Source organism: Coptis chinensis, chromosome 3, assembly GCF_015680905.1.
Source record: "Coptis chinensis isolate HL-2020 chromosome 3, ASM1568090v1, whole genome shotgun sequence".
NCBI lineage: Eukaryota > Viridiplantae > Streptophyta > Magnoliopsida > Ranunculales > Ranunculaceae > Coptis > Coptis chinensis.
In genome coordinates, this window is record NC_141458.1 from 123879088 (window position 1) to 124023266 (window position 144179).

Genomic DNA, 144179 nt, shown 5'->3' on the forward strand with positions numbered 1-144179 from the left:
TAACTTTGAGCTTTAAATGTGGAGAAAGAAGAGTTATAAGAGATTGTTAACACTCATTCTACACATCAAGGGATTTCCCACTTCACCTAGCCGGTAGTAGTAGAATTTTAGAATCTATAGACAAATATAAATTAGTAAACTCCAAATGTTTGAAAAAAAAATATTAGAGCATTCACAATGCAATCAACAACTTATTACCTCTATATAGGCGCTACATATTACTATTTCCCCTCATAGTTATTTTTTTGGTGAGAAACTACTAGGAGTTGCCTAATACAAACATGACTTTAAAATTTGAACGGAATGTGTGTTTATTCCGTTTGAATGTAAAAAATAAAAAAATATCGAAAAAACACGTCGGACGGAATTAAACATCTCATCCAAAAAAAAACAAAAAAAAAATCGAAAAATATGTGAGACGGAATAAAAAGTTATGTTCGAATATCACAAGTCGACAACTATCTCAGTAGCAAGTGTTACTCTCATTGTAACTTAATTAATGAAAAAACTACTGTGATTGTCACTCTTGCATTGGGCCATTGTTTTTGGCTTATAAGGGCGACAAGTTGTTATTTCCCCTCAAAATTGTTTGCATTGGGAATGCTCTTAAACAAGCGAGGCGGGTTTAATTGTGGGGAAAACAAAGCACGTATTGACCACTTGATCAAAAATACTCTTTGTTTAGGTGTGGAGAATAAATAATATAAATATATATCATACTACTAGTGGTGGGCCTAATGATAAAAAAAAATGACAATATTTTAAATATCGATATTTATCGTAAACGATGATATGTCGAAATATTAATTTCTTTTATTACCAAAACCCACTCTTAGTTGACCAAGAACAAAACCCCTTTCATCAGCCATGGCTACCTTTGCAACATTTGTACATATGGCAAAGACTATCAGTCGTGTAGGTCCATCAAGCAACACTACTTTAGAAAACACGACAAATTCTTTCCCCAATTGGCATGGACGGAGCCAGGATTCTAAGCCAGGGAGTGAGAGATTATGTGTACGCCCCACCCCACCAAAAAAAAAATATGTTATGTTTTTTTGTTTTTTTAGAATGTCTGAACAATAAAGATTAACAAAATTATGCATTTATTTCAATCCACAAAACTAAAGTGCGTTGACTACTAAAAATTTAATATGGACTGACGAAGTTAACTATTTAAGCACTTAAGCCATTAATTGATACTACTATGTATATATATATATATATATATATATATATATATATATATATATATATATATATCATGTGGATAAAAATATAAAAGATTAACATTTAAAGTAATTTTATTAATAATGATAATGAGTTTTACAAATAATTATGACAAGCGTGCAACAAGTTGCGCCGCAAGTCTTTTATGATTTTTTTTTTTTTTTTTTTTTTTTTTCGTTTAGGTTGAGGTCTGATGCTTGTTTAAGAATTGAGAGTGAAAGAAATGAGGGAGAACTTACTGGTTTGTTATGGTTGATCTAGTACAGTTTGAATCTAAGGCGCCTCGGTGGAGGAACTACCTGCCTTAACTATTGTATGTATGATTGTTATGTGATTAGTTGGAAATTAAGGTGCCCCGGTAGAAGAACTAACTGCCTTATTGATTGTGTATATATGTATAAATAAGATTTATATTTTAGAGCTACTCATACCATCATTGTTTATAATGCTGACCCGATTTGCATGTTTGTTTATCGGGTGTGTTCATAAAATAAACATGGTTGATAAGTCTTGACATAATTAATGTTGAAGAATGTTGATTGATGTTTGTGGTTTGCGTTAGCGTTAGCGTCTGATTACAAAATATATTTTGTTTTCCCTTGAGATGTAACAAATTTTCAGTTGAGACAATGGTTTGGTATTTTTTGTTGTAATTTTAATTGAAGCGTTGTTTAATTATAAGTTTCTACCTAAATCCTATTTGTGAATTTTTATAATGGAGAGAACTCAAGAGTAAATGTGGAGTCAGATTCAATGAGAGCAATACAAGCTATAAAAGGTTCAGAACAACCACCTTGGTATTGCTTGAATATTTTTATAGCAATTTTGAGTCTTATTCCATTGTTTGAGGTGATAGAGTTTAAGCATATATACAGAGAATCAAATATGGTTGCAGACCACTTTTCTCTGATATTATTGGTATGGATACGAGATCTTTGTGTAATGTTGTTTTCTCCCCTCTTAGTAAAACTCTTTCTAAACTTGTAAGGGAAAATATGGAAGAGAAAGTGTATTATAGATCTTTATATTAATGGAAGCAGGGGAGCCTATAATCCCAACTACTTAACTTTCAAAAAATAATATTGGAGAGGACTTTGGTTTAAGATTTTTTTTTTCATTAGTTTCAAATTATTAGAATAATTAAACGATAATGGATTTTGAAAGCCGAGAGTGCATAACACCCTGGCCTCGCTCTCGGTGGCAAAGCCAACTAGGGCGTCGCTTAGGCCCCCAAATTATTGGTTAAATTTTAGGCCCCCAAGTATAATTTTATACTTACTAGACCACATGTAAAGGACTCAAGGTTGTTCAATCCAGTCAAATTATGTGCAGTACAGTCCACTCAAACATTGGCCCACATCTCCTGGTGTAAAAGACTTGTTTTTTTCTCAATAATATAGGCCCATTTTAAGAAACTCGCCTTGGGCCCCTCAAAATTCAGGGCGGGCCCTGTTAACACCTTGAAAATTAAAGAATCGGAAACAAATATTATTATTTCAATTTGGTCGAAATTCTGACAAAATGTGTCTAATATAATTGCATTGAGCTTAAGAATGGAACGGAGTCATACCAGCATACCATACAAGTCACCTATTAGCTGACAAATGCAACATTTGTGCTATTTATTTATTGAAACTAGGCTCTCTTTGTACTGGACACCTTGCAAATCGTCGATTTGAGGTAGTTCGAAAGGAAGATACTTTATTTCGGCAGTAGCATGATCGCAAAAGCACAATTTACTTTCTCGATCACAATAACATTCAGTGTTATCGTCACATAAGCATTGTTTGTGATGTAATATAAAAATTCCGTTCTGCGAGAACCCTATCGACCTTATCCAAAAACAATATTGTGAGCCTAACCGTATTGTGTATAATTGAGTCCACGAGTCTTTTAACATGTACTCATTCAAAACACATATTTTGAAGTGACAATTTTCTGTTTCCCATGAAAGCTGTGGCCAACAAATGCAAGCAATTTTGCCCTTTAATATGGCCAACTCAAAGAGTAGCACTACTATTAGTCCTCAATTTTGCCCTTTAGAATTGGTGGTTTGAAACTTGCAAAATAGACTAACAGAGAGAATTGAAGTCTCTTTTTTTTCCTCCTACAACATATGAATACTTGGAACCGAATCATTCGTCCCATATACTGTCAAAATTAATCGTGTAAGCTTAAAGGTTCGTTCACCCTTCATTCAGATGTCTACATGTTCACCCTCTTCCAACAATTATCCTACTTATTTGGAAAATTTAAATTTTATAAACATTCAAAATTTATTGGGGTGACAATGTGCCATTGCTTTGTTTTTAGGTGAAGTTAATTCATTTTGTTGCCTTCTAAGATATTCGCTATTAACACTTCACATATATAGTCAAACATTTAAACTACCAATCCTTCAATCTTTAAATGAGATTGCACTAAAAGTCTAAAACTAGAACCTTTGTCCATAACGTAATGGCACCCCTTATGAGTAATTCTATCATAAAAGTGAGAGACATACAAATTTCTGAGAACAGCGCTTCTGCGCATACGTACTTTTTCGTCCTGCTATTGCAAGTCACTACTTGAATAACCATGTTTTGCACTGGAAATACAAGTGGCGGGTGTCATAATGTAAATAAACTATTTTTTTCTTCGGAGATGTTCGTGGGCAGTTTATATAGTGTCTTGAACAACTTTTTAATTTACGTTTATTAACTTGTTTAACGGACGACACTACATAAGCTGTGCAAGACACTATATAACATGTCCGTTTAAGAGAAAGTCCATGCTATATACAACTATGCTTAACTTTCTCGAACTGTATTGATCTAATTATTTGTTGCACATAGTTTACATTTAGTGAATATTGTTAATGTTGGATCATCTTCCTGAAAATTAGTTCAAACTTGTAATAATGTATATTTTTCTTGGTTTTGTAGGGGGCATCAAAGAAACTCAATCTTGTGGAGTGGGAGAAACAGTGGGAGAGATTGTGGACCATTAATAAGGAGATGATCCATCCTGAATGCCCCAGGCATACTACTATCCTTGAAGAAAAACGTGTGTTGTTGAACCTGATGAATGGTCATAGTGAACCAGTTGTATGTCAGCTTCCAAGACACGGAATTTTCGAAGGTGCTGGATCAAAATCTACGACTTATGCAGGGAGAATTTCGTCGGACTATAATGGTGCATCTTCTTTATCTGTAGGCGCAGGGCCGGCTCAACCATACAGCAAAGTAGGCCTCCGCTTAGGGCCCCGTAGCCCAAGGCCCCCCAACAATATAATCCAGTCATTGCCCACTATTGATTTATTAGTGCGGAAATAAATCAAAAAATTAAAACCAAAACCCACTATTGTTTTTCATTTATTTTTAACTGTTGGTTAAACGTTTTTATATTGGCAAATTGGAAACCATAAAATCACGTTAAAGTAGTGTTAAACACTTAAACTGCTTCAGTTCTCTCGCCTTCTCTAACAAAAAATAGCACACCTCCATAACTAATTAAAGTTCTTCATCACCCTATGACAAATAATCAAGTATATATACGCCAACAACTCTCTCTCTCTCTCTCTCTCTCTCTCTCTCTCTCTCTCTCTCTCTCTCTCTCTCTCTCTCTCTCTCTCTCTCTCTCTTTGTTTTATTTGGTGTAGAATTATTTTGCATTCTCTCTCTCTATATTCGCAATTTTTTGTTAAATAAATCTATTGAAGTTTCAAATTTGTGCGAAGACTATTCAAGAAAGAAAAAAGATAATGTTTGGATCATATGAAATAACGTAAACAAATCAATAATATGTTGTGAGAAAAAAAAAAAAAAAAAAAAAAGATGTAACAATTTTTATTTGTTAAAGTAGTGTTAAATACTTAAACTCCTTCGGTTCCCTCGCCTTCTCCAACAGAAAATAACACACTTCCATAACTAATTAAAGTTCTTCATCACCCCCATAACAAATAATTAAGTATAACACCAACAATTCAATCTTACCTATATCATTTTTTTGTCTTCTATGATTTTTCCCTATAATCTCTTTTTTCTTTTTATATTTGTTTTATTTTGTGTAAAATTATTCTGCATTCTCTCTCTCTATTTGCAATTCTTTGTTAAATAAATCTATTAAAGTTTCAACTTTGTGCGAAGACTATTCAAAAAAGAAAAAAGAAAAAGTTGGGATCATATGAAATAATGTATACAAATCAATAAGATGTTGTGAGAAAAAAAATTAAAAAAAATATAACAATTTTTATTTGTTAAAGTAGTGTTAAACACTTAAACTCCTTCGGTTCCATCGCCTTCTCCAACAAAAAGTAGCACGCTTCCATAACTTATTAAAGTTCTTCATCACCCTATAACAAATAATCAAGTATATATAACGCCAACAATTCAATCTTACTTATATTATATTTTTGCCTTTTATGGTTTTTCCCTATAATCTTTCTTTCTTTCTATATTTGTTTTATTTGGTGTATAATTATTCTACATTCTCTCTTTATTTGCAATTTTTTGTTAAATAAATCAATTGAAGTTTCAAGTTTGTGTGAAGACTATTCAAGAAAGACAAAAAGAAAAAGTTGGGATCATATGAAATAAGCTAAACAAATCAATAAGATGTTGTAAGAAAAAAAAATAAAAACAATGTAACAATTTTTATTAATATATATTAATAATAGAAGATTTCCTATTCGAACTTTGCTTAGGCCCCTGATTATCTTGAGCCGCCCCTGTGTAGGCGACAAAATTACGTTGATTGATTGGGGCAATACAATGCTCTTTGAAATTATAGGTGCCGACTAGCTAAGTTGGTAAAACCTTTTGGGTGATGATACCAGAGGTTTGGGGCTCGAACCCCGCCAACATCAAAGAGTTGCCGATCTCATTTTAAAAAGACTTGCTAATAAAATAAAATAAAATAATCTTAGAAATTGAGAAGGACAAGGACGGGAACATCATCGAGTTGACAAGAGGTTTGAACTGCGATGGCACTTTTAAGTCCACAAATCTCATCTGTATCCGGTAGTCATGTATGATTCAGTTTTATGGATATATAGAACTGAGATTACATTCTGGTCAGTTAAGAACTCTTACACTCTGAAAATGGTCTGCCCTTCTCAGGTAGTGTGATGCATGCCCAGTTGTAGGAGTGCAGATTTTCGTTGAAAACATTGGCTCCGGCTTGCTGAGTTGCAGGAACACGATCAATATCAAATCTTGGTCATGTTTGATGAGGTCTCGGAACATGCTGTGGAGGTGAAGGCTTCAACAGGAACAAGAATATCATTCAAACTCACATCTATCCATTCATGGACCTGATTCCTAGCACGGTGCCTGCAGCCATGGCAACTCTGAATAGATGTCCGTTTTCTCCAATATACACTTCAGAACAAAATATGCAATGACATGCAGTGATGATAATAACTGTGCCATATGAGTAGCAATGCTTGGGCTGAACATCATGCCAAGAGAGTTTGTCCCTGATTGCGTGACACTGATCCTAACTCAACTCGGACTTTGCATATTATAATATCAATGACTTCAGCACTTTCGATACAATACAATCAACACTAATCTACAGTACGATTCACTGAAATCAAAATAAAGTATGCTCGCTTCAGTAGTATCATACTAACATTAAGCATTTTTTGTTCTACCAACTTAATCAAAATACAGAAGTGACTTGCATAATAAGTTCAAACAAAATCTCGTTTTACAATGGTAGGCCTTCTTTGTTTAGAGAACCAAGTGTAAGTATATATGAACGATACGTTTCAGAACGTTGATTCAAAATCTTACATATATAATGTGATTAACGTGACATACAAATTAATGTACAACCTGTTAGGAGAATAGCTCGGGCATTAAGGACATAATTAGCTGCAGGAACCATGCTTTTCAGTGGATTCTTACTACTATTTTCAATTCTCCTATGAATCATTGGCCACAATTTGTTGCCTTTAAAGTTTGAACTATAAGATCGAGAACGCGGAAAATTAAATCATTAGTGTTTGATTTGCGGAAGTAAACATATAGTCAGGATGGCCGATCCCCACTCTTCAACATCTTTTTTTTTGTGAAGTATTAATCGGGTTTGGCTGACCCTTTTACCTGCATTAGAATCTGAGATAAACCTTCCCTCTTACATCAGTGGCTACAATCTCTGATAGTGTAGAATCTAGAGGGGGATATTACATGTACATTGCTCTTTAGCAGAAGAAGATAGGCTAGCTAAGTAGTCAGTACTACTGTTCACTTCCCTGTAGACATGACAAAATCTGACCTCAAGAAAATGAGTTACAAGCTTAAGTATAGAACCTACGATGTTCATGCAATACCATGGGGCTCTCTCTTTACCATTCAGGATCTGAATTGCATGTAGGGAATCTGAGCAAACTTGTATTTTATTTAGGTCATTTTCCTGACACATGGTGAGACCAACCTCTATTGCTTTCAGCTCTTGAAAAAGAACTGACCTTCGATATCCTCCCTCTGAGTATGTGAATATCACATTTCCTTCTTAATCAATCGTTAAGCCACCATAGCCAACTCATTGGTCAGCTACATATCTGTCTGTATTGAGTTTAATGAACCCGGGGTGGCAATTTCCATTTACAGAGAAGAGGAGTCTTGTTCTTGTACTTAACTTGTATATCGAGTCATGTGAGTAAAAGCTTTGATCTCCACGGTATCAAGTACTGAGTCTATCTTGATGCTGAGATAGAGTTTCATGTCGTGCAGAATGGTGTTAGCAAGATTTTGCCATGTTACTGAGTGATTTTGAAATCTTCTACTATTCCTTTCTAACCAAAGATAGCCTATAGTTGCATTCACATATGCTCTGTAGGCTTCAGCTTTGGGAGATTGTTTTCTGCAGTGATTGATAATGCAGCACCATTCTTCATTTGAACTCTTCACATTGTTTCCCAATCCCAAAGCTTGCTTCACTCTTGCCCAGACATTTGAAGAGAAATGACAGTCAAAAAACAAATGTTTTGAGTTTTCTCTCTCACAATAGCAGAAACAGCACGAAGAAGAATTCAAAACTTTCTTATGCCTTAATCGATCTTGAGTAGATAAGCTACAATTGCCATCCGTTGAAAGAATGCTTCGGCAACACCAGTTTTCCCCACACCATCTTGCACCAGTTGAGACTTCTTCTTTTCTTTCTAAGGTCATTATAAGCTGCTTTGGAAGTGAACACACCTGATGGAGATGACATCCATATCACTCTATCTTCTGGCAAATGGACATTTATTTCAGAGCAAGAATTTGACTTTTGACTTCTCCCTCTGGTAATGTGTGAACTAGCTAGTTCCATTTTCCATTTGTGATTAGTGAGCTTATTTTTGCATCAAGAGGTAGTGGTAGATGGTTTGTAACTTCTTGCGAGAGGAGAAGCGAGCCCTCAAGGCACCATGGGTCGTGCCGCTCTTCAACATCTTAAAACACACAGTACCCACTCAAATCCCACTCAAGACTTATATATTCAGCAAATGCATAAACGTCCAAACCAAACAGCTTCGAGCCAGCAATTAAAACACACAGTAGCAAATTAGCAATAGACATTAAACTCACCAATATAAACGCAAGCAATTCTGATGGGGGTACACGAAAGCGCAATCATACTTGTACAGTACTCATCCAAAAGTATTGGAACTACAGCGAACAGAAAAATAGCAAGTACCATGATGGATGCGCCTGGAACTCGTAGTGACAATTCTTATCTATCAAGCTTTGCTATGTGTTCGACCTAAGGCAACAGGCAGTGAATTGTGCTTCTGAGTTTAAGGATATCAGAATCACTTTATAAATGGAACAACATTTGTTGTAGGAATTACTAATCACTTGGAACAAAACGGATCTTTAATTAAGCATTCTATCCTATCAATTTAGCAACTTTGAATTAATATCAAAAGGTAGATCTTGTAAATCCATTGTAATACATAATATGTACCAATCTTTAGAAATACAAGGGCACAGCAAACTAAATAATGGCACATCCCGAACATCGACGTGATATATGGAAACATGTACATGACCAGTGTAAGCATATGCAGCACACTGCACACCAATGCTCCAGCAATCACAATAGACTTGTAATATTCGCTTGCTTGCATTCACATGTGCAGAGACTTCTTGACTCTCTTACCACACGCTGAGATCGACGGACATCATTTTGATGCTTGACAACTTGCCAGCAATCTGTTACAAAGTGAAAAAGTACTATTTATGTATAAAACTCTGCACAAAAACAAACAGAAAGTAAAGAAGAAATGACTTTACGAAAATGTTTATTCTATGGGATGTCTCCTCGTCTTATTACTTTGCCATAATGATAAAAACATGTTTACATGACTTTATGGATCTTAATAACAACTGGGAGAAACAGATATTAGCTTGAACATGACTCAACAAACCACGTTTCAAAACTACTTAATGGAACATGTTCTGCATTAGAAGTTTCTAATCAAGAGGAAAAAACCACCGGCATTGACCAAATACTCAACTTATGATGGATATGATGATGTTCAGATATCACCTTACACTCCTATAATATTACTTATCACTTTATCAGTATCCACCCAACCCTACTATTTTTGTCAGCACTCAACAGGCACAAATACACAACCTAGCAAAAAACTGACAAAAATATTGGTAAAAAAAGATAGAATCACGAACCATTCTCCAAGCTAAATCTTCAGGACCCAGAGGCTGAGCTGGACTGGAATATAGAAAATGCTTGGAGTACTGAAAATTTGAGAACATATCTAATCAGTAAAGTTTGGTCTAAATTAAAGCCATCCTACTGGAACTGGCTTACACAGAAAGAGCACAAAATACACTTCCAAATTAATAATAAAAATGTGAATTCCACGACTTTGTTGGTTCAGCTTTTCCACGTACGAAGTGGAGTTGTTCTGTACAATGGGAAAGCAGAAATCCAACCAATTAACATGAAAGTAGAGACACTGCAGTATCAAACACTCCCACAAAACACATACCTTGGCAAGGTTGGCTCTCATTTTTTTGATGTTCCCACGACTTACACTCTTGAAAAATGTCAGAAGCCAACCTGGCTGTATGGCATCGCTGGAAGAAACAAATAGAGCTATCTGCATACAGGTAAAAAAATGTCTCACTATTGGACAAATCAAACAGCAAGTGCATAAAAAGATAAAAAAGAAAGCATCAAGGCCAGGATATGGACAGTCTCACGGTTTTATACTTGGCAATGTACCCGAGGCCTAGATCTCAACATACAAGGCCATAACCTCAATTTCACACAACAAGGCTCATAAGGTTTTAACCTTGATTCAAAATCATAGATTACCCCCAATGAATTTCTTATGCACCAAAAGGACCTTAACAGAAATTCTAAATCCATGTCCCTTTCATTTAAGGCAGCTTATATGCTCCAAAAAAATTCAGAATTTCTAATCTTGAAGACGACCTGATAAATTTAAAGGAATGATGTCAACCGGACCACCCAAATTATATGGGATGTTGATGCAACTGAGGACCCATGAGTTATCAAAAGTTCTTGATTTCGAGCAGAAAACAATACATAACAGCTCAGCTGACCCCAAATATTCGTTCCTACAATAAATTATTGTCTTACATGCAACCTAGACAGCAAGTTAGACATGACTTGTTTTTCGGCGACCTATATAGGCAGAAATTGGGTTTACACACTAATGGTCATTCCGCACACAATCCATGTTGCACAAAACCACGCCCTCTACAGCTTTGAGCAAATAGAGGAATGCCTTCTCACAGCGTTTAGGACAACTAACTTTACTATCGTCCTAATTCCATTTGAGTTGAAAGGAGAATATGTTACCAAATAAATTTTTATTACTCACAAAAGTCAAAACCTTGCATTTACAATAACAAGAATAACAAAATCTCAAAATTATTCCGGGGAAATTCTCACAGCATTTCTTTTCAGCCTCCCACGAAAGAAGAGCAGTGTGTCTCTCTTAGATTCAGTTGTTGACAAACATATGGCATCACAGACTTCAACATTGGCGACATAAGGAAGAATGAGATCCCTTTCAAGCCAAACTTCACCAGGCTTGTACCTGCATATTCTCAAATATTAACTTCTGTAAGGAAAAGATATGTAAGTAGGCATTTAAACTTTAGTTGGATCAAACAAACATGCGGAAACTTCTCACCAATTCCCTGTGGAGTTCATAAATCTGCGTACGGACTTGAAAGACCAAGGGTGATGAACTGGAAGTATGTGGTCTCTGCCTTCAGACCTCTTCCAAGCAGGTTGGTCTGTTACCCACTTTAGAGCCTCCTACATTTAAAAAAATTGCAACAGGCAGAAAGAATTTAAGATAATATACAATCCCCATATTGTAAATGACATTCACTTGTAAGACCAGGTTCTCCATTTTAATTACAAAAAACTAGATGCAAACCTTCAGGTGCAGCACGTATTGAGTACTCAACTCTCAATTGCTATCATAAATCGATTAATGGCCAACACTAAAATTTGGAAACTGGAGATGGGTTATGTATGCTTCAGTAAATGCAAAGAGGATAGCACATGAGAAAGTTTTAAGCTGAAAAGAATAATGAAGAAACGAAAGACGACACATTACGTATGATCCTAGAGTTGTATCATGATACTATGCATCACATTCAATTAATAACTCGCATGGACAAGTTTAAATCACAATAGCAAGAATACAAGTTTTAACATGTCAGTTTCTCATAATATCAAGTCCTTCTGATCATATTTATTAAGTCTTTATTAGTAAAAAAACTACACTAAATTAAACATAGATATCGACTAATACTTATCTAATTTTTGAACCATCACATTTCTATCTAACATGTCATATATCAACAGCTAAACCAAAAACCTTGGCGCCCAAGGTAATTTCCATCTGTTTGCTGTCTTCTCTCTGCTGCATTTCATTGTGGCCACTTGTTTGGATTTGTTTTCTTTCTTTATTGTTTTGTTAGTATCAAAACCACAATATTCGCGTGCAATTGCTCAAGTACAACACTAGCACTCTAGCAGTTAAACTATTTTAGTATCATTAGGATTGACTGATTGACTGTGGTTTGTAGATTGAGACGATTTTATCACTTCCTTTGGTATGAATTAGCTGTGGTTTGCTCAGGCATAATTATCTTTTTTCCTGGTATTTATGATTGCAGCACACAGATATGGTGATGTTAGTAATGATTGGGCTTGCAATCTTTTTAGCAGTTGTCCCATTGAAGATCATCATAATGACCTCAGTAGTATATATTTTTTATCACGAATGCCATGAAGCGTGGCAAGAATGCTGAAAGTGACAGAAGCCAAAGACGCCTAAAGGAGTGGTGGGACTCAATTCCAGCCATTCCTGTACAGACTGAAGACAAGACACCATAGTGTAGGGTAGATAGAATCATAGAAAACACACACATTAGAAAAGTTGGTTCAGCGCTTTCTGTATTTTCTGTATCCTCTGTCTTCTACATGAGCGGATGAGCCTGCAAGTTCCTTGGTGATCTCAGCATGTCGACAGACTTAATTATATTGTAGCATACTACCGAATATGGATAAGTGAACTGATAAGAGATGTTTTTACTGGACTCAGCTGTTAAATTCTGAATAAGGTGCATTGGTACGGTATTTACTGTGTATATGAGTCCATCTTCTTCATGAGAACTCCAATTCACATCTTGGATAGTAACTTTTAAAGACATAATTTTGTCGGTCTAAGTTCAGAATTCAGATCATAGCATCAACGTCACAAATTGAACAGTGCATTGTCACCACTTTATGTAGATGCTGAGTTGCTGAACTTTGCCCTGAGCAACTAAAATCTCATTCTTGCTGTGACCACAGTACATTATCCATCAAGACATTGCGTTTTGTGCTAATTAAAATGATACTTAATGAAAAAGGTGTCTTACTAATGATATTTGACCTAGGATATCTAGTGGTTCAGTGTGGATTGTAGGCAACAAAATAAACTGTAACCTAAATAAGTAAATAATTTTTCTAGGGTGTGCAGGGTGTACCGGTGCTTGATTCAACAAACAAAGCTGATATAAGCCATTCGGGCTCTGCAACTGATGTCAACATTTAATCTGATATGCTCAACCAAAATGACACTACAGTTTTGGTCTTCTTGGATTACAGTTTGAACTCAGTAATTTCTTCAGTACTAGAAAACTGAGCCAAAAACAGGAATGGTGACAGGTATCATTTGACAGCCCTAATTTGCTTTTGTCTACAGAAGTAGCAGGCAATAAGGGCCAGCTAAACGCTCCCTTGACCTCAAACGGTTGAGAGATGTATTTTGAGTACGTTTTGTTTCCTAATCTTTTTTATCCTAAATCCTGGAACTGATAACAGATTAACAGCATCAATGTTGAATAACTACAACTCTACAAGCATTAAAGAAGTAAACCTGTAAATGATTAAGTCTACATTTCAGATCCCCAACACCTTAAACAAGATCCAGAAGCTACTAACTGGAGTTTGGGGACAATTTAACTATTGAAGTCTCTAAGTCGAAACATGGTGTACAGTGAACTAGGATGAGTCAGATATTTTACAAAACCAGGTACAAACATGTTCACCCTGCGTCTGACTTATTCACAGAGATATGCCTCCCATGATAAGTAACCGAGTTTCTTATGTCAGCATCAGTTTATCACTTCCCTCTAGCCTTCTCCAAGTCGGGGAGGTCTGCAAGTATTGATTCATTATCAGAATAAAATGCAAGAATATAACTGCTCGTTATCCATAGGAAGAATTAACTGAAGCATTACCCCAAAATAGCATGCTTAAAAATTATAAATGCCTTAATTTTCTTTATAAACAAAATAGAATATTTTCTCATAAAAAGTGTCAAAGTATCTATGAACTTTTTTCAAACAAATGGATTAAGGAAACCTCAAGCTAGACTAAATTGGTGTGATAATTATAGAAGATCTTCATTTTCTGCTAGTGATGGTCATTACATTATATATAAAAAAGAAGGGTCAACATCCTTGGTAACTGCTATTTGACACGTAACCAGGGCCAGCTCTGAGGCGTAGGCAGCATAGGCAGCCGCCTAGGGCCCCCACGAAATAGCCCACTGAAAAGACCTCCACTTGGTGCGACCAATACTATACTAGGCTCAGTTTTGTGTTTAATTTGTGAAAAATGCCTCTATCTAGAGTCGAACTTGGGCTGGAATAAAGAAAGTATAAGGTTATAACTAGTAGATCACTCTCATTTTGATGTTCAAAGTGCCTTACAATTACTTATTTACTTATAAACAATATGCATATGATTTTTCACTAGATATTTTGGGTTTTATAAAGGCCCGATTTTAAAAACTCCCCTAGGGCCCCCACAATCTCAAAGACGGCCCTGCACGTAACAGACTGATTGTCTAGTTAACAATGTCAGTAATTGACTATTAATAGACGCAAGTTTGCAAGTGGCTATTGGTTTGAAATTCAAGTCCCAAAACCCAATCCAAATACTTCCAGAAGAGAAAAGAGACAAATAGCAAGGAAACTGAGAAAGAAGTCATAGACCCTAAGAAAACATCACCCAGTAACAGACACAGAAAGTTGAAAAAGAAGCTAAACTCACACAACATTCCTTCCTCGTCGCTGCTCTCATCTTCACCATTATCCTGCATGATTATAAACATAAAGAGATATAACATGCAGCAGACATATAAAAAAAAAGTGCAATAAATAGGAAGGAGCATCAACTTACTGCAGCACCATCATCTTCAGAAGAGATCAGCTGTAACAAAAAAAGAGTCTGTTAGGTATCAACTTGATGTTTATTGAGCACTTGATAACTTGATATTGAAATTTCATGTATGAAATTGCTAACTGCTGAAAGATAACAAGAATGAAAAAGAGTAAACAATCAATGAATGTATTGTAACAACAGTATAGATTTCAGAAAATAGAAATATACACTAATGCTTGAATTGAAGATCTACTGTAGCACATATCAAATACATGTAATCTACTATTATTATTATTATTATTTATTATTTATTATTTTGTGTGTGTGTGTGTGTGTGTGTGTGTGTGTGGGGGGGGGGATAAACAAGAGCAAACAAAAAGGACAAAGACAACCTATGTTACATGGACACACCATATTTCAAAAATAATCTATGTTGGATACATATCCACGCATCCGTGTTGGACACACACTGACACATTATTTTTATTTTTATTTTTTATTGGCAAGCCTGTTTTAAATGAGATCAGTAACTCTTTGATGTTGGCGGGGTTCGAGCCCCAGACCTGGTATCATTACCCAAAGATTTTACCGACTTTGCTAATCAGCACCTACAAAAATGTGTGGGCAAACCTATTTTTAAAGAGATCAATACCCAAAGATTTTACCGACTTTGCTAATCAGCACCTACAAAAATGTGTGGGCAAACCTATTTTTAAAGAGATCAATAACTCAATAGTGTATAACGGGGTTCGAACCCCAGACCTCTAGTATCATCACCCAAAGGTTTTACCAACTAAGCTAGAAGGCACTTATACACCGACACATATTGGGTGTGATATACCTCAATTTTTGAGATTTCGCCGTGTCAGACAATCCGTATCCATGGCAAAGACAGATATGTATCTGTGTCAAAAGAAGACAACAGAGACGGGGCAGAGAGCGAGAGAGAGAGGGGAAGAGATTATATTAACTTTAAGAACTAATACCAAGTTATATTTTTATTTATTGAAAACCAAAATAAAGTTTTACAGGACATAAGTTCAACATTTAAGACATGCCAAATTATCTTACAGTTGAGTGACTCTTCCTCATCCTCGTCACACCATTTGTTCCAATCAACCTTGATGTATGGAGCAGGTTTTTCATCTGACTTAAGGAGTCTATTCCACCAACCTTTCTGCTCTTTCTGTATTGAGCAAATAATGTTTCTTGACCCAACACTTACCTTACATCCCTGCACCAGAACAAATCAGACATCATTAAAAAGAGAGGGAGATATATAAAGTAAAACTGGGTGGGTGGGGGTGGAACCTTTTGAAACCAACAAACTAACATAGCTGCCTCCCCAGCTGTGATTCTCTCTTGATAGAGAAGGCAGAAGAATATTCCCAGGCATTGAGTAAGAGAAGTGAAATACTCCCACATTTCCTTTCTACAAAGGGTGCCCGCATGACATTTCTATATTGAGTAGGAGAAGTGAAACGTAAAGCTATTCAGAAAGCTTTACGTTTTCCTTTTCTTTTCTTCTTTCCTTTTATCTATAGTGTGTGTGTGTGTTGAGGGATGGGGATCAAATCCCTCATTTGACATTTCTATATAGAGGATTTTTCCATCACTCAGTCTCCCACCACAAATCCCATCCCTGCAAAATCTTTTTTTCGTTTACTTTTCAAGGTGTGACGGTTGATGTGTGGAGTGGTTGGTGGAGAAGGGAAATGAAGGCATGGGAAAACTAAAACCTAATCCAATCTATGACTTTAAGTAAAGAGTGTCAGCATGCATACCTCAGGATCTGTTGTCCCATAAAGTGCCAGACTGAAGTCAAAAGATTCACCTTGTGCTCCCATGGCCAAGAAACTAAACAACCCTTGAGCCACTTTTCACAGAGACATTCTTTGCATCGGGTAAAGCAATGGTGAGGTAGACCTTTTCAGAGCGCTGTGCCCACAGAACTTCTGGATGCCGACTGCACACATAAAGCGGAAATGTCACTTTAGCCCTCCAAGCCAACTCTTAAGAGATTTTGTAGCATATTGGAACCATTCTTCTTGGATTATGCAGAAGCCTAAATACTTAAACACTTGATGTAAAAGATATAAACATTACAGAAATAAATCTCTGAAAAAGTAAGAGAATAACAACAATCTAAACAGTAAAAGCACGAAAAAGGAATGAATTAGTAATTGTGACATTACACAACGAAACTTTCATGCAACTGAAACACATATTTGCCAATGTGCGAATGAGATGGTTGATTTATAGAATAGTGTCATAGTGACTCTCTCTAAGAAGGAACTCACTACAGATAAACAGAGTTCCATCGCCGTCTTTCAGCAGGGCCTTGGTGTCTCATTATCCTATTGTAAAGGGACTCATTTTACCCTGATGTTAAAATTTTGTTCAAGGTTTGTAGCAGGAGCATCTATATCACGTTACTAATATTAATACAACCGACCGAAAGTTATTAGTACAAAGTTTTCCACTCAAGCAATATTAGTACAAGAAACTCAAAAGAAGTAGTGTTACAATGCAGTTATATGGCCTCGGGCCACATGCATGTATGCATTACCAATTACCAATAAATAAACAGCTTAAACTAAAAATCTTTAGTCTTTGTAGTCTAAAGCTTAAATGTTTTGTAAAGGAATCATCACAGAGTCAGTTGTACAACAAATATGGCAGTAATTGAATTTCAAGCTCAATTTGCATACTAAAATCATGATAAATGTGCAGAAAAGTTATAACCTTGCAAATAAATTTTCTTTTCCAAGAGAGAGAGAGAGAGAGAAGTACCTGGTTGACATGGTGAGAATGTGAAGGGAGAAATGAATGGAAAGAGTTTTTGAAGCGAAACCCTAGAAACAGAGAGAGAGATTTCAAAGGAATCGAAAAATGGTTTTTATTGGAGGGAAATTTGAGGTGGAGTCTGAGGAGGGAAAGCGAAAAAACACACCAAATATCTGTCTAATTTGCTCCGGTAATAAATTGAGAGTGTTTCTACAGCAACTCACACTTTTGAACCGAATTTGTGAACACACTGACGTGGCAAGCAGAGAGACCTTGATTTTCAGTACTTTTTTGACCAATACACATGCATCTCCTGTCTGATGAGTGTCACGTCAGTGTGTTCACAAATTCGGTTCAAAACATTCGTTTGCTATAGAATTTTGGATAAATTGAAACGTGGGCACAAATTTTTTTTTTACCCTTGTCTGTTGCAACTTGCGATGCGAATTTAGTACACAATGGAATTAGTTAATTATAAGAAGCTAATACTAGATAACTGCTAAGCAGTGGGAGCCTGAGCAGAAAGTGGAGAAGAGAGAGAGAGATGGGTTGGGTGGGAAAAGAGAGAGAGTTAGGATTTAGTGGAGAGAGATAGATGAGAATAGCCAGACACAAACCAACCTAACTACCCCACCCCTCCCAAAAACATTCGCTCAGTCACTTGATTAACATTAAAAATCAGAGATTCCAACCGGTAATACAGAAGACCTACTTGCTTTCTTTACTTTCCTTTTTTTCCTTGGTAAAGGCGTAGAGCTAAAAATTTGTTCCGTCTCCTACTATGGTTGGGTACTTACTTACGGAACATATGCACAGTACTGATTCCCTGATTATCAAGATATTCACTATTGTTGGAGCTTTATATCAATGCATTAAAATTGGCTTAGCCATCTTAAGTTACAACCAACTCACACACTAACGACCACGATATGGTCTAGACGTCTAGTCATATTTTGGTATATATGGTGGTTCTTGCGCAGTACAATAGCTGCTTGTATTGCACAGTAATAGATTTGGTTTCCCAGATGATTATTCTTTATTTTAATTTTTGTTTTGACTTTTTCCATTTTTTGTTTCAGTGAGCATAGCCACACGAGGTCAGCACACCACATGCAGTTCAGGGTCAACCAAACGACTGGTTCCCAGCATGCAGAAATGTCTGATACTCTTTTGCTTGCTGAAAATCCTTTGTCACTTCATCTTTACGGAACCGGCTGATGATTGAACCGTTACACCCCTCTCTCAAACTCAGTAAGCTCTTAAAACCTTGATTGCCCTCTGTTAGCATTTCTTCCTCTTGGCTTAGCTTCACTCTTGTCTGCTTCGTTGCTGCTGAACAATCAAATGCTCTCAATTGTGAATCATCATCCACTTGTCTGGTCTTCCTCGTCTCTCTATTCAACTTAAAGGACTTCAAAAACCTGGTGGATAAGGTGGAGAGAGATACAGTGTGCTCCCCTGCATTGAGTGCAGACCCTCTAGCGTCAGCATCATGCCTGCGACTGAAACAGCTATTGACAGCAGCAGGGAAACTCTGCAGCGGTTCCTGGTCAGCAAGATCAGCTCCCAATGAGGCCATATCTTCTAAGTTGGAGATCCCAGTTGGCATGGCATTGGATATTTTTGGGGAAGGAATTTCCTGGTTGTTTATTCCAAGTGGTTTCAACTGTTCACTATTGCTCATAGATAAGTTGCATGGAAAGACTGAGGATTTAATCTGCTCCACCTTGCCCTGAAACAAGTTTTTCTTATTCCAAGACAGGATATGAAGAAGAACCCCTATGAAGAGCAATATGAAAGACAAAAAACTGAAACAACAATCACTATTAAGAATGCCCAACCACTCTCTTGATTTTGACTGTTTAATTAGAGGTCACCTCTTAGAGCTTAAGTGAAACTTAAATGCAAGCAGGTACGACAAAATTTGGATGACAGATCAATCATTTATCGAGAAATAAAAGAGTGTAATCAGCCACTCGTCCACTCAGCTGTTCTTAGATCCAAAAAGGGAGGAAGAGATAATGAAAATGATGGATCATTTTTTTTCCTCAGTCAAAGTACAAACTGAAAACAATGGACTATACAGTATACACAAAATGCAAACTCATTTGACTCTGTATCTTTTCTGTATTTATTTATTTGTTTGGGGTGTGTGTGTGTGTGTGTGTGTGTTTATGATGAGTGTAAACTTATAACGGTGCTCCACAATACCTAACAGGAAGTAGAAACTCCACAAGCTTGATTATTTGAATCCATAACTGCCAAATGTAGAAGCATTCCTGCACTAACTTTTTCATTTCTGACTTTTGGAGGAAAGAAAGAAAAACTCACTTTGGAAACGGCATCAAACTTCAACTCTGAGTCTAAGTACTCTCTTCCAGGTACATGGCTGGTCTCATTTAGCACTTCCACTGTTGCTCCCGAAACCTGCAAAGATTAAGACAACTAAGCTAACCCACACCATGTCACCAAGAGAAAACAGAAGAGTGCCATATGTATCAATTGCTGGAGTTCTTAACATACAGCTTTTGCAGAATATGATTCCGCCTTCTCTCTTTCTTGTCCCGAAATGCTAATGCTTTCGACCTGAACTTCTGCAAGAAGAGCAACCTGATCATTCTTGTTTTCTCCACCTTCATGAGATAGCGTCAAATAGCTTCCTTCACGTGCTCTGCTACGTTGGACTGTTCCTCCCTCAAGTTTTGAATTTTCTTCCTTGACACAGCCAGAAGTTGACAAACATTTAATTGTCTTCTCATTTGCTCTATTACCACCGACACCATCAACTTTCTCTGGCTGAGATAACACAGTAGAAGTCAATTCTACATTATGCTCAGTCACCTACATATGGGATAAACAGATTATTAGCCATTACACACAAAAATCAAGGGAAAAGAAGTGCTGTCATCCTACACGTACTCTGCCATAAATTCAAATGCTATTCACCGAAGACACCCATCTGGAGCGTTCAGTCATTAGGTTCTCCAAACAACAGATAAATCTAGCAGAAACCTTCCTACATTGTGATTTGTGCTATGTGGATCACATGTAAGAGGACCTCCACTATCTGAACACCCAGATAACAATGTTGGGGGACAATTTGGGCAGTATTAACAAGACAGTCCATGAAGGATGCTCAATGATATTCAGTTACTAATTATATCTTATCTTACTATTTCTTGGCGCCTCTCCTGCAGTTGTTGCGCAACAGATTCGAAAGCAGCGCCATTCCGAATTGAACTCTTGATTATGTCAACAATAGAGTCAAGATTGACCTCAACATATGGGTGCTTTGATTTCACCAATCTCCGCAGCTTGCTAACAGTTACCGGCATTTGCCTGGCTAAAAGCATGGAAAAATGGAAGTAAGTTAAGTACTGATCATAATTAATTTAAAATTAGTATGGATGGAATTATCGACAGATTGCATGAATTTCCCAATACCAATCTCAAGTATAGTTTTGTTCGGCAATATGTAGCCAGTACTTTCATCCTCTGCACGGGCAACAGCGTCTCTCCATTCACAAAGCCCCTGCAATATCACCCTATATGAAAAATACGCCAGATAAAAGCAACTTCCTTAAGATATCCCTAATATCATTTGCAAACACCTAGCATCGAAATTCATCCACCTGGGCCTAACAGTTTATTCACTTTTCCAGTTCCACATTGATCCCTGAGCACAAGTTCTAGTATATGTCGACAGGTAGGATATATTCTTCCGACCTACTGTCTGAATCCAACTACAACTTATTCCTCGTGTTTTACAGGCACAATAACGAGATAAGGAAGTTTAAAACTTACAGCAACAATAGAAAGTTGGTGCTTAACTGAAATTGGCCTCTTGTACCCTGTCATCAAAATTACAAAATAATACAGTCTGAAAAATGAGTATTTAAATAAGCAATAAGGATGAAACATTAACCACAACAAATCCTGATCATTTCCATGCTTAACTTACAGATTACACTTAGGAACTAAGAGCAACATACCCATATATGTAAAGATATGACATATTTGTCAGGAGCTCTTTCTCATAAAGTTGCAAGCATCGTCATAACTGCCTATAGACCTGTAAGGCACAAGGAAATTTAATGACATGCAAAAATTCATATACAGAAGAAAATTCTGGTACATCTAAATTTTAGCGGAAAAATTGTATGCATGTCTGTGTAATTTCTTGGAAAGGAAAGGAAATCTATCATTGATTCAACTAACAAAACTATACACAGAAATAAAGCTTATTTGCAAAGAAAGACGACAACTTTTAGTAGTTCATAAGATCACACATCAAAGAATTTCAAAATCAATAAAACAAGAAAATGGATATAAAGATAAAATGTTTAAATGAACAGGATCTACCACTTACAAGTAAGACATAAGGCTGATGTTTCAGTCTTTCAGAAGATAAATCCGCAAATAAAATGTGGGGTCACTTATATTACTCAATATCTTGTGAATTGTCTTTTTGATCATTAAAATTTGAAAGTTTCCTATTACTATCAGAGTTTTAGATCATTGATTCATATAGTTAGCGAAGCCATTACTACTATCACCATGTGGCAAGTTTATCCATTACTATTTCTATGTAATCCTAACATGATTAAAACAGTGTGTTCTATACCCAGGAGGAATTGAACGCGACTACAATTTTGAAGACAAGAGGATAATCACCCCAAACAACAAAAGCATACCAAAGGCAAGTAACCTGCACATATTCTTTACTAATAAATGAAGCACAAGGTCTACAAAGACTATACCTCTAACAGAAGATCATTACCCTCTTTAGAACCAATAGATGCTGAAAACAGTCGTCTTCTCATTAGATCATACATGTACAACAGATAATGGGTATCTTCCCTAGCATATCTGTCAAGATTGATGACTACTTATTAGTGATCTCTAAAATGAGCACGTAGGCAACCAAACAAAACTAGAGAAAATACATCATAAAGCACATTTGAGGTTATTACTTGAGCATATCATCAGGAAGAGGCCGCAGCCTCCAATCAGCATTCTGGTAACTGCAAGAAGTATATCTTGTCAATTTTACAAAATTTGCATGATGTATTAGAGAAACAGAATGCAGAAAGTTAACAGGAAAAGGAATCTCCTAAAGCATGCCCATGACAGAAAATAACTTACTCTTTGTTAACAATAACTCCACAAAAGTAAAGTAGAAGATACTCTAGGCTGTTTCTCTCCAAATCCAACACCCTTGAGGCCTATGGATCCAACAAGCCAATCAATATCATTCCCAAGATTATTCAGAATTTTCGTTTTATAAAGAGGGGGGAAATGTCCAAAGTCCCAAAAGCACACATGAGAACATGTTCCTTTTGGTCATAAAGTAAGCAGAATAGCAACTCAGATACAAATAAGAACGATTAGGAGGACGTCGATGACAAGAAACAGAATCAGTTGAATACAAGGGTTGCCTATTACACATGACTAGCCATGAAGCATGTGACCAGGCATATCTTTTGCAAATGACAAAGGACAATGTTAACAAGCCATAAAGGTATCGCTTTCCCGTGTAACTAATGTACTGCTTGAATGATCTCACTCCGTACAAAACAAAACAACTGGAGACTCAAATAGGTAAGATAATGGATCTAGTCTTTGAATTTACATGTAAACCAAGTGAAGGTGCATCCTATTTCGGTACTACAGTGTGTGAACAAATCGCACTACGAAAAGCGTGATAAGGAAATAGAAATGAAGAACTAAAACATAAAAGCAATCGTCGGCAATTCATGCAGTCAATACAGATCATATGTGCAAGTCATTGCTAAATGTAATTGTTAAACCCTAAGAATGGACGTCTATACAGGTAAGCCTGTCCAGGTGAGCAGACACAATGTTTCTTTCACTAGTGCTTACGCCTTTACTCTGATGTTGGGCTTGTGAAACATGATTTATTTGACTAAGCATTTAAATGAAGTCGGCAATTAAATGCCCATGGAAACCACTACTTCACGTGCATTTACAATTCAACAAAGTCATGTGCGAAGAAGGCCATGAGTAATAAAATTGACCATGAGGGGCACCTAGATGAGGAAAAACATATACCAAAATGAAAATATTCAGACAGACAATATTGAAAAACATTTGGTATGGGTAACACATGCAATTTTAACAACGAGGGCGAACTTTTAAAAAGTATGAATAGCTAGTAATCAAATGAATGCCACGATAAGGTGTACAATGTTAGAACACCTCTCAACCACCCCACCATCTGAACCGAGTATTTATGTTCTAAAAACAATGTTGATATTAGAAAAAATATTCTTTTTCTATAATTCGGTGCAAGGAAAAACCTGGTGAGTGTCGAACAAATTGCAGACATATATACCAAAATCTCGTTGAAGCCACACTATATCACGATCTGCTCCATGCATGACCTAATATAAAAGTGTATACATTACAAGTCAGGTAAGTGTAACCATACCACAGATACAAGTAAAGGACAGGCAAAAGTAAAGAGATTTAACCTTCCTTTTAGAGGGGTCTTTAAAGACGTCCCTGAGGTATGGGCCAATATGAACACGAAGTTTTAGTGTATCTATGACATAATCCTCCGTTCTAGTAGAAATTTGCATCAAGCAGGTCAGTCCTTGAAAGGATCGGTATTGATTATGCTCCAAATCAACCTATACCAAACAAGATGACTAAAGTGAATAATGCAAGAAAAGGTCATTTCAATCGTGATCTTAAAACTAAAATTTATCTTTTGAACTACCGTATGACCAACATCAAACTGAACAAAACCGTCACGAGCTATATTACATTGAATAACGTGCTAACGGGCAAATTATTTGGGAAGTACAGTCTCCTTTACACTCATAATTATTTAGGCATGTACTGACTTCAATGGTTTCCTCGGATAAAATCATCATAAAGGCTTCTCACAAGCTCAATTTACATTGACGCTCTTAAGGAAAATACTATCAACTAGGATGAGGTTCCTTGATGGATAATATAGACTTCCAATCTGACTAAATTCTGGACAAAGCAGATACTAAACTCCACATCCCAGAGGTTAAATGTGTCCCCGTTACTTTTAACTATAAAGATAAATAACACAAAGCTAGCTAACTGTTAATCATCTTAATGTAAGTAAGTACCGCAAACTCATCCACAGAGCGTAACTTAGCGGCTAAGTGCTTTAATTCTCTGACTTCTTCCACAAGCTTGAATGGAGTATTCTCCAAAGGAAGTGATTTTACTGGCTCAATTGATCCCACATTTTTATCAACAAAATCCGACCCAGATAGTTTTTCCTGCATATAAAGATGAACTGTTTATCACAAAGCACGAAATACAACAAATATAATTCCTCAAGAAACAACCACCAGAGAAACACAAACACATTGTATGTGATATATCCTAAACGTAGCTTTTTATCTATATGTCAAAAAAAATGTTTTTTATCTTGAAACAACATCTCTCTCATTTTTTTTAGCCAAAAACAATTCAAGACTCCAAAGTAACTGACAGCATGTAAAATAGTCTATAGTAAAACTGTAAATCAATGCATACCAAAGGATGAACAGGTCTAGTTCCATCATCAGTCCTCTGCAACCAAACATGTTCAAACGGCTGATTCGAATTATTAACAAAGATATTAAACTCGTCTTGCGGTTTCGGTATACTTGCTAAATGAAATGCCATCATTTTCTTTTCCTTGCCATAATAATTCTTCTTTCTCCCTTCACCAACTTCAAACCCGTCTTCTTCTTTTCTCTTTAACATCTGTAATTAAATTTAAAACAATATATCGTTTCAAGATTACCTCTTTCTTGGGCTGTGATCAGTCAAAGTGTGAAACCGAAGAAAAGGTTTTAACAGTTTTAACAGTTTTTTCTTTTTGAGTGTTTCTTCATTGATCACGTGACACGCGTGAGATATTTTCACACGTTGAGGCGCGTGAGGGAATCATTGATTTGAGATTTTTTTAGCATTTTGATATTTATGGGTTTTTTTTTTGTTATATATACTCATTGATGCTGCTAAAAAAGTACTATTGTGTTACTATATATTTTATTTGTTTTTCCTGCTGATCAACCATTATTAAAATTTAAACTTGAGCGAGTTCACAATTATACACTTTGGAAGAGGTTCCTCCGTGCCTTTATCCCCAGTAGATTTATGGCCCCCTCACAAATTTATGTTTCTTGTAGAATTATTAGTTGTAGAACTTTTAAAAATGTTTTATAATTGGTTTGATTTGAAACTCTAAATGAAATTGCTTGCACTATGTAAGCCGGTAGTCCATCTAGCAGGTTACGCTAGGAGAAGGGACAATCGAAATGCAGAGCCAACTCCCTCCCTAACCATATATAATGGCAAAAATTGAAAGTTTGAAGTTCACTGCCATAGATTTAATTGCTCTCTCATGTAAAAATTTTAATGTTACATAATGGGGTGTATGGAATCCTTTCTAAGCATAACTAATAATTGCAAAATTAGTTTGAATATAATAATTTTAATATAAAATTTTATGAAATAGATGATACTAAGCAGTGAAATACTAATCTTGTGTTACCAAATAACGGTCTTGGTGTAATATCAATATATATTGTTGACTAGGCACCCGTTAATCTTTAACAACTCGTTAAGATGATTTTACCCAATGGTTTCTGTCCATATAAAGAATTTTAATGCTAATTGTGAAGAAAAACAAAATAAATAATCAATTGGCACATAGAATTGATTGTTTTGACATAAAAACACACCGGTACTTATTTTGAGTTGATCTTTAACAACTCGTTAAGATGATTTTACCTGATGGTTCCGTCCATATAAAGAATTTTAATGCTAATTGTGAAGAAAAACAAAATGGAGAATCAATTGGCATATAGAAGTGATTGTTTTGACATAGAAACACACTGGTGCTTATTTTGAGTTGATCTTTAACAACTCGTTAAGATGATTTTATCTAATGGTTCCGTCTATATAAAGAATTTTAATGTTAATTGTGAAGAAAAACAAAATGGATAATCAATTGGCATATATAGAAGTGATTGTTTTGACATAGACACACACGGTACTTATTTAATTTTGAGTTGATCTTTAACAACTCATTAAGATGATTTTACCTAATGGTTCCGTCTATATAAAGAATTTTAATGTTAATTGTGAAGAAAAACAAAATGGGGAATCAATTGGCATATAGAAGTGATTGTTTTGACATAGAAACACACCGGTACTTATTTTGAGTTGATATTTAACAACTCATTAAGATGATTTTATCTAATGGTTTCGTCCATATAAATTAAATAATTTTAATGCTAATTGTGAAGAAAAACAAAATGGATAATCAATTAGTATATAGAAGTGATTGTTTTGACATAGAAACACGCCGGTACTTATTTTGAATGAATAAATTTATACGAATTTAGCCATATTCGTACACACTAACATGTTTAACTTCTTCAACAACATAAGAATTGAAATGAGGATGAATAATCAAGATATATAAGCACCGTCTCGACAATTACATTTGGCAATATTATGAAAATGACTAATGTTAAAAAGATCAACTTACTCGTCTTTCCAACAATTTAGCTTGGGTGCAACTTAATAAGTATCTCTGTGGTCATCAAAAAAATATGTTGAAATCGAGGGTTTTAATCAATGACTATGTTTACTACTCTCCTTCAGTGTTGAGAATTATACTTGCTGTTCAAAATGGCCCGTTTTAGTCGCCGTGGATTCTTTGGACATCCATCATGATAACTACCACTGTGAGATCTATGAGGGCAACGATAGTGTGAATTATAACCCTAATTGGGACCACCAGTTAATGATAGTAGAGTATGATATTATTAGAGACTCTAAAAGTCAATATTAGTTCACGCAAAATACTTTTGGAGAGGATTGGGGAATAAGAGGTATGATGAAAATTCATATGGTTCACTAGGTGAAAACATGATTTTTTTTACTCCTGGTCCGGATAGGAATTGACGGGTACTAATAGTCAAGAATATATTTGACGGGATTTTTATTAAATTGATGGTCCATAACCGTCAAACAAAAAATTGATGATCCACGCTCGTAAAGAAAATTTTCCCCGAAATCTCAGTCGAAGTGCGAATACCTTCCCCCCAAAATTTTCGCTCTTTTCCAATTTTCTCTCTTTCGGTTTCTATTTTGTTAAAACTCAACCAAAAACTCACCGTCATATACAATCTCCTTCCATACCTCACAAGCAGCAGCTACTTCACGACTCCATTTGCAAGCCTCGCGCCAAAGCCAACAATTTCATCTCTACAGCAACTTCAAACAACTTCCGCCAAAGCTAACAAATTCAGCAAGCTTCAATTTCACCGGTTTGTTTCTTTTATTTAGAAAAGATGTTACTTTTTCTTTAATTAGTGTATTGGGATGATGCATCTTTCTCATGAAGTCTGTTTTCAAGTTTGTGCTCTACCCTTTGAAAGTCATAATCCGCCCATTCTCTAAAACTCACATGACTCTTCTAATTTACATCTAACAATGGTAAAATATATAACTATAATATGAAATTTATATTCTGAACTGTTAGGTGTGACACAGTCAAGTTTTATTTTTGGATTAAAATAATAGAAAACCATATATTTTTCCATGTACTGTAACACCAATGATATAATTGTGAAATAACAATCTAAGTACAGTACGAAATTGATGAACTTATTATGTGACACAATGCACGACCGTACGGCATGTTTAAATAAAGTTATGTGCTACAAGTAAATATATATTCTCAGTCTGAATAGAGGGAAAAAAATAAATAAATTAATATATAGGTGTTGGCTAGAATGGCATTAACTTAATTGGTTAATTGCTGGCGCAGTAGGATATTGAAAAACAATGTCACCGGTAGTTGGCGATGATTGCGCCAACACTGCTGTCAAAATAACGTATGCAAAAATACACAGAAAGAAATAAAACTAGGCATTATGAAGTTGAACCTTATACATGCATGCACAATATCAAGAAACAAAGTAACACAAGCTAAGAAAGAAACATAATAAATATACAAGAAACTTACTAGTGCCATTGCTATTGGTAGACGAATTATAAGGAGGAATACCAAACATCATTGTGGCTTGTTAATTCAATAAGGGAGAGATTGATGGAGAAGATACGTTCTACTACTCTAGTTATCTAGTTATCTAGGTATCATAACCCTTGTTTTTTTTCCCATTCTTGTAATGGGTTGCGTCAAAACTCTAACTTTTTAAATTGGTCGTTTTGCATATACACTACTACAGCTAGTTTTGATCGAATTTTAGTTAGTTTGCATCTCCTAAATGTTTGTGTGTTTTTTTTCTTTGTTTAAAAAGACTTATTTGTTTTAAGAAATGAAACACATATCATTATCGTTGTTATTGATATGCTATTGTTACTGCGAATTAATATTGTATAACGTTGTGACTTTTATTGCTTTATCAAAAATTTGAGTAAATTATTGTTGTTAAAATTGAGTTTTCACCATTCGCTTTTATCGAGTAATGGAAGTTTTCATCCTTTAATTGGATGCACTTCTTGGTGAAGATGTTGGTTTGTCGTGTTGAGGGTGTTGTCTATCAATTATATCAATTTTTTTTATAAACTATGTTTTATTCAATATGGTGAGGGGTGTTGGTTTGTCGAAAATGTTATTCGTGTGGTGATTGTCTAATGTAGGGGCAGAACTACGAATTTAGAGAGTCGGGGGCATAAACATAGTAAAAAAACTTAGTTGCATATCGACTCATGAAAATTTTGATTATATGGCTTTCACTACCACAAGTTTAATTTAATTAGTATGTTCTTGGTGATGTAATATTACTCGTTTGTGCGTGTGTGCTGCAAGTTGTATTAGTTAGTTAGTATGACACTTTATTTGATATGCAAGTGGTATTTGTATTGATTTTTTTTTGTTGTAAAAGATATCTACGAAAGTGCCAAGCAAGGCATGGATGAAGGCACCGACGTTATCTACGGAATACATTGAAGGTGCTCGTTCATTCATTAAATTTACCCAAAATAGTTTGGGGAGAAAAATTGATTGGTACTGTTGTCTTTGTATTGACTGCAGTAACCAAGAGAAGAGATCAGCTGAAGATATTTTTTACCATTTGATTCGTAAGGGTATAACAAGCTCTTACACATCATGGGTTCAACATGGAGAGCGTTCTTCCAGAAAAAATGTCAATGTTACTGTTGCTAGTACCTCAACTTGTGTCGGTAATGAAGAGATGCTTCCAAGAATGGTGGAGATGGTGAACGATACAGTTGGGCATAGTCAACCTAATAACTTGAATGCATGTCTGGATGAGGTGGATGAGAATCAAGATGAAGATGATGCTCCTGATGGTGATATTTCGCTAGATAATATTCAAATCAATATACATGAGGATGTTCGGTTCAAGAAATTGATGGAAGATGCATTACAACCCTTGTATCCTTCATGTGAAGGTGAACATTCAAAGTTGCCAGCGACAATTGAGCTATTGGGGATGAAGTCTAGACATCGGTGGTCCAATAATAGTTTCACACGCCATTCTTTGATTCTTAAAGAGGATTCTGCCGGATAAGAGTACATTGGCTGTTAAAACGGATAGTGCTAAAAGTATGATAAAGGCATTGCGTATGAAGTGTGAGGTTATCCATGCATGTCCAAATGATTGTATTTTATACTGGGGGAAGGAAAATGAAAATAGAGTTAGTTGTCCCACATGTGGTGCGAGCAGATGGAAGCCAGCTGATGAATCCAAGCCAAGGGCTAAACCTTTGCCAATGAAGAAGCTAAGATATTTTCCTTTAACAGAAAGGTTGCAAAAGATGTATAGTGTGCCGTGGCTTGCTGAGAATATGACATGACATGCAAAATCAGTTCCAAACCAAAGTCATATGCGACACCCAATAGATTCTTCTTGTTGGAAGTCTGTTAATTATCGGTGGAGCGATTTCGCTGCTGAGCCACGTAATATTCGATTAGGGCTTGCAACAGATGGATTTAATCCATTTGGTAACAACAATAGCATTCATAGTTGTTGGCCTGTAATGATCGTCCCGTACAATCTTCCTCCATCCTTGTGCATGTGCAAAGAGTTTGTAATGCTAACACTATTGATTCCAAGTAATCCAGGAGATGAAATTGATGTTTATTTGCAGCCGCTTATTGAAGAACTCATAAACTTGTGGTCCAAGGGGGCTGAAACTTATGATTCTTGCAGTAAGAAGACTTTCAACATGAGAGCAATTTTATTGTGGACTATTCACGATCTTCCAGCATATGGTCATATTTCAGGACGTAGAACAGCAGGAAGGTACGCTTGCCCAGTTTGTAGTGAAGGGATAGAGTCGAAATGGTTAACAAATGGGAAGAAATTTTCTTACATGGGGTGTAGGAAATTTCTGAAAAACAAAAACCATCCTTTCAGAACACAGAAATCCCAATTTAATAGGAAGGAAGAACATGGAGAGCATCCTCGCCGTTTGGTTGGTTCAGTAGTGAAGCAAAAATGAGCAAAATTCCTTATGTATACGGTAAGGTGAATGGTAAAAAGAGGAAGAGGGGTCAAACGAGGTTAAGTTGACCGGTTGGTTGAAGGATTCCATCTTCTTTAAACCGATTACCGGGAGGTATTTATTACCCTTTCTTTTCAATGCTCTATGTAATAGCACTGTAATTTATTGTTGACCACATCCATGAACTTCTTCTTGCTGCCACCATATCCTTGAACTTCTTCCTGTTTTTAGGCTTTTTCTTGTTGCCGGTACCATCCTTAGACTTCTTGTTGCCACTAAAAAAATAAAATATCACCTTCCCTTTGGATTTTCTGGTAGTACTTTCATATCCATTTCCTTATTGTTGGCCTCACCCATTGGCAGTTGATCAGACTTGTAGGTCTTTAGGGTAGCAATGCCAAGTCTCTGTCTTTAGGCCTCACCCTTGTTTCTGTATTATGCTCTTTTGATATTAAAATAAATGGTTGCAGCAAGACTAGTTGACCAGTCTTTTATCAAGCATGTCCTGCTACTAGTTACTAGTATTGCAATTATATTTTGCATATACTAATACTCTTCTCACATTTACTACAGCATCTTCCTATTCCACATAATGTAGACGTGATGCACGTTGAAAAAAATGTTGCAGATAATCTCTTTTCTTTAATCATGAACACTAGTAAGTCGAAGGATGGTATGGCAAAGACGAAAGATCTAAAGGCTATGAAGATCAAAAAGAAGTTGTGGCCTGTGAAAATTAATGGGAGGTTATCGTATGCTAAGGCTCCTTATTGTCTTTCCCCGCTCGAGATCCCTTGATTTGTAGAACTTTGTACCAATTGAAGGTTCCAATCGGATATAGTGCAAATTGGAAACATAATGTGAACTTAGATGATTTTCAATTGAAGAGTCTAAAGTCACATGATTATCACATCTTGTTACAGCACTTATTGCCAGTGTTGTTGATGCATGCGTTCAAGAAACATAAGCCGTTGCATGCAGCTATTCGACAATTTTCTTTGTTCTTTAATGTCTTGTGTTCGAAGGTTATTTGTCGTGCTGAACTTGAAAAAATGGGACAGCGTGTTGTGGAGTCACTATGTGTGTTTGAAAAGTATTTCCCCGCATCATCTTTTTGTGTCCATGACACACCTTGTTTTGCATTTGGCGGAAGAGGCTCAAATTTGCGGACTAGTTAGATATCGCTGGATGTATCCATTTGAGAGGTCAATGTTACTTCAAAACTAATTATGTTATTCATTAGTTTTTGTGTATATTTACATTGATTAATTACACACCACAGATGATGAAAACATACAAATCGTGACGTAGGGAACCCAAAATTTCCGGAAAGGGTGTATTGTCAACAATACCTTATGGATGAAGCAATGAAATACTGCATGGAATATATCCCGTCAAGCAAAAAGAGAAATACATAAGCAAGAAGAAAAGGCTGCCTTGGATGATAAAACTGAGTGTGGCTACCCTATTGATAAAAAGGGAAGGACTACTTACTCGAAGTTTGCAATACCAAAGAAGCACGCAAATGGGTTTTGAGAAAGTCAAGTAAAAATGTTGAGTGGGAAAGGTAAAATTAGATACCACTTATGCTTCAATTTCATTTATTATGTCTTTCTACATTTTAATAATAAATGTACATTGTTTACAATTACAGAAGTATGAAACATACCTCCAAAGCTTCAAATCTAGGGGTAAAAGTCGTAGGGTCATTGCATCATCAGAAAAGGAGATGGAGTATATTCCTTGGCTAAGGAAACAACTTGAGAAAGAAAAAGAGTCTAAATTCAAGATGCTTGTCGATGGGTCATCCTTTATTGCAAAGTCATATAATTCCCTACGCAAAGAAATGGATATGTTTTTGTTGTAATGATGATTCGTGGTTTAACTCAACAACCCAAAATAGTGGTGTCTCAATGAAGACTTTTACTAATTTCAGAGCAAGTGCCAAAGACAAAAATTTAGTGGAAGATGAAGCCACTTATTATGGAATCATTAGGCAGATACTTGAGTTAGATTACCATAAGTTTAAACAAGTAGTGTTCTTTTGTGATTGGGTGCGTATTGAAGATAAAAGAAATGGATGCGTTGTTGATCCATATACAAATCTGGTATATGTTAATTTGAGTAGGTGCCAAAGAAATATGAATGAGGATGATGAACCATTCATTCTTGCTTCTGAAGCCGCTCAAGTTTTCTATTGCAAGGATCTTAGTAGAGATAATTGGCATGTCGTCTTGCATGCTCCTAAGATATTGAACCATGATGTGGATGTTTATGAAGACCCCTTAGTCTTTGAAGCAATGGTAAACTCAGATGGTTTAGCATCTGCTTTAATGGGTGATATTGATGGTGTTGAAGTTTAGTGGATAGTAAAGTGAAATCAGATTAGTGCACACAATTGTAACTCTTTTTTTTTCCGCTGATTTGGATATTGCATTTTTTTTAATTAATTTGTGTCCGCTCTTTGATTTGGTGTGACACTTATATATTGCATTTTATTTCTATTTTCGTAAAGTCGAGCTTTTTGAATATATCTAATCTTGAATGGCATGATGTTCTTGTTTGAAATCAGTTTGCGTTTGGTGAATTCATTACTTACATTATGTCTAGAATTTGGTGAACTCATTATTTAGATTTGAATCAGTTATGTCGCAAACCGGATCTGATCAACCTAGTGATTATCAACTTGACTTTGAACCTAGTGACTCCGAAGAAATCGAGGAACAACATACAGGTGACTATGATATTGATTTATTTTCATAAATGTTTAGTTGTTATTGCTTTTGTTTTGTTGTGTAATCTAAGATATTGAAATCTTTAGGTCCAAAGAAGCAAGTTCGGTTCAATTATAATGGGCTACCTGTTGGTCCTGGTTCTACTCAATTTGTCACCTTTATAGGCAAAATGGCTAGAATGTATTGTGCACCTACTTACGCTGACTGGCCTACTGTGCCAGAGGATATCAAGAAACACGTTTTTAAGAGAGTAACAGTAAGTACATTATACTCTTATTTTATTTTTATTTTTCCCCCCTCTAAGTACATTTCTAAACACATTCTTCTGTGTTGAATGCATCTACGGCCAAGGAATCAGTTTATACTATAATTTCCTTGCTGCCATGTCTCAATGCCATGCCCATACCATGTGCCACTGCTCGCAGTTCAACTGACGAGCCATTGTTGGCTGCTATAACCTCACCTGTGTCATTGCGTAGTGTTGCAGCACATCCCCCCACTGATCCTTGTAACGTCCCATTAGTGTTTAGATTTTGAACCCTCGTTTCTCTATTTTCCCACTTACTGGCATTTATTTCCTTCTGCTTGTGTACTCCCTCCTTAGCATCATCATTCTGAATGAAGGTTATTTCATATATAGCCTTACCCATGAACACTATCTGATGGATACTAGGATTCGAGCAAATACTAGGCAAGCTAGACTACACTTAGAGTGAAGAAATTAAAATAAAAACCGCTCAAGGATCGGAGTCTAGTTAGAGTGTTCTGTGATATGGGTTATCGAATAATTGTGTATCAACATACGCTGAAGCACTGAAATTTTTGGTGGTTTATAATTGCGAAACACACAACGTCTCATTAGTCAAATTTTCTTAACTTTTTGGTTAGTTGGTTATGGCTTCATAGTTAACTCGATATCTGTCCTGAAAACTGGTTATTTGAGAGATCAATAAATGTCAAGTTCCCTAAACTTGAAGGAATATATCCTTTCAAATGGTTGACACCTAATGAGAGGGTCTTAAGTGAAGCCAACTGACCTAGACTTGAAGGTATGGATCCTTCAAGAATGTTGTCCTCAAAGGACAAGTTGAGTGAGGTGGACTAGCTTTGACAAAGTTTCAGGAATGCTTCCTCCAATTTGTTTCATTCCACTTGTGACTAATGCCTCCAGAACTGAACCGTTCACCCAATAAAGGTGACAATGTGCCCTTCATGTAAAGGGCACGCTTTTATCTCGAGGGTACTTGTAACTGTAACGCTACTATTCTCCCCTGTCTTGGGATTACACTCAATGCCCTCCCAATCTCCTCGCACAACAATCACCGCCAACCCATGACGAGAGAACACCACATTTGTGTCTTTTAGGATTTTGGCTTTGAAGTCGAGAAGAAGTAGTTTCGTCCACTTCCGAAAGCAAGTTTTGGTTTGAGCTAAGGTATTTGTCACAGACTACGAATGAAAAAATGAAGAGAAGTTTGAAAACCAAACTACAAGACTGCATTTTGTGAAGTGCAATCAGATTGTTGGCAAGTATTTTTTGAGTTCTAAGTCAAAACTTTAAAGAGTATCTAATTTTCAGACAAAGAAGAAAAAAACTATTTGGCCAGCACAAATGATTTGTTTCTTCACTTAGAAAGCAAGTACCCCGTTATGTATAGAACGAAATGAGATGATAAAGAGTGGAAAAAGTTAAGATTGCATTGTTTCTTCTAACCTTGTCTTCTTACATTAGCCACTTTAACTGTATCTCCATTCAATGAACGAGCAGCTACTGCTTGTTATATTCTCCCCTGTTTCCATATGAGGGAGAGTAATAAATTTTTGTCCTCTGTTTTTGAACTTCATTTCCCTGACAGAGGGAGTACTGAACTTGTCTAGGGTCCCTTCACTTTCTTGGGACGACTCAGGTCTCCTAAGCATGTTAAGAGCCATATTCCCGCCGTGAAGCAAAAGACACTTGAAAATGCTTGGAAGACTATAAAGCTCTTGAAGCCATATTCCCATAGAATGTATCCACCTTACCCACTGCCTCTTGTAATTCTAAGTGTCAGTTCAGTGTTGAAAATTCGAAGTGTTGGTTTTAGCATTTAGTCTTAGCAATTTGTAATACCACCTGAAAATTCTAAGTGTTTCTATCTGTTTTGCCTAATTTCAAGAGTTTAGTCCTCTCTTTTGTTAACAAGTTTTAAGCTATTTTTATCTTTTCTTGTTTTATGTTGAAGGATGTTTATGATCTTTCACCTACTCGCCAAGTTGGTGTTTTGCTAAAAGCCAACATATCTTGGAAAAATTGGAAACACGTGACTTCGCAAAGGTTTATGATCGATATTCAACCAATTCGAAATGTATGGAAAACATACCAAAGCGCATAAAAAAAGAAGATTGGGAAAGCTTTATAGAAATTTGCTCGACTGATGAAGAGAAAATTAAGCGAGAAAAGGGCAAATTATGTAGGGAGCACATGAAGTTGCCACACACATCTGGTAGACTTGGATGTGCTAGAATCGAAGAGGAATTGGTATTTTCTATTGTTACTAACAACTTCTGGATTTACCAGAATATTGTTATATGCTTAAGAGTTTGTTTTCTTTTTAGATTAAGGAGAGCCCAGATGGTACGGTCACAAGAACGCATGTGTTTGTGGCCACACATACAAGTAAGGACGGATCATGTCCTTTTCTTGAATTGAGACCAAGTCTGGTAATTGGAATTCTTATTCTTTTATTGTTCTTTAACTTTAGCTCTTAATTTCATGGTGGAAAATTTTGTGTATATGACTATAAATTTTGTTTCTAGGATGAAATCAAGCGGCTTGTGAGCCTTGACCCCTACTTGGGAGAGAAAGATTTGGATAATGATCCTGTGGCAAAGGTATATATATTTAGAAAATGGTCATGTTAGAGCAGGCATCTATTTAGTATACTCTAAAACTTTTCAGTTGATGTATGTGTTAAATGTCATCCTTTGTTGAATGTAATCATTTTGTCTTATGGTTAGGTCATTGGTCGTGATGGCAAGGGTCGCGTTCGAGGACTAGGAACTGGTGTTACAAAGATTGTTGCTGGTATGTATTTGGTGATGATTTACCCAATTGTTTAGGGTTCTGAAAACTTTTTTGTTAATTAGATTTTGTTAATGATGTATCCAGAGAGATATTCGAGGGTTGCGGGTATGTATTCGGAGATGGTTTACCCAATTGGTTAGGGTTCTGAAAACTTTTTTGTTAATTAGATTTTGTTAAGGATGTATCCATAGACATATACGAGTGATATGATATGATGGCTTACTTTATTAAAAATTGGATTTTGTTAAAAAAAAAATGCATATATTTACTTTAGTTCAAATAGTATCAACTATCAAGTGCACTAGAATTATAGGAACTTGTAAATTGTTACGAGTTATGTTTTTCTCTAGCGAGTGTTGCTTTAGAGAGTAAAATATTTACAAATAAAAAATCATAACATAACATATGTCTTGTGATGCTTTATTATTAATGGAAATACTTGCTTTACTATTCATATTTGTATTTTTTCAAGATTCATGGCTCACAACACATCACTTATATTTGAAAAGATGAATCCAAACAAAGCTACCAAGTTGTATCACTGGGAATTGTCCAACTTAGGAAAATAAAATAATCTAATACGAGTAGAAACTAAAGCAGTTATGGCTCCTTCACCATTTGGGAGCCTCAAGAAAAAGTGGTAAAATTTACTAATTTGGTTGCTTTACGTGAAGAAAAATATGATACAGTAATTTGTCCATTTGTAAATAGGGATTTATTTATATTCTATAAAGAAGAAGAGGTGGTGTGGGGCCTAAGGGTGCAGGTTGCCAGTTTGAGCACAAACCGCACAAGAGAGTACCGGATCCTTGCTAATTTGGTCAACAAAGGCTGTTGGGTAGGCGGGTAGGCTAGGCTTTGTTACATCAGGTGGGATCTAAAGTTTGGTGGGGAAAGAGTTCTTTTGGGTTTACTTTAAACAGTGTCGTGGGCAGGGGAAAAATACTAGTATCTTACAAAAATAGTGATATCCCCATGACCCCCTAGTAACCTAGTGGGTAAAATAACACTTTTTAAGACTTATCCCCTTGGCAAGTTTGCTAAAACGACTTCCCCCCTTACTTATTCACTATTTAGACTCCCCCCCAAGACTCACAACATGACCGAGTCCACTACCTTTGACTGTGATCGTGTTGTTTGAGTTATGTGAAATGTCATATTTACCCTTATTTACACATAATTGCCAAAATACTACTTGACTATATGAAAACAAAAGTGGATCAAAATAACATGCGTCACCGTCCTATACATTTAATCGAACAACCATGAATCTTTGGCAAACATTAGATTTACAAAATTGCCATTAAGTAGATGGTGCACCCCAAGAAAACGTGGTGTCCACGTGTCGTCATCTTGACGGTCAATAAAATTTAATCCAAGGAATGTGATTTAATCACACCAAATACTTAGTTTTTATCTCTTCCTTCTTTAGCCAAAGCATTTGTGTTATTTAGATTTTTGTTTTTATTTATCATGAAATAATTTATGTTGAATCACCTATGGAAGAAGTGTTTCACTAAAGTTTGCCTTTGAAAATTATATTTGTGAGTGTTGATCATTGGATCGATTGTTTTCTTTAAATCCATATCAAAATAGTTTTGTGAAACACCTCATTCATACATAATAGTAGGGGTGGAAGTTTTGTACACGACCTGCTAACCCGACACGAAATTAGCGGGTTTGGATTGGGAGAAAAAGGCTTTTGGGTCATTTAAGGGTTGACCCGTTGAACCCGTCAAATAAATGGGTTGGGTTAGGGTCACATATGTTAACCTGAGTAACCCCGTTAGTAGACCCGATTAGTTCTCGGGTCTAATAGGTCAGGTCATCAACCCGTGACCTATATAACCTGTTTTAAAATAAGTTTAATTATCCCAACAACCTAAAATAAACGACTAAAAAGAGAAGGATTAGCCGTCATATTGATTCATTCGATAAATATAATTTTTGTTATTTAATTTTCATTGATATGTAATTGAATTATGGATGGTTTTTGAGAATTAATACATATATATATTTTTAAATATGCTTTTTTGATAAATAAATTAGTGAAATACTTAATATTTTGCATACAAGTTGTTTGTGAATCCAATCCAAAACTGATCTAAAGTCTCATCTATCATCCCAGCTACTTAAAATAAATGACTAAAATGAGAAGAATTAGTTGTCATATTGATTCATTCGATAAAGATATGTTTCATTATTCAATTTTCATTAATATGTAATTAAATTACGGATGATTTTTGAGAATTAATGCATATTTTTGTGTGTGTGTGTGTATATATATATATATATATATATATATATAGAGAGTCGGGGACAAATAATGTTTTTCCCGATCTCAATTAAATTGGGTGTGATGATTTGGTATCAGAGCATTTGGTTAGCTTAGACTTAGGTGAGTCTAGGTGATTCTCGGATCGTGGTTTATGGGTAGTGTTTAAGAAGTAATATTTTTCAAAACTATTTCCGCTAGTTGTTTTATTTTTACAAAGAAAATGAAAAAGATATAGAAATAAAGAGAGTCAATATTTTTCTTGATTTGATTGTATGTGTAATGTGTATATTTATATTAGTTACTCTTGTGGAGTGCATATGAAATACTTTTATTTTTCCTTATCATATGAGGAGTGGTTATATGTGTAATATGTTAATTATTAACGGGTTTGATCAAAATGAGCTGTGCTGCTGTAATATTGATTTATTGTTTGTGTTCATTTTCACGTGGAGTATGGATTAAGTATGACCACATGTCTGTGAACTTTGTATTTGAGTGGTATGATATTATTTAAGAAATAATACGATATTTAATCTATATTGAATGAGTTGTATTATCTGATGGCTTTGTGACGTACTAAGTAAGGAACTAATTGCCTCAGTGTTGGAGGAACTATCTCGCCTCACTCGTACACGTTAATGGATAAATAGTATTTTAAAGTATAAGAGATTAATATGTTAGAAGTGATTAGTTAGAAGTAGATTGAATATAATAATAAAATATACGTGTATTCTTTTTGAGATGTGTATACCTGCGTATACACGTGTATTCTTTTTGAGATGTGTATACCGGGCGTATACACGCAATTTCTTTGAGATGTGTATACTTAGCATGATACACGTGTATTCTTTTGAGATGTGTATACTTGCATATACATTTTTTATATTATTGTATATGGGTGAACTATTACCGTATGCGATATGATTGATTAATATCGTTAAATTAGTTTCACATGATTTTTGCATATTCAAGTATTTATTCTGACTTGTTTTGTTTCAGTCTATATGATTTTGATACATGGATATGATTATTATTATTATTTTTTTATTTTTTTTTTTTGATACGTGCTATATTTGATCCAGTTGCAAGCATGAATTAGGATTCGATGGTGGTTTTAAAATTTAAATTTTTCTGAGAGCATGACTAAAGTAAATATAAAGTTTTATTATAGTATCCCTGACATGAGTGATTTTTATTTTAAGTGTATTAGGACACTAATTTTTTTTTATGCATGATAATGAAAACTCCATTATGTTTTATACCAGGATGAACTTTCTCCATATTATTGATTAGTTTAAGTAGAATATTATTTTTTTCGTAGGGACTGCTAAGTGTCAAGAAATTGCATGCTAAAAAGATAAGGATATATTTATCTTACATTTAAGTGACAGTAATAATGTGTTTTAATATAGACAGTTAAACTGTAATAGGTTTTGTAATGGCATGAGGATATATATTCGGGTATTAATTAAAATAATTAATACCAATGTTATCTTGTTTAAGTCTAACCTTTGTACATTCTTGTATAGGTTCTAAGTTAATAACCAACGTTTTTGTTCGTATAGTTTTACTTCCGAATCTCGGGACAAGATTCTTTTTGAGATGTGTATAACAGAATGCGCCCAGATTTTTTAAATCGATTTTTCTATTTTATTAATTAATTAGATTATTTATTTTAAAAATTCATCGGATTTGACTCGGGATATGTGGGCCTGGTTTTGGGCCCGAGTCTGCGTTGGGCTTGGGTTTCGGACCCAAGTATATAAACACATTTTTCTAGAAAATAGGGTTCCTGGAGAATAGAATAATGAAAATGGAGGCAGAGCATGAAAGCTGGATTTCTGGAGGGTGGAGCACGACGGCTCGGACTAGGAGGATTCGTCGAGCTGTTCATTAAGGTGAGTAGCTATTTGGCTATTTCACCGGATTTGTAGTTTACACACATCGGGCGATAATCGCTTCGCTTTTTATAATCGCTCATTATCATGTTGTATTGAATTAAATGCTATTTGTTTATTAAATTTTATTAAATTCGGATTTGAATTTAACCGTTAAACCGTTGAAACTTCGGAAACTCGACATTTCAATCGCCGGTTGATGGGCGTTAATGGCGAGAGAAAGCCGATACCAAGAATCGCCGCATACATTTTATGTAACCGGTAGTGTTGTTTTTATTTTGTTGTTGGTTGATGGCGAGTGGTTGTACTTGTCGGGAAGTGGTAGAAGCCGTTAATGGCGGCGCGATTTATTTGAAATTCGCGATGGCCGGTGTTGGGCTGTTTTTTTTTGTTTGTAGTTTGGTTGATTGGTTTTGTTGATTGTATTGTTGAAGTGAGGTAGTGTAGTAGAGTGAGGGGCCGTTGGGAAGCTTGAGGCCGCCATTAATGGCGGCGATAAAATTTCTAGATCCGGTTTTGGTGATGTTTGGATTGAATGTATTAGAGTTTTGTGTTTGTTAAAGTGGTGGGGTTTACACCCTCTTCACTTCGGTTGGTTTGATTAGGGTTGTTGTGTAGAGGAGTGGTGGCGGATTTCGGTGGTGAAGAAGATGAACAGTAGATGTCGGTTTGGGCTTGGGCCCCGGTTGGTTTATTTGGGCCCGAGGTTATGTTTTGTTGTGGTTGGGCCCGATTTTGTTATGGGCGAACCATATTAGTTATGTTGGACCGCCTTTTTGTTTCTTTGGGCCACCCAAATTAAAGTGTTGGGCGATTCTATATTAAGTTGTGAACCGTTTTGGTTTAGTTGAGAGCCAGTTTAGGTTAAGTTGTTTGGGCTAAAAACTAATTGTTTTTTCTTTGGGTCTTTAACCGCTTTTTGACTTTCGGGTTCTAAGGTTTGGGCTTGGCCATTGGTCCGAACCATGACCGTGGTCATGAGCCCACGAGCCATACGCTTTGACCTTAGCCATGAACCATGGCTATGACCTGAACCTGTCGAACACGGAAACGACGGTTTGACTTTGACAATAACAGTTTGATTTTGACCATGATGTGTTGACTTTGACCATGATGGGATGACTTTGATTTTGACCATGATGGGTTGACTTTGATTTTGACCATGATGGGTTGACTTTGATTTTGACCATGATGGGTTGACTTTGACTTTGACCATGATGGGTTGACTTTGATTTTGACCGTGATGTGTTGACTTTGACTTTGACCATGATGTGTTGACTTTGGCTTTGACCGTCGACCGTTGACTTTGACATTTGACCGTTTGACTTTGACCGTTGACTGTGAATGTTGACTTTTCCAGTTTTTCACATATTTGATTATATGGATATATATAGTAATACAACGTTGTCGGATATTATATAACGTTGTTTGTCATTATCTAATTTAGATTTGACGTGAGTAGTGTGTAAATCATATATATTGGGCTTTGATTGTGGACTGTTTAATTGTGCTACATTTTATGTTGTATATTTATATGGACAACGGTAGTAATAAAATGCTGTGGATGCTTGTATATATTTGGTTGTCATTATCTAAGAACGATTTGACATTTATGTTGTGTATTTTTGACACGTGACGATATTGAGATGTTAGGAGATATTATATTCCTTATACGCTATAAAAATGTATGCGATACGTTGAAGCATTGTGACATGATATAATATGCTGGGATATTTATATTAATGCAATATCTTTGATAAATGTATATACACTCCATTATTTTATATGTGAGATGCTAATATAGTATTGGTGAATATTTGCCCACCTGAGGTGTAGTCTGCAATAATATATTGCACGCGAAAGTATGAAAATAATTATGAGATATATTGAGATGTTTCTAAATATTATGGCTTAGTGCAATAAGGTAATTGACCTGACGTGATATAGTGGAATGTTTATGAGTCATTAACGTTATGACACCGAATAAATTACATAACGAAAATCCTAACCCCCACTACCACAACTCATGTGATTGGCCCTTCCGGCGTTTGATTAATCTGAATGGCGCGGGCTGCCCTTCCGGCGTTCAAGCGAATCCGAATGGCCTTCGGCGTCTCCCTCCAGAAATAATAATAGTGGCTTGATTATTCCGCTCGCAAAATAGAACGATGATGCAATATTTTATGCCGAATAGTGGCAATACTTACATAATTGCTTCCGTGTGAGGATTTACGGTGTCAGCGGCATCCCGCTCAGGGTGGTTACGCACGTAGTGGTTCATTATGTAAGGGGAGGCATGTGGATGTACATGTTCGGCGTTGGGTAGCGGATTGTGGTAGTCGTGGAAACTAGGTAAGACATAGATACGACGTGATTTTAGGGACACACAAAGAAAGTCTAAATTAATATAATTATGGTAATATGTTGGTAAATGATATATCTTTAGATAGATGATTGTATATGATTTGGTCGGTTAGTATTTTAGTTAGAACCTAAAGGCCTCGTGGAGGAACTAAATGCCTTTTTATTATCGCATGGTATGTTGTATTAGTTGTTGAAGTTAAAAAAGTGCGATTGGAGGAACCACCGCCAGATTATTGTACTTAAGTATGTTATATTAGTCGCCGAAGTTAGGCTTCGGTGGAGGAACTAACTCACCAGATGGATTATGTATATATTTGTATAAATATATGTTGTTTTTAGAGCTACTCACACCAAAGATTTTATAATGTCAATCCGATTTGCATGTTTGTTTATCGGTGTGTTCATTCAATGAACATAGTTGATAAGTTTTTGACAGGTTTAGTGTTGAAGAAGAGTGGTTCTTTGCTTGTGGTTTTGCGTTAAGCGTTGATCTCGAGATTTGTTTTTGTTTTCCTTGAGGTGATATATAATTTTAGTCTGCATAATGTTTTGTATTTTCATTTGTAAATTTTATTAAAGAGTTATTGAAAGGAGAGTTGAACCTAATCTTATTTGTGAATCTTTGTCAAGAAGAAGACTTTTGTTTAAGTTAAAATTTTTATTGGTTTTATTATCCGCGATATTTAAACTGTTTATATGGGTTTTGGGAGTTGAGAGTACCACACCCTGAGATCGAAGAGTCGGGGACATATATATATATATATATATATATATATATATATATATATATATATATATATATATATATATATATATATATATATATATATATATATATGTCCCCACTCTTCTCGATTCTCCGGTATATATATATATATATATATATATATATATATATATATAATCGTGAAATACTAAATATTTTGCATACAAATTGTTTGTGAATCCGATCCGAAACGGATTCGCTGGCTTAGCGGGTCATCTATTGGGTAACCCGTTATATAGGCAGGTTGGGTTTGGGTTTGACAAACCCGACACGCTTAGTAATTGGGTTGGGTTTGGGTTGGGTTTCCTAACATGTGACCTGAATATGACACGACACGAACCTGACCTATTGCCACCCCTACATAATAGAATCAATTTTCAGTGATTTGATGGATAGACGCCTCTATATGTAATTAAGCAAACCACCAAAGTGGTACCAGTGTTTGCCAATGAATGGGCCACTAAATGGACTTTTGGACTTGTGGAGGAATTACGTAGATTGGGGGAGGGGAGAGGCAGTGGCAAAGCTAGGGGGGGCCAGAGTACGCCATGGCTCACTATGGATTCCAACAAAAAAAAATACTACTAGTACTTGCTGCAGTCTTGGTAAAAAACTTTGACCAATAACCCACTATTGTTTTTTTTTTGTCCATAGAATAAAATCTCTCATTTGCTGATATAGGGTGTGTATAGGGAGTATGGTAATTTCCACCCAATTGATTTCAATATGTTTTATCTATGGGAACATATGGGTCCACACTCCACACCCACTAAAGTTTTGTACGTGCATTTACAAAAATAAAAACGTTTGCATGTGCAAAAAGGAAAACTACCCTGGTAAGGCTTATCCTATCACTCTGCTCCAATTGTTAAGAAACATATGGAAATGGACATTAGAATAGATGACCTTTCACATGTTAACAGGAGAAAAGGGAAAAAAAAACAGAAAAATAAAGATTTAAAGATAGACAATTTCTTCAAAAATTATTATATATAAATTAATAAGACTAGAGTAACAAATACTTACAATGAACTATCCTATCAAATTAATTATATTATTTAGCCCAATAAACTAATTAACCTAGCTGATTAGTGGTTGCTCCTACACTTTCAAAATTGGAAATCTCTGTTATTATGTAAATTAACATAAATTGATGATTGGATAAAGGCTTAATTACATAAACATACAACGCATTTAGGTCCTCTTAACACTTGTATCAACATATATATTTTTTTAACAAATATATCAATGTACTATGCCCGATTTCACAAAAATAACAAATATGTTAATCCTTGGATAAAGTAACAATTGTTTGTTTACGTAAAAAATAATTATCTAAAATTCATTAAAAAAAACAAGCAAATTAACATGTAAACAAACTATTTAATTTGTGTAAATGAACTTGTAGTGCTCACACCGCTTACCCCCACGAACAAATTCCCACTAGAGAGAGGGTTGTTTGAAAATTTCGATGCATAGGATCTAATGTTTGGGGTTGGAGCTGATAATTACTAGAATTCTAATGAACCTGTTGCCTTATGGATGTGCATCGGGCATGTACATAAGTACATTCTTTAACCATGTCATTACCTTCCACCACCACCCTTTGGGACCTGATTACTCAAGAGTCAACACAAATGTTTGAAACATCAGTTACAATTCAACCTTGGACCAAATCCTTAATTAGACTGTCCAAAACCATCGTTAAGCTTATTAAGTGCAACATATATGCATGTTACATTGCTGATATCAGATATATATAAAACAATATAATTAAGATACTCACTTTTGATGAAGCACTCTCATACTTCATGTTGTTCGACAGAAGTGGCTATTGACAAAAGATTCTAGAGAAAACCCGAAATTAAAAATAATATCCAAATAAGAGTCACTCAAATAAAGGTATACATATGAATCAAATTGAATAAAGCGTTGATGAAACCGGACTCTTGTTCATCCTCTTCTCATGCCAAAGCAATAAGCAAGGGTTTCTCTTCCTCTTAAGGGAAGTCGTTGTAAAACTGCCATCAATCCTTGAAGAAAAAAAAAGATTTCGGTGGCAAGTGCAATATATGTAAGAAAGTGACGCCACTGTAATTATTCAAATGAATGCATGTACAAATAAATTAAAATTATGTAACACTTATGGCTATTAATTGTGCTTAAATGTTATTCTTGTGTGCTGTGAATATTTGGAGTTGAGGGTATGTAGTTTTTAGATATCAATGCTTAGACTCCCTCAATGAAGACCTATCAAGCACTTGGTATGGCTAGTTGTCTAACTCGTAGCCTTAAGCATACGTGGAAACTTAAACCCTAGAGTCTAGACTATTTTGCTCTACGTAAATAAAAGTTGATAATATCGTTCAACATTACACAAAATACATATGCCTAGCAGTCATTCTAATTCTAAGTTGAATATATAGAAAGGAATCAAAAATCAGAATTGAGCTAGGAACAACTTTGTTGCATTGGACTGCAAATTTGCATGTTCAAGAGTTCCATTTCATGATATATGATATATAGAAGTGTGAACACAAAGGTATAATTGGTGATTTCACACAGACACTCACTTAATTGCAAGTTAGTTAATTCCAATTTATTTGAAATGGGTACACAGTTATTTTCAAGCCATTGCAATTCATATTCGAGAGGAAACCCAATTATATTAGATCTGTTTTAGTAGAATCCAAGTTAAAGTGATAAATAGAACTAAAGAGTCCATCAAACATGTAGCTCCCCTCAAACTGATTTGTCTCTCAATCAAACTCTGAGTTGCATAGCATGTTAAAACAATCTGTACATATGATTCTAAATTACTAACCTATTCAACATAGTACATGGATGCATCCACTGGAATTCTATATCCAATACGACAATACAATAGTCTCTATGTCTCAAAGCACTAAACCAAATTTTGAGAACACCGCCAAAAGAATACAAAACCATTTATAACGTGATTTGAGAGCGAAATCACAACATAATGGAAGAGGGGAAGAGATCGAAGGGACCATCTATACCCAACCCAGCAACAAAACCGCACTAAAAGACGAACCCATTTTTATGCAACTACCAAACCAACGTTAAGATCAAGAATACCAAACCAGTAAAAAGGAAAAAAAGAACAAAAAAGAAAAAAAAGTAAAGAAAAGGTAAAAAAGTCTAAAATAAAATAAAAAACACAAATAAATGCACCATACCTTCAAGCACTCAAGGCGTACGAATAAGAAAAAATAAATATTTAACTGGTACCGCTATAGACAACATAAATAACGCTGTCATACCTGGTAAGTCACTGAAGTAGTATATAAATTAACTGAAGTTGCAGGACATAGTTTGAATTCCAAACTTTTGCCCCTGTTCAAAGGATGTATAAGCTTTTACAGTGATATAGATAAAGAAATGATGCAATAAGGCTACAGAAAGTTAAATAACAGTATGCATGTATAGAACCTTTTAATGGCTACAAAAGGGTATTTGCTATTTTCTTTTCTCCTTTCCTCTTATATGAAGTGGAAGAGAAGACAACACAAAGAGTGAGTGGTTATTATAGAGAGAGAAGAGGGAAAGAGTTGGGGTTCTGTTGGGTTTTGGGGGCATGTGAGGTGGCCAGCCTGGGAGTTGTCTAATGGATTTAAACATAAACTACGACACTTCAATAGTATATGTCTGAAAGTTCCAAACCAAAGTCCGGGGACAATACTGAAAGGAAACAACACTACTTAATATTTTTTTTTCGGAAAAAAAAATGTACATTCGAATTCGAATATAGTTCACGCATAAATAAAGCATGCATTCAAACACCAAAGGGCCACGATTAAGACAAATTTAAAGATATAACTGGTAACACTATAGACAATTTGAAAAACAATACCGTATCTGGCCAGCTACTGGAGCAATTTTGCTGAGTTGCTTACGCAGTCACCTCTGCTAGCTTTATATTGGCTTCTACTTATATTTCCTTCTACTAAGTCACCTACACCATCACTATGCATAACCACTCTAGAAATTCAAACAGGCACATTTAAATTACTTTAGTGCGTATCATCAACCTCAAACGTAGTGAACTCAAAATAAGGTAGGAGAGAGATTATCACCAATAATACCTATTTTGACAATATCAGTGAGAGCACACCTATAAAAGCATGCTCACAAACAATAGACCAATAACACAGAAAGGCATATCGGATGTACATACAGTCCAAGGTGTGTTGGAAAGCCTTTTCATCTCTTTATCAACACCCCACACCAACTTATCATCCAAAAAACAAAAAAAATAGCAGACCAACTTCATTTTAGATCAAAGAGTTGAGAAAATAGGGAAACCACAACTTCAATTGCTCCCAATTAGTATACCATTAAGCACATATAGTTATGCTATTTCATCACTATCTAATGTAGAGACTCAAAATATAGTGCTAAATTTAAAAACATGCCTGATTTTGATATGAAATACTCTTCAAGAGATTATCAAACAACCATTTCGACATTCGAGTATATATGTAAGATTATAAAAAATAAACCAAAGTACATATAAAATAAATAAAAAAACCAAGGTGGATTAATGGCCTTAAAAATATGAAGATTATATGGCTTTCATTTACCTACAATGCCTTTGGCAGCCTTGCAAATAAATCACACCATCGAACCCACCCCTTGATCACTATATATGGAGTAGTATTTATTCTGGAAGACTCATATGCCGTTGAGGAGCTATTGACCCTGTAAATGGAAGGCGTTGAGATGCAATGCAATCTTATGTAACACTTTTATAAAAAGGCTCATAGTATTGAGATCAAAACATATATGAAAATAAGGATTTAACAAATATATGAATAATCAAAGCTACAATCTAAATAGAGAGATACCATTAACCGTTTGTTAATAAAGAGATCGCCGTGTGTGATAGAAACCGCCCTGCTTTGATCTGAACCTTTCCAGGTTTCCTTATATGCTTTGTACAACCTGATTGTTACCTATATGATTTTTATTGTCGATTAAAACATTAACTCTTGTGTTTGAGAAGTTCAATTTTATTGAGTTGTCAGGTACAACAAAAGGTACTCTGGACTTGAACAATGTGAATTGACAGATGTTTTTCCTATTGGTATGTATCAACACGAAATATGCATGATGTCAACACAGCGTACAAAAGCACATGGAATTTCTTTCTTCCAATTAAACGTAATTAAATGTGTAAACAATGTTAATGAATTAATGACCTTTAAGAAGCCGGACATTACAATTTAAATGGTCATCCAATGGGACTGAATGATCGATACCTTTTACGTAGCTAGTAGAAGTGATTAACTAACGTAAACAGAGCTAAAACGTACATACATTATAGTAGAAAAGTTTTATCTCATTAGCAGATATGAAGAAGCCATTTTGATCTTTATCAAATATCCCGAAAGCTTTTTTCAGCTCTTCGTCGCTGGCTTAGAGCCGTTATACTTGGTTCAAATGATGGACCGCTTTCTACTACTTCACTTATGCTTGGTGTTGCGTACCAAGCAAGGATCGGTGGGATATGATCCCGTAGGAGTTGTTGTTGCTGTTGCCGGTGCTTGTAGCATGGCTGTTGGAGAATATGTGTCATTTGCTACTCGTGAGAGATATTGAGGGGTAGGTCGACGAAAAACTATGATTCTCACTTGTTTGGCCAAGAGAGTATCCAACCCTGAATTCATTCCTAGTCCAAATAATAAGAGGAACACCAATTCCATGCTTGTTTTCCTCGACATTGGCGGCCTCAAAGAAAAAAAACCAAGGCAAATAAGCAACTAACCAAAAGAGGATCCATCTATGCTAGATCACCCGAAAATCGCCGATGTTTTGTTTGCCTTTGTTTTGTTTGTATCTGGGATATGTAATTCACATTACATCGTTTCCATTTCGTGGTCATCTTAAAGTCATTAAATTTGCACAGTTCATGACTAACTGCATCTCCCCGAATTTTATCAACTCGATTTACTTGCGAGAGACCGTAGTAGCGGTATGGAGGATCCGGATGGGACATTGGCAAGTGTTGCCCAATTGCATTGAAAGCGGTACGTCGAGTTCCTCAACTCTACATGAGAAAGAAAGCTCATTGAAGCGGTGATGAACCTTATTGATATACATGACAATGCTTTTAGTGCTTTGTTGGATCTCATTCTCGTTTGTTCCTATACTTGTTTCACTCCTTAGATCGGGATCACTTGGAGTGAAGATGCGGTCGCTACGCTTTTTGGGCTCTCTCGCAAGGACGATGAACTACGGGTGAAAGTATTGCTGGGAGGTTGCATTCCGCCATTGCTCGGCCTTCTCGATCCAAACTCGAAGAAGGACAAATTGCCGCTGCAAAAGGCTATTTACGTTGTTTCTCAAGGTGGGGCTCGAGATCATGTTGGGTCAAAAATCTTCTCAATCAAGGGAGTTGTTCCAAAGACTCGGAAGCAGCTAGAAATCGGACCAAAAGCTGGTAAATTGGTTGATAACCTATTGACCGGAGCTTCAAGAAACCTCTCGCCAGCCGATCTTGAAGTTCGGGTAAAACAATGCTAGAAGCGGGAGGAGTGGATGTCCTTGTGAAGTTGCTGAAAACCGCGATCAAGTACTCAAGCAAATGTTTGCTTTCTTCTCGCATGTATGATGATGGAGGACGATCTACGTGTCCTAGGGTATTAGCTACTGAATCTACTAAACTTCTTCTCAATTGGATCGATTGGACACATGTCACCATAATGGAATTGCTATATATGTAAGCCTAAGAGGTCTCCATTGATGAGGGTGATTTCGAGAGGAAGAAAGAGTAGTGACGATTGACAATGACTATGAAACCTTACCGAACCCTATGAAGGTGGCTTGTGCATCATCGGTTTGGCATTCTTGTGTGGCTCACTTTGACCATCGTTGTCGATCATGATTGGCATCAAACGAATTCCTCAAGCTTGTCATATTAAAACTTCGCTAATCATCCGTTGGAGTTCCTCCCGCTAGGTTTTGATCCAATGACTGTTGCTAGCTCCTCAATAGTAATGTAACCTAAAGAGCGAGATCAATTCATTGGAAATAATTCAGAAATACCACAAAAAGAAGAGACAAATATAGTTGAATTCATACATACTTGCTTAATTAACACACTTCATGTTACGCTCTCTTATGTTATAGGGCTCAAGAAGACATAGAAGACACGAGAACATGTAAACCTCAAACCCAAGACACTTGTTGCCAAATCTCACTTTATCCGTGCTTAAAAAAGCAATGGCACTTTTTGGGGACGAGAAAAGCTAATGTGTCACAATTTTTTTGGCAATGCATTGATGATGCTCTATGTAAGCTCTTGGTTAGTTGAACATGTCTTACCCAAGTCGGAAAATCTTTCCTATGGTTAGTTGGACGACCACAAAGATATCCCAAAGCATCCATCCAAAGGTCAAGCATCGGGGTTGTAGGTTTGTGAAACCAAGCTTTGATAAAGGACCCAAATTGGGAATTAAACGCCAATAATAAAGAAATAAAAATAATAAATGCTTGTCATTGTAAAGAAGCTCGGTTTAAATATAATATTTGTTGATAGGTTTAGCCTTTAGCTTACGAATGTGGTATTTCTACGAATGTTAGTATCCGGATATCGTAATACATGCATAAACCGATAAAAAGAACCAAAGGTATCCGCAGGGACATTGCTTGAACCAATCACAATGTCTAAGCTGTTCTTTGGTGAGATTTAGAAGTTAGTCTATCAAAACTGAAGGCGTGAAGGAACCCGGACCATCGATTGTCAAATATAAACCTGACTTTTGCAAACCAAGTGAAGCTCTAGTTGGTATAGGAACGGCCGAGCGGTAGTTCGCAGACACCAAAATGGTAGCCCGCATGATATGACCGTTTAATGTAAACCGCAAAAGAAAACAATTTATCATCAAGAGGAAGAACGAAGAATGGCGCATTTAAGTGATGGAAACTGTTGTCTTGCACAACCTATTCTTTACAAAATGTATTTCTTCAATAATATTGCCGGTGACTATATGATATATCACATGCCCCGTACATCGAGTATATGCAACTCGATGTCTTGCTTGCGTGACTCGTTATAATTTACCAAAACACCATAAAAGATAGCGGGTCGCGAAATTACAGGGGTGCAAATCAGGAAGAAATTCATACTTGTATGTTTGTTAGAAAACAACAATCATATTGTGTTAGTTAATTAGGCGATATAAACATTTTTTTAAAGCGAAAGTACCTTGAGTTTAGACCATTAAACCTTGTACTTTCGTTGACACGAATCCACTTTGTAGATGACCACTTGTTGCCCTTAATCACGGGGCATCCACCGAATTTAGCCATAACACAAATGCGGGTACATAGTGGATAATTAGGAGAGAGGAAACTCATTTCACAACATGATCGAAAGCTTGAAGACTACTTCACATAACAGAAAATGCAAGGAGACGGTTATTAAAAATTCTACGTGAAGGACACAAATAATGATGGATGATGAGCTTCTATTTCAAAGAAGGGTCCTAAGAGAATGCATGATTACAGTTGTACACTGAACCTTAAGACTTTTATTTGCAATGGAGCAAAAAAAATACCATGCAAACTTGAAGGATCTAGAGTAGCATCGGGCCACATGCTCGAGCGGTAAAGCATCTCCCATCTTTGGCTTTACGAAAGGCCTTTCTTCCCACATTCGATAATTCATTCCACCAAGGAACGTAACCTGTTCCCTTTGGCAGCAGGAAACACTGCTCTCCTCCTTCTTCAACGTCCGAAATGTTTCAATAGGGAAATACAAAGAAACATGAGGGAGGACTACTTAGCCTGTTGGGCTGCTTTACTTTTTAATGTTCGGTGTTTGTAGGCCCTGCTTTCTAACGATATTTCTTTTACCCAAAGAACGGGTGGGTGGGTGGGTGTTTCATCTTGCTTTCTAATGATATTTCTTTTACCCGGAATAATAAAAAAAAAGGATCCTAATAGCCTCGGCCGAAAAACCCCCATTAATCATTTGTTCACTTAGAATTCTAGAGGTTGACACTTAAGGAAATATAGGGAAATACAAATTATAGAAGATGTTATACATAAATAATAGACAAACCTCGGACTCCTTAGCCGCCTTTAGCTACTTGCACTCTACGCCTTTGAGTAGCCTCTGCCTTTTCAGCTTTTTGCTCCACTTGATAAGCTTTTCTTTATGCTCTGCTCACCCAATAACCAAAAAAATAGAGAAGCTTAATGGGAAACCAACAGGTTCATCTAAAAAATTCAAAGGACGACAAAAAAAGGTTAAAAATTGTTACTTGTAGGTGGAGCGGAGGCAATCCATTTGGGAATTCAATCAAAATTGTTGATGCATCTTTGCCCGACCGGCTTCGTTGACGCCTTGTAAGAGACATTTCCTTTTTCGCCTAACCGATGAATAAATATAATCCTTTTGTAAAACGTCGATATAAGTTCTTCTTCCACAAGATCCTTATTCTCGATTGTCTTTTCGACCTTGACTTCTTACCATCTCTTAAAACCTTCCTTTGATGCTTATCCTCACCATCTGCATAATTGAAGTCACAATCGAAGTAACCTTAAGACTCTGAAGTTTCTCAAGATAGCGAATCTCCTCATCATTAACACCATCATCAAATTGTTCATCTAACACACGCCGCTAGGGACACGCCCTCTTAAGCAGGGCTCGACTTTGTCTGTTTTCTTCCCAGCTACACCGCCATCTCCAAGCATCTTGTTTTTGAAGACCCCTTCTTCCGAGACTAAAGCTTCCTCCGGAGAAATCCTTCCATAGGACTCCTTGCAAAACCGCATTAATCGGTTTTGAAGTGTTATCAATGTCCATTGTATCCTCGAACCCGAGAAAATATTCAAGCAAAAGATTTGCTAAGATTTATAGATCTTTTTCTTCATAATGTAATAAAAATGATTGAGAAGATAAATTATATTTATGTGAAACTTTCGGCATTTGGCATATAAAAGGCCGTGTTCCTCACCGCCTAATAAATTGGGATTAATATAGGTAATGCCAATATCCATAAAGAAATTAGACAGGGGACCCATTCAACCTACTCGGTATGGCCATAAAATCTGAAAACTATTACAACATGGCTAGGATCTCAACGTTTTTGGCACATAGCAATGCAATCGTAATCATTATATAGATACCTTAAAAAGTCAAAAGAAATTTTCAATTGCTGGAGTTAGAAACTCAAACTTAATCTCGCACCTAGAAAGATGACCATCTTTCGAAATTGTACAAGGAGACCTTTTCCAATTCTGTATTCCATTTGCCTACATAATTTGGTATATTAAGATAGGGAGGTTTTGATCTAATACTAACAAAAGCAGGAGGCATACCCTTATCCTAAAAATGTCATTGTTCACCTCGAAATAGTCCAACAGGTAGCATAGGGAACCAGTTTCTGAACAAAACAATTCACTTTGAGATTTGTATTTCTTGTACTAAAACAATAATTTCAAAAGTATAGCCTCCCCTTAACAATTCTAAATTGTGGGCCTTTTACTTTAACCTAAGTGCCTTGGACTTTTTATATTTTTGATCGGTAAAATGAGAATTATATTAATAAAGAAAAACTATTACACTAAGAATGAGATATCCTACAAATGCAAGAAACAAAAAGAAATACTAAAAGCTACAACTTGGACTTTGGAAGCCGATGAATCTGTTTGTCAAAGCTACAACCGCTTTAGCTGGGAATTTTCTAATGTAGGTTAGGTCCTTTAGGGTTTGGAGTTAAGTGGAGAGTTTGGATAAGGAAACTTGTCTCGTTCTGTCTTTACATTCTATTCTTCCCGGTTATTGGCTTTCTTGGTCGGCCTTGCACCAACTATTCACGAAGCTCATCTAGAGAGGGCATGTCGGCCGCACGCCATGAAGGTCACTGAAAAGTGTTGGCAGAAATTTCCAGAGCTAATCACATCAAGTTAGCTCGTCCATCCAAATACCATACATGGTCGCTTTACCCACCCACGTGTATGTGACGAGGTATATGGTGTTGTGGTCGCGAAGCCTAGGCTGGATAGTATTCGCACCTCCGCACCACTCATATCTTGTTGTATGTTTTGTCAAGCTAGGATGCCAATTGGGCTTAGTATTATGCGCAAGTACAAATATACAATGTTAGGTATCTACCTAGTCCATAGGCGATCTTACAACTCGATTAGTTTGCCTACTTCACTTTGGTCCTTATCATCCGAATTTGACCTTCCATATGTCGAGTACTCGTATTGGTCATAACTTTACCCTCTGCCCACATGAAGTCTTTATATACTTAAGGGCGCACAAAAAAAATTAAACATTACCAAGTTTGAGTTAATCAAAATGAAATTAAAAAAACGCAATTCAAAGCCATCAAATTAAAACGATTATGAAAGCAAATCATCAAATTTAGGAAGCGACAAATGAAACTTCAGCAGATATGGAGAAGCATTTAAAATGGAAGCAACATAGAGGAGATCAAATCTGAAACTTACTTCATCATGAAATCAAGCCATGCTTGGGGTTCTTCCGAAGAGCATTCACGACCGGGTGCATACTGTGGGGGCTCAAGTCCATACTCGACAAGAGTTCTCCAACCTCGGCAGCCTCTGCGGTTTACACGAAAAGAATTTTACATGCTTGAATAAATTGAAAGAGGATGCATATTTTTCCCCGCCAAACTATGTGATTATAAGCCAAACTTCGTTGCATTAAAAATAATGAATGTATTAAAAAATATACAAAGGAGAAGGAAGAAAAAGACCTGTATCGGGACACCGATAACTCTTTCCCATCTCTATTCAAATCCCCAACACCCTCAAAACCCTTCCCTTCATCTTCTACATCATCTTTTTAGCAAAAGATTAATCCAAACAAAAATCTCAAAAAAATCAAAATCTGATGAATAAAAGGAAATTCTCGTGATTTAGAAAATTGAAAGTAACAATCATACCTAATTTAGAGAAATAGTCAGATGGTTTTCTTGTCCATGGCCTTATAATTTTTCAATAATGAGAGGAGATTGGAGAGAAAAAGAGAAGCTAGAACGATGTAACTGGTTTTCTAGTAATGAAGTCGGTATAAATGTTAATAAAAGTGGTATTAATGGTAAACGTACCTCGCGGACAATTGAAATGGTGCGTGCATTTTATTTCCAACTTGAATTTACACAACAATCCCTAAAGGTATTATGTAAACTTAAGGGTATAAACGGAAGCAAAAACTGAAATGACGAAATAGTCCATTTTAAGGGCATTGAATCATTTGTTTTAATATTTGATCAAGGGTATTTGGTGGTAGAAAAAAGGCTGGTCTAATTTAAAAGGCCAGGTTAATTATGGTGTATTTTACTAATAGAGATAATATAAACCGTATAAAATTTTAAACACAAAATAAATGATATTAGTGTAGAAACATAATGAAACAAATTGAGTATACAACATTTGGGTGATTATTAATTTTCAATAAAACACTAACAAATTTTATTAGTATTCTACCCCTCCTAAAAAATCACAAATATTAAGCCGTTGGATTGAGTTGATAGGATGGGGACACGTGGCGTACTCTAATTGGACTAGTGACTTCACCCCGTTATTTATTCTTAAAAAAAATATGGAAGCGCAAAAAAAAAAACATGGTAGCGATGATGGAAGGAGGAGGGGGAAGGACGTTATCTGAAATATATCAAAATTCACAAAGATTAAAAATACGAGTGAGAAGTGGAATAGAGAAATTAGAACAATTGGAATTTACATCTGCACCCTCAACACCTGAACTTTCTTACTCAATTAATAAAGACATTGATCAGATTCGATCTCTTTCTGCTGACATGGAATGTCTCTCTCGATCTATCCCTTCCAAACCTCAACGCGATTTATGGAACAGGTACGGTCGATTCTGTGGTTTTCATGTATCGTTTCTGTTTGGAGTGATGATTGTTATATACTTTTTATCTCATTCTGAAAAGTGAAAACATTAGTTTATTAATCACATCATTAAGATTCTGCATGTATTTCAAAAGTTCTATAACTAAAAAAACGGAGATCACGAATGGGATTGAAGAAAATTTTGGGCTTGCCATTAGTAAGTATGGGGATGTAGTATTAGTTACACACTCCCATAACAGGTCCAACCATAAGCCAGTTTTTTGATAAATTGGCATCTTATTCATGAGAAGAAAGAAAGAAAAAAAAAGAGAGTAAAGACTCACCAATACAAGGAGGTGTTGAAGAAAAACAGACAAAACAGTGAAAGAAACTAGCGAAGTTACACCTGAAATAACGGATCCCCACTCTAACATCAAATTCCTAAAAGAGTAGCCCCTTCTCTCCGAAAGCATCGATGTCCAAAGCCACAAGTTCACTTTAATATTACGAATTGTGGCTTCAATAGATGCTGGTATGGATGTTTGGAACACTTGCTTGCTTCCTAGTAAAATATGCCCTATCCGTCTTACTTTAATATAAATGGTCAAAGACTAAAATAAAGAAAAAAGAAACTTCCTGCAGATTGCTCGAACCACGTAACCTAATCAATGCGATTCCACGGCTCGAGGGCGAGTGATACGAGCAAAAGGGAATCTGGCTTGGGAACAACTTCTTAATAGTAGGGGATAATCACAGTAAGAGAGTCCAATCTCTGAAATAGAGCTTAGTCTCTCCATAGTAGGATACTAGCAGAAGGCGTAGGTTATGACTTAATCCAATAGAGTCAGAACACCTTTATATCTAAAAGAAATTGTGCTAGATAAACCAAAACGATGTAGATTCCACACTATGGTGTGGGCTGGGGAGAGAGCTGCTCTGCGAAGCTGGGTGTTCAGTGTTCTTATGGAGGAACCATAGACGAAAGAGAATAGAAAGGGCCTTCAAAAAGAGCGAGAGAGTGATGGGCAACCTTAGTCTATATGTTTCCCGTGAGCCGCCAAGTACCAGTCTCGCAACAGTACAGGCGCAAAAGGATTGGTCCTTCACTTGCTTACTCGTCCCTCTTTCTTTTTTACCCACTTCTCTGCCGGAATAAAAGGGAAAGGAAGAGCCCAGCCTGTAGTTCTTGGGTGCCGGCCCAGGGCTGTAAACAAACCCTACCCCTGACTACACGGAACCTAAAAGTACGAACCAGCGAGTGCAGTTGTAGAAATGAGGTTTAGATAAGAATGAAGTTTACAAAAGGAGTCACTCTCACTAAAGGTCAGAATCAATATCTAAGAGACCTGCGCCAGCGCTAAGGTATGGAAAACCTAGAAATCCACTTGCTTCAATCTGATCTATGACCAGGCTACATGCGCCTAGCTACCTGTCTTGAGATAGCTCGATAGAATTGCCATGTTCTACAACCAACCTAGCTTGGTTTCCTTGGTGTGCCTTCTGGGAATTGGACTACTTGTGTTGTATCCACTTAAGGATTCGCCAGATCCCACTCCAAGACATGTATTCCCTCATATGAGGAAGAAGCAATTATGAAGCTTTGACCGACCATGCCTAATAGTTTAGGTTATGTAATTCCTTAGCGGATGGTGAAGCTTTTAAAGGGCTTATGAACCAGTTGAACCTGCCTATATACCTATATAGCTCTATTTCGAACCATACGAATGAGATCAGACCATTTGCTTGCTTCATTTGTAGCACCCATTGCCAGCTACCAGAGAAGCCATATCACCAGGCCTTCTATTTCCCGTAGACCGAATCCCTCACCCAGAACAGGAACTAGGACCTTCGAAGGGGAACTACTGACCCATCTACATCCACTTCCTAACACCATGAATAACCAGGATTTTTCTTATTGCCATCCAAAGTGCCCGGACTATGAACATTTATGGCACCGGAACCAGATGCAGCGGCATCTGTTCCAGGAACCAGTGATTCAGAAGCTAGCCTTTCACCCTATCCAATGACCCCGGAGAAGAACCAAAGATCTCATTCTCAAGTTCCTCAGCAATAGGTTGTTCTCTCCTCCATTCCTTCCTTTCAATGGTTCCTCCTTGCCTCTAGTACCGTGATATTGCACCTCACATCTCTTTCGCCTATGCCTATCTTCGTGGGCGAGCAAGATGAACCAATCACTTATACCGTCGATCAAAGGAATTGAATGAAAGGGGAGGAGTGGGGAGTCAATAGCATTGTTCCTTGTTTTCCACATAGACCACCCCGTTGCATAAGGGACTAAAAGCCCAATGCATTTCCCATAGACTGTAGAATTCGACAACCAGCTATGTAGACAGGAAGCTACTGAATGAGGGCGGATAGCCTGGTTGATATCAATTCCCACCGGGTGTAGGATGGTTTGCCACACCTCTTTACTGAAACTGCAGTGTAACATAAGGTGGTCTGCAGTTTCATCAACTTGAGTGCAAAGCACACACTCTGCTGCCACATCTTTACCTCGTGCATGCTGTTGATCCGTTGTCAAAAATTTTCCTTGTAGTAAACACCAAAAGAAGAACTGCACTTTAGGAGGGACACCACTGTTCCAAGTCATTAAACTGCAGTTGACTTGGTCATAACCCTTTTTAAATCTAACCAAGTACCCATCTGTCCTCCCCCCCCAATAAAAGTCCTCCGTTAGCTTTGTTAGTGTTAATTTGTGAAGGATCTCATGACCAATTAAGATCTTCCACGAGGGTAATCTTTTTGACGCACAACTTCTGCAAATTTATAGTGTATTTACCTTTTCTCTTTGTGATTACTGTTTTCAGGAAAATAGAAAATGTAGCTCAAGACGTCGAACAATTGAAGAAAAGCTTGGAGAATTATACAGAGCGCAATAACAAACGAATGATGGAAGCTAGGCAAAGGGCAGAACTACTTGAAAGAGTTGTATGTGGTCCATTTCCTTCAACACTTTCTTATTGTCCTCGATACTACCTAGAATAGTGTATTGCTGTTTCATCTATCTTTACTCATGGGAATGAAACTTGTCTAAGAGTCCTATTATTCTTCTTGTTCATTTTACACATTTTCCTTTTCAATATTTGCATTGGGATTTTAAAACATTTGTCATATTCTTGTAATTTCAGAATGGAGAGTCTTCTCATGTCTTGAGAATATTCGACGATGAAGCACAAGCTATGCAATCGGCGCGTAACTCGTCTAAAATGCTGGAGGAAGCTCTTGATACTGGCGTTGCTATTCTTTCCAAATATGCTGGACAGCGGGAAGTGTTGAAAGTATGTACTACTACATGATTAATTGAGTTTTTTTATAGATAACAAAAGAGGCTGAGATGATTTAATTATATCTCTAGGGTACATGTATTTATTATCCCCTTAAGCTTTGCTTTTGGTCTCCCCTGTGACAGTCATTAACCGAAACAACTCTTGAAATTAGAATCACATGCATGACTGTATTTGCTGTTTAGTTAATTTCCTTATTAGAGCTTGAATTATGCTTGAAGACTGAGTTAATGGACCAATTGGTACTGATGTGAGGCTAAGTTGTTAAAGAATTGCACGCTACCTTAACAACTTATTTTGATCGTTAAGACATGAAAATATGATGTTTAAACTCACACACAAACAAAACCATAATATGCTTTCGATTTTTTAGTTTTGTACTAAAGAGGTTCTTGATTGATTGGCTGTTCTTGACATGGATCATTGTTATCGTACTGTGAGCTATCATGATTGCACCTTTTGTGGTGTGATATCTTTATTGTATAGTGGTTCTTACTCAATGATGAGGTCGCATTAATGTAATAGCTCGTTTTTAATTAGTTATGTTTGGGAAATCTATATAGTATTTCAGTAACAGTTGCCTGCTTCTTAGTACTTTGATAGAAATCTTTGGGTTTGACTTGTCATCTATATCGTTTTGTCGCGGTTATCCTCTCTTTCAGCTCTGGGTTTTCACTGTTTCCACAATTGGTAATTCAGCACATGATCAGCGTCTATGGATTTCTTGTTTAATCAATTATCGTTTTCTGTGCAGAGGGCACAACGTAAAGCTGGACACCCTTAACACGATTGGGCTCTCAAACTCTGTCTTGAAACTTATTGAAAGGCGGCATCGTGTTGACAAGTGGGTTGCATACACAGGCATGGCCGTGACTATCATCTTAGTGTATGCTTTTTGGAGACTTACTCACTGACAAGGATGGCGTAGAGGTGGACCCATATGAAATGTTGTACATGTATTTTGCATTCAATTACACAGAAATACTGTAATTTGTTTTTCCCGTTCTTGTAACTGTTCAATATTGTTTAGAGCGAGTATAGAGAAGGATTTTGCACTTGTGATGACACTGCTATGTTATATGAGTCTTAATTTTGATCAGATCTGTCGTTGTAATCTACCCGAGGAAGTCCTTTAATATTTGCAATATCAATCTCTTACCCGAGGAAGTCCAACTTGTCTTACAGATTAGTGTCTTCACAGTTCACCTATACCCAATATGACTGCCCCACCGATGAATTATCCCCGACCTCCTCCTGGACAAATGCCACCTGGCTATCCTGGACAACAGCCACAGCAGATGGGAAGAGGACCCCCACCGCCTATGTTTCGACCTGGTGGACCTCCTGGGCCTTTTCAGATGCCGCCACCGCAGTTTGGACAACGGCCTATGCCTCCACCTCAGCAGATGATGAGAGGACCACCTCCTCCGCCTAGGCCAGGTATGCAGGGTCAGCAGCCACCTAGGCCTGGGATGCCTCCTCCACCTGGTCAGGGGATTCCGGTGTTCCGTCCTGGTATGCCACCTCCACCACCTAATCAGCAGCAGCAACAACATCAGCAGCAGTGATGACTGGTATGTGCTTGCTACATTGTTTAGATGTCTCTTGCTTTTTGGTTTTATGTTTATTGGATGGTTACTGTTTTTTTTTTGCTGAACTGCTAGCTGTTAACGATTGTCATATTTTAGCTATAAAAATTGGTAGTCAAATTAGAGTTTGCTTTGGCTTGATTCACACTTGGGTAATTGTGATGTTAGGACTATGGGTTACTAGTTGTCCTCTTCAAGATGTGAAGAGAACTTTTAGCGCGTCCTGTCCATATTTCAGGTCATTCCTACACCAGTGACGATATAAAAAATATTGATAGTTATTAAAATTTCAACCATTGAAGCATTGTTTGCATTAGAAAATATATACAATAAAACAGCAAGTTATTTTCTATAAAAAAATATATATATATTAACAACGAAAATAAGAATCGAGAGGAAGTAGTCAATGCCTGAAGTTCAAAGTTGGACATATAGATGATTTTTTGTTCAGAGTTCGATTTACTTTCTCTGTGAATGTCATAGTAAATAGCATGTAAATCAAGTATGTGAAGGGCCTTGCAACTTGCGATACTCTCTAACCAGTTAAGTGTCTAACTGCCATAAAATTTGACTAGGCACATTTTTAAAAATTTGCACTCCTAGAAAACACCTGACAAGATCTTTGATATAAGACTGATTGCAACGCACACTTAAATGCTGTGCTGGACATGGTTGTTGATCCATATGAAAAAAAGTGTCGAACACATTTCTTTCATCAGGTTTAGAGCGTCAGTGAGTCTGATACTTCGTACCCATCATATCTTTACCACAAACTTTTTGTACATCAGATGAAAGTAGCAGCCTAATGACAGACTCGATCTTGCTGTTTCCATGCTTTAATGGTCTTGCACTAATAAAAGGACATCAGCTGACTATTGTGCTTGCTTTCTCACTTCAGTACGTCCTGTAAAGTCCAAACTAGTATACTGGGCTTGTTGTTGGTCATCCATTATTTCCTCACAAATACTTAACCATTAATGACATTTAGAAGGTAAACTAATCTCTAAATATACTATAGTCTCAGTTTGATGGGATAACATAAATTCCCAGTTAATCTACACAACAAAGTAAAAATAGTGCATACGCATCCACTTTTCCTTTTGCAAAAGTTGCATTATGCATCTCTAGGTAGATTCGTGCCTCGCGCCTTTCCAGATTTCTAGCTCGTTCCTCAAGTTCCTTTCTCTGACATTCTACATCACGCTTTAACTTTTTGTTCTCTTGGTAGAACCTAAAGGAATGATCGTACTCAATGGATTGCATCTTCCTCATTTCTGAAGAAACACAATACTTACAATAAATATCCCATCTCAAATCACAGATGCATGGTTCATATGTAAAGCCTAAGAGAAAGGTCACATGCAGTATGCTGCTGCTGCTTCATTTCTGAGGACTCATAATAACCGTAGAGAACAACCCGTGTCAAACAACAGAGATATATGATTGGTAGCATCAGGTGATTTGAATATATTATGACTTGAAACGTTGGGGAGCATCTTTTGTACCATTTGTTCTTGTTTCTATGCTAGCATCTTGAAAAGTTGCCACATGGAATTTGCTAGTATTAGTTGTATTGCAATTTTCAAGACAAACTTCCAGAAAATCGAAGAGGTCCTCAACCAAGGATCGGTGGCGTCGGTCATCAGCAGTATGGGAATGTGCTCTTTTTTATGTCTTTTTCAGTTGTTAAGGATGTTTGCTCTACTGTTTTGACATTTAGCTGTAGCCTGCAGGTCACTTGTCTGCTTCCCCATGTCTTTCAAGTCTTTCCTTATTAGTTCCCTCCTTGTAGGCTCTTGGAGTGGTCTAATTTGGTTAAAACAGTTCTGCTTGTTTATGACTGCCATTCGTAGATTATTACCAAGTGAATTTAGTTTTCCTACGTCCTGCTAAGCAACATTGTAGTCGATATAGGGAACATCATTGAACACATTTAAGCAACAGCTGGCCTTGGCTAAGCAGCGAAAACGAGACAATTACAGCTGGTTGCGAATCTGTCTATCATACATAAATTGTTTGGTAGGTAAAATCTTATTTAACACCTTTCATATAAAAGTTTTAATTCTAGCAGGTGACTTAATCTTCCAGAAAGCTTTGCATTTAGCTTTAGAAGCAATTGATTGTGTGTGAGTTCATTATTTATTTTTACTAGAGGTCGACTGTTTTTCTTTGCTGAGTTGCTAACAACTAACAATTGTCATATCTTGGTAGTCAAATTAGAGTTTTCTTTGGCTTGATTCGCTCGTAGGCAATTGTGATTTGTAGAAATATTTGATTGCTTACTGTTTTTCTTTGGCATTGATAGTCTTGAAGAATTAACATATGTTGGATACCAAAAATTGAATAGTTATCACTCTTTGCTTAAGAAGTTATTGTTTACCCTGGTTAGATGGAGACTTGTTGGATAATTGCAATTTTTCGGACCGTTGTGAGAATAATGCAGATTTCCTTTTTATTTAAGCTGTTAGATCTTAGATTTTTGGGGGAGAGTAGGAACCTTTGCTTTCTATTCACATATAAGGTGTGCACGAGTTTTGCTAATTTAACTACAAATTGGTTCATATGGTCATACCTTGCCCACTTCTGTTTGTTAAGATCACCAGGACTGCATACGGTTGCTTACATGCTTGTGTGTTTTAAGATTACAAAAAATTGCTCGTTGTAATAATGGTGTTGTTCAAGATGACTAATAGAGATGTCTAATTAGCTGAGAATGAGAAACTCAATGCTGCCTGTCTTTAGTGTCTCTAAATTCCGCTGTGAGATTCTTATCTGTCCAAGCATGAAAGGTATCCCTAGTTGTTTCAAAAAGGTCGATGTTTACTTATTTCCTCGAAGTCCCGAAGCTTTTATGAATTTCTAATGTATGGCATACTAGGGATGTGAATAAGTGATCTGTGAACCGTGATGGTAGCCTCTCTTCCAATAGTGAATGACTTTTCCATATTATCCCATTGATAAGAAACATGAACAGGATGGTTCCTCTTGGACATTTTTTTTTTTACTGTCTCTTGCCTTAATTTTCAATAAACCACAAAACTCTATTCATACTAGGAATTGATGCAAGTCGTTAATGCTTTTCACTTGGTAGTTAGAGAATTTATTAGTTTTACCTTTGATAGTGATATCACACTATCATATTGTGGTATCTTCTACAAGTTTTGCAATGTGGTAGTCTTGCCAAAGATTTCAGTGTTTGATGTAAGTGATTCGGTGGTGATCTTTTCGTACACAGGCATCTTCTCGGACTGTTATTGAAGTGGATTTCTGTTGCATGAGCCTACTGCATTTAATTTGATGAAGAGCGGCCCAAAGATTTTGCTGTGAAGATCTTTTAGTTTTCAATGTTAAATTTCTGGAAGACTGCAGTTTTATTTTGGTTTTGTAGTTCTGGCTGTTGAAACTATTTCTGTATTTTGCCCTTCAAATACTATACAGTTTTCTTAATTTGGGGCAAGGTTTTCTGGATAACAATGTACTTAAGTGGATAATGAGTATTAACCTGGGTTAGATTCTAATCCATGACTTTATAAGTATTAACTTTGTACTTGAGGACTGCAAGCTGACAAAAATTGAGAGCTGTGTATTTAGACAAACGGGGCCATAGAAGAAAAAGGGAATTTCCCATGTGGTGTCTGTAGTTTAGTTGACATGCAAGATCCATGAGGTTTTGGTCATACACAGGTTGCTAGTTTGTTTCACATGTTGCGAATAGATTGTTTAGTATGAGTTTCACCATTTCTAGTGATGCATTACCTTTCTAGTTGTGCCAGTTAATGAGAAAACTAGCAGGTGCCGTGGAAACAAAAAAGGGAATAGCAGAGTGGAGTTCCACTTCATGTGGAATGTAAGATTGATCCATTAGGTTTTTGTCATACACAGCTCTTCTCAGTTTGCTTAAAATGTTGCAAATAGGTTGTTTAGTCGAGTTTCACCATTTCAATTGATGCATCTCATTTCTAGTTAGAGCTAGCAGCTAGAGAGGAGCCGCAGAAATAAAAAAGAGATGACCATAGAGTGGAGTTTTATCTCCTCTCTGCTTGTCTCTCTGTAGTCTGCTTCTTGTTGTCCTACACGCATTCTTTGGATGGTCCGAGTTTCAGAAGCTGCGTTGTGCTAGTCGACTTTCATATATGAATATAAACATGATAAATTTCTTCGCAGTGGTGGCCTTTTCCTTTCCGTGTTTGCTAAAATGGCATATCAAAATTCTCGATGTATTTGTGTAAATAATACGACACATTGGCCTACTGTGTAAAGAAGATGCGCTACTATCACAGATCAGTGCCCAAGGGGTTGCAAGTTCATGTCGAGCTTGGGGCAAAACTCTGCACAGTAGAGCAAAATCGACGCGAGCACTTACAGTGAAAGGTGCAGACGCTAATTAGGTGTTGGATGTCATCCTAGAAAGCTTTAGGTGTGATGCGGTAGGACCGTAGGTGTGAGCCTAGAGCAGTAGAGCCTAGGCGATTTAACCAGTTGAGCCTTTGACTGGATATGTTAAGTAGAAAATTTTGATGAGCGTAGCTTTGAAATCTATTATGACGATGGCGGTGGTTTCCACAGGTGTGTTGCGCATGCATAAATGCATTGAAACCGTTATCCAAGAATTGTATTTACACAATTACACGCAACACACCACATTAGATGTTCCATGCTCTGGATGAACGTCATGTCTATTAAATCAGAAGTCCACCATGCTTTACAACGTGGCAAGGCAATGAGGCAAACCCTGAGCTGAACGCGTATGTCCACGTGAAGTCCCAAGGAGAATATAATATTTAGTTTCATCTAATGTCCAAAATGTCCCTTAGCGGTTTAGATATTTGACTTTTAGTGGATTTGGAAGTGGATTGCAGTCATTGCACAACTGATTTATGCGAGCACATGCGTGTCTTGTTGTCATAAGGCATCTCCAAATGGGGTGGGGTGGGGTATGGTGGGGTTTTGTAAAGTTACACCCTCCACGTATGTGCCAGTAGGTGCCATTAGGATTTTAGAATTTTAATTGCATACTATTGTATAGTCTATAAATATCCACACTCTATACTCTCTAATAGATAAGTGTAAAAAAAAATTGGATTTTAAACTCGAACATCATTTAAAGTGACGTCCGAAATTTTGTTTGTTTGGACGTTGGTTAAACTGTCGCCTGAGCTATTTATCAACTGATAGCGAGATGGGGAATTTCCCACATTCTCTATCAACTAATACTTTTTTTATCTACAGTATACTACTCCTATTGAAAAGAGTTTTTTGACATTTGGAATGTAAATTTTATACTCTATACGGTTTACACCCTCCATTGGAAATGCTCTAATACCAAATCATGATTGATTTATAAGCTTTAACTCCCTTCTAGAATGTGTCTCAACGACTTACAACACGCACACGAGCTTGCTGTAATGTGAAGAAATGGACATTGTGTAACAAAGTGATAATACTTGCTGTCAGAAGTCACCCCATATTTTTGTCAAGAAATTTAAAAGCTATGGTTGAATGGTTGAGTAACTTTTTAGATCTTAGTATATTATATGCAACGGTTAGAAGTTAGAACCTATAATCTTTTGAAATGAAATACAATTTATAGTGGCACATTGGGCGCTGTAAAGAGCTTTACACTGCTGTTTCTCCAACAAAAAAAAGCTTATTGTAGTGAAGAACGGAATATAAAACAAATCCGCCTCCTCCTGTTGATCCACTCTTCTCACATTTTTCAACATCCTCTCATTCTCATTCGCGCTAATCAAATCCCCCATAACCAATAGTCAATCGAATGCTGCATCAACAATATACACACTCAAATTCAAATAACAAAATAAATTAGTAAACAAAATTAAACTTAAGGATATCAACCTGTTCGATTAGTCTATGCACTGGACTTCCATTTGAAGTTAGATTCGATGTATCTTTATACGTATTTTGAAACAACCTAAGTAAATCATAAGTAAATTTAAGCCAAGATTTAAGTAAACATAAACCCTAACAACAGATGGATTATAGTCAAATAAACCGTCCATGTCCTTTTTCCACATTAACTCATCTAGTTTCTTCACATCTTCTTCATATGAAGAAATGGGTTCAGTCCTACAGCCTACAGGTATGATGTCAGGGTCATGATCCCCGTGTAAGGTTCAAAGATATCAGTAGGTTACATTAACGTATAATGATTTCAACTACCAACAAAACTAAAATATTGAGTGTCACTCTTAACAAATCTAGGAAAGGTATCAAATTTTCCTCCTCAGAGACGCACATGGGCAGAAACACTAAACAGCACAGCTTTATTCATCAGCGGGGAAGTGTTTAAAGTTTAATACAGTGAGGCATAGCTTAATTTGGACAAAAAAAACCAGTAAAAAAAATTATATTAAAAAATTAATCGGTTTACAAGATTTAAACCAAAAGAGTCAAAAATATATAAATGGGTTACAAGTTCAAAGAGTTATTATACGAGAATTATGTAAATGGGTTACAAGATATAAACTCAAAGAGTTATTATACAGAATTATGTAGGGTTTACAATATCTAAACTCAAAGAGTCATTATCCAAAAATATGTCGTTGAAGTCCCGAGCGATTTAGTTTACTCAATATATCATCACTCTTCCCTTCATTCTTCTTCCGGCTTCATATCGTATATCCCGCTTCATTCTTCTTCTTGGCTTCATATCGTATATAATAACTTAGTACACTCGACTATATATAATGGGATGTTAACACAATTTCTATATGTAAAAGGTAACACAATTTCTATATGTGGAAGAGAACACAGGTTGTGCATGTTTTTTAGCATCATGTTTTTTAGCTTCTTTTCGAAAAGCAAAAGATTATTGTTGATGCGTGACAATGCTTCCGCTAAAACTGTCGCGCACTCTATGTTTTTATTTTACATTTCTCCAATTTCATTACTAATGGTTGTCGGTTTTCTCACTATCTATAGTAATCACAGAGGTTTACGCAAGTGAAGTTTCTTTTTCGATTTGTACTATCTTGGTTTGGTATTAAATAAATTTTGTTTCCTTTACATGTCCGTTTTGTGTGTGTGTGTGTGGTAACTGTATTTTTATTTTTTTGTAATGTTGTAGGTATTTTTGAAGCTTTGGAATTAAGAGATTTGATGTATCTTTATACGTATTTTGAAAAAAAAGTTAGATTCGATGTATCTTTATATGTATTTTGAAACAACCTAAGTAAATCATAAGTAAATTTCGCTCGCATTTCGTAAACATAAACCCTAACAACAGATGGATTATAGTCAAATAAACCATCCATGTCCTTTTTCCACATTAACTCATCTAGTTTCTTCACATCTGGGTCATGACCCCCGTGTAAGGTTCAAAGATATCAGTAGGTTACGTTCACGTATAATGATTTCAACTACCAACAAAACTAAAATATTGAGTGTCACTCTTAACAAATCTAGGAAAGGTATCAAATTTTCCTCCTCAGAGACACACATGGGCAGAAACACTAAACAACACAGCTTTATTCATCAGCGGGGAAGTGTTTAAAGTTTAATACAGTGAGGCATAACTTAATTTGGACAAAAAAAAAACAGTAAAAAAAATTATATTAAAAAATTAATCGGTTACAAGATTTAAACCAAAGAGTCAAAAATATATCGTGGGTTACAAGTTCAAAGAGTTATTATACAGAATTATGTCGTGGGTTACAAGATATAAACTCAAAGAGTTATTATACAGAATTATGTCGTGGGTTACAATATCTAAACTCAAAGAGTCATTATCCAAAACTATGTCGTGAAGTCCCGACGAACAATTTAGTTTACTCCAATATATCATCACTCTTCCTGCTTCATTCTTCTTCCTGGCTTCATATCGTATATCCTGCTTCATTCTTCTTCTTGGCTTCATATCGTATATAATAACTTAGTACACTGACTATATATAATGGGATGTTAACACAATTTCTATATGTAAAAGGTAACACAATTTCTATATGCGGAAGAGAACACAGGTTGTGCATGTTTTTTAGCAGCATGTTTTTTAGCTTATTTTCGAAAAGCAAAAGATTATTGTTGATGCGTGACAATGCTTCTGCTAGCAAACTGTACGCACTCTATGTTTTTTATTTTACATTTCTCCAATTTCATTACTAATGGTTGTCGGTTTCTCTCACTATCTATAGTAATGCGAGGGTTTACGCAAGTGAAGTTTCTTTTTTCGATTTGTACTATGCGGTTTGGTATTAAATAAATTTTGTTTGCTTTACATGTCCGTTTGTGTGTGTGTGTGTGGTAACTGTATTTTTATTTTTTTGTAATGTTGTACGTATTTATGAAGCTTTGGAATGAAGAGATTCGATGTATCTTTATATCAGATACATCGAATCAGGCAACCAGCTTGCGACCCAGCAATCCAAAGCCGACGAACCTTATTTACCTTATTTATCTGATACATAGTTAGGATTTGTAATGTTGTACGTATTTATAACAACTAGTTCCAAAGCCGACGAACCATCGCCTTATTTCTCTCAATTTTACAAATAAATTGTAATTTGAAAAATATTAGTAAGTCAATGGTGTTGACTAGAATGATCTCATATTATCTGACTATATTATAAAAATATGGAGTACAAGGAATACGTTTTGTGTTTGTCACAAAGGCATTTTCGTCTTTTCACTATCTACTGCAGGGTTTTTTCGGTCATTTCATTGTAAAAAAAACCTATCTCGGCGGTTCTTGATTATTTCTCTCTATCTCTCTTTGTGTGTGCACATTCTCTTTCATCGTCCTCACAAAAAAAAAAATATATATATATATTATAAGCCCGAGTTTTATTCTCTTAAAAGTCTTATGGATGGATTAAATGTCGTTACTATAGCTTACATCAATTAAGCGCACAGACCCTTGATTCTTTGCAACTAAGTTTCTTAATTTTAGCAAACTCCTTTTTCATCATCACCAAGTTGTTATCGGGCCTTTTATATATTTTTGTATGTTTTTTTCAAGCCCTAGATTATAGATTTGGGTTTTGATTGATAATTCAGTATAATTTTTTTGATTAAACCTTTATTATTTTTTAATAAAGAGAATGGATGCTCGAAGTTTTTATGTGATGTACGTATGGTAAACATGTATTGGGTTTGTATTTAAATCAAATGGTCAGAGCATCATCAACGCGCCGCTAAAAAAAATTGTGACACATCAGTATTTCACATCAGTATTTTAGTTTGGTCAAAATTGCTAAAACCAGTTTATGTACAACACATTTTTTCGATATTTTCGGTTTCTATCTATTTCGGACGATAGAATTTGTCCCGTGCATTTCATTTTTTTTTATTAAAAATAAATAAAAATCAAACGGGAATAGTTGTCCCGTTTGTCTCTAGTTTTTTTACTTAAAAAAATCAAAATATTGAAACTGCAAAACTTGACCCATTCAAAAAATGATGGTGATTTTTTTTTATTACAGTCGTTTTAATTTTTTATTAAAAAAAAGTTGCTAAAACTTATGGACGGCAAAACTTGACTCGTATACTATTTGGACGGTTAAAATTGACCCGTGCAAATGATTGCTAAATTTATAAGTATTTTGGTCGAGAATTTAACAATGGCTGAAATTGAAATAGGACGAAATTGCTAGAAAAAATTTGCTACCTGTTACATTGGAAATCAGAAATAGCAGGGCGTGCGTTGATGATGCTCTAAAAGTAAGATGGTCTGGAATTTCTAACCAATCGACCTCCCTCTCTTTCGCATCCATATCTAAGAAATCCACGAATTTAAACGAGAAAGAAGTCCACCAATTTTAATGGGCTCAGTACGCCAGAGGCCCAAAAAAGCACATACCCCAATTCAGTTAGAAGCTGACGTGGATTTGTCTTGACGCAAATGCCCTTATCTCGACAGCACTCTAAAATCCCACAAAAGGGTTTAACAGTCACTCAAATTCTCTTTCCCGCATTTCCCATTCTTCCAAAAACCACAAAAAACCCTAGAAAAAATAAAAAAATAAAAAAATGAGTTACGCAGCATTCAAGATGATGCACTGGCCAACTGGCATTGAAAACTGTGCATCAGGATTCATAACACATTCTATTTCCGGTGTCGTCCCTTCAATTACAAGTGACGATCTTGAATTAGAGTGGTCCGCGACTAAACGAAAAGAAATTGGTCCCATACCTAATTTAATTATAACAGCTGGCAATGTTCTAGAAGTTTATATCGTTAGAGTACATGCAGATGATAGTGGGAGTGGGAGTAATAATAAAGGAGGGTTAAATTATAAACTTCCACCTGAAGCTAAAAAAGGCGGTTCGATGGATGGGATTTCTAGTGCTTGGCTTGAACTTGTTTGTCATTACAAGTATGTTCACTTTACTCTTGGTCTCTTTTATTTTGTTTTTAGGATATTTTGTATTTATTTTATTCTTTGGTGTTTAAAGGTTGAATGCTAATGTGGAAACGATGGCGGTGTTATCTATGAGTGGTAATGATGTGTCCAAAAGAAGAGATTCTATTGTTTTAGCGTTTAAAGATGCCAAGATATCTGTACTCGAGTTTGATGACTCTACTCACGGGCTACGGACAAGGTGAGTGTTACTTTTATTTATTTTTTTCAGTTTTTTTTTTTTGGTATGTTGTTTTGTGGTTTACATTTTGAAATTTGTGATGGAGCTTTTTGAAGTTCTATGCACTGCTTCGAAGGTCCAGAGTGGAATTACTTGAAACGAGGGAGAGAATCATTTGCTAAAGGACCTGTAGTGAAGGTAGATCCTCAAGGGAGGTGCGGAGCGGTGCTTGTCTATGGTCTTCAAATGATTATACTTAAAGCTTCTCAGGTGTTTATTTCCTTTCTATACATTATTTTTGTTCCTTTCAATACTCAAATCTGTTTCTCGATTTGTGCGTGTCATGCTTTCAATACTCATATTAAACAAGAGTATATATATCTGAAAACAATAAATGAAGAAATCATACACAAGTGATGAGAGGCCTCTGTATTGAACTAACATTGAGCAAACATCAAGTATCTTTTAGGCATGAGTGTATAGGAGTCGATAGTACCTATGCTGTCAAAGGCGGGGTGGTAGACCAGTCATAATGTGCCTTTGACCAGTCAACCATACAGTTTGACACCCCCCCTAAAAAAACCCTATGTTTTACAATAACATATACTACATCTTAAAGTCCCAAAAAACACATTTTTTGTAGTTTGTTTACTAAAAACATGTGAATATATTCTTAGAGTAATAAATCATACTTCATTAACATTTAAACACTACAAGTGCTGGAGTGTTATAGAAACTAGATAGTGATATATCGTGCATACTTTGCCTAGCTTTCGTAGCTCAGTTGGTTAGAGCGTCATCTTAGTAAATGGGACGTCCTTTTCTTCTATGTCAAGAGGCTATTTTTTCAACATAAGATTCTACCAGAGAAAAGAAAGAATACCAATATGAATACTAAGAGATTGAGATTCATTACTTTAGAAGCTGAATGACATTTGCCCTAGATCCAAAGGTAAATGTACTCGTTATTGGGAGTTTCATTATCAATGGGCATTGCAAAAATATATGACTCAAGTAGTTTTTCCTGCTGTGCAACTCTAATGGAAAGAAAAAGGAAAGTCGTTATGTTTGAGCTCTTTTGTTTGACTCGTCTGTTTCATGTTTTTGTCCTTTTGAGACCCTAGGCTTCTTCAACTCTTTGCCACAAGGCCCTACTTTGGCAGCTTCTAAATGAATAGCACAAAGCGCTTTGAAATAACTTTGATGGGGACACTGGGACGGTCATAAATGTTCATGGAATTCTATCATAAGCCAAGCAGCCGATTTTAGCTTTCAGTTTAACTGATTTACAAAGATTTCCTACACAATGAAGCCTTTCTCATGCATGTAAATGAAACTGAAGATACATGCCATTTAATTTTATTATTGTTAATAAAATTGTTGAAACTGAAGATACATGCCCATTTAGTGTTACATATTTTTCACTGACTCAACTTTGGGTGACTGTTGATACATGTATATATATTGTCTGTTTATGATGCTTCATACTATTACATTGGTTTTTAGGCTGGTTACGGCTTAGTTGGGGATGATGAGGCCAATGGTTCTGGAGGCACAATATCTGCTCGTATAGAGTCCTCATATGTGGTCAATTTGCGAGATTTGGATATGAAGCATGTTAATGATTTTACTTTCGTACACGGTGAGTCTAACTTGACATTTTTTCTTTTGGTCAGATTTTGTGTTGAAAGTTATAATTTTCGTTTTGTTTCCTGTTAGAATGTATATTTATTGAACTTACTTTTCTCCAGGTTATATTGAGCCTGTTATGGTGATCCTTCATGAAAGAGAGCTTACATGGGCTGGTCGCATTTCCTCGAAGCACCCACACCTGCATGATCTCTGCACTTAGTATTAGTACAACTTTGAAACAACATCCGCTCATATGGTCTGCTGTTGTAAGTACTTGATGATGTTTATTCCTTTGTCTAGAAACTTCTTTTCTGATTTATCCTGTTATTGGTCATTTGTATGGAGTGTGAGATAGCAACCAAGACCTTTAGACTAAAGAGTAAAGAAGCATCTTTACCATGGCACAACAGCAGCAAGAAGTAGTTCTGTCCAACAAAACAATGATTCCACAAGATCTGCTCATGTGTTTGTGGATCAGACAGGCACTAGCCACATTTATGAGTTATTGTCTTTGTGTAATTTGTTCATTGTTATTGTTTTAGACCATGGATCCACAACGGGATTTGGATCATTATGTGGTAGGGGCTGTTTGCCCTTGCCCTTTTCTTCTCCTTTAAATAATAAACACAAAACTATGAATAGTTACTCAGCTGCGTACAATTATATCTATCATAATCCCTTTATATTCCCCCTTTTCACTTCCATTTCTTCTTGTAGATTTCAGCAACATAACCATTTTCATCTCCTTTTCACACTTTATTTTACGAAATCTACACAGGCTTTTGTGTATATCGCGATCCCATCAAATGAGTTGATTCTTAGTCAGATCTTTTTCATAAATCGTAACATTTTCATGTTTCAATTAACCTGACTATATATATTACCGTTCCGTCCTAATATGATTGCTGCTGTGGGGTTTTTGAATTCTCTCAAAATCTGTATTCTCTTCCGACTGTCTAATGGTCAGGAAACTTACATCTTCTATTTTATTTTTTCTGTTTTATCATAACATGTTATTTTCCCCGTGTTTATCAGAATCTTCCACATGATGCATACAAGCTTCTTGCTGTGCCTTCTCCAATCGGTGGAGTTCTTGTAATTAGTGCAAACTCATTACATTATCACAGTCAGGTAACTCTTAACTCTTTTGATACTTGGTCTTACTTTCATTTGTTATGATTGTTGGTTAATTTATTTAGAGTTCAAATTTGTGACACACACCTTTTTGTTTGTACGGGGGTCACCGCACAGTGATTGGTTGAATTGGCTCTGTCAATTTGCTCTTGTAACCTTGTCACTTGTTGATTTTTGACTTTCAATTCAAAACAACAAATCAGAATTCGATGTTTTGCTTTCGTATTAATGGTGTATGTCCACAAATTTGCACTCATTTCTTTATAACTAATGGTTTGTTCATACGTAACTTGAGCTTCACAAAGTCATATTTATAATGGTTCTAACACTCTATTTTCCTTTCTTGGGCAGTCGGTATCTTGTGCATTGGCGTTGAACAACTATGCTGTTTCTGTTGATAGCAGGTTTTTTTGTAGCCTGCATATGTTTTTCTTCCACCTTACACCCCCCTCCCCCCCTTTCAAAGACATGCAACTGCTGTTTTGTGTTTTACTTCCAAAGCGTTTTTAGGCTTGATCTTTTATATGGTTACAATTTTTTTACTATGTGTGGTTAACCTCTTTGGTTAACAAGTAACTATTTGGATGACCAAATTATACTCAAAGGACAGGATGAGAACTCTGTTATGATTCTTTTTGGGTTTAAGCCATGTCCATACCTAACTTTGGACATGTTGATCCACGAGTCGACTAACCCAATTTAAGAACTCTGGATGGCATAAATTTGTTCGTAGTATAAAGTCATGCTTTGAGACAACTGTGTCTGTATCTGTAGCGTTTTGCCTAGGGCCCAAGAGATCAAAAACATTGGCAAGTAGCAGATTGCATTTAATATTACCCCATTAAGATAGTATGTCCTTTAAAAAGGTCCAAGATTTGAACAGTAAAATTTTATTATAGCTACTGAAGAGAAAGAGAAAAGATAATACAGCTTAATTAGTTTCAGCCTTCTCTCACACTTTTTATTTAGGAAAAACGTTGGTTTACAATATAGAAAAAATAGTCTTTGGGGGGGGGGGGGGAGGGGGGGAGGAGGAGTGTTCCACATATTTAGTGTCTCCGCTTAGAACTCTAACCATGAACCATATTTATGTTAATATTACTGCATTAAGAGCCCTTACCTTTCAAAAAGGCACAAGTTGTGAACCATGTTTTGAGTTAATACACTAACCCCTAAAAGTCAAATAGCAAATACCTCTAGAAGTTGGCTTTCTTCACTGGACTTTGTGTGCAATCAGGTATCTAATCTCTCATTTGGAGCAACTGAATTTTGTTCTAGATAGAATTTTTATATTTTATTTTTTTCCCCGATATTCTTCTTGGAAGATTTAATCGAATCTGTACGGTGGTCATATTGAACAGTATTTTCTGTTTAGATGGGCTTATGATAAGAGTGTGTGGTTGAGAGAATAATTGCATTTCCACAGAATGTTTATCTGTTTGAGAGCATAAACCACGTTATCATAGTTCCTTGTCCCAATATCTTTGGAGATTTTGTGAAAGATAGAAGTTAAACGGCATTAGGTGCTTTATGATTTAAGGAGCATGGACTATTTGCAATCCCTTACTGTAATTATCTACTTTACCTCAGTGGCTATGTTAAAGTTGTTTTCATGATTTATTCATTGGTTTAGTTTGTTTCTCTGAAAAGTACATTTTGTTTCTCTGAAAGAATTGGGTTTCTAATTTTGTGATCCCTTATCATTTGTTTCAGTCAAGAAATGCCAAAATCAAGTTTCAATGTGGAGCTTGATGCAGCCAATGTAACGTGGCTATTGCATGATGTAGCCATGCTTTCAACAAAAACAGGGGAACTGCTCTTGCTTACATTGGTTTATGACGGGAGGTGGGCATACTTATCCTTCTGAGAGTGTTTACTTGTTGCCTTGCCACTTTAAGTGTGTGGATACTGATTATTGCACATCGAGGTTTTGCATATACATTGATTTGTCTGTTTTATGATGTATTCTTTAATCACGGATAACCCCAATTGGCATTAATCAAATCAATGGATAGAATCCAAGATTTTTTCTGAAACTCCAAAAACACAATCTTGAATCTGACGTTCTAAACTCAATTTTACAGAAACAACATGAAAATTGTTTATGAATATGATCCCCTTTTCTATGGTCGGGAAAAGAGAATATAAGGGATTAGGGAATAAAGTTCTAACTATTAAGAAAAACACCATTTTATAATTTTCTCAACCAAATCTTGTTGTGGTATTGGTGGTTTAGTCATTTTGTTGAACACCTCATTAGCAAAGGGGACAAAAAGATGGTATGACCATCAATGCGCTGGATACGACATCATTGCGCTGGATACGATTAAGAATAGGAATGTGCATGTCGCAACGCATAAGGATACACAGAAGAGTATGCATAGGGAGTTAGATATAGGGTTGGTAATGAATGCCCATGCCCATGCCCATGCGGTATGGGTGTGCCATTGGAAATTTTGACTTCTTAAACATGATTAATTAGAAACTTGAATAGATGGGAGACAAGTGGAGAAAGAAAAAAGTTTGAGAACAAAGGGGGTCACAAGATAAGGGAGAGGAAGATAAGCGGATTTTTCAGGGTTACTCTTTTCAGCAACAGTTTCACTTTCTCCTCTTTCTTCTACTTCTCCACTTCTTTTTCTTCTACTTCCCTTCATTCCAAATATCAAATCTTTGTTTGCAAGTTCTCTAAGAAGCAATTTGGCTCTGATATCACTTTTGATTTAACGTGAAGTAGAATTAGAGAAAAACACCAATAGGTATAATCAAACTAATTGGTAGAATTAGGGATTTACTGAAACCATTCAAAAATCAACCTCAACCTGAACTCAAGTAGTCGAAAACATCATCCAAGTTTGTTTGTGAATTAAATCCCTGTATTTAAAATAGGAATTTGATTGCTAACCAAGCAATCCTTGACATTTTAGATATACTAACTGAATAAAACTACCACAAAATAATAAGATGGGGTAATGAACATAAAGGGATAAACTAAAATGACTGGAATTGGGAGTTGGTAGACTCGTGATGGTCACATGTCGTCAATATGTGTGCTTCATTTTCTTTTGTTCATGTCTATACTAAGTGATGTATCTTGTTGGCAGAAGCTTCAACAATGGATGAACATTAATAAGATTTAATGAATCAAACACCTAAATCTAGGGTTTAAACCATCAAATATAAAAAACAATTCACAAAAAATTAATAGTCAATAATAACCAATCCAACAATGAAGGCCTAGATGCCTTTATATAAGAAAACAACAACTAAACCTAATTAGAAACCAAATAGGAAACCATTTAATTTCTATTTCTAATTGAATTAGGAAACAAAAAAAATAGAAACTACTAATTAATTAATAATCCATGCTCATGCATCAATCTCCCTCTGGCTTGAAAGAAACTCGTCCTCGAGTTTGGAGTTATAAAAATCCATCAACACACAAAAGCTCTTCATAGTCGTATACGTCACCCTCCTTGGGTTGCAGAAAATTCGACCTCGAATTTTACCCAAATATCGGCTCAAACAAATAACATGGCACCAAATTACTGCTAATACTCTTGTCAAGAAACACAATAGATATTGGAAGTCACGAAAGAGACATTGAACTGCTTTGTAGGGGCAAGCAAAATCCTCATCGAAATTGGATATATACGGATCCACATAATCATTAGAAAGTTTAAGTAACTCACTACAATTCCCATATCTTGGAGATGACGGAAGTGGGGTATTAAAGTTGACACTCAAATTAGCAATTTGAAAATCAATCCCATTTGGTTATTCTTTCTGATCTTCTTGGCCTTCAAGAGTGTCACCCTTAACTGCCAAGTAAGAAAGGGGTGAAATGTTCCGGTGGTGGACTAAGGCACCTAGCTGTTGTATTGGTAATTTTTGAACAACATCTTCTTGATGGTGGTGACACTCATCAAATTCATCTGGTGTGGTGTGCTGGTCCCATAGATTTGGAGAAAAAGACAGTGGGCAGGTTGTGCGAGAGGCTTTTTGGAACAAAAGATGGTGATGTTGTCGCGGTGGAGGAACTTCCCAAGCAGGATCCGAATGACTACTTTTTTCTTTCTTTAGATGATTTACCGAGTTGATCAGGAGGAGAAAGTTGGGGAGTTTGCCTAACCAACAAAGGTGATTTTTTTTTGTGGTGGTGGTAGTGACAATTTTTAAGAGGGGAAACACCATCTCTATTTGTGTGGTGGAATTGGAATCATACATCGATTAGGTGGAGGAAAATTCACATCCCTTCTCGACTTGAATTTTCGTTGCAAACTAACAACTGGTGATGGAGGAGGGGAAGGAGGTTCATACCTTCTTGAAGGAGTAAAACTCTCGCGGCGGCTGCAATCCATATCGTAAGTTCTCCCATAATTGTGATCGGCATGGTACTTGACCTATGAAAAAACGATGATCGGGCGGCCGAAAGTGACTCTCTTCTACTTCTCCTACGATACTCTATGATAATTAACCAAGAAAATTGAAGAAAGTTTTTTTTCCCTATAGTGAAGTGTTCAGTGAACAATAACCTGCGGTAAATAGTGTTTCGGTAAACAGTACTCGTGAACAGTGTTTCCTTTAAAAAAATCCTAAAAATCAAAAGGCTCCGATACCAAATTTGATGTATTTTGTTGGGGGAAGCTTCAACAATGGATGAACATTAATAAGATTTAATAAATCAAACACCTAAATCTAGGGTTCAAACCTTCAAACATGAAGAACAATTCACAAAGAATTAATAATCAATAATAACCAATCCAACAATGAAGGCCTAGATGCCTTTATATAAGAAAACAACTACTAAACCTAATTGGAAACCAAATAGGAAGCCAAACAAAATAGAAACTACTAATTAATTAATAATCCATGCTCATGCATCACTAAGGGACAAGGAAAATGATGTATCTGTTGTTAATAATGAAATGGTTGATTCAAAACACATCACTACAGTCTACAGACCATGGTCGAGTATTCCAGTCAGTTGTTACTTATTAGTAGTTAATACTTACCTTGTTTTCATTTTATAATTTGGGCAAAACAGTTCTGACATCGATATTTTTTGTTTTGGAATTCGTTGACCTTTTTTGCACATTGATAACTAAAATATCGTTTATCATTGGTAATTCAACCTGTGCAAACCCTTGATCTGATTTGTCAAAAATTTGTTTGTAACTGATATGTATCAGATGTTGGGAACATGATACCAATTTACCTGGAGATATATAACTTACATTTAACAGTTTATTTGTTTGTAAAGGGCTAGTCTGAATTACATAAAAAAATTTGGGTTTTGAGTCGCTGCTATATATCAGTTTATTGGAAATCTGAGATTTATAATTTATGGATTTTTTGTACCTATGCCAAAATTCATATTTGTGTCTTTTATATTGTCAACTTGTTCTCTAAGTCTCGATCTTCCTTTTCATATTACGTAGTGGCTGGCTAGTTATACCTGCTGTGCACTTGTGCTTGAACTTGTCTACCTACATTGTGTTTGCAGGGTAGTGCATAGACTGGAGCTTTCCAAGTCCAGAGCTTCAGTTTTGACTTCGGTAAGGAATCTTCTTTAAGTTCTATTTTCTTTTTCATTTCTGTTAAACTTGAATGTCAGTCTACTTAGTATATTCCATGGATTTACAGGAAAGCTCAGATTTTGATCTGTTATTCTATCTTATAGGATGTCATAACAATTGGCAACTCATTCATTTTCCTTGGAAGTCGTTTGGGTGATAGTATGCTTGTGCAATATGCTTGTGGTGCGGGATCCTCAATAGTTAATTCTGGTTATGTGAAGGAAGAGGTGTGTAATTTTCTTCCTCTATTATTATCTCTAATTTTCTTCCCTATTTATTATTTAAACTATTTTTTAAAGTCAACTAGGAGGTCGTACTTGGAAAAATAAAACTTAAAGCTGGAGATCCAATGTACGTCCTCGTTATTTATCAGTATTGAGTAATATCATTAAAATATAGTAAATTCTGGAGAGTTTTCGATATTGTAATTAAATTGGTATTTGATATCGGAGAAGCAACTCAAGGATGCAAGTATGCAACATGTTATTTTGAAACTTTGGGTTCCCTTGCAAAATAGTGATAATGTTGGCGCGTTTTCTTTGGCTGGGAAAATATGATGAAGTTGACCTTCTCTGGGAAAAAAGGAGAAAGAATGCTTATTAATTTAATTGTGAGTTTTAAAGGTAGATGAAATATACTAGTCTTAGCCGCTTGTCCCTCCACCCCACTTCTTTTTGTGTGGATTGAACAAGGTTTAATATTTATTGCTGAAAGAATAAACAATGCCGCCACAATTAAGTGTGAATTTTGAGATGGGAAGATGATAGATAGAGACTTACAGCAATGATGTTCTCACTTTTGCTTTTTTCGTAGCAGGTTGGGGATATCGAATCTGACACTCCTTCAGCCAAGCGAATGCGCAGGGCATCTTCTGATGCCTTACAAGATATCATTAGTGGTGAGGAGCTTTCATTGTATAGTTCAGCTCCAAATAACTCAGAATCAGCACAGGTTGGTATTCCAGTGGTCATAGACATGATTTTTGTGATGTTTTACTTTTAAGCCTTTGTTTGGTGGGTTTTATCCCAGTTTAAATGTCATCACGATTTTAAATGCTGTCAGTTTAAAGTATCTAACGCCTCAGGTTTCTGACAAATCTTTCTCAGTGTGAATGTATGACTGATAAAGAAACCAACTTGCTATGACTAGGATGAATGTACTATGTCTCAAGGATGTGCTTATTTGGTTGTTGATTCTCCTTTTCTGTTTTTTGCAGAAGACGTTCTCATTTTCCGTGAGGGATTCATTGCTTAATATCGGGCCGTTAAAAGATTTTTCTTACGGTTTTCGTGTCAATGCTGACCCAAATGCAACAGGAATTGCTAAGCAAAGCAACTATGAACTGGTTGATTTATCCTCTTCTATTCCCTTTACTTATTTCAGAATTTGCATGAGTAATATGTTAATTTATTCTTATTTTTTTGAACGTAAGTGAAATAATGGAAATATGTTGATTTATTATAGGTGAACCATATGTGAAATAATTGTATACCATGTCGTCGTCGCAAAATGTATAAAGGTAAACCATGATTGACATAATTGTATGTCCATCCGCATTGAATTGAACAGAATTTTAAACAGTGGTCCTCTGGATTTTGTGGATAACTTAACCCACCCACTCATTACTCCCAATTTGTAAGGACGAATTGATACTTAAAATTTGGCAAAAGTTACCTTGGCTTCGCACTTAGGAGTAATTCTATGTCTGGTCATATATATGTCATATTCATCTCCTCCTAAGACAACCTTCTAAACCTATTATTTTTTGATTAATAATCTTGTGATATTGTTTTAGTTTTAAGATAATGAATCTCCATCTCAAACATAGATAATTATTGTGGTAGTGTGTTGATTTCAGGTGTGCTGTTCTGGACATGGGAAAAATGGCGCTCTTTGTGTTCTTCAACAGTCCATTCGCCCAGAACTAATCACTGAGGTCTGTCCTAATTTTTGTTGGACATTAACGTGCATGCTAGTATACCAAAAATATTACTTGGTTAGCAAAGGTAGAAATGTTGTATAATTTGCTTGTAACCTGTGATGGTTCCATTGAATGTTACTAGACCGATTGGCAGCTAAGTTGTTTCACTAACAACATGCTTTGGACTATGACAAGCATTTAGGTCATTCACATGGCATGTGCTGTTGCATATCTTACATTGTTTCAATTTTGCACATGCTGTAAATGGCTGCATAGTTGCCTTATAGGTTTCTTGACACAAGTTGTTACAACTGATGTTTTTCGGCAATTTGGTGATGATGTTTGGTTATCTTTCTTAGCACCTTGGTGAGGGTATGACTTTGGGCCTCTTCATGTATGTGGGGATGGCTTAGTGGGCCAAAGGGGGTGCCAAGTAGTTCAACGTTGATGCCTGGACATGCACTCACTTTTCTTGTCTCATGTAATGCGAGATACTGGTTCATATTGATAAAAATATGTTGATTGTAACAAAAAAGTTAAAAAGACACCAGATTTAATTCCAAGGAAATTCTTAGGGCCAAAACCTTGTCATCTTACTGATCTGGCTACAAGCTCTTGTGGTCTGTTCTTCGCATGTCAATATGATTGCATGGGTTTTATGTCCAACTAACAGTTGCATGCATTCCACTAATATATGTACCCTAAATCCCTAATACCTTGTCTTTCCCTGATTGCTACACTTACCGTATTCCCGTAGAAGGCCAACTAACAGTTGCATGCATTCCACTAATATATGTACCCTAAATCCCTAAAACCTTTTCTTTCCCTGATTGCTACACTTACCGTATTCCTGTCAGCAGTGTAATGTTTACATGAATATCTAAAACAGGTTGAGTTGAGCGGTTGCAGAGGTATTTGGACTGTGTACCACAAGAATGTACGTGGACATAATAAAGACGACTCATCAAAAATGGGGTCTGAGGATGAGGAGTATCATGCATATCTCATTATAAGTTTGGAGTCACGAACAATGGTAATTCTATCCACTTATCGTGTAACATGAAGTATTTTTCCTTTCTGCTTCTGTCCTCTATGTTGCTTAAGGTTGCAATCTCTAGCGATGCCACATATATAACATAGATGTTGGTGTGTTGAGCGTTGTTTGCCAGAGTGTATAAGTTTACCTATTTTCAAGCTTGGGGGTGTACAATTTGTGACCTCAAACTTCTTTTCCTCAGCTTTTTGAGTTCGAAATTTACAGATGCTGGTCCTGTGGTTTTTATTGTTATATTTTGATTTTTCTGTGTTCTTGTAGGTACTTGAGACAGCTGATCATCTAGGAGAGGTAACCGAAAGTGTTGACTATTATGTTCAAGGAAGTACTATTGCTGCAGGAAATTTGTTTGGAAGGTGAGCTTTTCTCTTTCATATGTTAATCCAATATCAGTTGTGATGAATTCTAGGGTTTACAACCCTTAATCATCCCAGATTAGTTACTATGATCATAAGTATTGCTAAGGATTTTTGGAAGTTGAGATTAATTAGTGTTTATTAGGTATTTTAGGCTATTTCTATACTTTAGGTAGTTTTATTTACGGAATTAATGTTTCTGTTTTGATTAGAATAGACTAGGCTTCTATTTTCAGAGTTGTTTTAGCTTAAAAATTGAGTTGTAGGCCTTTGGCCATAGTTAGCTCTAACAATTAATAAAATTTGTGTCTGGAGAAAGATTTTCTGACTTTTTCTATGTCAATTATTGTGTGAGAGTTTGTGTTCTTCTCGAGGAACAGCGCCATCAAATCCCAAAATCAACCTAGGCTTTCAAATTTGGTTCCAAGGACTTACGTGTTCATCAAATAGATACAGTTTGTTTCATTCATGCTTATGCATTTCTACATGGTGATATATTTGACTTCCATCCTAAATACACCATGTCTCTTTTACCTTTCTAAATGAACTCTGATTAGCTTTTCAATATTATAGTCCTTCTATTTGTTGCTGACGAAGCTCAGTACCGTGGTGTTGCTTTAGAAATCTGACTGGTAGTTTCATACTGAAGCTACCTTATCATTAAATATCACCTTATTATAGGTGTTTGACAAGTTTGTGCACAGTGAATGTGAACAAGTTGTCACTATGCCACAAGATCTTGCATATGATGATAGAGAAGGTCTTAGCATTATTATGAGGGTCCTCAGTGGTCTGAAATTTTTGTAACTGGGAAAGTTTATGCCAATACGTTTTGTCATTGTCTTTTAAACTTCTCTGCTAATCCTGAAATCACCAGCTGATTTTTTATAGCTTGTCCCGTTTAGTGTTTTACTTAGTAAGCTGTAGAAGTGGACTCATGCTAGGGTCTTTTTGCCTTTCTATTAATCCCAAATTTCTGTAAAACGTTCCTGATCATGATTGCTAGATTGATCAGCTGATAAAAACTACATCAATTCTGGCAGGCAACACACTTTGTGAGTTGCATACATGCTACCTAAGCAAAAGATAAACTTTTGTCTTGAGATATGAAATATCAAGTACATTGTTAGAATCACAAGTCAAAATTGTTGTTTTCAGTGAGGTCGTATACTCGTAAGAACTCAAAAGCGAGCTGACTACTAAACCAATGTGATTTACTCTTACACTTTTGGTAAATATTTTGGAGGTTCTTAGTTCTTACCATGGATCTGGCTTCAAAACCCACAAGCACCACTAACCACTCACGTATCAAGAAATAATGAGTAAAAGATAAAGAAACGGAGTTTCAACGGAATAAGAAGGATAATGTTTTTCGTAAGGAAAATGGGTGAAAGAAAGATACACGTATCAGTGTATCACAGAGAAGCAAACTAAACATATCGAACACTTGCGGCAATGTGGACGTATATCCGATTTATTTTTCTGGCTGGAAATGCAGGGTGGAAAGTAAGAGCTCCGGATTGAAAACATTTCTTGCTTAGTTAGTTTTTCCTGTGAAATAGTCATTTGAAAATATCTTAGGTACTCTAATTATGTAAGTCTTTGGCTCTCTTCAGGCGTCGAGTTATTCAGGTTTATGCACGTGGAGCTCGTATTCTTGATGGTTCATATATGACTCAAGATTTAAGCTTTGGAACTCAAAATTCGGAATCTTCAGCATCTGAAAGTTCAACAGTAATATCTGTTTCCATAGCTGATCCCTATGTGTTATTGAGAATGAGTGATGGAAGTATCCAGCTTCTTGTTGGAGGTATGCTGAAATATTGTCAAATATGTCTCTGGTTCTCATACTTATTGTCATATACACGTTGTTTCTTTTCCCAGTTCTTTACTATCAGATGGTATCCCTTTTTTTTCCCTTTTTTTTAAAAAAATTCTATTTGATATATTTGTAACCTATTTACTTTTCAAGTTGGAAATACAATAGTTATTACAACCCCCCCTGATAATGTTCTTTAAGCCTGTAATCATCCCGTAATGTTGTGTTATCAACTCCATGATCCACGTCTTAACTCAAAATCAGTACTTAAGGTACATCTTCTGACTTAGGAACATATCTGTAGTCTCTAGAAACATTCATCTCAATGATCAACTCCATGATCTGTGTCTTTACTCATCAGAGCACGGGCGCTAAGTTTTTCATTCAAGTACATCAAAAAGGCTGAAAAATCACCAAGTCGTGCGCTTCAAGTACGCCAGTGTCTTGCTGCCGGTCAACAGAACCTAAGAGAAATACCATCCAGTTTTCTGCGTAGTAGTAAGTTGTTTGTGTGCATATGTGTTTATTTCGTGTTGTTCCTTACTACAACATTATGAGTCTTCCATCTTTTCTGACGATGTAGTTGACAGACTTGATAGGGGACCAGTTGAATAGATGATTCGTATGTTACAGTGTTTGTATTGTTAGGCATGTGCTGAAACCCCAGTGGTTAATTTAGGTCCATTGTTAGATTTTGGTCTTATGAATCAGTTTTGTGATTCTCCCTGTTAGCTTAGGAGCTCAGAGCAGTATGGTTTTGGGAATAGTATCATATGGTAACTGGTAGATCGAGAGGGATCTTGCATTTGAGTCTACAGTCTAGCCATAACATCGGTTGGAAATGTTTGTTTGTTTGTTTGTTTTTTTTTTTTTAAAATTATTATATTTTTAAGGGGGGGTTGTTTAATCTAGTTTTCGCGTTCTTGATACTATAATGAATGTTAGAAGTGCATGCGTGGTAAAACATTCCTTACCTTTTTTTACACACTAACCATATGACTCTCTTGCAGATCCTTCCAGTTGCACTGTCTCTATTATTAGTATTCCTCCAGTATTTGATAGCTCCAAAGAATCAATATCTGCATGTACACTTTATCATGATAAAGGACCTGAGCCCTGGCCCATAAAGACTAGCACAGATGCTTGGCTTTCTACTGGAATAGATGAGGCCATTGATGGAGCTGATGGTTACGCAAAATTGATCAGGGTGACATATACTGTGTTGTCTGCTACGAAAGTGGCATCCTTGATATTTTTGATGTGCCTGGGTTTAACTGTGTGTTTCTCTGTGGATAAATTTGTGTCTGGAAAGACCCACCTTGCTGATGCTTTGGTCCAAGATGCATCCAATGATTCTCAGGATACTAACAGCAAAAAAACTGAAGAAGTGGCTGGTCAAATAAAGAAAGAAAGCAACCAAAACATGAAGATTGTAGAATTGGCTATGCAACGGTGGGCTGGCCAACATACCCGCCCATTTCTTTTTGGCATGTTATCTGATGGGACTATGCTTTGTTACCATGCTTACTTCTATGAAGCTCAGGAAACTACATCTAAAATTGAGGAAGCAGTATCTGTACACAATTCTGTTGACTTAAGCAATTCAAGTACTTCAAGGCTGAGAAATTTGAGATTTGTTCGTGTTCCTTTAGAAATGTTTACAAGGGAAGAGTCTTCAGTGGCAAGTCCATGCCAAAGAATAACCATGTTCAAGAACGTTGGGGGGTATCAAGGCTTGTTTCTTTCAGGTTATAGGCCCACTTGGTTTATGGTTTGTAGGGAACGACTTCGCGTCCATCCCCAGGTTAGTGTACAAGGCTTCTTTTCAAGTAAAGGAAATTGCTAAAAGGCCATACAAAGGTTAAAAGGGCCTATATTATTCTTTTTCTTCTAAAACATTTTGTCAGTTTTGTTTATGATGTTAAATGTTAGTTAATCTTAAGTAGTCAACTTGTTTGTTGTCTGTCAATTGTACACCAGTTTTCCTACTTTTAATGGTGAATCAAATATAACTTATTCATATAACCAGAATTTGATTACATGAAAACTTAAGTAGTTAACAACTAGTTACATGAGTCCAGAGCCCTCTGCCCCTTACATCCGGCTAACCCAATCCAAGCAAAAACCAGAGAAAAATAAAAAGTGAAATAACAAAATCAATCAGAAATCCCCAACGTCTGTCTGTTTCTACTACCCTGTGCGCATAAAAACTTAAAACTGTTGTCTTCCTCACTCCATTCCTTGTCTGGACATTGAGTTAAGCTTTCCTCTTTGTCATCTTTTCATTGATATGATCAAAGCCTCTGCTTACATCAGCTTTTCTCTATGCTGCATGGTATGATGCAAGTTTTGTAAGGAGATGAGAAATGAGGTTACAAAAAAGAAAATTCATTGAAATTTCCTCTCTATTACAACATGGAATTAATGCCTAAGAATTATGATATCCACCTAAGAAACCTGTGGGCTTGGTCATTATGCATCGAAAATAGTGTAGAATGCTTGAGGATGCACAATTCCCGTGCTTCTGTTTATAATCATTATTTCCCAGGAACTTTTTGATATTGATGACAAGGTGTTGTGCTTTCTGGAGAAACCTCAAGGCTCAACACGCTTTTTGCGTATATTTCAGAAATGCAATTGGCACTGCATTGTTTGTGCTGCTTTTATTGATTATTTAACAATGTTAATTTATTTTTGACACGGGCTTAGTATTAAGAGTCTTTATATACAGTATTTTGTCATGTTATTTTAATTAAATCACTTGGTTTATTATAACTTCCTTTTCACACGCATATTATGTTGCATGCTGCCTGCTTAGCTAGCCAAAATGAACATATTTATGTCATTAAGCAATCATTCCTTTTGGTATTGACTCTTTTTTATCCCTGTCTCTCTCCTGCAGCTTTGTGATGGATCCATTGTGGCCTTTACAGTTCTACACAATGTGAATTGCAATCATGGACTTATATATGTTACCTCCCAGGTAATCTAAAAGGTTTCTATTTATTTATCTCGACGCTTTGGCAAATAATAAGATATAGTATTTATTTCACACTTCTTTTGAATCTATTAGGGCTTCCTGAAAATTTGCCAACTACCATCTGTATTGAACTATGACAATTATTGGCCAGTCCAAAAGGTATATTGGTTTCTTTCCATGATATTTATTTTATTCATCAGAATGGTGAAATTTTGCAATCAGTTCTCATAGATGTTTTCGATATGCTCAGATTCCTTTGAAGGCTACTCCGCATCAAGTTACTTACTTTGCTGAGAAGAGCTTGTATCCGCTTATCGTATCTGTACCTGTGAGTGGATTCTGTTCCTCTTTCTCTTTTACAAATAAAATCTATATTAGTGATGCAGTCAAAAGTTAGAACATTACTGAGATCTTTAGCCAGCAGCTAACGACTTAGACCATAGCCCCCTACACCCATATGACAAACTCGATTCTGTATTATCCTAACCAGCAATATGCCTCCTGTACATCCCAATGCATAGTGCCACAGAGCTGCTACCATCATATGGACTGTGATCGAACACAGATGATAATAGCCTCATAGGGGTACCTAGATAATAACATCATCAATTTAAAGACAACCATAATAAATTAATAACGAAAAGAAAAAAAGAAAAAGATAAACATAGGACACAGAATAGCAATTCCAAACAGCAGTACTGCAATTCTGCCACCAAATTTTTCCCCTTGCATCAACTTCTTCTCTACTCCAAGCCAACTAGCAATCATCATCCTCGTTCCAAATCTCGTCTGAGAATTCTAGGTCCAGTTTTTCTCCTTTTTTCCGTCCTCCGTAAGATCGTCACTCTTTGATATATTTGGTTTCCTGCTCCTTCCAGTTCCACTGCCTCTCTTCTTTTATCCACTAATACTTGAAGCTTACATCTACTTTCTCCTACTTTAAGCACTGGTCCCAAGTAATTGTTCATGTTCTTCATAAGAACTAATAGCTCTCTTGCCTCTCTGATCATTGCTTTCCTATTCTCTATTTCCAGTATTTTTTTATTCATCATTTTGTATCATGGCTTAAGCTGGCGTGACTTCAATCACATTTTTTAAGCTTTTATAGTATGAATATTGTGGCCTGAATATTGTATTGTTAAGAACATTGTGAAAGATAGTATGTATATCAGCTAAAACACAAGTGGACCATGCGAATTGGATTAAGCAGTCCAGACTTAACGTGAAGCAGGTTGGTTGGATATTCTGGTCAAGGTTATAGCATGAGCTCAATTGTAAATATTTTGCATTTCTTAGAGGTGGTTTGTAAGAGGGATGAAATAATACATGCAGCTCTGTGAAGGAGATGTTCAATCCTCAGTTACAAAGCGAAGAAAAAATGGGTGTTAGAAAACACAAAAGTGCATGCTATTTATTTTCTTGTTGACCTCTCCCAGCATGCCCTAGTGTATCAGATGTATTCAATCTCAAAAGTCCCTTTCACATAGCATAGCTAAAGGGTATTGTAAGTGTTCTCTCCCTGTTTAGGGAGAAAGGGTCCTGTAAATATTATCTTACTCCCATATAATCTATTAAATATTATCTTATACCCATATAATCTATTTTTCAGTTTCAACAATATGATAAAATTTCAATTTATAATTTATTTGATTCTGCAGGTTGTTAAGCCTTTAAATCAGGTGCTTTCATCCCTGGTTGATCAAGATGCTGGCCAACAGATGGAGCATGATAACTTAACCTCTGATGAGCTTCACACAACCTACACTACTGAAGAGTTTGAGGTTCGGATATTGGAACCAGAAAAATCTGGTGGGCCCTGGCAAACCAGGGCTAGAATATCAATGCAAAATTCTGAAAATGCACTAACTGTGCGGATGGTTACACTGTTTGTAAGTTTACTTAATTATGATTATTTTATTTAATCTTTTAGTTGGATGCTTTTCCCAAAGAATAGCAAGTTCATAGTCTTTCATACGTAATTATAATATGTTACATTATAAGGTATTCTCATATCAATGTGATTTATCACAGAATACCACAACAAAAGAGAATGAAACACTTTTAGCCATTGGGACAGCGTATGTGCAAGGAGAGGATGTAGCTGCAAGGGGACGTATACTACTGTTTTCTCTTGGAAGAAATACTGATAATTCTCAAGATTTGGTATTACTTTTGGAAAATTTTCAATAGTAAAATGCCCGATTTATTTCGTTGTTTCCATTAGTTAATTACAATAAGAATCATCAACTTTTAGGTTTCAGAGGTTTACTCAAAAGAATTGAAAGGAGCTATCTCTGCTTTAGCTCCACTTCAAGGCCATCTGCTGATTGCTTCTGGCCCAAAAGTTACACTACACGATTGGACAGGCTCTGAGCTAAATGCTGTGGCTTTTTATGACGCACCTCCTCTACACGTTGTGAGCTTGAATATTGTAAGTATACTTTGAAGACAATCACTATTTTTCATGGGTAGCGCGTACTTTTATTTCTTCTGCTTTTGATTTTGTGATCTGCAAAAAGTATCATAAACATCTAGATTGAGATTGAGCTTAGTAAATTGATTGTGCTAGATTTGGTTCAGCCTTTTAAAGAAACAAGACAATTCAAATCCAATTTTGACTTCTTCTATCTTTCTATGTTCTCACCTTGTTACGCGTTGCTATAAAATTATTTTGGTACAGAATCCTGATATAATGATACGCAAGTGTTGATGCATTTTTCATGACATATATGTTAAGAATATGTAACTTAGATTAAGAAATCTAATTTGGATAATGTGCCACTACCATATGGTTTTTTGGGAATAATTCCACATTTAGGAAAAATTGGAAACAATCCAATTATTTACATGTTGGAAGTCCAATCACACGATTTATGCATTGTCAGGTTCTCTCTCTCTCTCTCTCTGCAAAAGCAGTGGAGAGAAATTTTTAGTTGTGTTATGTGCAACTTATATTGCATGAATCTGAACTTGTGCAAAATTCTGACAAAAACCTGAAAGTTGAATTTCTATTTGGCTTGAAAATTTGTACGTTACCCTAACTGAAAAAAACAAGGAGTGAAAATTTGTAACTCTTTTTACCTGTTTAGAAAAGCATGACCCACATAGCTTCCACATAGCAGAAGAATGTTGTTTTTAATCAACTTTTACTCCTAACAGCATTATTTTTCATTATTTGATGGAGAACTTTTGACCTTGCGCGTGTTTTAATGCAGTTTAACGAATAGTTATGACAATATTTGCTAGTTGTTTGTTTGTTAGCGAATTTGTAGTATTGCTACTATTGTTCGTGCAGTAGTAGCTAGATTCTTTGACACTTGCTGTACTAATTGCTAATCAAAGAATAATGTTATGCCTCACTATGTCAATACCAGCAAGTGGTGCGTGCCTTGTGTTGAGTTTCACTTTTGTTATGGACTGATCAAAATATCTGACTCAAAATAGAAAATGTCGTTTCTTCAGCTTCTTTGCTATCTGATCTAGACCCCAACCATCGATGTTCCGCAGATTAGATCTATCTCTTTTTAAAAGTGTCGAGATGTGGTTGATTATACACTTACGGTGTTATTAAATGTTATGGCAGGTCAAGAATTTCATTTTGGTTGGTGATATCCATAAAAGCATATACTTTCTAAGTTGGAAAGAACAAGGGGCACAGCTGACGTTGCTTGCCAAAGATTTTGGAAATCTTGATTGTTTTAGCACAGAATTCTTAATCGATGGAAGCACGCTGAGTCTTGTAGTCTCAGATGAGCAAAAGAATGTTCAGGTGAGTATCTTTGACTAATATTTTGGTAGAGTACAATTATTTTTTTATTTTTTTATTTTTTTATCGGAAAAATGTGGTGTGTATATATATAATCATATAGTCAACTTTGTAGGATGAGATATCCCATTCAGATACAACAAAGGGAAAGACAGATGCAATATCGATACTAGAGAAAAGAAAAAGAAAACTACGACTACTAGAAAAGACTAAAACAAAGAGATGCAATCATGTATGGCCAAACAAGAAACCCCATCTGAACATAATATCTCCGAAAGATGTATCAGTCCACTCCTATCAAAACATCAACCAGAGAAAGACGAATCCTTTGATTGCTACAATCATCTATGCCATAGTCATCGCCCATCCATCAAAGTGTCTCCTGCTCCTTTCCAGTCACAAAGCCCACATGATGCAAAAGGTAAGGTGCTCCACACTCTGCATCCCTTAGGGGAATAGACACTAAGCACCCAAGAGCCTTTCACTGACCGAGGAACAACCCAATACACCCCCCAGAGTAGCCCACAAAGTAACTCCATATCTCCCAAGAAAAAAGACAATGAATGAGAGTATGACTCACTGACTCCCCATCATACACAGGACAAAAGTTAATGATTATTTTCTTTCTCCTAATGAGATTGTCTATGGTCAAAATCTTATTATGGGTCACACACCAAATGGATAAAGAAACGAAACAAGGGATCTTTGCTGACCAAATAAAAGAACTAGGAAAGTTTGGAATTATGATCCCTCGGGTGTTAGCCGGTAGATGAGAACACAAAGAAAAGTATAAAGACTTGGCTGAGAATTTCCCATTTTTTTCTATAGTCCAGTCCCGACGATCCCTATCCGATCTCACAGCAGGAATCGCCTCCAGCATAAGCGTGAGGGTGGCAATGCTCGCAATATCCCGATTAGTCAAGTGAATATAAATCCCTAAATCCCATACAAGATTATTGTTATTTAGACGCATGAAATCACAAATGGGGCGATTTTTTAAAACTAAGATGACATAAAGTCTTGGGAAAGACAAGAATAACGGTCTCTCTGCTACCCATATATCCTCCCAAATTCTAATTCTAACCCTGCCACCTAAGACGTATGTTATATCTGTCTGAAACTCCACGAGACCTTTCTGAATACTCTTCCAAGCCTCACACTCATAAGGACCCGAATTCTCCCGCTATACCAGCCTTGATTGGTCTCACCAAATCTGGATTTGACAACACGCCTCCAAAGCCTCTCACTTTCATCCCCAAATATCCAAAGCCATCTGCCCATATTGGCAAAATTAAACTCACGAATCCTCCGCAAACCCAAACCCCCGTTCTTCTTCGACATATAAACAGTTATCCAGTTAACAAGATGATACCTATGATTATCTTCCTTGTCATCCCATAAAAAACTCCTAATGATCATTTCAACCCTTTTGACCACGCTTTGTGGCATCCTGAAAAGGGACATAACATAGACTGGAAGGCTCGAAAGAGAGCTCTTAATCAAAATCACTCTCGCTCCTCTCGAAAGGTACCGCCCATGCCACCCTTCAAGTTTTTGACGGAGGTTCTGCTCCACAGGTTCCCACATAGTAGCAGACTTGTATCGAGCACCAAGAGGAAGCCCAAGATACCTTGAGGGCAGAGATCCAGCAGAGCACCCAATGGCTCCAGCCATCCTATCAACATCGCTCGTGTCAACCACCCCATACACTTTACTCTTTGCCATATTCACCCTAAGCCCTGAGATCACCTCAAAACAACAAAGAATCCCACGAAGGAATCTAAGTTGTGAGAGGTCCCTACGCAAGAACACCACAATGTCATCTGCATATTGCAGATGAGAGACGAGAATCTTATGACTTAATACCAGTGCATAAGACTTTTGAGTGATACAAAAGTATTTTATTTTTCTATAATATATAAAACTCGATAAATTTATTTTTGTTTATTATACCACATCTTATATTTTGGGTTTAAATGATTGGAACCTGCAATAGTGGTTATTGTCGCCTATCATGACCAAGGCTGAAAATGACGTTTTAAAGATTGTCTGTGCTAAGAGCCGTTTTTTACTTTTGTCGTGGTTTTCAATTGAATGGTAGTGGAACTTCCCTCAAGAAATATAAGCAACAAAATAATGTTAAAACTTATTTTGGACCAATTTGCTCAAAAAACAAAATTGGAGTTTTGAGCTTAAACTTTGATCTATGAATTTTGGTAGTGGAAACAAACCTTATTGAGTTCCTGAAATATTTTACTTAAAATTGAACTTTGGCTAATATGTGCATAAGATGATAAGACTACTATAGTATGGGGTACACTGTAAAATCTTTTGCGTTGAGTGGTCTTACTCTTATGTGCCTGTCTCTGTTAGCTCTGCTGCCATGCAGTATCCCCTACTTAAATTAAATTAAATTTAAGTATAATATGTTGATAGAAATGGAAAACATTAACCTATGGCCTTTTGTTAGGTTTGGAAATCGATGCTATGTTCTGCTTACCGTTTGAAATTAATTTTTTCTTTACAGATTTTCTATTATGCACCAAAAACGTCTGAGAGTTGGAAAGGCTCGAAGCTTTTACCTAGAGCTGAGTTTCATATAGGTGCTCATGTGACAAAGTTCTTGCGGTTACAGATGCGACCAACTTCCTCTGATCGAACCAATGGTACTTCAGGCTCTGACAAAACCAACCGTTTTGCACTGTTATTTGGTACTCTGGATGGCAGTGTTGGTTGTATTGCACCTCTTGACGAGCTAACTTTTCGCCGGCTTCAGACCCTTCAAAAAAAATTGGTTGATGCTGTGCCCCACATAGGTGGCCTGAATCCCAGATCTTTTCGACAATTTCATACAAATGGAAAGGCTCATCGGCCTGGACCTGAAAATATGGTAGACTGTGAGCTGCTCTGCCAGTAAGCTTTTCTTTCCTTTGTCACTTGTCTAAGTTATATTCTGGTTTGGTACTATTTATGTGCGTAGGGGCCTTTCATTCTTGGTGTTCAGTATATACTATTGTGTTGCTCGGTTGCTCCCTGAAGTGTAGTATAATACTGTAAGGTATGGGAGGTATCCAAAAATTTCTGTGTGTTTTCATCCTTTCTTTTTTGCTCGAGTTAGTTCGAATCTTAAATGTTTTCACAATTTTTTATCAACGAACTGGTATTCATAACAGTGTGCACTATTTTGCCGCTCTATTGGAAATGAGTTGGGGCATATTCTTGTGACGTGTTCTTCACCTATTGCACAAGATATACCCTAATCTATTTGGGATCCGAAACAGAATTTCTATATATACCGATATTCTGCATGGTTCTTATTCACAGTTAGATGCTGCCATTTGAGTGCTTAACTGCTTATCCACACTAACCTCATAACTTTTTGTGAACATCATTGATTTTGTGTGTGTTTGGTTCCGTTCACAGTTATGAGATGCTTCCATTTGAGGACCAGTTGGAGATAGCACACCAGATTGGGACTACCCGTGGACAAATCTTGACCAATTTGAATGACCTATCACTTGGAACCAGCTTCTTGTGAGGAGAACCTATTTTAGTGATCTTTTAACAGTGTGCCATTATGTCAACGCCATCTGACGTGCCGATGTGAGTTCACATTACCATGTGAAATAGACCCAAGGTGTAAATCAGAAAGGCGCTCAAGCTAGTTCTGGTGGTCCATGACTTGCGTGGTGGACAATGAATGGCAGTTTCGGAGATCTGGCTATTCCCCATTTTTGGTGTGTGCACAATTGCCCAAGTTAGAAGTTATTCATACGGTTGTACTGCCCTATTGGCCTTTATTTATGTGTAATGCACGAACAGTATGTATATGAAAACAGTATTTTCTTAGTCTGTATTAGATCCCATATAGATCGTCATAGTAGAAATTTCTAGTCTGCAACCAGAAGGGTTGGTGTGCTAACTTCGGTGTAACATTACTGTGGTGTAACATTACTGTAGCAGATATCATAAGAAATGACATGCGTCGTTCTGTTTGTGGGGGAAAGGAATGAGCTTTTAACTACTTACTCAATTTTGTTATTTTATTTTATTTTTTCTTTTGTTCGGACAGTGAAAAGATTCTCAGGTTTGAAGGAATATAAATTATAAAGAACTCAGTTGCACTTGCATCCAACTGATGGAGATCTTGTGGTAGTTATTATCTGGAACAAGTGAACAACTATAGCTTTTGCATGTTTCAGCTTGTTTAGTTGGTAAGGTCTGGGACTCTTGCCGACTTACCGTCCAACACCAACACTGACCTCATCCATCATGACTCATGAGTCAGTAGGTGAATCAGAACTCAGCACAACCATGTGGTCATCTTATTGGCTGGAAATTAGGAACGCTCCCAAATTGTTTAGATTATATTATTACACGCTAGTAACTGCGGGTTAACTATTATTACCCCCACTAGATTAGCCAGTTATTAAGATTTACGTTAGATGGGAAATTGGGGTCTCTTCCTAAATACACTGAAAAAAATACAGTCAATCCAATTTATTTATTTTTATGTGTATTTGGAGGATCCTAATTGGCTCATATGGTGGGAGGGTGATACTCGTTAACACTAAATCAAATTTTGAGTTCAGGAATTCAGATAGAAATTAAGGAATATCTGCCATATAAAAGAGAGGGTTTCATTGATGAACAATTGAAAGCATAGGATGTGACTAGGGGTGCAATTTTTTTTTCTCGTAGACCCAATTTTTTTAAATTCTGATCCGATATATATATTTTTTAATTTGGCAATGATATTTGTGTTTCGATATTTGAAATTTCGATATCTAATTTTTCTGAAAAATAATTGAATCGGAATTAGATGTGTTATCAAAATCCGATCCGATTTCCAATTGATTTATGAATTTTTAACCTATAGCTATTTATTTCATATAGTTATTAAATTAAAACTACATATGGTTTACAAATCAAATAAAAAACCTAAAGAAATAGAACAATGTCTCTTTCACAACTTCAAAAAATCAATATTGTCATTCTAGTACATGTCTCTCTTTCTCCAATCTTTCTATTTACTGAATTAATGTATTAATATGAAGAAAAAACTTGTTTAATGAACGTGTTAAAAAGTCTAAATTGTTTATTGAATTAGCAAAATAATTGACAAATGAATGTATTAACTGGATAAAAATAGTTATCCTAAAAGAGAAACCGATTATATAATTTAAATTTCTGATTTATTTCCAAATTTTACCGATTCTAAAATTTCTAAATTTTCCGAACTTTCCGAATTCGAAAAAGAAAAATAATTGGATCGGATTTGAAAATGATATATTGCCAATCAGAAAAAATTGGAAAATCTTCCGATCCGATCCGAAGTCAGATGCGACACAAGTTTAGACAACACACTAAAGTACTAAACAAACTGTTGATGATTCTTCTTTTTATGAAAATCCAAGGAGATAAGCATTTTGGCAACTGCGTTATCGGGGCCATGTTAAACGAGTCAGTCAATTCAACAGTAGAACTGGGGATGCCTTGGATAATTTCAACTTGCCTAATCCTGTTCATGAAATTGTAGCCCCCTTTAATTAGTGACATTAAAAATTATATTTAGCTACCCAAATCACTTTTACTAGATTCCTCTTCGCGTTCAAATAGTTGCACACTTGCACCCACCACTTAAATGGAGGGATGTAGTCTTCTTACGCATCTTTTTCACATACTGTGGACCCAAATAAAAAGAGAGACAATCTTTCTGATATCCAGAGATTAATATACTACGTCTGCTCCTCTGCTGATCAAACTGTTAATTGAATTTGACTTTAACATGCAGTATGTGCAGATGAACTTTTGAACTAATTATGTTTCCATCAGGGTGAAGCCTGAACAGCTTGTACTTGAAAGTTTCTGTGTTCAACACAAGTATTATGGGTGCTGATCGGATTGTTGTTGATGTATTAAGTAAACCCAAAGAAACAGCTAGAAATACAAAGATCATTTTTTAAAAAAACAGAAAAAAAATAATCGCACTAGAGAGTAGTAGAGAATAGAGATGGTTGTGCCTGACTGCGTGCAACGACTAAATGTCTCAAAATCTAAAAGAACGAAATAAAAATAGAAAAAGAAGTCAACATTTTTACAAATATGTCCATTTTGCACTAGAGATGATTGTTTGTGTTTGTGGTCGTTAACTCGTTATATCAGCATGCATTCACGCGTGTGTGACATACATGATGCCGTCTTCAACATAGGTACTATGATGATTTCCACGTGCACATAGGCCATCAAATCCATCAATAGAAGAACGTAGTATCTTCAAGAGTTTCAAGTCTTATTTGGGACCATATCTAAGACCCTTGTCAACATAAAGTACAACAAACTCACTCCTTTTCAAGATGAAAAAGAAGTCATTTTAAGGTGAAAATGAATGACAACCCCATGAATTGTCTTTCTCATTCCCTATCCAACTCAAATTCTCAAAATTCTTCAAAGTCCCTTAACAAGTCTCAATTCCTTAACCATAGTGGAATCCAAGTAATGCACATTAAGGTCCACATCGAAGGAAGGCGTTGTGCTGATGAGGGGACTGAGTGGGAGCAAATGGTGTCCAAAGAAAAGAAGGGGGGGTTGCTTTGAAATGAAAAGCGAGCCTTTCGTTTCTTCAGAAATGGTTCAAAGTCTAAGGAGTTCTGTATATGGTGGCCGACTGAACCTAGAGGGATGTGCCATGTGGGACTTTCATATAGGTGGAATAAGTAGTAACCAAAGCATTAGGTTGAAGTCCACCAAATCAAGTAGTGGGTGGTGCATCAGCTCAGGGTCAACATATATTGCTTGGTGAATGGCAATTTATATCCCAGTGCAGCTTTTGGAATATGACTTGTCGTTGATCAATGGTAGAGTATAACACTAATTGTTTCTATCCATTTAGGCCATAATCAGCTTGTTGCCACTAGATTATCCTTAATCAAACCTCTCACATTGAGATTTGTTGCAACTAGAAAACCCAATATATATTTGGCTAGGTTGACATTTTAACGGTGACATTTTTATTGTACATTCTATCAAAGTATATTTTAATAATGAATTAGTGTATGATTTTTTGTAGATGTTTGTAGATGTAATTTACTCTTTATGGATTATATCTATACAAAAAATTAGCTCAATTCATTGTACTCCCTTTATATACGTTGTACTCCATTTAGTCCCAGGAAAACTGATACTGTGGTAGTGTGGTTGAGAATCTGCCAAGGTGTTGGAGTTCACAAAGTACAATGTACGTCCTAGTACCGTACCATTTACAATGTCCTCTTGCTCTTTCCCGCTTTCAACGGACAATGCCGATTTGCCAACCATATCATATAAATACAGTGTACGTCTGTATATGTACGGTAATTGAATTAAGAATATTATTATTATTATTATTAGTTTTCAGGTGCTCATGGGAAAATATAATGTCTACTAGATCTTTCACCAAATTCAACATAAGCCAATATCTATCTTTATGTTGCACGGAAGGTGGACGCGACCACATGCGGCGAATCAGTTATATCTCAAAAAGGTAGAACGTGGACGCGGCAAATGACGCAAAAATTAATTAATATTTATAATTTTATTTTATATAAATTAAATATTAAAAACTAAATTAAATGTATTAACATTCATAAATTTAAAACTATTAAAAATAAATAGCCACAAAATTAAGTTTAATATTTTCCTAATCAAATTTTAAAAACATGTCCGTAAGTTAAGTCTTAACAAAACAAAAAAGAAAAAAGAAAAAGTTGAATTTTTAATATTGTTTTGATTTATTTTTTATTTTTTGGGTCAAAATCATATCCGCGCGTTTGGTTTAGTTATCCGCATCTGACGTGCATCTATGTTGTATCCGTCCGCGTCCGCGTCCACGTCCGACGTCGTGTCCAATGTAGACACAACCCATTGGTAGATCCGTCCATGCTTTAGAGGTCAATGTAAATGAATCCGACACAAATCACACATGCAATTGTATATATATAAGGGATGTAAAAGATGAAACAGTTCATCAGTTGAATATACTTGCACCTATGCTATCAATATTGGTCATCTCGCCCGATTAATCGCATATCGTTTGTAAACAGATTATTTTTTACCGATTTTTAAACTTTTCTCATCGACCGGATTTAATCACCGAATTGACCGATTAATCGGCCGACATGATGGCTTTCTCGCTAAACCGAGAAAAAAAATATTGGTTTTTCACCCAAAAAAATACATAAAATTAACGAATTGGATTATTAAACCGTATTAATAATAATTATAGAACCTAATCAATATACAAAACTAAGAGTTTACTTATTTTTTCCTCCTTAACGAAAGTTAAATATACAAATTATTGTATTATCTCTCTAATATATATTATCGCTTCTATCTCCCCTTATTCCTTTTAAATATTTAACTTAATTGTTGTGTTTGACATCTAATACTCTAAAATTGAGTTAGTTAGTTGTGATTATGAGAATTTGATATTTTTTGTTGTATATTGGATAACTATTTAGAAATATTTAGTATGATTATATTTTGAGAGTGTCAAATATGTACATCCGGTATAACCGATTAAATTAAAACTGATTTTAACTACTTAGACTTACACACCATACCTTATCTAGACTATAGGTATGCTATAACGTTATCTAGACAGAGTAATTTTAAGGGGCCATTTGTTTTTGCTTATTATAAGACCTTGAGGTCTTATAACCTCTTATAAGATGTGGCCCAGTGATTTTGAACATTTTTTTTGTTTGTTTTTTGACTCTTATAAGAGGCATTCTACTAGAAATGTCTTATAAGAGACTCCAATTCTATAAGTACCAAAATTGGATTTATTTCAATTCTATAAGTCTTATAATTTGAAAAATGACTAAAACACCCACGTCCATATACCTTTTAGCCTCATTTCTCTCTTCTTCTCTTTTCATTATCTTCTTCTCCAAATAACTCCATTGCCTTTAGCCACTACCACCAAACTATTAAAAGCACCACCACCACTGCCGCCACTGCCACTACTACTACTGCTACTACCACCACCACCACTACCACCGTACTACTAAGACTATCATCATCACCACCACCACCACCACCGTGTTATTAAGACCATCATTACTTCCACTACCACCACCACCACATCACTATCACTGTACTATTAAGACCAATATCATCACCTCTATTGCCACCACCACCACCACCACTACTACCACCGTACTATTAAGACTATCACTCGTACACCACCACTACCGTACTATTAAGACATCCACCACTTCTACTACCACCACCACCGTACTATTAAGACCACTACCACTACCACCGCCAATTAAAGTAGTTTCCTAAAATTGATATTCTAATTATCAAAATTGATTTGAAACCAAAAATCAAACTATACGCTTGTTTCAAATTAAATGTGGTGTAAAGCAGGATTATATTTGTCAAAAAACCATCTATAGAATGTCATGTATTTGTTTTTTCTATTTTTACAAGTGCTTATAAGAGGAACTTAAAATGAAAAACAAACAACAACTTTATAAGACTATCTTTTAAGACTATCTTATAACACATGGTCTTATAATATCCTATTATAACTTAATCCAAAAAAACAAATATCCCCTCATTTTGATCTCATCATCAAGATGCAAATCTGACTCATTTTATGCCTGTTTTGTTTGTTCACGTATAACAAATGACGAGACACCTAATTCGATCAAAGGTACAATGTACATGCTTTAGATCTCATCATCTTGTAATCGTAGTCGCTCGAAATATCTCAATCAAGGAGAAAAGGGTGACTTAAATTGTTGACATTTTGAATCAAGGAGAAAGGGTGCATGCCAGCTACAATATGATATGTCGGATCACTTTGAATTGTTGACATTTTGTTGGACTTGTTCAGACTTAAATAGATTTTATCCCTTTGGTATCTTAGATCTATAGATCACTTGCTTTATCATTCGTCTTGACTTCAAGTTAGGATTCCAATTCCATGGTGTGCTTTTAGCTGTTTAGCTTTCTCTTCTTTCCCTTTAACTTCTTTCTTTCCACTGTTTCTGCTGTCCTCTTTTTTCATTTACTTGTGAAGTATCTCTGGGCCGCTGAAATGCTCAAGTTTTCTTTAATTTCATTAGAAATAATTTTACCTTGCAATGCATGCATTATATCATTAATCTCATTCAATTGTTGTCCAAGAAAGTGGAGTACTGGAGTCCCACTTTTAATATTTTGTCAAAATCAGTTTGAATTAAAATTTTACAGTTACACTACGCAATTTAATTTGCATAAGGTACAAATTTGGAAAAAAAAACAAAGATTACAATTTCAAGTTCTCAGCGAACAATGCCAATTCAAATGCATCCTTAAGCTTGCTATTGTCGTTCCTAAACATATCCCTATGTCCCCGGTGCATTAGCGGAAAATTATTATTATTATTATTTTGGAATTTAAAGATATAAGTTGTAAAATGGGAAGCAGCACATACTCATATTTGTTAGAAGCACTTAAATCAAGATCTAAAAAGATTTAAGATATATTGCCCTCCAATTAGGGACAAGTCCACAAGGATCTCGTAATTTGCCTTTTTAACAGTAAACAAGGCGATCTTGGACAAAAGATATCTTAGTAAACTCCATACACTAAGTTAAGCATTGTTATTTCTCTTACCCTAATAAGCACTTTCTCCCCACTAGTCATGTGAGTGGGTTTCCTAAATTCCCAATTCAACGTACGATTATTATTTTCAAGAAATGAGCTTTACAGCTGAGTCAAAAGCCTTGGTTTGCTTCAGCACTGAGAAATGCCCACTAGGGAGATATTTTATGCTTAGCTGATCAACCAAGTTGCCCTCACCGTACTCAGTAGATAAAATGCATGGCATCTCTTTGGCTAATAAGGAAATGTCAACTGCATTCTGTCTTGATGATCCGTGCTCTCCAAGTTAAAAAGAAAGAAAATGATCCTTATATGTTTAGAGCTAACAGCATTAATTCTACCAGTGTAGGGTGAGGGGAGTCAAAGACAACAGTGAACCAAAAGCCGATTTGATTATTTATAATTTTATACAACGAGGAACTCCATTGGCATAGTAAAAATCAGATTTATAATTACGTTTGTAAGCATTAGCAAATGCATCAATGTTTTCGGCCATGTTTGGTTTATGGAATTAATGTTTATCTTAATGTCATCTTTCTCTATCTCTCCAGTCTCAACTCTCAACCTCTAAAATCTGCTTCTCAATCTTTCTCACACGCACCCTAATTTAGGAAAGCATCTTTGTTGATTTGGTAAGAAATTAAAGCTACTTTACAGAATTTCTGTTTCTAATTTAGACGCCATCTATTCTAACAGAATCTATAAATTAAATCAAAATTAAAAGCAAATTAATCAAGCAACAAAAGCTATTATTTTTTACCATTTGTAGAGGTAGTACTTGTTCGACTGAACTCGGTCATGTCGAGCTGCCTACGTATCGAGTTCTTTAGTGAACTCGAATCAATCAAGTCGGACGTAGTTCAAGTTTTTGATTGGTTGATTGGATAAGAGATGGAGATAGATGATTGAGAAGATGGAGCATTGGGCTCCCTTGAGAATGGAGAAGACGCCTCATTTTATAGGTGTAGATTCTCTTTTTGTACTGCCTTGATGATTGCTTTTACTCATTCCGTTACGAAGTAATGATCTCTCATTAATGATGTTGTTGAGTAGCTTGCAACAATTACGTTTTCTAGATCGTTTGGATGACCTGACCTTAAGTGGTATGCACGGTCTGTTACAAGTGGTTGAGAGTGGAGGGTACTTACACCATTGGATTTATTTTTTTATTTTATTTTTTTTATTATTATTTTTTATGATAATTCTTATGTAAAAGAAAAAGTTATTCAATTTGAATAAAACACGTACACCAGGGCTGGGAATGGTTCGAGATCAATCCGAATCTGACCCATATCTGATCGAATTCATTTTTATCTGAATTGACCATATCCGAATCTAAATTATCCGATCCGAATATCCAAAAACCCAAACTATTTTAACAAGATTCATATTTTGATGCCTAAAAATAATTTATATCTTATATTTATATATGAAAATCATTAAAATAATAATTTTTTTGTGTTTTTAGTGGATATGGATATCCGAAATCCGACCCAAATCCGGATCCATAGTAAAGAGTTTTGAGTGAGAATCCGACCGAACTGCTCCATTTCCTGCCCTAACGTACACTATATGGATTTAACCGGTAGGTAAATGTAATTGGTTCTTATTATGACGATGGACCATTGGAGTATTGGACCCTCAGAACAAGAACATGCTTCATCTTTGTTTAGTTCATGCGTGACTATGGTTATCCTTTCATCATTTTCAAAACTAAAATAATGCACACTATAGGGTCATCTAAAAAAATTGATGGAGGAGAAACAGATGGAGAGATTCTGGGACACACGTGCATTAGTTGTTCTATTGCAATTTTTTCTTGTCCTCAGGTGAACGTGCTTATCTGTAAAACTAACCCCTAATTTAATAGAAAATGCAATATATAGGTTAAAATACAAAATATGGAGGAAATTCCTGTTCTATGCCTCTGTACTCTGTAGTTCAGGAAAAATATATTGTACTTACAAATTTGGCTTAAACTTTTTTGGACATTTGATATCAGATGAGATAGTGTATATTTAAGGTGATAGTGTCTTTGATTCAAAGCTTCATATGTGTAGGGTATTTTGCCTATGCACGTTTAACATTGTCTTTTCATGTTTAATTGTTTCTGGCCAAGTTCTAAAGTATTGAGTTTTTCTTTTCATTTTCCTAGCATGTGCATTATTAGTGGATATTTGCAATGGTTTTTCTAGTGTATAACTGTAGGACTCAAGATCCCTACAACCGGGTACAGAGATTATTTTTGTAACCGTGTTATTTCTCCATTAATCCGAATCCAAAATGTGTGTACCTCGATATCTGTGTGCGTGCTCCGAGATGTGTGTCTGCGCTCCGATGTGTGTGTGGTAAACAGGTACAGAGATCAATCTCTGTACCCGGTTATAGAGGAACCGGTCTCATAACTGTATATAGGATTCCCATTAAAAAATTATGTCAGATTACTAACTACTAATAAACATTTACACATAAAACAGAACTAATAGAAAGTTACAAGCAGCATATATGTATTTCTGACATTCATTCATATCTGCATAGACTATTTGTTAAGCTTTCAACATCCCACGAGCCAATACCTGCATCTTCAAACTTCTCTTTTATCCTTATCTCTCTTTGCATCTCTTCACACTTCAATTATTTCCATCTTTGTCTCCTCCATACCTCCCTTTCTCCCAAATCCATTACACCCCTCGATCGCCAACCGAATCAACACCAACAAATCCCATCTTCATCTTACTCTTATTTCTATATTGTTTGTTTTCACCATCTTTGTCCATTAAGTCCATGGCCTGGCTAGTTAAGGTCAAGAACTCATTCTCGAATAGCCTAGACGCTATTCGGACCACAACCACTAGTACTAAGATGTACAAAAAATCTCATGTGGTTGGTGTTTTAGCTTTTGAGATCGCCGGGCTTATGTCCAAGATCTTACATCTTTGGCAATCGCTTTCAGATAAAAACATCGTTCGTCTTAGAAGTGAAGCGACATCTCTTGAAGGAGTACGCAAAATTGTGTCCAACGACGATAATTTTCTTCTAGGCCTAGCTTGTGCCGAAGTAGTTGAAAGTCTTAGAATTGTTGCCAAGTCGGTGTCTAGGCTTTGTAAGAGAAGTAATGATCCAAGTCTTCAAAGTTTTGATTGTTTGTTCGAAGAATTTGCTGATTCAGGTCTTGATTCTCATCATTGGCAATGGAGTTTGAAAGACATGGATGTAAAACAAAAGAAAATGGATCGATATGTGACATTAACTGCGAGTCTTTATAAGGAGATGGACGAGCTTTCAGAGGTTGAACACGGCCTAAAGAAGTTGCTACATTGTAGCGATGCGGAGCAATTGATCAAGGAGAAGAAGATAGTTGATTTACAACAAAAGCTCTTCTGGCAAAAGCAAGAGGTGAAGTACTTAAAGGACACTTCATTATGGAGTCGGAGGTTGGACACGGTGGCCTTAATGCTGGCAAGATCACTCTTCACAATTCTAGCTAGAGTAAAGCTAGTATTTGGCATTGGATCCACGATAACCTTACCAAGAAGCCTATCGGTGTCAGCTACCGTCTATCCTTCTGAGAATTCTACTAATAACTGTACATTTATTTCAGGTCCTTTGAGTATGTCTTCTAGTCCTTTTGAGAAGCAAGATCATATTCAGAAGTTCTTTGAATCCAATTCAAAGTTACTAGTACCGCCACCAACTACCTTGGGAGCGGTTGCACTGGCTTTACATTATTCAAATTTGATCATCGTTATTGAAAAGATGATTAGATCACCTCAGTTAGTTGGAATAGATGCAAGGGGCGACCTCTATGGAATGTTACCTACAAGTATAAGGGTGTCATTAAGAGCTAGGTTGAGAGGGGTTGGTTTTTCGGCAAGTGATCCTGTACTAGCTGGAGAGTGGAGAGAAGCACTGGGCAGGATCTTGGGTTGGTTATCACCATTAGCACATAACATGATCAAATGGCAAAGCGAAAGGAGTTTCGAACAGCAGAATTTGACGCCAAAAACACATGTTCTCCTTCTACAGACACTATATTTCGCGAATCAATCCAAGACTGAGGCAGCTATAACTGAGCTTCTAGTTGGTCTAAATTACATATGGAGATTTGAAAGGGAAATGAATGCTAAAGCCTTGTTAGAGTTGTCTAACTTCAATAGCAACGCTTATTTACAAAATTCTGGTTGAGGGGGAATTATTTTCTTGATTTTATCTTCTTGTCAGCAAATATTTTTCTTCTTGTCATGGTTTAATCTGATTGAGCTGTTTTGCTTGAGATTAAGGGGTTTTGCTGCTAACCCTGACTCTACATGACAACAATAGTTGTGTAAATAACATAATTGAGTGAAGTTTTTACTGGTTATGCATGTTCTTTTGGTTAGTATATTTTACTTGAACATGTTTAAACATGTTCTTCCTTTTGCCTCTATATATAAACTTTTCTCAGGTAAAAAAATAAATAAACTAGGTGTACCTGGGGACAACAGTAAGTTAATGTCCGTTGCAACAATCATGGCTTCTCTAAGGCCCCTTTCTGAGAAGAATTCTATATAACACCCTGGCAATGCTACAAAAGAAATATATGTTAATAATAATATGCATGATTGCATATGAATGCCATCTAAAATGCAAGAGTTTATTGTTGCAAAATATTGTTGGAAAATCTATCCTTTAAATATTAAGGCCTACATATATCTATGAGTTGAAATATGCTAATCCATAAATAGTGATTCAACCATTATTTAAGTCCCATTTTTTGAGGTCAGAATACTTGCTAACTTCTCATTTGGGGTATGGATTAGTTGGGAATCCAATGTAAGTATCTTCACTTTCCTATGAGATCCACAGACCCCTCTTCCAATCTATATACTGATGGCGGAACCCGGTTGGCCGGATTAGGTATTTACCTCATTATTGTTGCCCATGCACAAATGTAACATGGTGTATCAGTGTATGAGTGTATCTAATATTGTAATCCTTATGGATATTTGATACTTCTGCTTTGACTTGCATGTCTAGGATTCCCAACAGTATGCAATTAATTTTAAAATCTAAAATCAAGACTACTAAATTACTAATCAGATTCAGATCACATGCCATAGAAGTATAGAACAAATATATCATGTGATTTTAGCGGACCTTCAAAAGAAACAATAAATTTAATTAATCTGATCTGACGGTATAAAAAGTTGTATGGACAAGGTTATCGATCGCGTCGACCAATATCAACCGCATATCTGGCCCAGAAATCACAACCTTGAACTCTGCATTTTTCTTAGCATATTAGAAAGCCGACCATTGGGAAGTTATGGTGGGAATTGAGATATATGCTTCCTTCCAACCTTCCATCACTGATACTGATGAAATCGACAATGTCAGTTTGATCAAGTTCCAAAAATGGCCTAACCAGTTACCAGACTCAGAGTGAATATTGGACTGGTCTCAGGCTCTCAGCTCATTTCAATAGGTCCACACTACACTGAATTCACATTTCCAAATTGTTCTAACTTCTAAATAATTGGAATACTTTTTGGGCCTCTGAGAACATACGGGCCCTTTGTATATTGTGCACTCCGAGTTTCCGGCTTTCTGCGCAACTATAATCTGGAGAGTGCATTATTTGGGTTGCAAGACTAGCATGGCCAGCTGGCACAGCCCTTTGAGGTTATACCAAGAGGTCATGAGTTTGCGCTGTACATAGATCCAATCCTATAGCTTATACAACCTCATTAATTATTGTTCATTCTTTGGTGAAGAAATGGATTTCCTATTCAAGTGCTGCCATTATCGGTAAAACTAGCGATACTCAATACCGCTGTCCGCTGCACAGCTTGAAGAAGTACACTATCAAAATTAGTTAATTGGGTTTTGCTCCCCATTTGGGCACTGGATAGGCTCCAAAATTCAAGTTAGGCTTGGGCTGGGCTGTTGGACAACAGCGTAAGGCTCGTAGTTACAAAGAGCTATCTATGTTTTTAACTTCTCCTGTCTCGGTTTGGTGTTTGATTAAACTCCAGGAATTCCTTATTCCAAACTTTTTGGGGTGATTTTGTCAGGTGAACAAAGCTGTTGTCAGGATCAGATCGACATATGGCCTCAATTGTACTAATTGTTACTCCGTTTCCTACCGTCATTGAGTTACTATTTTGTATTTTGGCGTGGGCTACCACGAGAATATTCTCACAGAGAGGGTTTCGAGATCGTTGGATGTGATCCAAAGGTCCGAATGTGAGTTTGTTCTTGATTTTCGGACTGTTGGATCACACATCCAACGGTCTCGGATCTCGTCCCTATGAGGATATTCTGAGAGTAGACGAACTCAAAAAAAAAAACTTACAACTGGGTTACGTATCTTATGGCTTGTACACGATTCATGACTTGAGTCGTCTTGCCCCATTGAGCATAATTGAAGTCGGTGCATTCACTTCAAAATCCAGATGCAAACCAATCTTGTTCATAGCTAGGGTAGGGATTGGGCCGGATATGGCTATATCCGAATTCGAATAGTTTCACAATATCCAAACCCAAACCCGATTAAATCTGAACCCGATCGACCCGATTGGATAATACTAAAAATTTAAAAAAAAAAACCCAAAAATTAGATCTGAACCCGAAATACCCAAATCCAAATCCAACCCGAATACATAAACGGATATGAAAATCGACCCAAACCCGATGTATTCGGTAATCGGGTCAGGTCGGATTCCCTGCCCTATTCATAGCCGTAGTATTTTTAGCCCAATCCTCTATCTATTGGTTGCTCACTGCCGTCGTACTAAAGTAGATAGCAACGCAAGTACACAACTACACAAGTAGAATATTTAGTAATTTTCTTGGTAAAAAACAGACCCTATTTCAGAGAAAATGGGAGGAGCACGTGATATAATATATAAAATAATTCTTCGCCCAATCCGAATCCAATCCCAAACAGTCAACTGCCTGCCTCCAATCTAAACAACGCCATCTTCAACAAGTTAAATTACCCAATTTGTCCTTGAGTCAACCCAAATAACCTTTCCGTCAAAATAAACCAATCTCACTCCCGTTTTAAAATCGTCATACTTGGAAAAAAAAAAAAAAAAATCACACACTCTCATCAATCATTCATATATCCCTATTAATTTCCCGATCCTGATTTTATAGATCTAGTGTAAAGCGTATTTGTGATTTCAGATCAGGAGGGAATGGCTTCTTCGGAAGCTGATTCCCGGTTAAGTCTGGTATTAATACCAGCATTAGATAGAATCATCAAAAACGCATCGTGGCGTAAACATTCGAAATTAGCCCACGAATGTAAATCCATCATCGACACTTTAACAGCTTCCCCACCACCTACTAAACCCGACGCAACTGAAAACGAATCCGGTTCGGGTCCCGGCCCATTATGTGATGGAAGTTCAGTTGATTTTACACTAGCCGAATCTGAAACTATTTTAACTCCATTGATCACTGCATGTGGATCTGGTTTTTTGAAAATAGCTGAACCCGGTTTAGATGCGGTACAGAAATTAATAGCACATGGCTTTTTACGTGGCGAAGCGGATCCGTCATCTGCTGGTAATAATAATGAATCTAAATTGTTGTCTAAATTGATGGAGTCTGTTTGTAAGTGTCATGATTTAGGTGATGATGCTATTGAGTTAATGGTGTTGAAAACATTGTTATCGGCTGTGACTTCGATTAGTTTAAGAATACATGGGGATTGTTTGTTGTTGATTGTTAGGACTTGTTATGATATTTATTTGGGTAGTAAGAATGTTGTGAATCAGACTACGGCCAAAGCGTCTTTGATTCAAATGTTGGTTATTGTGTTTCGGAGAATGGAAGCGGATTCTTCTAGTGCCCCGGTACAGCCTATTGTGGTTGCGGAGTTGATGAACCCGGTGGAGAAGAGTGATGTGGATGGGAGTATGACGCAGTTTGTACAAGGGTTTATTACTAAGATAATGCAAGATATTGATGTCGTTTTGAATCCGGGTACGCCGGGGAAAGGTGGGTTGAGTGGGCATGATGGGGCGTTTGAGACTACTACGGTTGAGACTACGAATCCGGCGGATTTGTTGGATTCGACAGATAAGGATATGTTGGATGCTAAGTATTGGGAGATTAGTATGTATAAGACTGCTTTAGAAGGGAGGAAAGGGGAGTTGGCGGATGGAGAGACGGATAGAGATGATGATTTGGAAATTCAGATTGGGAATAAACTGAGGAGGGATGCGTTCTTGGTGTTTAGAGCTCTTTGTAAGCTGTCTATGAAGACGCCTCCGAAAGAGGCGTTGACTGATCCTACGTTGATGCGTGGGAAGATTGTTGCTTTGGAGCTTTTGAAGATTTTATTAGAGAATGCTGGAGCTATCTTTAGGACTAGTGACAGGTATTTTATTTTTTTGTATTATATCAATCTCTTGTATTGGATTGTTTGTCGGATTTATATCTAGATACTTATTTATCTGTTCATAGCTAGCAGCACCATGGACATTTCATATTCTAGTAGTCTCTCGAGTTCGACGCCTTGTTCTTGCTCACAGCTCAGATATGTGTGTAGACATACCTCACAAAGATTTATGTGTTTAATTTATATACATTAATCATCCTACACCAACACATGTTTGTTTCAATGTAAAATCAAAGATTCAAAAAATAAAAGATAAGTTTAGAGAGAGAATCTCATTGAAAGAACACCAAGATTTACAAGCCAATAGACTCCGTCCAACCCCACGCAGCTACCACATTTGGGTCATGCAGAATGTGGAGGCCATTCCTTGTTGAAGGTGAGAGATTATATATATATATATATACAGTCCCGATCTTAGAAGTACATACTTATTTTATACGTAAGTAAAACATCACCTAGAAAATGAATTCAACTCTGATTTTTTATGGGTATTATCTACACACCATAAAGGTCATCTCCACAAAATTTGAGCTCATTTAGAAACCTCTAACCTAGCTAAAAATTGTTGTCGTCTTTAAAAAGAAATCTAACGGTCTAGAAATGTCAAGATTTTGCAATCATCTTTTGCTTAGGTTAGAGATTTCCAAATGATTTGAAATTTTGTGGAGATGATCTTTATGGTGAGTAGGTCATATCCACAAAAAATTTGGGTTGAATTCATTTTCTAGGTGAAGTTTTACTTGTGTACTTATTTTAACTTAAAATATATATATTCATCATTATGTCAATTTCTTGAGTTAGGCATGCAATGCGATTTTGGTTTAGAAAGGTGAAGTGTGTTGTTGCTTTGTGAAATCCGGTTGGTGGTAACTTTTCATTCATAGGACAAGGTGACCGGAGTTCGTCTTTTGAGCAAAGCAACATTAAGCTCTCTGCTCCAATCATGTGGAAGCCTCATAAAGCCACAATTCCACTAGAGCTCTTTGTTCTCGAGAAGACTAAAAGTTCCCACTGAATTTCTTCATGGATTTATCTAAAAAGTATACATATAGTGATAGCTTAAGATAAAGGTGTATATGTTGTAACAAAGCATCCTCCCAAAATCTTACCACTTGAACTTGAAATTAGTTCATATGTTAAACTCCTTGATGGAGGATGCCTTTAAAGGCCAGAATATACTGTTTAGATCTTTTAGATGTCGATGAAACTGGAGTTGTAGGAAAAAGAGAGATTACTTTTTCTTACGATTAATCAAAGCCTAAACTTTTTCTTTGGATTGGAACAGGTTTTTGGGTGCTATTAAGCAGTACTTATGTCTATCCTTGTTGAAGAACAGTGCTTCTACCCTTATGATCGTTTTTCAGCTTTCGTGTTCCATATTTATTAGCTTGGTATCAAGATTTAGAGCTGGATTGAAGGCAGAAATTGGTGTATTCTTTCCTATGATAGTTCTCAGAGTCTTAGAAAATGTTGCTCAACCAAATTTTCAGCAGAAGATGATAGTACTCAAGTTTTTGGAAAAGCTTTGTGTTGATTCACAGATCTTGGTGGATATTTTCATAAATTATGATTGTGATGTCAATTCATCTAACATATTTGAGAGGTATGTTGTTCTTCTTTTTTGTATTTACAGTTTCTTTGTTGTTCTTCCTTTTTGCATTTACAGTATCTATGATATTTTCATTTGAATTTTATCGCTATACATTGTTCCATCCTATTAGCATCGGGCAGATTTTGGACTGTCCCATTTTGTTCTGGCAGTTCACTTGTTTTTAATTCATTTTATTACCATGATAGGATGGTCAACGGACTCCTGAAAACTGCTCAAGGTGTTCCTGCTGGAGTTGCTACTAGCTTGTTGCCACCTCAGGAGGCCACCATGAAGCTTGAAGCAATGAAGTGTCTAGTGGCAGTTTTGAAATCAATGGGGGATTGGATGAACAAACAGTTGCGGATTCCAGATCCACATTCTCCTAAGAGATTAGAAGTAGTTGAAAATAATGCTGAACCAGGAAGTGTCACTTTGGCAAATGGTAATGCAAATGAGCATGCTGAAGGATCAGATCCTCAATCTGAAACCTCCAGTGAAGTTTCTGATGTTTCTACTATAGAGCAGCGCAGGGCTTACAAGCTTGAACTTCAGGTAACTATTTTACAGTATTTTGAATGCAGAAAAGTTTTTTCCCTTGAGGATTCTCTTCCCTGCTGGTTATTGTCTGTGTGATCTAACATTGGACTTGTGGCAGGAAGGTATTTCTCTTTTCAATCGGAAACCGAAAAAGGGTATTGATTTCCTTATAAATGCGAAGAAGGTAGGTGACTCACCAGAGGAGATAGCAGCGTTCCTTAAAGATGCTTCTGGTTTGAACAAGACTTTAGTTGGTGATTATCTAGGGGAGAGGGATGACTTGCCTCTAAAAGTGATGCATGCATATGTGGATTCCTTTGATTTTCAAGGGATGGAATTTGATGAGGCAATAAGAGCCTTCTTACAAGGCTTTAGGTTGCCTGGCGAGGCACAGAAGATTGACCGAATAATGGAAAAATTTGCTGAGCGCTATTGGAAATGTAATACAAAGGCTTTCACAAGTGCAGATACTGCCTATGTTCTTGCATATTCTGTGATATTGTTAAACACAGATGCACATAACCCTATGGTTAAGAATAAGGTACTTATTTCCTAAAAGTTTCCTTTGGAGCGGCTACACAACTAAATTAGAACATTGATCGACTTAATTTTCTGACAAATGATGCAGATGTCACCTGAAGATTTCATAAGGAACAACCGTGGAATAGACGATGGGAAAGATTTACCTGAAGATTACTTGAGATCCTTATACGAGAGGATTTCAAGAAATGAGATTAAAATGAAGGAAGATGGTTTGGCACCTCAACAGAAGCAGTCTGTAAACTCAACCGGAATATTGGGTTTGGATGGTATTTTGAATATTGTGATTCGCAAACGAGGGGAAGAACATATGGAAACCAGTGACGATCTTATCAGACATATGCAAGAGCAATTCAAGGAAAAAGCTCGTAAATCAGAGTAAGCTGAATCATATTATATGATCATCAACTTGTGTGTTGTGCTTTTACATACTTTATTCCTTTCTGGCTGTAATTTATTACTTTTGGCAACCCAGTCTCTTACTTCTGAGATCTGAATACACATACAGAGTCTATTATTTTGCAACCAAATTTATGTGTACCTTAAGTGTATCAGAACATCTCCGATTATAAGGTTACCTCTTGATCCGGATGTCTTATGGCATTTTTAGGTCAGTGTACTATGCAGCAACTGATGTGGTGATCTTGCGATTCATGATTGAGGTCTGCTGGGCTCCAATGCTGGCTGCGTTCAGTGTTCCACTTGACCAGAGTGATGATGAAGTAATAATTTCGCAGTGTCTTGAAGGCTTCCGACATGCGATCCATGTTACTGCAGCAATGTCCATGAAGACTCATAGAGATGCTTTTATTACTTCACTTGCAAAGTTCACTTTCCTCCACTCACCTGCAGACATCAAGCAGAAAAACATTGATGCAATCAAGGTGGTGCTTGCCTGCTTAGTTCCATCTAATTGGTTTTGCTATATTGCTTATACAAATAAACTAAAATATTGAACTAGTATAATAGTTTATGAGATGGCTGGTGGGTTCATCCGCTTGAGCTATTTCATTGAACTGAATAATTGTATTATTTTCACATAGTATACCATCAGTAATATGACCATTTCTACAATGGGTGGGCATTGCTTGTTGTCGGATTGTTATTTCTGCACTAGATGGTTGTGCCCACTTGCATATTGGCTTTTTAATATATTTTTCTCAATCTAGAAGCCATAATTATTAGGAAGAATAAATGTGACGTGTGCGAGTTATTATAGATACAACCTTGATATTTTGTCATATCGGTAAGCTCTTATGCACCACCGCTATTATGCTTTCAATCGAGCATTTGAGATTTCAGTTTTTGTTGGGATGCTCCAAAAATTAACCATATTTATGTTAAATTAGAACTTGCTAAAAATTTCGATCTTTGGTGTATGGCTTGTCAATGAGCCTGACTTGCAGGCCAATTGACCATTATCTTAACATACAAATCCATTGACCATTATTAATCTTAATGGTATATATATATATATATACAATCAAGCAGGTTTCGTTTACCATATTTTTTATACCATAGTTTATACCACACCGCACTAAAAGATGAGTTGAGTGTTAATAATTTGTGGATATGATCTACTAACCATTGATAGCATCTCCACAAAAATTAGTCTAATTTAGAAATCTCTAACCTAGTTGAAAATCGTTCTCAATTTTGATTTTTTTTAAATGGCTCAGATTTTACGATTTTGCAATCATCTTTTGACATGGTTAAATATTATCAAATTAGTTGAAATTTTGTAGAGATGTTCTTCATGGTTAGTTGAACACATCCACAAAAAATTAGGTTATAATTAACGTTTTACAGAAAGTTGTGGGGCATCCGGGCATGGTATAAACTATGGTATAAAAAGTGTGGTAAACGGAACCTGCTTGTATATATATATGTGTGTGTGTGTGTGTGTGTGATATATCGAGCTGGAGAAGTGTGTAGGCACTTGTGGACACCGAATTAGGTTTGGTTGTTGAAAAGGTCTTTCACGCAGCATTGAACAACAACAAACCTAATCGTTTCTCCATAAACATATCTAGCCAGCCTCCTACTACATACAGAGCTTGAATTTAACGTACAAAACTCTCTCTCTCTCTCCCCCAATTTTGAGCGTCTTCCCATTATGCAATGGTAAAGTTTCTGTTCTGATAGAGGTGAGAAATAAACTGTCAAATATTTTTTGCCGTCTCTGCTGGGTTATCTCCTGCTGAAGCTAAATTATTTATGATGTATTCAGCTTCTGAGAGTGGATTTTAACCTATGGTTTCTCAAATACCTATTGTAGTTACCCCACCTGTTACTTTCTTTTTACTCTTATTTTTTACATCTCTAATTAGAAATGGTTCAGTTTTAAAATGAGAAAATGAATGTGATATCATATAAGTAAAGTAAATTTTCTATGATGTACATATTGCTACTACTTGCATCATTCTGGATAAAATATTGAGAAATTTATCTATATGCATTGGTTACAGAAAGCTAAGAAAATTTGCCATGGTGGTTGTTCCAAGAAGTCTTGGGTTCGAGTTCATACATTAGAAGGAAATCCAAAACACAAAAGAACGCTTTAAGGTTGTTTGCTAATTACAATATGTTTGATTTGCCTAGAGAGCAAATGTATAAAATTTGGGTAAATGTCAATGACCTTTTAGCAAGTGAGTTGATGCTTGCTCTGTGTTTGTTATATTTATTTTTTTAGTTTTATTCTTTTCAACTGTATATTTGTTTGATCTGGAAACAGTGGAAAGTAACACATTATGATAATCTGATGTAGTCATAGACCATATTCTTGTACATGATTATGCTGGAGGCAATTCCTGCGATGAGACCGGATAGGGATCGTCGGCACTGGACTATAGAAAAGAATGGGAAATTCTCAACCAAGTCTTTCTACTTTTCTTTGTGTTCTCATCTACCGACTAACACCCGAGGGGTCATGATTCCAGACTTTCCTAGTTCTTTTATTTGGTCAGCAAATATCCCTTGTTTCGTTTCTTTCTTCATTTGGTGTGCGACCCATAATAAGATTTTGACCGTAGACAATCTCATTAGGAGAAAGGAAATAATCATTAACTTTTGTCCCTTGTGTATAGTTGATGGGGAGTCAGTGAGTCATACTCTTATTCATTGTCCTTTTTCTTGGGAGATACGGAGTTATTTTGTGGGCCACTTTGGGGTGTATTGGGTTGTTTCTCGGTTAGTGAAAGATCTGTTGAGCTCTTGGGTGTTTAGTGTCTATTCCCCTAAGGGATGCAAAGTGTGGAGCATCTTATCTTTTGCTATCATGTGGGCTTTGTGGTTAGAAAGGAACATGAGACTTTGATGGATGTGCGATGATTATGGCACAAATGATTGTAGCAATCAAGGGATTCGTCTTTCTCTGGTCGAAGTTTTGGGAGGAGTGGACAAATACATCTTCTTTCGGGGATATTATGTTCAGATGGGGTTCTTTGCTCGGCCATGCATGATTGCATCCTTTTGTTTTAGTCTTCTCTTGTAGTCGTAGTTTTTGTTTTTGTTTTTTTTTTCTCTAGTATCGATATTGTATCTGTCTTTCCCTTTGTTGTATCTGAGTGGGATATCTCATCCTACAAAGTTGACTATATGATTATATATATACACATCACATTTTACCGATATATATAATTCTTATACATGATTTGATATATCAAATAATTGCATTTTACAGGCAATTGTAAGCATTGCTGATGAAGATGGGAATTATTTACAAGAAGCCTGGGAGCATGTTTTGACCTGTGTTTCACGATTTGAGCATTTGCATCTCTTAGGAGAGGGTGCACCTCCCGATGCCACTTTCTTTGCAGTTCCTCAAAATGAGCTAGAGAAATCAAAACAGCCCAAGTCGGCTATCCTTCCAGTGCTGAAAAGGAAGGGCCCTGGAAAGATCCATAATGCAGCTGCGGCTTCCAGAAGGGGTTCATACGATAGTGCTGGTGTTGGTGGCCACCCTTCTGGGTCTGTTACATCTGCAGAGATGAGCAATTTAGTTTCCAACTTAAATTTGTTGGAACAAGTTGGAAGCTCTGAAATGAATCGTATTTTCGCACGAAGTCAACGGTTGAATAGTGAGGCCATAATTGATTTTGTTAAAGCCCTATGTAAGGTCTCTATGGAAGAACTACGATCTACATCTGATCCACGGGTATTCAGTCTGACAAAGATTGTTGAGATTGCGTAAGTATAGTTCTCATCTCCATATTATTTATATTCGTGCCTCTTTGTTTGTTTGTATATTCTTGCCCCCTTTCTTACGTGTCTGTTGCCATTCCAAAGCTTTTTGGTAAGTCTACATTTTCATTTTTCACAGGCATTACAATATGAATCGTATTAGACTGGTCTGGTCGAGCATTTGGCATGTACTCTCAGATTTCTTCGTGACAATTGGCTGTTCTGAGAATCTGTCTATTGCAATTTTCGCCATGGATTCTCTACGTCAATTAGCCATGAAGTTCTTAGAGCGGGAGGAATTGGCAAATTACAACTTCCAGAATGAATTTATGAAACCTTTTGTTGTTGTTATGCGCAAGAGCAGTGCTGTTGAGATCAGAGAACTAATCATCAGATGTGTCTCTCAAATGGTTTTGTCACGTGTAAATAATGTCAAATCGGGCTGGAAAAGCATGTTCATGGTATAATTTTACCCGGGTTCATTCACTTAGGTTAACTTTCTCTAATCTAATATCTTTGTTTTGACACCGAGACAATGATCAATGAAACTGGAAGCAAGTTTTTCACAATATTGTTTGTATGTCATTTTCGCAGGTCTTCACTACTGCCGCTTATGATGACCACAAAAATATTGTACTTTTGGCCTTTGAGATTATTGAAAAGATTGTTCGAGACTACTTTCCATATATAACTGAAACTGAAACCACAACCTTCACAGATTGTGTAAACTGTTTGATTGCATTCACTAATAGCAGATTCAACAAGGACATAAGTCTGAATGCAATTGGTTTTCTTCGCTTCTGTGCAACAAAACTTGCAGAAGGAGATCTTAACTCCCTGACAGAAAACAAAGATGGAAAACAATCAGAGTATCCTGATCATCTGTATTTCTGGTTTCCATTATTGGCAGGTTGGCGGAATTGACATCTGAATTTATGCTTGAAAATATGTTTGGGCTTCGAAGCGTTTTATGAGTTGCTTGCTTAAATTTTTAGTTTTATTTTCCATATTAAGTTAAACATACTGATTCAGTTTCTTTTCTTTGAGCAGGATTGTCAGAACTCAGCTTTGACCCAAGGCCAGAAATCCGAAAAAGTGCTTTGCAAGTTCTATTCGATACTTTGCGCAACCATGGACATCTTTTCTCATTACCTTTGTGGGAAAGAGTATTCGATTCGGTCCTGTTTCCAATATTTGATTATGTTCGTCATGCTATTGATCCTTCAGGGGGAATTTCACAAGGGCAGGGGCTTGAATTTGATACAAATGAGCTAGATCATGACGCATGGCTTTATGAAACATGTACACTTTCCCTCCAGCTAGTCATAGATCTCTTTGTTAAATTTTACGATACTGTGAATCCACTATTGAAAAAGGTGCTATTGTTGTTGGTAAGTTTTATAAAGCGTCCCCATCAGAGCCTTGCTGGCATTGGTATTGCTGCATTTGTTCGTCTAATGAGCAATTCAGGGGATTTATTTTCTGAGGATAAGTGGCTGGAGGTGGTTTCATCAATAAAAGAAGCAGCCACTGCCACTCTTCCTGATTTTTCGGGTATCCTTGATGGAGACAGTATGATTAGAGATCGTTTGGAATCGTCAGCTGGGCAGAGTAATGGAGACTCTGCCGAGTCTGTTTCATCTGAAGATGATCTGGAGAGTTTAAGAGCAAGAAACCTTTATAATGCAATCAATGATGCCAAGAGTCGTGCTGCGGTTCAGCTTCTGTTGATACAGGTACAGAATTGGATTCCCTTTTTAATAGAAACCTGCTATCACTACTATACCAGTATACCCTAGTTAGTACACTATGGCAACCTTCTTATGGAGCAATGTCGATCTTATTGCAACTCTTGCTATTTCTGTAATTACGATAGGGTGTTGCAGTGTCAGAAAATATGAAGATTTGTCACCAAGTACAGGACGGAAAGTTTGAAAAAAGTTTATTTCGGGTAACATTGGGAAAAGAAACTGGTATGAAAAGAAAAACGGGTTTAAACGTAAAAAATGCAATACAAAAAAAGAAGAAAGACATGGAAATTTTATTTGTCTAGGATTGAAAGAAACAACAAATGAAAATGTAGTGAAAATGGCACAAAACCTTAAACTAAAAGTTGGAAAAAAAACCGTCATTCTACAAATGATATTTTAAAAAAAATCTAGGTTCAACACTACAAGACAATTTGGTCTGGGGCTCGAACCCCGCCAATATTTTAAAAAAAAATGCATCATGCATGCAGTATCCACCTCCATGATCTGGATACATGAATTTTTTAGCATTATTGAGTTGAAGGTATAAATTTATGAACGGTCGTGAAAAGGATGATGCACTTTAAAGATTATGTTACTTTCTTGAGTATTTATAAATATTTGCTTTGCACTTAAAAGTTACATTAGTCTCACTGCATCTTTTAATTTTCTGATTTTAGTTGGAATGTATTCTTTAATACTGAGTTTCTCTCCTTCTACTTTCTGTAGGCCATAATGGAGATCTACAATATGTATAGGAATCAACTCTCGGCAAAGAGCACAATAGTGTTATTTGGTGCTTTGCATGCAGTGGCTGCACATGCTCATGAGATAAACAGCAGCAGTAACCTTCGGTCGAAGCTGCAGGAGCTTGGCTCGATGACACAGATGCAAGACCCGCCATTATTGCGCCTAGAGAATGAATCATACCAAATTTGCCTAACTTTTGTGCAGAATCTTATGCTGGATAGGCCCTCCATGCATGAAGAAGCTGAGGTGGAGAGCTACCTAATTGATCTCTGCAAGGAGATCCTACAAGTTTACCTTGACACAGCACGTTCAGGGCAGCTATCTGAAACTTATTCAGATAAGAGGAGGCCTCACTGGCCAATTCCACTTGGTTCTGCAAAACGAAGAGAGTTGGCGGCAAGAGCACCCCTCATTGTAGCAGCTCTTCAGGCTATATGTAGTTTGAAAGGAGATTTGTTCCAAAGAAATCTGGCGCTGTTCTTTCCACTCCTCTCAAGCTTGATAAGTTGCGAACATGGATCCAATGAAGTTCAGCTTGCCCTGAGCGACATGCTCACCACGTCGGTAGGTCCAATTTTGCTACAATCCTGTTAATTTTGGCCAACTCTGTCCTCATTCTGCGAGGTGTATGATAGTTTTTTATTATTTTTTTGTCTGTGCCACTGGCGTTTTGTTCTCTTGTTCCATTGCAATCGTTATTGAGCAAATGTAGGATTTAGTGTATGAAATTTAGCGATGGTATTGGATTGTCAGAGTGGCTCCTTTACCTCCTGTAGTGTAGAAAGCATAGCTCCTTTCTTCGCAAAATGGTATGATATGTGAGAGCGGTGTTGTATGCTAGGATTAATTTTAGTGTATTTACAGAATATGTAAAGAATTGGTCTTGAAGCCCAAAGAAATTTCTTTTTCAATTTGTCGGTTTGTTATAGAATTTAGCAGTTTGAATCTTTATTAAGTATTTGGTTCTGTTGTGCAAGGATAAAGAGAATATGAGAATGTGTGCTCAACTTATGTTGGAAAATATGCATAACCTGATAAACGCCATAATAACACACTAAAGAAATATGCCACGTCTCGATGATCTCGATCGGGATAAAACCCCGTGGCTTGCCGTTGTATTGTATTGTGTCACGCAACTTCCCATTTTAACTTTCCTACGAATACATCCTTTTTTTGTCCCTCCTCTCTGCACAACTGATTTTGTTTTATAACGCTCAAGCCTCAAAGTTTATTGTCCTGGAGCCAGCAAAGAGAAACGGAGAAGGAAAAGGAGGCTGTGAATAACAATGAGAGGGCAATCTATCAACATATATGGTGAATTGTTTATGATGTGACATTGTGACGTATAACTTGAGAGTGATATTCGCATAGGAATTCCATTACTGTTGAAATTGAACTCCAAATACGGCTATGTGGTCGGTTGATGGTTCCTTGAAAATGATGACGAGGAGACCTATGCAAAGTATAAAACCCATTTCGAGCATTTGAACTGTATGTTCTCATATCGTTAAACCTGGTATACTATGTACATACCGGGTTGAAGACAGAAAATTTGTCTTCACACACGCGATATGTGCTCATGTTCGCTGATATCTAATTATTAGGAGTGAGGTTTTCTCCATCTTACATCAAATTATTGGACAATCCTCAAATTTCACTTTGAACTGAAATTCCTTTAAAGAAGGCTATAATTAATTAATGATTATTCTCACACTTTATTTTCATCAACAGTTTCAAAACCTGAAGTATCTGTAACCTCTTCCCCAGCACATGCAAGTTGTTGTGCCTTGTCAGCTTCGTCGACCCAATTAATTCTCATAACAAATACTAACAACAATATAAGGCAAGCAATTACTCCAACCAAGAAGCCTAACAAAAGTCCACTTAGCTTAAACCCAACTTTGAAGGCCAAGATCACACCCAAAGGCAGAGCTAAGAAGTAAAATCCCGATAAGTTTGCATACATAGCCAACCATGGACTAGCTGTTCCTCTAACTATTCCTCCAGAAACAACTACTGGAAAGTTAACCACCTCAATTATAGCCATGAGCAACATCATTTTCTTAACACCATTTAAAATTTCCTCGTTGTGGCTAAACAAAGAACCCCAAACACCCCTTACACTTACCATAAGAGATCCACCAATGCAACCAAATATCACGCTCACACCCAAGGACACATAGGCCGATTTGTACGCTTGTTCGGCATGGTTTGAGCCAAGCTCGTTTGATACCCGAGTTGATGCACATGTGGCCAATGAAAGCATAATAGAGTATAATAAGTAATCAAAATTTAGTACCACTGCTAAAACGGATACTGCTTGTTGGGCATTTGGTAATCTCCCTGTGAGTAGTACTAAGATCTCATAGCACCACCATTCAAGACAGGTAGTGAGACAGCATGGTCCAGAAAGCCTTACTAGTCGAATCCAATCGCTGAGTTTTTTATCCCACCACCCTCCTACCTTCCACCTCTCCGCCTTTTTCCTCTCAGTCACCAGCATGTATGCCACAAGTAAAATGACTAGGACAAAATCTGTTAACCAAATTGCCATTGAAACTCCTTGAAGCCCTTTCACCTTTGAGAGTACTGAGTTGAAGGGAAGGTGGAAAGCTAATGCTATAGCTGAACAGAACATAGTAGGAAGTGTAATGCTTTGTGAACTCAAATAAGCTTTAAGTGGACAAAGAAATGAGGTGACTAACAAGTCAGGGAGAAGGTACATGAGATACTGTTTAGCAACAATTGAGATATCTCGTTGTTGACCAAAGTGAATGAGAATTTTGTCAACGTTGAGCCATAATAAAGAGATGGGCACTGTCGTAACCAATAGCAACAAGGTTGCCATAAAAAGGGTTTTGTGAAGAAGCCTATAGTTTTTAGCTCCATAAGCTTGACCACATATAGGTTCCATGGCACCACAAAGCCCATTCAAGACTGCGAATCCGGTGACATTAGCAAAGGTGAACCCAAGAGTTCCTCCGGCTAATTGAAGCTCCCCAAGTCGGCCTAGAAATGCTGTCGTAATTGCTATCTTTGTGAACCATATTAAGTTCATGGCCATTAGTGGAAGTGAAATTCCGCGTTGCTTCTTCAACTCTGCAAGAATGGTTTCCTTGACATAGGTAGGCCATTTTTGGCTAAGTAGAAGTGATGAAGGTATAATAGGAGGAACTTTCTCTCTTGTGTTTTCTTCCATTGTTGATGTAGTCATGCTCAACATATAAAAGAGTATGGATTAATTAAGTTCCTCTTAATATAACTTTCATGTTAACAAATTACTGTTTAGGCACTAATAGTAGTGGTTATGGCATGAGTTTCGTGAAGGTGCTGATTTTGAAAAGAAAGAGAGAGATTTGATAACCGTAACAGAGGAAAGAAAAGTTGGTGGGGATGTTAGTAGTGCGTGATGAGAGAGCAAAAACAAAAGATCGAGACGTTTAAAAGGGATATCTATATATAAGGGGGAGATTGAGTTCAAAGGTGGTGCTATATATATAATGTTGTTGTCGTGCATGACCAATTAAAACCAAGGTGGTCAGCTTGGTCTCCAAAGCACAAATGAAGGTGCGATGGTATCCAAAAGGGGCACTGTGGAAACTCGACCATAGACTATTCACTTCATGCATATTATATTTCTATTACATAAACAGAGCTAACGATCTCATTGATATTCGTTGTCTGCTTTCCCTATGATAAGTATTGCATATGAAATGAATAGCACTTCATATATCGTAAGTTCTTGCTTAATTTATTCTGTTTTCATATAGGTTTTTTATTTGAAGATTGGATTCATGAACGAATGTTCTATATTTTGGTTCAGATATACATATATATTATTAATTGGGTTCAAGATGATGAAGTAGGTTCATTCCATTAATTAGGAATATGAGATTCTATTAGATAAATTGTGGCTGTAATGTTGTTTGAAAGATTATAAATATCGCAAGGTGGAGTATCTACCCCACATTGGATTTATTACCACCTATCAAGAATCAAGACCACATAAAAGAAAGTAACATCCAAACAATCTGAAAAAGGTGACACTCATTGATCCACCAACATTCATAATTTGTTCTTCTGAAGGTCTATTTGAATTCCACATTTCCACCTGTTCTCCATTTTTAAACCAAAAACATTTCATATATTAAGTATTTATGAAGCCTTTTATTAGAGGAAGTTTGAATATCTACTGTAATAACTCTCTAAATAAATCATTTATAATGAAAATTAAGTTAGTTATTAAAATTTGCTATATATCAGTCTAATATATATTTTTTTTTTGAAAAAGTTATGGGGTTAAGGCAGACCCCCACCGGTTTATATTGCAAAAGGGTAAACCTTACAAATCTCCCTAAGAGTTTGATCATTAAAAGGAGGTACACATAGACGCAGATCGACAGACTATAAGCCTAACACACCTGAGATCACTAGACATGCTACAATTGAACCCTAAGAAAGTAGAGCTAAGAATCCTACTTCCTAGTCATGATTTCCTTTACAATCTTAGGATGATCTTTCCTAAGATGAGTCTCAAGGCTTCTCATAGTTACAAAAGAAACCTTCAAGCACAACACACATAAGTGAGTCCCAAAGTGTCATCCCAAAACTCTTTTGTGTAGTCCTCAAGATATCTCATTTTTTTGTTTTTAGTTAACGACTTAACCTTCTTCATCATTGCAAGTGTAGGCTCTATTTCTCCTGAAGAATGCTCTTGGATCCTTTTGCTTCTTTTTGGCTTCACAGTAGTCCATTGATTCTCAGAAAGCGCTGCATACTTTGATGTGCTCTTAGGCAATGCAATCGTTGGAGCCTCTATATACGTATCCCCAAACAACTCAGATTCACTCTCTGAGAGATCGTCATCTACATCCTCATTTCCATCAACTAACCCTTCATACATGTTTATTTCTCTACTATTTGGGAGTTGGTTAAGAAGAGTAACTCTTTGTTGGTGCCGCTCTGCTTGACCATTTATGTCACCATGTCCAACCTCGATGAACTCGAGGATGACAACCGAGAAGCGGTCCGATTCGCGAAGCTTCATTGACATTTGCGCGAAGCTACATTGACATTTGTTTGTGCTAGGTGCCGCTGACCGGACAATTCGAATCAGAGCCCTTGGTGGAGAAATTTCAAGTTCGAGGCGAGGCAGATGGCCAGCCAGTCGAGTCGCTGGTATGAAGTGATAATGTCCTTTCTTGTGCTCTAGCATTTCTTCCCCTAGGAACCCGGACTGAGGTGGTGAAGCCGATATTTGTTTGTAGCATGCCCAAACCGGCAAGAGATGGTACAAGATGGAGGTTTCCAAGGATACTCCACATCCAAAAACATGTTTACCCCAAGCTTAAGCTTTACTTGATCGGGGAAGTCGAAGTCCGGGGAATAGTAACACATACCTTTGCAAAGTCCAAATTTTTTTCTCCGATGTAGCTCCATCCATACAGAGTGGCTCACCAATCAAAGCGGCCAAATATGAGAGGCCATTCTTTGTCCGAGTTCTTTTGGAACTTTGAAGATTTTTGCCCGGATAGGAACGGTGTTAATATTGCTTTTTGTCCTTCAACCTCGGTGACCAAGGCGAATTACAAATATCTTGCCTGCAATGAAGAGAGGGCCACCTTCCAACACCATTTGTTTGTCCTCAATCATAGCAAACCCGATAAAAAACAGTTCCCCGTCCGTAGTTATCTCCATAGTACCTTTGAGTTTCCAAGTTCTTTCTAATGTACTCTTCACAAAAAGGGAAACCCAACCTCTTATCCAAGAAATACCCTACCACCGTGTCCTTCCATTCACTTATACCTTCATCGATGATATCTTGTGGAACTCCTGGCAGCCCCATCTTCAAAGATGGGTGCACAACTATTTAACTTCGGTGGTTGTTGAAGAGACTGAGCTACGGTTATGAAACGAGAGAACTCCAAAGAAAAAGGAGGAGGTGGGGAGAGAGAGGGGTGGGATGAGGAGGTTGAAGCCATGACGAAATGGTTATCAGGATAAAGATCGAATCTCTACTCAGGTGGTCTGAAGCTACCCAAAAAGGAAAAAAACGGAAAGAGAAGAGGATAGGATCTAATAACCTAAAACTAATAACGTCTATTTTAGGAAAACAGGTACACCAGATCGCAGGGTTAGAATAACCTAAGTTACTCCTGTTCCCTCACTTGAAGTCCCCATTGGAGGTTCACTGTTGATCAGTCTAATATTTTAATCCCGTACAATTTGAGTAACTGGATCAAATATTGAAAAGTTGATGGTGGAGTACCTGATGACTTAGATGCCCGATCGAGTGCCTAAACATTATTGAGATTCTAACAAAGATCACAGTTTACCCTTTAAAAATACGATACATTCAATCAATAGAACATGTAGTTGCAGTCCTAAATCCTAAGACAGGATTTTTCCTATTATAATCTATCTTCCAATAGACCATGTTTTTATGACATACTATAAATTAAAGGGTAAAGGGTTAATTTGTCTAAACCCTCCGCATTTGTCACTAGTTTATAATAACGACTCTTTTGTAGGGGATAATTTTGAAATACTAACGGAATTAGGATAATAACGGCTCTTTTTGAAGAGTAATTTTAAAATACTAATGGAATTAGGATGGAAGTTAGACAACGCAGGAGAGGAGGCGGCGCGGAGGAGGGAGAATCGTGATGTTTATAAATGTAGAAAATTTATTATAAATTGATGACAAATGTGGAGAAATTTAGACAAATTAACCCTAAATTAAAATGACACGTGTTTTTTGGTGCGTACATAGAGAAGAGTTAATTGCTGATTTTTTGTAGCTATGCTCTGATTGTTCTCCACAGTATATGAGGGAGATCAGGTTCACGAAAAAAAAAATGAGCCCATTTGTATGTCACCCTTACCAATGTCATTATGGTTCCATCGGTGTGATTTTTTTTTTTTTTTTTTTTTAAAATTTTTTCATGGGCATTTAGCAATGTCATTATTGTTCCTTGTGTGTGTTAAGAATCTAGGCCGAATTTTAGACCCTAAAGATTTTATTCTTTTTTGGTTTCGATGAAAATACCTTAAATATTGCGGCACAGATATATCATATTATTCATATAGGAACTCATAATTGGGCATTTAGCTACAGGCTTTTAGGCCGAATTTTAGACCCTAAAGATTTGATTCTTTTTTGGTTTCGATGAAAATACCCTAAATATTGCGGCACGGATATACGACCTCATAATTGGGCATTTAGCTACAGGTTTTTTAAATCCTCTTTGGCACTTGGAGAGAATCTCTTGAAGCTTTTCTATGCTTTTGCACTCTAAATTTATTTCACATTCATATTCATATTCACGGAGATTGTAAAACCCACAAAGTATATCTGATATACTTCCCACTCATGCATATGTCGTACATAAATTATCTTTACAGTGAACATCTTTTCACAAAGGTTTCATTTCTCTAATACAGATTTGCCAACATGATAAGGTTTTTTATACTTCGCCATATAAACAAAGTCTACAAATAGACTTTAGCTACATTACCACAGATAATGAGAAATGAAGTCACCTTCGTACTTAAAGAAGAATGACACTGTACGAATCAATCACGGACCACGGGGCACTATATGTGCCGACGCTGAATACTGTATGGTCAGACAAGAAGGAAACCTGAAGTAGACTCGAGACATTGGGCGGGTTTGCCTGGTCCATGAAAGAATTTTTTTGGAAGCATATTCTAGAAAACCTGTGGATTGAAACAACAACTGGAGAAGCGCCAGTCCAAGCCCAAAGCCTAGGACCAAGAAAACTATCTTCGGCCCAAGGACCTGGTATCTTGGGCCTGAAATATAAAACAGAAAAGTGCCTTGGTGGGAACCTGATTGATAATTTGATACTCTGACCCAAGACCGAACGTAGCTTGGCCAAGAGCCCAAGACCCAAAATTGGAATGTGATAGCCCCGGATGTGTACCTCATAGAGAATCGATTGTATCTTTTACTATTTTAAAAATCTTGACCCTGATTTTCAGTCCTGCAAGTCTACAACAGTAATTTATAATATTTTATGTGTAACTCTTGGTCTATATTATTTGGTCGGTTTTATCTCTATTTAAATTATTAAATTTCTATAGTTGTTTTGTCAAAATATTATAATAAGCGTTGTGTTGTAAGGGTATAAAGGAAAATCGAAAAAAGATAGTTGGTTTTGCATGTTTCTTGCAAAAAAAAAATTAATTTGAGTCCTATTATTTGTGTTATTGGGGCTTGTAATTGTTATGGCACTACCAAGTAGGGGTGGGCAATGGGCCGGGTTTTTTCCCTAAACATTTAAAAGCCTTTTCGGATATTAGGGCCTAAATAAAGTCAAATGAAGGTCGGCCCGGCCGGTCACAAGTCTAAATCTCAAGACTTTTAAGGGCTTTAGGGTCGAGCTTTAGGCCCGACCCATATATTTTTTTTTTTTACTACATCGGTTTTAAAACTCATTTATATTACATGTTTCTTGGGATTTGTTCTTCCTCTTGTACTCAAACCTCACTAAAATTACATTTAACATTGAAATACATAGACAAATAATTATATTATCATTTTAAAAGAAAAAAATAGTTTTGGTTAAAAGGTTGTGGACTCCATTATTTCTATAATAGATTCAAACAAATATAATATTATCTTTCTTCTAATTTAAAAGTGATTCAAGCTTTGTATATGGAAATGAAAATATTGGCTTTTGAACAAGTGATGGAGAAAGGTTTGAGATTTAAAATCGGCATAATACTTTAGTTTTAGACTTGGTCAAATATAATTTATTTGAGTCCTATAAAGTATTTTTATTTTGTCATTGTTGGGCAGATATAAAACAAGTTATTGGAGTACCCTTGGTGTAAGTGATAAATTACAAAAGGACAATGTTATTTTAATTGAAAATATTTAACCCAACTTTTATAGGGCTTGAAACAGGGGCGGTTAGGGGCTTGGTTAATTTTAGAATCTTAATCTTAGCCCCGCCGTTGGGCACTACCAAGAAGAGCCAATACACCCCCCACCAAAACAAAGCCAACTTGAAGAAAAACCGAAAAACTGAATAAACCCCTATTTCTCTAGGTCTCTTTGTGATTCACAACAACTTCTCTTTCAGCCAAATAGGGTACTCTAAAGGTCCTTCAACCATTGATTAGGGTACTCTCCTTCAGCCACTTCTTCACACATTGCACGAAATTGTTACTTCTTTATCACCAAGAGCATCAAAGTTTGTTATAGTTCTCATTGAAAGGGGAAGCCTCAATTTTTTGGATCTCTTTCCTCATGGGAAAATTGATTAGACCAGCTTAGTTTAGCTTTGCTGCATTTTTTTCCCCCTTGGCACAAGCAAAGAAAACATAATAGTCTCGTAAGATTTTTTACGTTTGGATGACGTCTCAGCGTTTTTTTATGGTACTGAAGTTTACTATATATATGTTTTGATTGTTTTCAATCTGAGTTAGTTGAATGTGTTATAGATATGCATGATTTAGACTTTAGATAGTGAATGTTCTAGTTTTTTAGATCCTTGACTAACGCCCCTACCCTTTTTCTGCTTACCATTGTGTTTATACTTGGTGCGTCAAAGCCTAATCTTTTAAACTAATAGTAATATATAAACTATTAGAAGGTGGAGGATTACAATTGTTATAGTTAAACAATACTACCCTATGGCTATTACTAAAATAAGCTTTGAAATAGCATGAGTGTGCACCTAAGTAACCAGAACGCAAAGCGTGAGCGGATGCGAGAGCGCAGGAGCGGATAAATCCAAAATTCCTTGTTATTGAAAGCGTCTTGAAAGCGCCTACAAGGTGGTGTGTGTAATGTATATGGGTTCAAATTATAGACATATGTAGTAGTAGTTATTTGTTAATTTTCGATTAAAGTAGTTGTTAATTGGATTTTGTATTAATATTTGGGAAATTTTTGAAAATGGTATATATTTGGTTTATGAGCTGACGGTGAGTACTCACCACTAGGGTTGTCAATGGGTTTCGATAACCCGATAACCAATCCGAACCAAATCGATAAAAAACGGTTTGGGTTTTGGTAATTTGATTTATTTTCTACCGACCGAAACCGAACCAAACCGATAAGATATTAGTTTGGTTTCGGATTTGTCTTCCACCGAACCGATATGAACCCGAACTGATGAGATGACATTTTAGTAATATTTATGATTAATTTTGTATATGTTTATCAATTGTGTGGTTGAAATTAATTAATTTAATTTAAGATTTAATTAATTTTATAGTTTTCGGTTCGGATTCGGTTTGCAATATTTCTTATCAGTTTGGTTCGGTTTCAAGTTTTCAATATTTTTTATCGGTTCGGTTTGGTTTCGGTTCCAAAATTTTTTATCGGTTCGGATTCGAATTTTTCAAACCCGACCCAAACCGATCCATTGACAGCCCTACTCACCACCCACTCCAAGCTATTATGTGGTATTGCCATTTTTTGACCATTTAGTATTACTCTGGAGTATAGACTACTAGCGTAACCTGGAGTCTATTGACTTGATCCATAGATTGCTATTGGCTTCTTTTGTACTAAAAGACAAACTTTAGGCTAACATTTGCTAGTTGAGTCAGCTTCTTACGAGCTCAATGTCTATCCTTCCCCTGAAAGTTGACATAGGCTTCCCACACAAACACTGGTTATGGGTAAGCAGACACAGGAAATATGTTGAAGGGGCTAACATTTGGAATCAACCCATATAGTTTGTTTGCCTTGAAGCTTGCATGTCTGAGGTTTTTTTTATAGTTACAGCAGTTTGTGATCTTGTTAGTTGTTTGACATGTTGAGTGATTTCAGAACTGAACCTTTGCTGATTTCTCGAATACCTCTTGTAATTTGATTGTTTGAGATATCCAAAAGCTAACAAAGTTGCACGTTTTTACTGTTATGTAATAACTTTGTTGATATTATACAAGGGATGTTTATGATATGATTGGTTTGTACTATTAGATAGATTCTAGCTAATATAATACTTGTTTCTTTTTGTTAATTTTTTTTTGTAGCAAAGAGTCACCGAACAAAGAATGTGTCTAAAGTTGTTTTGAGTGTGGTTGGCGGTGGTAGCTCGAGTGTTACTAATAAACCAGTGAAAAAGCCAAGAAACTGTCCACCTTGGTCTCGCCGTAATGAAAATACTAAAAGAGTGGTTACAAAAACAAGAAGAAGAGGGGGTAAAAGTGGAGAAGCTAAGTTGAAGAACCAGATGCTATAGAAGGGCATATGGGATGTAGATGATCTTATTCCTTACAACGTTCGTGCCCAGTCTAGGGATAGTGATACAGAGAGGGATGAGGAGAATATTAATGATGGTGAGGAGGAAGAAGGTGATGATGGAGAAAATGGTGAGGATGATAATGAAGGTGGATACAAGGATGAGGGTGACGGTGTCGATGAAGACGAGGGTGGTGAGGATGGGAGAGAGGAGGATGGTGATATTGTTGTTGAGCCAGAAGTAGAGGAAGTTCCTTTGCCTAGAAGAAAAAGAAGAGGAATTAAAACTAATTAAAATAGGAGGAAATGATTACTTGGAATACCGGCAAGGCCAGTACCACGTGGCCCTAGCGATTCATCTTTTGTATCACTATGTTTGGGGTGATGTTTTATGGTGAAGTTGTAAAATTTGAAACAACTTTATTTATTTGATGAAATTGTAAAATTTCAAACAATGTATGTGACTGGTTTAGTAATGGAGTTAGTTGATTTGATTTCTATTGTGGATGTTTGATTATGTTGGAAATGATTTATGAGTATTTGAGTTCTAAGTACAGGATATTTATGAGTTTATTCATTAGATATGCACGCCAAATGAAGTTATTTTATAAGGCGTAGTCCTGCCAATCGAAATTATTTTGTAAGGCCCAATCATGCCAATTGAAGTTGTTTCTTAAGGCACAGTGTTAAGCCAACCGAAATTGTTTCATAAGGCACGACCATTTAAACATTTTTTTTTATAGTACCAAATGGTCTACGTACACTTACCTACAAGTATGCGAACCATGCTACGCATCGGTGTTTTTTCAAGTCTTTAAACTTGTCGCTCAAATATTTCTCAGATAGTATGATTTTTGTCGCTCTAATCTATGTATCCGATAATATAATTTTTTGAATTTTAGTTTTAATCTAAAAAATAATATAAAAATATTAAGAGGGGTTGAATATAATATCAGTAATGTGAAGGAAGTTTTTTAAATTATTTTAAATAATATGAAACTAATTCTAATTTCAGTAAAGTGGAGGAGTTTTTTGCAAATTGTTTAAAAAGAAAAGAACTGATTAGAAATTTAAAATAATTAAGGGAGGTGATTCTAAAATCTTAAAATAGAGAGATTGGAAATACACTGTTCGGTTGAGAAGTGAGACTCCTAAAGACCCGGCTATCATATAGTGTAGAGATTGGATAAAAAACAGGTGGCAAACATCTGCCGAACAGGATCATTTTGGTCCCAAAAGTACCGACTTGCACCTTAGTTGATGGTTTCATAAGGCTCAATTTCGCCGTTTGGTTTGGTTTTTTTTTTTTTTTTTTTTTTTTTTTTTTTTGGATTATCAAACAGCCATAATTTGATCAAAATAGCACCAATTGAAGGGGTTTATAATTTAGTATTATTACTAGCTTTTGAACCTGTCCTACGAACGGGTGCTGATATATTAAATTATTTTGATAAATATTAACAATTATATTGAGCTATGAGCTATGAATATTATATTGATTACCCATTCAAATTTCTTGTAGCGTGAAAATTCTACACTCCATAAAAAGAAAACGAACCCACTTCGACTTTTTTTTGTCAATTAATATAGAAATTTGATAAAACTTTTGTGAGAATGCCCAATGAAACTAGGATTATATTGAAACTACTTGAATAACAAGACATTCCCGATCATATGAAAATTAATATGATAAACACCATTTTAAGTGCAAAACAGTACTTGTAGAGACATTCCCCCTCCTATAATATATAACTATGTTTTGAGGTTAGATCAATACATTTGCATCCACTTTCCAATTTTCTATTAATTATTCTTTGATGTTAATTCAATACAGTTTCATCCAATTTTCAACTTCCCGTTTTATTTCAATGCATTTGCAACCAATTCCTTATTTTTGGTTAATTTTTCTTTGATGTTAGTTCCAAGCAGTTGCACCCAGTTTCCGATTTCTAGTTATTTATTATTTGAGGTTAGTTCAATGCATTTGCATTCAGTTTTCAATTTCTCGTTAATTATTCTTTGAGGTTAAATCTATGCAGTTGCATCCAATTTTTAATTTCACGTTAATTATTCTTTGAAGTTATTTCGATGCATTTGCATCCATTTATATTTTTCCGTTAATTATTCTTTGAGGTTAGTTACATCCAGTTTTCGATTTAATGTTAATTGTATATTATTTGGGGTTAGTTCCTTGTAGTTGATTCCCCGTTAATAATTCTTTGAGGTTACTTTTCAATGTTGCTGTCTCCAGTTTCTAATTTCTCGTTAATTATATTATGAGGTTAGTTCGATATGATGCAGTTGCATCCAATTATTAATTTCGTGTTAATTATTCTTTGAGGGTAGTTCCATGCATTTGCATGTAGTTTCTGATTTCCCGTTATTTATTCTTTGAGGTACGGTTAGTTCAATAGTTTTCGAGTTCTTGTTTAGTCTATAAGGCCAGCTCAACACAGTTGCATCAAATATAATTGTTTATTTCCTGTTAAATATTCTATGAGGTTAGTTCCATGCATTTGCATTCCGCATTTTTTTTTTTCCATTAATTATTCTTTGAGGTTAGTTCGATCAATGCATTTGCGTCCAGTTTATGATTTCACTTTAATTATTCTTTGAGGCTAGTTCTATGTATTTGTATCATGTTTCCGATTACCCGTTAATTATTCTCTGAGGTTAGTTCAATGTATTTGTATCTAATTTATAATTTACAGTTAATTATTCTTTGAGGTTAGCTACATGTAGTTGCATCCAGTTTCCGAGTTTTTTTTTTAGGTTAGTTCAATGCATTTGCATCTAGTTCCCAATTTTCCTTTAATTATTCTTTAAGGTTACTTTCACGTAATTGCATTCAGTTTCTGATTTCTCGTTAATTATTCTTTGAGATTAGTTCAATATCGTTGCATCCAGTTTTCGATATCTCGTTAATTATACTATGAGGTCAGTTCGATACAGTTGCATCCAATTGTTGATTTCGCGTTAATTATTCTTTGAGGCTAATTCTACGCATTTGCATCTAGTTTTTTATTTTCCGTTAATTATCATTTGAGGTTAGTTCAATGCAATTTCATCTATTTTTCGATTTCCCGTTCTTATTCATTGAGGTTAGTTCAATACATTTGCTTCTAGATTCGATTGTTTCGTTTTGAGATTTCCTGTTAATTATTCTTTGTGGTAATTAAACTTAATTCATTTGCATCAAAATTTTAATTTCCCGTTAATTTTCCTTTTAGGTCAATTAGTTTCACGGAGTTGCATCCGTTTTTTATTTCATGTTAATTAATTGATCTCTGATGTTAGTATCATGTAGTTGCATCTGGATTTCGATTACCAGTTAATTATTCTTTGAGGTTAATTAGTTCGATTTAGTTGCATTCTGCTTCTGATTTTCCGTTAATTATTATTTGAGATTAGTTCAACGCATTTGCTTTCAGTTTCCGATTTTTCGTTAATTAATTTATGACGTTAGTTAAATGCAGTTGTATCCAATTTTTGATTTTCTGTTAATTATTATGAGATTAGTTGAATGCAGTTGCATCCAGTTTCCAACTTTCCGTTAACTCTTTTTTAGGTTAGTTCAATGCATTTGCATCGAGTTTCCGATTTCATGTTAATTATTTTTTGAGGCCAGTTCAATGCATTTGCATTATGTTGCCGATTTCCCACAATTTATTATTCTCTGAGGTTAGTTCAGTGCAGTTGCATCATATTTCCAATTTCTCATTAATTATTCTTTGAGGTTAGTTCAATGCATTTGTATCCAGTTGCCGATTTCGCGTTAATTATTCTTTAAGGTTAGTTTGTTTCGATGTATTTGCATTGAGTTTTCGATATCTTGTTAATTATTCGTTAAGGTTAGTTTAATGCACTTGCATCCAATTTCTAATTTCTCGTTAATTATTCTTTGTGGTTTGGTAAATACATTTGCATCCAGGCCAGTTTCCGATTGCGCGTTAATAATTGTTTGAGGTTAGTTCAACATTCATATCAAGTTTCTGATTTCCCCTTAATTATCTAAAATTGTGTGTAATACCAACTTCTATTGATTCTAGCTTACGTAGTGTCCTTGCTTTGCAAACATAACATTAAAAAAAATATAATAAAAAAAATAAAAATTAAACATGATTCGCTATATGGTATATATCATCAAAGAGACAAAATTATCTATGTTACGATAAAAACATAAATCTAAATTAGAAGGTTTTTCGTTAGGTTTTTTTGTGATTTATAATATTTAATTACATTGAAAATGGAAACACATTAGTCTTTAGGCTTTTAGAGATATCTCAAATACTATTTAGGCGGCTTAGGCTTTTAGAGAGATGAGAGATCTCAAGTGCTACACTGTGGGGTTTAAAAAAGTATTGTGGGATTTAAAAAAGTATTGTGTTTCCATTAACGTGCCTTGACCATACCGTGGTAGCAACATTGAACAGTTGGTAAAAATTACATCTCGTGAATAGTTTGGAGAATCAAGTTATTGAGCAAATATATTTTATAGAATATGCAAGTATAATTTTATTTTCTTAATTACATTTGAGTGTTTAGAGTGGAGGAAAAGGAAAAATGTGAGAAAAAGTGAGAGTGTTTTTCCAATATTTGTCTCCTTTTTTTCCGGTAATAATGTTTGGTTTTTTTGAGAGCATACATACCTATTTTTCCGTAATTAGGCAAAATGTTTTACAAAAGTTTGAGTCTCTATAAAAGCTCCAAAAAATAGAGCCAAAATGGTATAACTATAATATCTAAAGATCTCCTTTTTTCGGTAATAATGTTTGGTTTTTTTGGGAGTATACATAAAGTTCTAATTTTCTCTCCTATTTTTCCGTAATTAGGCAAAGTGTTTTACAAAAGTTAGAGTCTCTATGAAGGCTCCAAAAAATAGAGTCAAGAGGGTATAGCTATAATAAATATATTTTTTTTTTCCAGTAATAATGTTTTGTTTTTTTGGGAATATACGTAAACTTTTAATTTTCTCTCCCATTTTCTCGTAATTAGGCAAAATGTTTTATAAAAGTTGGAGTCTCTATGAAGGCTAAAAAAAATAGAGTCCAGAGAATATAACTATAATATATATCTAAGGACTAGAATTTGGACCCAGGCATACGCCCGGGATCTTTTAAATAGTTTGCCTACGAATTTTTCTCTTTTATAATTAGACTCAAAAACCAAGTTTAAACTTATAAAGTTTTTTTTTTTTTTTTCGAAGCTAATAATTACGGTAAAAAAACATTTAAATTTGGAAACTAATAGGATACTTCATAAGGTAATAATAATTTAGGAAGGACTTCTAGTATAGGCATATTTATAACAATTAATTATGAATAACTCTCTTCTCTAAAAAAAAAAAAAAAAAAAAAAAAAAAAAAAAAAAGTACTCATGGAGAGACAACTCTCTTTTCAATAACACATTTACATTTTTTTTGTGTGATGGAGAAGGCTCCATTTCATTTATGTTACATAAAATTTTAATTGTCTTGAAAACCCACGACTTAATGTGTTAATGATCAAACAATAAATGGTCTGTCTTCTGCAACATGCTGAAGGTAAGCATTTGTTGAAATTGTATTATGGCTCTATTGCTAGGAGCTATTCTAGTTTCTTACGCCTCAAGGGAAAAGACTTAATCTTCATCCATTAGAAAATCACTATATAAATTTACACCAATGAAAAAGAGAGCAAGGCATTTAATAAACATAGACAGAAGAGATAATGTTGACCTAATGGCCTAATGACATGATAAATGTGAGTGCTATACCTTAGATTCTACTTAAGGAACACATTATAGATTTTCTAAGAAAAGTATAGACGATTTTAAGTGTTCTCCTTGACATAGTGAAAATACTCACTAAAAATCAAAATCAATATTAATTGTTCCTAATTGAGTAAGTCAAATTGATTTAATTCATTAAGTAACACATATTGAGTATTAAAAGGATATTTAGTAGGACTATTGAGAATTGAACAATCCAAAATCTCTCGTTTCTTGTTTCCTACTATCTTTACTCTAGAAGATTAATTGTACTCCCGCTTCTAAGGCCTTATAACTCCTGCTAGCAGTTATGTCCTCTCAATTGGCGTTGAGCGGACTTGAGCACTACTCTGTTTATCTGGAAATAATATCATGAACCTACAACATTTCTTACAATTCAAACTATTTATACTAATCCGATTTAATGACATAAATTTTGTCAAAAGATTTTAGAGACAGTCTGTGCTGAACATATACCACACTTTAGACTTAATTCAATAATATACCGAGCTACTATGAGATTCCCAATCTGCATCCTAACAATGCATCCCCACAGAATCCTAAAATACATTAGAAATCCCCAAAAATCTTTCAGGATGAAAACTTTCTTGAGCATATAATGACAAAAACTTTATGTTGATTTAATCACAACAACATGAAACAGTTACGTGAAATTCAACAAAATCGATATCAAACAACATAAACAACGAATATCCAGTACATTCAGCCAATTAAAAAAAATATGTGACATGCATTTTTGATTCTTTTCCATTATTTCTACATGTGTCAATATCTAACATGCTTAACTAATTAACCTTTCACTTCATGATCATATAGCTTCAAACCAATTTTTAATCAATGGATCAAACATGTACGTATGGGCTATTACCATTGTTTACTGTTAATGCACATTAACGTTGGTGACTTGAAGATAGGGCAGGGAATCGGGTCGGGTTTGACCCGAACCCGACCCGACCCGAACCCGAATAGTTCGGGTTCGGGTCGATTTTTGTATCCGTTTTATTTATTCGGTTCGGGTTCGGTTCGGTCTGTCGGATTCAATTCAAATTCGGATATATTTTTGGGCTTTTTGAATTTTTTAGTGTTATCCGATCGGGTTAGTCGGATATATAATCGGTTCGGTCGGGTTCGGATATTAAATTTCTATAATCGGGTTCGATTCGGGTTCGGATATTATAAAGCTATTCGGATTCGGATTCGGATATAGCCATATCCGACCCGAACCCGACCCGATCCCTGCCCTACTTGAAGACCATAGCCTATTGGGAAAGATGAGTATTCATCAAGTGTTGCATGTGTCATGCTTCTTTTTCTCATACAGAACATAATGTGTATCGATTACATGTAACGATAATGTGTAAGACTCAATAAGTTGTGGCGTGGATTTGTGGATAATATATACAAAAGCTCAATGTAATTAGTAGAGAATTAAGAAGAATAAAACATGGTATCAAAGGTTTACAGGGTTTAAAAAGAAGATAATGAGCATGCATGAACATCACAGTGTCAGTGCCCATAGTCTCTCACAATGAAATCAATTATATGACATCCAATAGACAATGGAGTGTCTGACACTCTCATGCAATTCCTTGCTCCTCTTCATTATCTTTTATTTCGTCTATAATTTTCTCTTCTCTCAATTCTCTAAGTTGTTGTTGCACGTCTTCTCTCATATCTCTAATTTGTTGTTGTACCTCAAACATTTGTTCCTCAGCTCAAATGGTTCATCTTCATGTTCTAAAAAGTTTGGGTCATCCATTTTAGTGTTTTGATTAAGTTTGATTCATGAGTTGTTTAAGACTTAGGGTTTAGGAGTTTTAAATGTGGGGGAAAAGGAGAAGGGCTAAAAGAGATTAAGGTTGCAACAGGTTAACTTGATGGAGTTAGGGGGGTGCCCAACACAAAACATGTTTTTTAGGTTAATGACAAATTTGTAATAATTTTTTTTTCGAGGTCTGCCCAACACAAAATGGAAAGTGCCCATAGCGAGTACTTTAAATTTGTGTAAGATAGACATTAAGGGCATCTCCAATGGGAGGTGTAAACAATATAAAGTGTAAAGTTTACCCTCCAAGTGCCAATAAACTACTTCTAATGGGGGTTGTATATCGTGGGTAATAGGTTTTTTTTTTTGCTAAGTAGGATTGAAATTCATTAATGAGAAAAACAGAAAAGAAAAGTATTGTACAATGTTGGAGAGTAAGGAGTGCTAGCCTCTTACAACACCAATGCACACTCAAGCAAACCTATAGTAGATTTTGTCTGGTACCTCCCATTTATATATAGACCCATGGGGGTCTACCATCACATATGTAACTGTTACTGGTACCTAATTCTACTCCAAAATTTGCGGCTTTATCAGCAGTAAAATTCACCTCTCACAAGGTACTAGTGTACAAAGGGTCGATCAATTTGGTCAGCAATTCTCTCCATCTTTGTTTTAACTACCATGGAATTTTGCCAAAATTAAATGCTGTTACCACTACCCTTGAGTCGGATTCGACCCAAATGGATTCCCGACTGCATCTCCATGCCTTCAAGTAAAGCAGTACACTCGGCCATGTAGTTTGTTGCAATGCCAATGTTTCTACTATAGACAAAGACAAACTCACCATTTGAGTTTCTACCAACAGCACCAACACCAGCTTCTCCAGGATTGTTCTTTGTAGCTCCATCTATATTGACCTTAGTCATATTTGCATTAGTCAATAGATGGGATGGAGAATTCCCCATCCGGCTATTAATTAATAAAAAAACTTGAACGTCATTTATAGGTCACGTTTGCTTCACTTAAAAATGTGGACGTCACTTAAACTCACATTTAAGCTTTATTTTTCTGTTTGCGACAGTCCAAATCCATTACTAAGTGATTTTTAAGTCTTGCAAAGGACGGCTGCTGTTTTAAATGACGTATGAAAGTGGACCACTATTTGTTTTAAGCCTTTGCAATGGGCCAAGCCTGTCATTTTTCATTATTTTGAATAGGCTGCAATAGTTTAAGTCTATCATTATCTCTTTTTACACATTTGCCTCCACATGCCATTGGAAGAGTCACAAATCGTAATTATATACCTTATGTATTTGGGAGTCAAATAGAGTATATAATCCTAATGACGCCTATGTAGAGCCTATGTGGAGGTGGATTTTTACACTCTCTATTAGAGATGCCCCAATGATGATCGTGCAAGTTGCAACTGTTAAATTGTGGTAGATGACGGTCAAATTTACACGAATCAACTCTGTAACTTTCTATTATGCAATTTTTGGTGATGTATTGGAGCATGACAAATCTGATGAAATTGAAATGAAAAATAGTAATGATCAAGATGGACATGTAAGAGTATTACCAATGGGTTGTGTAAATTTACACAGCCACATAAGCTCCACATAAGAGCCACATGTGTTTTTAAAAGATATTTACACAATGAGTTTAATAGATAAAAAACACATCCAATAGTAAACCAATATAAACTTTTTGCAAAATGTGTAAAAACAAGTTGTGTTGGCTTTCCATTGGTTTTTAAAATAATGAGAATGCAAAATTTATGAAGTCCCATTTTTGAAATAGCGGGTTGTTAGAACTAATTGAGCTTAAAAATATGTAAAACTATTTTCATTTTTAAATATGTATTTACACATTTTTAAACTAAAAGTGTTTTTACACATCTTCATTGATAAAAAAAAATTAGAATTGGATGTTTAAATGATATCCTTGTGGTAGCCCAGATCTTAAATTTACACTAAAAATGGTTTACACAATTCCATTAGTCATGCTGTAACCTTCAAAAGAAGAATGAGTCTAATGACCACAATAAATGACAGGTAAATCCCCTAGTGATCATGGACTTTAGAAATTAGAATAAGGACTGATCAGACGACCAGTAACATTTATTATCATAATATTCGACAATTTTTTTTTCTGCCATGACAACTTTAAATTGACAAACCAACCTACGAACTATATATTGATAGCGGAAAAACAAAACAACTAACTACGAACTATTTAATGAAACCGAATGTGATATGGAACTATGGAAGTCATAAACTTTCACATTAAACATCCCGAAGCCTCGAGTTACCAGACAATTTCAACTTTCAAGTCCAAGTTTTGAAATGTTTGGCCAAAACAACCAACTTGTTATATTTAGACTAATGACTCAAAATTTTGTAGTTCGTAGACTTAGTACGACTGTAAGCTTATATATTATTATATTAAAAAAAATTCACTATTCAAGACTATTTCGTAGGCCAAACAGTAGTGTGACTGTGTGAGGCACTGAGGCCGTGATGCTTATATGTACCTTTTTTTTTCCGAGTAGGATATGTACTTGATTGAAAGAAAATGGGTAAGAAAATAGTAGGATATGTTCAGTTTTTTAAGTAAATCTTTGTCGTGTAAATGAGGTAGATAGGTGAATGTGCACAGTGCGCCGTCTAAGGCCTCAAATTTAGAAGGCCTCTAAATTTTCTTATTTCTCCTTACATAAATTTGATATTACCATTTTTTATACAGAAAAAAAATAAACAAAAAAAAAAATAGTAGGAGTCTTTTTTGCTTTCTCCTCACGCACTAAATCTCAGGAGTGAATTGGTTTGAAGAAAGTTTAATCCAATAGACCACTACACAATTTGCATATTGGAATTATAGAATGAATCTAATGGTTGCTAGTGCGTAGTTGTCTTAATTTTTGTGGGAGTGTTCTCATTTAGTTAGATATCTTAATTAGAAAAAATCAAATAAAATATAAAATTCCACAATATATGCAAGAATCTCCATTTTCTATGACGCTTTTTCCACTCTTTATCAACTTAACTAATTAAAGACATATTAAATACATATTAACCAACGTCTCCTTCTTAACATCTCTCTCACACACACTACTTTCAATTTTTCAATAAATTTTTAAAATAAAAAAGGCCTCGCTTGGATTGGTCGCCTATGGCCACATCTAGGCTTGAGCCGGCCCTGAATGTGCATCTGTACTGTAGCATCAAGTTTTACGTTTTCAACTAAAGTGTTTCTTAAATTCTTTTAACAAGATATATCTTACTTTCCTGCTTAAGAGAATCGAAAATTTAGTGTTCAACGCAAATAAACTCATCATATAATACAAATGTTATGGGCAATAGCCTATTAATATAAAATGGAGGGCATGTTATGCCAACAAAGAAAAAGTTAACTCAATAAAATCAAAAAATGGAACAGTTATTAAGAGTTCCACTTTGTTTGGAGTCCAACAAGACCCCAAATCTAGAATCATGAATTCCTAACCAAGTCAAACTCTCCCTTCTTTGCGGAAAAGGCAATGTAGCAAGTTAGCAACCCACCCACAAGAAACTTCGCTTTCCGGCAGAATCTAGCTCTCCCAAATCCTAGATCCTGTACCCCGAGAAGCTAAGTAGTTACTACACTGCAAGTCTTCTTTCCGTGCCACGTGGATTTTTTTTTTTGCACTGACACATACACAGATATGGTGATGATTAATAGGATTGGGCCATTTAGTCAATTTCATGGAATATTTCATCCTGCAACTTTTTCAGCTTAGGCTGGAAATGTGCGATGAATCTGAAGGGTAAAATTTGTAAATCAAGTAAACAATGTGCGCCAAATGGTCCTATACTATTGCTAACATTATTCAAAGAATGCTTTTATTGGTACAATATCCGTGGTAATTATTTTCTAAATACCAAAATCAGCCGGCGAATCCACAGCATTGAAGCAAATACAACTTGTGCTTAGAGCCTTAGAATCAGTAAGCAGCTGTGGACTTGATCAACAGTCTCAATCCCAAAGACCCTTTCACTTATCCATGCTGAACAAGAGTACTTCTGGATGTTGGAGAAATGAGTATGCAGGGGATTCACTACTTGGACCATTCCTTTGGTCATTGCATAAGGCCTTAGGATATGCATACAAGAATTATTGCAAGGTGACAAAACCACCCAAAGAAATCCATC

At 36.1% G+C, this 144179-nt stretch overlaps 6 protein-coding genes, 2 long non-coding RNA genes and 5 pseudogenes across 13 annotated transcripts in view; 8 read left to right on the forward strand and 5 right to left on the reverse strand.

The window, feature by feature from the left end:
- Positions 1-9081: 9081 nt before the first annotated feature.
- LOC147514126 (putative arabinosyltransferase ARAD1) lies at positions 9082-69611 on the reverse strand (annotated as a pseudogene). The gene is made up of 8 exons (XR_015217457.1): positions 69264-69611; positions 67932-68007; positions 67679-67854; positions 11390-11517; positions 11146-11293; positions 10214-10324; positions 9891-9959; positions 9082-9413 (listed from the first exon to the last, which is right to left on the reverse strand). The product of XR_015217457.1 is annotated as a putative arabinosyltransferase ARAD1 (transcript).
- Positions 13596-17732, reverse strand: LOC147514127 (co-chaperone protein p23-2-like; annotated as a pseudogene). The gene is made up of 7 exons (XR_015217482.1): positions 17722-17732; positions 16713-16894; positions 15915-16162; positions 15157-15163; positions 14947-14994; positions 14818-14860; positions 13596-13917 (listed from the first exon to the last, which is right to left on the reverse strand). The product of XR_015217482.1 is annotated as a co-chaperone protein p23-2-like (transcript).
- LOC147514128 (protein RRP6-like 1) lies at positions 18546-25633 on the reverse strand (annotated as a pseudogene). Its single transcript, XR_015215904.1, has 15 exons — positions 25511-25633; positions 25258-25470; positions 24843-24998; positions 24210-24368; positions 24036-24119; positions 22861-22940; positions 22689-22739; positions 22476-22584; positions 21708-21787; positions 21520-21566; positions 21160-21247; positions 20889-21058; positions 20239-20556; positions 20047-20142; positions 18546-19447 (listed from the first exon to the last, which is right to left on the reverse strand). The product of XR_015215904.1 is annotated as a protein RRP6-like 1 (transcript).
- LOC147514129 (uncharacterized) lies at positions 36332-37157 on the forward strand. Its single transcript, XM_086599630.1, has 5 exons — positions 36332-36471; positions 36549-36653; positions 36750-36824; positions 36951-37017; positions 37102-37157. Exons 1-5 carry the CDS (start codon positions 36415-36417, stop codon positions 37155-37157), a joined length of 360 nt encoding a protein of 119 aa, XP_086455756.1. The 5' UTR covers positions 36332-36414.
- Positions 46970-49389, reverse strand: LOC147514130 (uncharacterized). Its single transcript, XR_015217456.1, has 4 exons — positions 49192-49389; positions 48928-49045; positions 48198-48325; positions 46970-47680 (listed from the first exon to the last, which is right to left on the reverse strand). It is a non-coding gene; the product is annotated as an uncharacterized LOC147514130 (long non-coding RNA).
- Positions 56924-61589, forward strand: LOC147514131 (membrin-11-like; annotated as a pseudogene). The gene is made up of 4 exons (XR_015215905.1): positions 56924-57200; positions 60010-60130; positions 60331-60480; positions 61241-61589. The product of XR_015215905.1 is annotated as a membrin-11-like (transcript).
- LOC147514132 (uncharacterized) lies at positions 61594-65611 on the forward strand. Its single transcript, XM_086597545.1, has 2 exons — positions 61594-62060; positions 65311-65611. Exon 1 carries the CDS (start codon positions 61704-61706, stop codon positions 62052-62054), a length of 351 nt encoding a protein of 116 aa, XP_086453671.1. The 5' UTR covers positions 61594-61703; the 3' UTR covers positions 62055-62060; positions 65311-65611.
- Positions 69612-71977: 2366 nt separating the features above from the next.
- On the forward strand, positions 71978-96858 carry CPSF160 (cleavage and polyadenylation specificity factor 160). Its single transcript, XM_086597547.1, is given in 29 exon segments — positions 71978-72406; positions 72486-72632; positions 72728-72881; positions 74118-74253; positions 74363-74436; positions 74438-74509; positions 75279-75374; positions 75729-75781; positions 77091-77222; positions 80884-80935; positions 81061-81183; positions 81773-81907; positions 82173-82301; positions 82815-82892; positions 83767-83910; positions 84193-84287; positions 85904-86097; positions 87117-87304; positions 87307-87387; positions 87389-87910; positions 89009-89089; positions 89180-89245; positions 89337-89414; positions 90745-90975; positions 91118-91249; positions 91341-91517; positions 92670-92855; positions 95380-95765; positions 96276-96858. Coding segments are annotated over 29 exon segments (4404 nt in total). The 5' UTR covers positions 71978-72059; the 3' UTR covers positions 96391-96858.
- Positions 96859-105954: 9096 nt separating this feature from the next.
- On the forward strand, positions 105955-107847 carry LOC147514134 (protein PSK SIMULATOR 1). Its single transcript, XM_086597549.1, has one exon. It carries the CDS (start codon positions 106272-106274, stop codon positions 107670-107672), a length of 1401 nt encoding a protein of 466 aa, XP_086453675.1. The 5' UTR covers positions 105955-106271; the 3' UTR covers positions 107673-107847.
- A 2648-nt stretch (positions 107848-110495) lies between these two features.
- LOC147514135 (SEC7-like guanine nucleotide exchange family protein) lies at positions 110496-122174 on the forward strand. The gene is made up of 11 exons (XM_086597550.1): positions 110496-111858; positions 113165-113482; positions 113677-114022; positions 114126-114548; positions 114636-114925; positions 115158-115431; positions 118230-118735; positions 118869-119190; positions 119324-119639; positions 119780-120465; positions 121207-122174. The coding sequence occupies exons 1-11, from the start codon at positions 110669-110671 to the stop codon at positions 121819-121821; spliced, it is 5286 nt and encodes a 1761-aa protein (XP_086453676.1). The 5' UTR covers positions 110496-110668; the 3' UTR covers positions 121822-122174.
- Positions 122175-122885: 711 nt separating this feature from the next.
- Positions 122886-124865, reverse strand: LOC147514136 (MATE efflux family protein). The gene has a single exon (XM_086597551.1). The coding sequence runs from the start codon at positions 124448-124450 to the stop codon at positions 122936-122938; it is 1515 nt and encodes a 504-aa protein (XP_086453677.1). The 5' UTR covers positions 124451-124865; the 3' UTR covers positions 122886-122935.
- Positions 124866-131525: 6660 nt separating this feature from the next.
- On the forward strand, positions 131526-132949 carry LOC147514137 (uncharacterized). Its single transcript, XR_015217458.1, has 2 exons — positions 131526-131973; positions 132244-132949. It is a non-coding gene; the product is annotated as an uncharacterized LOC147514137 (long non-coding RNA).
- Positions 132950-143869: 10920 nt separating this feature from the next.
- Positions 143870-144179, forward strand: part of LOC147514138 (uncharacterized) — a 2652-nt pseudogene continuing 2342 nt past the window's right edge. Inside the window, exon 1 of the transcript XR_015215906.1 lies at positions 143870-144179. This exon is cut by the window's right edge and continues 847 nt beyond it. The product of XR_015215906.1 is annotated as an uncharacterized LOC147514138 (transcript).

Coding starts and splice junctions, on each gene's coding strand:
- LOC147514136 (XM_086597551.1), bottom strand. CDS start 124,450: ATGTTGAGCATGACTACATCAACAATGGAAGAAAACACAAGAGAGAAA.
- LOC147514132 (XM_086597545.1), top strand. CDS start 61,704: ATGACTGCCCCACCGATGAATTATCCCCGACCTCCTCCTGGACAAATG.
- LOC147514135 (XM_086597550.1), top strand. CDS start 110,669: ATGGCTTCTTCGGAAGCTGATTCCCGGTTAAGTCTGGTATTAATACCA. Junction 113,483..113,676: donor TCATCTAACATATTTGAGAG/GTATGTTGTTCT, acceptor TTACCATGATAG/GATGGTCAACGGACTCCTGA. Junction 119,640..119,779: donor CTGGTTTCCATTATTGGCAG/GTTGGCGGAATT, acceptor TTCTTTGAGCAG/GATTGTCAGAACTCAGCTTT.
- LOC147514134 (XM_086597549.1), top strand. CDS start 106,272: ATGGCCTGGCTAGTTAAGGTCAAGAACTCATTCTCGAATAGCCTAGAC.
- LOC147514129 (XM_086599630.1), top strand. CDS start 36,415: ATGAAGTTGCCACACACATCTGGTAGACTTGGATGTGCTAGAATCGAA. Junction 36,654..36,749: donor TTGAATTGAGACCAAGTCTG/GTAATTGGAATT, acceptor TTTTGTTTCTAG/GATGAAATCAAGCGGCTTGT. Junction 36,825..36,950: donor ATAATGATCCTGTGGCAAAG/GTATATATATTT, acceptor TCTTATGGTTAG/GTCATTGGTCGTGATGGCAA.